The sequence below is a fragment of the Xiphophorus couchianus genome, chromosome 16 (assembly GCF_001444195.1).
Source record: "Xiphophorus couchianus chromosome 16, X_couchianus-1.0, whole genome shotgun sequence".
Classification (NCBI taxonomy): Eukaryota; Metazoa; Chordata; class Actinopteri; order Cyprinodontiformes; family Poeciliidae; genus Xiphophorus; species Xiphophorus couchianus.
The window spans coordinates 3,136,118-3,261,654 of NC_040243.1; the positions used below are offsets into that span (position 1 = coordinate 3,136,118).

General features: G+C 40.3%; 6 protein-coding genes, 1 long non-coding RNA gene and 2 other non-coding genes across 10 annotated transcripts in view; 3 read left to right on the forward strand and 6 right to left on the reverse strand.

Annotated features, from left to right (window-relative positions):
• Positions 1-10, forward strand: part of LOC114159605 (apolipoprotein L2-like) — a 4,336-nt gene extending 4,326 nt beyond the window's left edge. Inside the window, exon 5 of the mRNA XM_028041600.1 lies at positions 1-10. This exon is cut by the window's left edge and continues 523 nt beyond it. The gene's annotated coding sequence lies outside the window, so the exon portion shown is untranslated.
• A 1,765-nt stretch (positions 11-1,775) lies between these two features.
• LOC114159518 (uncharacterized) lies at positions 1,776-5,865 on the forward strand. The gene is made up of 4 exons (XM_028041482.1): positions 1,776-2,385; positions 3,177-3,758; positions 3,846-3,962; positions 4,322-5,865. Exons 1-4 carry the CDS (start codon positions 2,372-2,374, stop codon positions 5,268-5,270), a joined length of 1,662 nt encoding a protein of 553 aa, XP_027897283.1. The 5' UTR covers positions 1,776-2,371; the 3' UTR covers positions 5,271-5,865.
• A 3,178-nt stretch (positions 5,866-9,043) lies between these two features.
• On the reverse strand, positions 9,044-14,987 carry apol (apolipoprotein L). Its single transcript, XM_028043001.1, has 4 exons — positions 14,720-14,987; positions 12,605-13,198; positions 11,773-11,892; positions 9,044-11,171 (listed from the first exon to the last, which is right to left on the reverse strand). Exons 1-4 carry the CDS (start codon positions 14,731-14,733, stop codon positions 10,205-10,207), a joined length of 1,695 nt encoding a protein of 564 aa, XP_027898802.1. The 5' UTR covers positions 14,734-14,987; the 3' UTR covers positions 9,044-10,204.
• A 2,505-nt stretch (positions 14,988-17,492) lies between these two features.
• On the forward strand, positions 17,493-91,928 carry cacng2a (calcium channel, voltage-dependent, gamma subunit 2a). The gene is made up of 4 exons (XM_028043090.1): positions 17,493-19,099; positions 70,475-70,558; positions 90,107-90,247; positions 91,193-91,928. Exons 1-4 carry the CDS (start codon positions 18,874-18,876, stop codon positions 91,726-91,728), a joined length of 987 nt encoding a protein of 328 aa, XP_027898891.1. The 5' UTR covers positions 17,493-18,873; the 3' UTR covers positions 91,729-91,928.
• On the reverse strand, positions 73,730-74,710 carry LOC114160487 (uncharacterized). Its single transcript, XR_003598776.1, has 3 exons — positions 74,583-74,710; positions 74,385-74,452; positions 73,730-73,902 (listed from the first exon to the last, which is right to left on the reverse strand). It is a non-coding gene; the product is annotated as an uncharacterized LOC114160487 (long non-coding RNA).
• An 11,458-nt stretch (positions 91,929-103,386) lies between the features above and the next one.
• On the reverse strand, positions 103,387-107,229 carry rpl3 (ribosomal protein L3). The gene is made up of 7 exons (XM_028042541.1): positions 107,017-107,229; positions 106,260-106,428; positions 105,822-105,957; positions 104,758-105,207; positions 104,586-104,681; positions 103,749-103,868; positions 103,387-103,507 (listed from the first exon to the last, which is right to left on the reverse strand). The coding sequence occupies exons 1-7, from the start codon at positions 107,054-107,056 to the stop codon at positions 103,463-103,465; spliced, it is 1,056 nt and encodes a 351-aa protein (XP_027898342.1). The 5' UTR covers positions 107,057-107,229; the 3' UTR covers positions 103,387-103,462.
• LOC114160568 (small nucleolar RNA SNORA54) lies at positions 103,583-103,715 on the reverse strand. Its single transcript, XR_003598788.1, has one exon. It is a non-coding gene; the product is annotated as a small nucleolar RNA SNORA54 (small nucleolar RNA).
• LOC114160571 (small nucleolar RNA U83B) lies at positions 105,272-105,361 on the reverse strand. The gene has a single exon (XR_003598791.1). It is a non-coding gene; the product is annotated as a small nucleolar RNA U83B (small nucleolar RNA).
• Positions 107,230-113,843: 6,614 nt separating the features above from the next.
• slc25a39 (solute carrier family 25 member 39) lies at positions 113,844-120,762 on the reverse strand. Of its 2 annotated transcripts, XM_028042537.1 has the most exons (12): positions 120,620-120,762; positions 119,346-119,451; positions 119,157-119,216; positions 118,990-119,040; positions 117,821-117,930; positions 117,673-117,740; positions 116,480-116,604; positions 116,229-116,402; positions 115,634-115,743; positions 114,697-114,778; positions 114,535-114,615; positions 113,844-114,456 (listed from the first exon to the last, which is right to left on the reverse strand). In XM_028042537.1, exons 2-12 carry the CDS (start codon positions 119,440-119,442, stop codon positions 114,338-114,340), a joined length of 1,077 nt encoding a protein of 358 aa, XP_027898338.1. In that variant the 5' UTR covers positions 119,443-119,451; positions 120,620-120,762; the 3' UTR covers positions 113,844-114,337. The 2 variants fall into 2 exon arrangements, with proteins under 2 accessions (XP_027898338.1, XP_027898339.1); XM_028042538.1 differs by lacking the exon at positions 118,990-119,040 and having other exon boundaries at positions 119,346-120,762.
• Positions 120,763-125,537: the final 4,775 nt, after the last annotated feature.

A 125,537-nucleotide genomic window follows, 5' to 3' on the forward strand; every position in this document is an offset into this window, starting at 1 on the left:
AAAAGGAATCAGTTTGATGATAATCAAATCAAGAATCAGATTGTTTTCTGTAACATTTAATTTTAAAAATAGTCACTTAAGAATTGGATTTGTTAATTTGTTGTAAAATATCAGATGGGGACGTTGTGGGCCGGTGGGCAGAGTACTTCGAAGACCTCCTCAATCCCACCAACATGCCTTCCACTGAGGAAGCGGAGCCTGGGGACTCTGGGTTGGGCTCTCCAATCTCTGGGGGCGAGGTCGCCGAGGTGGTTAAAAAGCTCCTCGGTGGCAAGGCCCCGGGGGTGGATGAGATCCGCCCGGAGTTCCTTAAGGCTCTGGATGTTGTAGGGTTGTGTTGGTTGACGCGACTCTGCAATATCGCATGGACATCGGGGGCAGTTCCCCTGGATTGGCAGACTGGGGTGGTGGTCCCCCTGTTCAAAAAGGGGGACCGGAGGGTGTGCTCCAATTATAGAGGGGTCACACTCTTAAGCCTCCCTGGCAAGGTCTATTCAGGGGTCCTGGAGAGGAGGGTCCGTCGGATAGTCGAACCTCGGATTCAGGAAGAGCAGTGTGGTTTTCGTCCTGGTCGTGGAACACTGGACCAGCTCTACACCCTCAGCAGGGTCCTGGAGGGTGCATGGGAGTTCGCCCAACCAGTCTACATGTGTTTTGTGGACTTGGAGAAGGCGTTCGACCGTGTCCCTCGGGGAGCCCTGTGGGGGGTTCTCCGGGAGTATGGGGTACCGGGCCCTTTGATACGGGCTGTCAGGTCCCTGTATGACCGGTGTCAGAGTCTGGTCCGCATTGCCGGCAGTAAGTCGGGCTCGTTTCCGGTGAGAGTTGGACTCCGCCAGGGCTGCCCTTTGTCACCGATTCTGTTCATCACTTTCATGGACAGAATTTCTAGGCGCAGCCAAGGTGTTGAGGGGATCCGATTTGGTGGCCTCAGGATCTCATCTCTGCTTTTCGCAGACGATGTGGTCCTTTTGGCTTCATCAGATCGTGATCTGCAGCTCTCGCTGGATCGGTTCGCAGCCGAGTGTGAAGCGGCCGGGATGGGGATCAGTGCCTCCAAATCCGAGGCCATGGTCTTGAGCCGGAAAAGGGTAGAGTGCCTTCTCCGGGTCAGGGGGGGTGTCCTGCCCCAAGTGGAGGAGTTTAAGTATCTCGGGATCTTGTTCACGAATGGGGGAAGAAGGGAGCGGGAGATCGACAGGCGGATTGGCGCAGCGTCTGCTGTCAAGCGGGCGCTGTACCGGTCCGTCGTGGTGAAGAGAGAGCTGAGCCAAAAAGCGAAGCTCTCGATTTACCGGTCGATCTACGTTCCCACCCTCATCTATGGTCATGAGCTTTGGGTCATGACCGAAAGAACGAGATCGCGGATACAAGCGGCCGAAATGGGTTTTCTCCGTAGGGTGGCTGGGCTCTCCCTTAGAGATAGGGTGAGAAGCTCAGTCATCCGGGAGGGACTCAGAGTAGAGCCGCTGCTCCTTCACATCGAGAGGAGCCAGTTGAGGTGGCTTGGGCATCTGGTCAGGATGCCTCCTGGACGCCTCCCTGGTGAGGTGTTCCGGGCACGTCCCACCGGGAGGAGGCCCCGGGGAAGACCCAGGACACGCTGGAGGGACTATGTCTCTCGGCTGGCCTGGGAACGCCTCGGGATTCCCCCGGAGGAGCTAGAAGAAGTGGCCGGGGAGAGGGAAGTCTGGGCCTCCCTTCTGAAGCTGCTACCCCCGCGACCCGACCTCGGATAAGCGGAAGAAGATGGATGGATGGATGGATGGAATATCAGATGACTTAAAATAATCTGAACATTTGTTTCTAGAAAGTCTTTTTTTGTGAGTGTTTCTTTGTATTTGAGTAACATTTTGTGACGATGGGAAACAGAACAAATCTGTAAGAAGGAATAATTTTTCTCAGCAATATGTGTGTATTAAATCCAACTATAACAGACGTTACAGACATGTAGGAATAATAAATGATTAACCTTTTTATCATCTTTTATATTACTCTTACTTGCAGTAGAGCTGCTGGGCGTTTAAACAAATGTCCTCCCTTTGTCAATATTTAATCTTTTACAACCTGCTTCATGACTAGATTTTATGTATTAAAACCATATTTATTACATGCTGATCTATTTTTGACCTGAACTAAGATTATAGAAGAGGAAAAAGCTCCAGCATAGCTTTCTCCTTTCTGAAGGCTGTGCTGCTTTCGTTGGGCGACAAAAACAAAGCAAAAATCAGCTGAGATTGTAAAGAAGGTTTAGGATAAACAGGCAGAAACTGAAAGGAACTACTTTGGTTTAATTATAGGGCGATTCTTAATCAGTAGCTCTGGAGAGCTGAAGACGCAGCAGGAGGGCAGGCTGTGAGAATCCAACAAAATGTTTGGAGGAAGGTAAAGAAAAGAAATAATTTAATTTACACAATTTATTTACATCTGTGATTCATTAATCAACAATCTTCACAGCATAAGAAAGGAAATTTACTTATTTTTGTTCTCTTGAAGTTCTTTAAGTTAAACTTTGTGAACACATATCCATCATTTTTAAAATCTTTTTTAAAATGAGAAGCAGAGAGAAGATGCTTTCTGATCAAATATAGTTCATGTGCTTTTCTCAAGATAAAACAATAACTATATTCTGTTAATAATGATCTGATTAAAAATGATGTGAATATTTCCACTTTTTTTACTGTTGCACAAAAACCTGTAGAATTTATTATTGACAGAAATTTAAACAATCTTTTAGCCAACAATCTGCTGTACAGCATGTCTGCCTTGATATAACCGTCTGTCTGACACAAACATATTAAACTTGATGTAAGCATGTGATGTATTTAAGATCATTCAAGTGGTTAAAATTACATTTAAATAGGAGAATGTGCCATGCTTGGAAAAATCTCAAACTGTTTAAAAGATATAATTTACAGTGAGTGAGTTACTGTACATGTCAAGACAAAGTTTAAATTATACTAACAATAAAACTGTTTTGCACTTTGCTGCATCATATAAGGTCCAACAGAAGCCAGCAAGAAAATAAATAGATTAATTGTTCCTAATAGCAACTATTTACATGTTTTGTTAGACAGACTGTTTATCTCTAATATATCTATTATTAGACATGTGTATCTTAGTTTTGCTTATTTATTTTTGTATTATAAAACAGAGCAACATTTCCTGTCCTGCAGGTGGAGACTAGAGCGCACCTTGTGTCAGTACGTCACTGACACTCTGACTTACATGGCAACAGTGAAAGATTTTTATGAGATATTCTCAGAATGGAAAGATTGCAGGGAAATAGAATATGTGAAAACGATGAGTATCAAAGAAATGGCTGATAAAATTGATCCCACTTTTGCCAAGTCAGAGGGCAAATGGGCGTCTTTTTGTAAATACGTCAAGAGCGTTTTCCAGCGCAAGGCGGAGAGTAAACTTTTAGATCTGGAAAAGACGCTGGCTGAAGTGCTGAATGGCACGCTGGAAGGTCTGGAGAAACTCGACAGTTTCTTGGATGCGTTGGAGAAGCTGGCGGTCACGTCGCTCCAGGTGTTCACTGAGAACCAGATTATTTACCTGCCTGAAAAGATCAGCTTTGATGATGTTCAAGCTGTGATCAGCACTGCACAACAAATCTGTCCTCTCATCCTGGAGTTCAAAAGAGATGCAAAGTCCTTCTTCCTCCCTGACCGTCACAATGTGGAGGTTCTGGCATTCCAGCTGCAGGATTACATAGACACAGCCAACAGGATATGTGTAATTCACGGCCAGAGGTAATCTGTATTATTAAACATAAAGAATGAACTGTGATATTATTTTGAATAAAATAAAAATAAAAATTCAAATTTTATCTTTCACAGCTTTGACTTTGATATTTGCATGGAAATGACTAAAGAAACTGAAGTGAATACTGACAACCTGTGTGAAAACGACGTGCAACAGATGACAGATCAGATTAAGTTACTTGACACAATCAGGTAATTTCTAAATATTTTTCTGTTAAATATTTTCAAGGAAGCTGGAACATTTGTAGATTCTTTTTATATTAAAAAAACTGATAACATCACTTTACAGCAGGGTAGTCAGTTACATCCTGCAATTTTAAAGCTACAGCATCTAATTTTCATTTTTTTAAAATTTCCACACATTTGTTCAAACTGGAGCGTTTTAGAGCCGTCAATCAGGAAACTTACCGTTCCAGGAAAAGTTTTAAATAACCTTCTAACAATACATTTCTTGAATGAATTATAATTATCTTGTATATAATTTTTATTCTGTTTTTTTTCTTTTCCATTTCATGTTAGAATTATATATTGAATTAAAATTTGTCCCACAGGATGGACCAGGACTTTCGGATGGAGTTCCTGTTCCAGAAAGTTTCCTCAGCTGGTTTCATCAGCATCTTTAATGAGCAACAACCCAAACTGCTAACGTTTCTAGATGAGGTGGAGCAGTGTGCCGTTGAGTTAGACAGGATGAACAAAGGAGCAAAGATCTCCAGTGTGGCTGGCAGCTCAGTGGGAGCAGCTGGAGGCGTCCTCTCCATTGTTGGTTTCGCGTTATTCCCAGTTACAGCCGGAGTGTCTATAGGGCTGACCATCGCCGGTGTGTCGATGGGGGTAACAAGTGGAGCCAACAGCTTGGTAACCACCTTAACAGAGGCTGGAGTTAATTCTACTCAACAGAAAAAAGCAAATGAAGTCTTTGAAAATTTCATTGAGTATTTCCAAACAGTCCAGGATTCTCTTGATGAGGTGATGAATCAACGAGGCAATCTGGAGCGAAGTAACATAGACGTGTTGTTCGGAGTGGTCAAGGGTGTTCAGAAAGTCTGTACTATAGGAAAGGGTATTGATTTCATTGTTAATCGTGCTTCTGCTTTGAAGACTTTAAAAACTCAGGATATTGCTGCAGGTGCAGGTAAAGCTGTACTACAGGATACAAAAGCTTTACGTAATGTACCCAGGGTGGCAGCAGACGTTCCTGATATCGGTCAGGCAGCAGTTAAAGGGCCTCTGGCTCTCACCAAGGGAGCCAGAGCAGGCTTCATTGCACTTAATGCCCTCTTCATTGGCATGGATTTATTCTTTATCGCCAAAGACAGCATGACTCTGGCCAAAGGCAGCGAGACTAAAGTCTCAAAGTTCCTCAGAGCCAGAGCTGCATTGTTCCGCTCGCAGATAGAGTCATGGGAGAATCTCTGCAACTCTTTGTGTCGCAGCAAACTGACCAAAGAAGAAAACAAAAATATCCTACAGGCGGCATTTTTTCAAGAGGACAAATAAGAAGTAGATCTGAAGGGTTAAAGAGAATAAAAGTATGTATGACATTAAAAACTGGTACATAGTTATACTGAGACACACCAAATTATAATAATTTCACTTTTTACCAACTGAAATGAACGAGACACATAAAACTAATCGGTTCTGATCAGTTTGTTTTCTGTAACAGGTCATATTAACTTCTGAGTTTTAAATCGACATTTTGAGCTTTACATCATGTTATTAATGTAAATAATGTTATTCCCTCATAAAAAAAACATACCTGGAGTGTCGCTTTGACTCTTTAATGCATGTTTCAGAAATACTTTAATCTCCATGGCAACCAGTCAGCTGTGAAAAACGCCTGTTCTCACAAACCACATCTCCAGTTGAGCTTCCTCCACTCAGCTCCTCCAGACTAGCGGCAGCAACAATTAGCAAACACCTGGAGAAACTGAGATTCTTCTGAGCTAATCATGCGAATGCTCCAAAGAGCGCCGGTAAACGGCATAATGGAGGAGCCATGCTGTGATGCCATGCTGAAGTGTTGGAAAGAGCAGGAGCTTCTTAAAGAAACAGCGACACAATTTCAAGGTGTTAAAATGCAAAGTTAAATTTCTTTTCAGTTATATTTTATATAAACATCATTGTATAACAACTGAAGGTTACAAAGTCTTGATTGTGCTATAAAATGACAACCTGTGCCTGGAAAATACATAATACTGCCCCTTTAAGAATTTGATTAATTCATTTATTCCTCCGTATTTCTGTTCATTGTAAATAAAAATGTCTCTAATTTACAATAAAATATTCGGTAAAATTCTGGCAACCACAGAATTCTACTGTATTTATGTCGATATTTTACTGTAAATTAGAGACTTTTTTGCAGTGTATAACTTGATTTACAGTTTTTGATGGGATTTTATTCATTGCTGTGGTTGGTTCTATACAAAGAATAAAAAATAAATGTTTGCAATGTTATGTATTGCAGGTTAAACTTTGTTTTCTCACTATATATCCCACAATCTTTCATATAAATTTTAATTTTTTATTTTAAGTAGACAAACCTGTTTCACTTCTGCATGTTTATGTCATTAAAAAGACTGAATGGAGAATAATGCAGGTCCAATTTGATTTCTGTTTGTGCGTGGGGGTGTGTGTGTGTGTGTGTGTCGGGGTGTGTGTGTGTGTGTCGGGGTGTGTGTGGGTGTGTGTGTGTCGGGGTGTGTGTGTGTGTGTGTGACGGATGCTGTAAATCTTCAGTATTCATTTAATGAACACATTAAGTAAAACTAGTCAAACTTTCTAAAAGAAGCCAGATGAACAGCAAAGTGCTGCTGTCAATATTTAAGAGAACGTGAAGGAAAACAAGCTCAAAGTTGTTCATCTGGCATCTGTCATAACTTTCTAAAACACTCTTTACCTGCCAAAATAAGAATGAATTTTAAATTGCTTGTGTTTGTCTTCAGATAATTTGCATGGACTTGTTTTAAAATTATGAACTAGATTCAGCCCAGAGTGGCCTAGTTAAAGCATTTTTACACCCAGTCGTAAATGTTTCAAGACTGGAAAAGAAGCACCAAGAAAGTGGAAGGAACTGATTTGATTTTTCAGTTTGACCTCTATGATATATGTGTAAAAGAAGCTGAAAAGTAATAATTTATGAAGTTTTAATTTGAACTTGGACTTTTATGACGCGTTTGTGTTTTGTAAATTCTGTTTCACGTACAGTTTGACTTCACTTTGGAGCATTTTTTACATAATACTACTACGCTTACTATACTTTATACTTCTTTTTCCACTTATACATACTGTTTTCATCTTGATCAAATCTTTGTAGTTTTCTGCTGACTTTGAACAACTTCTCCAGATAGTAAACAGAAAATGCAAAACAGTGGAAAGTGGCTTTCTGACTATTTTATCATTATTATTAAATGTAGAATTTAGCATTCTTTGCTGTGCAGCTGCAATTTTTCATATTAGGAAATTATATAACCTGTAAGTTTTAAAAAGAAAAGTGAGGATTACTTCTTTGTCTTGACACTATTTTGGCGCCCCTGGATGCATGGCACCCTTAGTATAAATCTTTTCCAACTTATGTCATGTTAGCTTTAGCCTGACAGACATCAGTTAGCATTGTCTTCCAACACATCGTGTATGTTTAGAATTTTTTATTGCTTATATAAAAAGATAGAAGTACATGAAAATTTGTGCTTTCTGAAAATATTAGTGTAGGCTTCCTGGTAAATCACGTTATAATGTAAAATATGACTCATTACTGGATTAATGGCTGATATTTGTAGTTGCTAATTTTGTTGTGTTTTGTTTCGGCTTTATGATAACTTTACATTTTCCTCTATCAAACATACTGTGGTGTCTGAGGACATATTTATTCTCTTAAACAGAAAAGATTTTGTCTTTTTTCGTTTCTGTTTCTATTTGACTGTCTGGATTTTTTTCGACCAGGTATTAAGAATAATTTAGAGATTGATGATCAAAAGCCTGTCTTATTGTAAATCATAACTGTGATCCTGTTCAGATCCTGGTTTTATCCTCTGTAATGAGACGAGACTCAACGTTTCCTCTCTGCACACAAACAAAAGAAGATGTGATTAAATTCACAGGAACCTGCAGCGGCTCCTGCTCTGTTGATCCATCAGTGACTGATTCATGTCTTTAATAAATCCGCCTGATGTTTCGTATCTCACCTTCAGTTTAGAGTCAGATAACGAGGCAGTCAGAGCAGGAGGTGTGAGAAGTTTGTAAAAATTTGTGTTTATATATTTTCTCCTTTAAACTGCTTTGCACTGTAAAACATTTGAAAGTAGTTTAACTGGAAAATGAAAGTCCACCTGCTGCCTTGAAAATGCAATTAAAGTCAACAAGAACATTGTTTTGGTTTTACTTATAACTTAAAGTTCATGAAGTTGATTTAACAACAAGAGACAAGTTGTCAAAACAATGTTTTTTAAGTTCCTTAATCTTGAAGTGTGAGTTTTAACTTAATGCTGCAATTTAAATCCAATAATTATTTCACAATATGCCAAAAAAATAAAAAAAATGGCCTCACCTCATAAAAGAGAACACATTTCTCTACTATTCTAGTATTTTGACTTTACTTTTCACCCAACTCAATGGCAACAACCTCTTACAGTCAATGCTTAGAGTGAGATAGTGTCATCAAGTCAAATAAAGTCATTTGAGTTAAACTCCAGTTTTAGTGACAAGTATTTTGTAATTTCATTATTAAATTTGTGACTCAAATCCACCTGGAGTTCAGGTAATATAACTCAGAAATGTTTTAATAAGCTACACAATCTACGTCAATTAAACAAAAAATAATGTTTTTAGACAATAAAGACAATATCTCTCATTTAATTTGGGGAAATCTTAAATATGTATCATTTATTATGCAGTTGTGGTTGTGTAATCAGACTGCTGAGCATCATATTATTCAGACCAAATGATAAATTGTGTGCAGCTTTAACTTTTTGACGCTCACCATAAACAACAGCTGCAAACTGATAAAGTTGAAGAGCAAATATTTCCCACAGCGTGAAGCGAATGTCTGACTTCTTCTGAGACAGGAAGTCTGACGCGTTCACATCCTGTGGTCAGATCGTTATCTACAGGCGTAAGAAAGTTCAACAGTTTATCTTTAATTTTAAACTCAAATCTAACAATATAAACTCAATAAAATAACCATCCAAACTGAATGTTCAAGTTGTTTCATGGTGTGAATGTAATCCAGTGTAACATGGTGGGGGAAGCATCTGAGAAAAATAATGAAACAATGCTGCTGCTGACATTTTATTTAATCATTAATGAGGTTAGTAAGGTATTTTACATATTTTCCACTAAATGATTTCCATATTTATATTCTCTAGATGTCTTTGGCTCCTGAAACCCGTTACTGAACATTCATACGGAGAAACATTACGTATTTTTCTCTGTCCTGCAGGTGTGGAAGCAGACTTTTACAGTGTTTTCTTCACAGACTCTTATTTTCTCCTTTTGTTTTCATTATTCCTCCTTTCTTTTCCATCTCTGTTGCATCTGAAATAAACCCAAAGAAATTTCTAATCATATTTTATACATACAGCTCTGGAAAAAGCCCACTGCACTGAACCCGTTAAAAACCTCCATGTTATTCACCAAATGTTGATTTCTGAACTCTTCCCGAGTTAAACATGAGTATTGTTGTTTCTAAATGAATATGAACTTGTTTTCTTTGCTTTACTGAAATCACTGCATCTTTTTGTTACTTTGAATTTGTTCTTTGAATTTCACAGACATGTCAGTAGTTCATAGAATAAAAGAACAATGTTCATTTTACTCAAACATAAACCTATAAAGATTAAAATCTGAGAAGCTGATCATTTAAGATAATTCTTTCCAGAGCTCTGTAATCAAGTGAAACATTATAGTGAAGCTGTAATGCTCCATTTGTAAATCTGTTAGTTTTCTCCTTAGCATTTAATGAATATCAAACTGCTGGACAGAAAATATTAAATTAATTTTCTTTTTTAAAAGATGTTTTGGATTTCAATGCATTTGCAGAAATTACGCTTTATTAAGGATATATGAAAAAAACTAATTTAAAATAATATAGAAGAATTCAAATCTTTTAATTTCACCATAAATCACAGGATTAACAGCATATTTAGTTTCCCTGCAACGTGTCAGTGATGATGACCAGCAGCAATAAGATACAATCCTGTAAAATAAAGGGTTTTCTATTAGTGCCATTTTGTAAATAATTAAACTTTTAATGGAAAGTTGCATTAAAAGTGCATCAGAAGAATCAACTTTGCATTAATAGTGTCATCATTTACACTTTTAAATGATGACTCCTCACACCAGTCAAACATTCGACTCCTTCATGTTCGTTCAGTTTTATGTTTATGACAGAGTCGTATCAGTTTTATGCACAACCCTTCAGATGAAGCGTCAGCGGTTTATTCCTCGTTTCCCATCCCAGCGTCGGGGTAAAACGGCGTTTCCAGCACGGCCTCCTTCTTCCCGGACGTCGGCACGCCGGCGCTCAGCGATTTGTGGATCTTCCTCCACGACTCCATCTCCGAGCTCCACAGAGCGGACCGGGCTCTGATGAACTTCGACACCTCGGACTCGCTGCCTCTGGCCAGACTGATGCTGTCCTTGCAGATGAAGATGATGTCCATGCCGAGGAAGAGCGCGTTGACGGCGATCAGGCCTGCTCTGGCCGACTTGGAGGCGGCCAGCGATCCTTTAACGGCGGCCTGACCCACATCTGGGATGTCCGACGCCAACCGGGGAAGACTCCGCACAGCGCTCCCCTCCTGAGCCACCACCTTCCCGGCGCTGGCCACAACCTCCTCGGTTTTTAACAGTTTCGCAGCAGAAGCTAAATCAACGATTGAATCAATACTTTTCCCGACTGTTCCCAATTTACAAACAACTTTCCCAGCTCCCACAACCACGTCGATGCCACTGGTTTCCATTTTGGTGATGGTTTGTTGCATCACCTCCTCCAGACATTCCTGCAGCTTCGTCACGTCGTCCATGAAGCTCTGGAAAACCTCGCTGGCTTTCTTCTGGTGTGTGCGGTTGACGCCCACCTCAGTGGCGGTGGTGACGATGCTGTTGACCCCGCTGGTGACGCCCATCCCGATCCCCGTCATGGTCAGGGCGAGAGACACTCCGGCCGTGACCGGGATCAACGCCAAGCCGACGATGGAGAGGACGCCGCCGACGGCGCCCACGGAGCTGCCCACCACGCTGGAGATCTTGGCTCCTTTGTTCATGCTGTCCAGCTGGACGGCGTTCGCCTCCAGCTCGCTCAGGAACGCCGCCATCCGCGGCTCGCGCTTGCTGAACTCCTCCGTGAAGTCGTGATGCGAATCGTCCTGGAACAGGAAGACGGTTCGAAAGTTTGGATCCGTCCTGAGACCAGAAGAGAGAACGGATAATTTAGACATTTCACTCAAAATATTCATTATTTAGAACAGGAAGTGAAATATCCTCCACTGTCCTGTAGGGTTCGGACGCTTTTCCCACAAATTCAAGGACTTTTCAAGAACTTTCAAGCTCAGTTTTCACATTTTTCCAGCCCCACATTTTGGAGATAAAGAAAATAATACAAATGAATTAAAGAAGATATTAGGGTAATAGTAAGAAATTATTTAAAAGAATAAAATTACAGAATAAAGTACTAATTTTATGAGAATAAAACCAAAATAATACAAGAATATTCAAAATATTTTGAGAAGAAAGTCATAATATTACTTTATTCTACAATTTTATGGGTTTTACAATAAATATGTATAAAAACAAACACAGTTAACCCCTTAACTGGCGGCGAAAGAAGGCAGAGTATTCAAATGAACTAGATTTGTCCCATGAAAGGGACACCGCCAGTTAACGGGTTAATAAATACCACAATATAAGAAAATAAAATAATGAGTTGAAATGAAATGTCTAGTTTTTCCTCCAGAAGCTGCTTCAAGTTGATCTTTTGTTGTTATTCAGGGATAAAATCACAAACCTGATTTGATGAAGCTGGTTAATGTGATCCAACATCCTCTGAACATCATTTTCAGGTAAATCCACGCCGAGGTTCACCTGAGCTTCACCCATCAGATTTAAGGAAACGTCACTGAAGCAGCTGTTAAAGACACAGTGACACGTTTTAACAGGAAGTCGAAGTTCAGGACATCAACCACCAAAACGGCAAACTGACAGAGACTCACAGCAGAGACGGGTTAGTGCAGCGGCTGAATCCAAATGCACACATAAGATTTTTTATTTGCTAAATGAAGTATAAAAAATGACCTATTGTGTTTCCTTGAAGCAGTCAGGATCCGTCTGTGGCCTATAAACCGATACGTTCACTACACTGTTTGCACAAACTCATTCTGAAGTAGTGAGAATTTATTCTGCTCAGGTTAGAATGAGCCGTTTTAGGGCGTCAACAGATGCACAATTACACAAATGTGCATCTTTGAAAAGCATTAGTGGAGCCTTCTGCACAACCAACAAGAACGCAGCAAGTGGTTTTTGGATGACAAAACAACAATAAAACACTTTTCGTTATGCACGAAAGAAAGCACAACAAAATTTTTAAAATAGCAACTCTCAAAGTCAGGTCAAAAATTTAATGAAATAATAATAAATAAGTATATCTCAATGAATATAAAATATGGAAGTAAAGAAAAAATAAATGAATAAATAAAATTGTGCAAAATGTGAAGTTTTCATAATAGGTCCCGTTTAAAAGATTTCAAAATAAAATAATGCTTCATAAGTGATGCAGTATTTTGTGTTGAATCCCAATGAAACACGTGGAGGATTCTGGTTCCAGATCTTAACTTTGTTACCTTTTCTCCATCTTGTCACAGATTTTCTTGGCGGTCTTGATGTATCGGTCCAGCTGGTGAGCCATCACATCCACATTCTGGAGTTTAGGCAGGAAGAAGACGCCGGCGTCTCTCTTAAACACCAGGAGCAGCGGGCAGATGAGACGCGCGGCGGTGACGACCGCCCGGACGCCGTCGGCACCGACGTCTCCAGGCAGGTGAAGCGTCTGGTTCTCTGCGAAGACGTGCAGCGAAGTGACCGCCAGCTTCTCCACCGCGTCCAGGAAGCAGGCGAGCTTCTGCAGCCCGTCCAGCGTGTCGCTCAGCACCGCCGCCAGCTCGCCCTGCAGCTCCTCCAGCCGGCTGTCCGCCGTCAGACCGCTCACCTTGTTCTTCATGTACTCCACAAACGCCTTCCCTTTCTGCTCCGACTGAGTGACGTGGCTGATGTTTAGGTTCACCTTGTCCGCTCTGTCCTTGATGTCCAGCATCATGTCTAACTCGGTTTCCCTCCACAGCATCCATTTGGAGAACATGGCACAGAATCCGCTGGCCAGCTGCGTGGAGGCCAGCGTTTCTGAGACGTAGCGGCTCAGAGCCTCCGCTAGCTCCTTCCTGTGGAACGAAACACAAATTATATGTCAAAAATAACAACAGAAGAGAAAAATAACATGTTCAAACGATAAATATTACATTTTTACAACGGCATCTATTGGAGATGAAAAAGAAGCAGTGCATTTTTACCAAAAAATATTTTGAGTTCTCAGAAATTTTCCAGTAAGAAAGAAGGAAGTTTCTGAATTTTTAGAGTTTTTTCAGAAATTTTCAAGTTTTTTCTAGAAAATTTCTGAGATTAATCTCAAAACTGTGGAGATTTTTCTTTAGATCTCAGAAATTTAAAAAAAAAAATCTGAAATTTTGAGATTAATCTCAGAAATCTTCTTAAAGGAAAAAGATTTTTTGATATTTTTGAATTTCAATAGTCAAAAATTTTAACTTTTGACATTTCCAAGATTTTTATAGAAAATAGCTCAGAGATTTCATGTTTTTTGAAGAAAAGTCAGAGTTTGGGAGCAGAAATTTGCTCCTTTTTTCTCTATAATGGCCCAAATATGCAGACAAACATACATAAGTACAAATATTTCTAAATTAGAACCACTGGGAATAAAAATCTACTTTAACAATTCTAGAGGGACTTATTAATGTGAAAATGTGCTCAATATTATTTAGTTTTAAGGACTCATCAAATGAATATTTTTTACAGTTTATTAATGTTTTATCTTTACATTCTGGCTCTTGAAAACATTAATCAGAATTAAAATCAGTTTGACACCCAGACATAAAGTATTGCCACATTATTGTTCATTCCACACATAAATGTGGAAATAAAATAAAGTGTAAACCACAACACTGGTTCTTGTAAAGAGAGAAAATACAAAGACTCAACAGAGACTGAGGCTGAAGCCTCAAACCGCAGTAACTGCAGTAAAGCTGAACTGAATAACCTGCAGAGTAAATTCTCACCACCATCTTTTCACTTCCTTGTCTTATAAAAGCCTTTTTTTACTCCTGACACCGTCTGAAAACTGGTTATGTTCAAAACATGAGTGGCTCTTTAGACATGCGAAGCTTCTAGAGTTTCAACAACAGGATGGTTATCATTTATTCTGTCTTTTATTCCAACTTTTCTTTACCTTCCTTTATAATACCGCTGTCATGTACCTTTTAAATATTTTCAGGATTTAAAGCCCTTTCAATGACGCGTCTTGATAAAATATAAGTAAATAAGTAATTAGTAAATAAAGAAAAATTTACTAAAAAGTTCCAGGAAATGACCACTAGATGTCCCCAAATCTCACTGAACTGAGCTCAGATCAAAGTTTGTCCCAAATTAATCTAAAAATAAAACTTCAGCATTCATACTTTTAATTCGTCACTGTGTTACTACAGACATGTGGCGCTTTCTCTTCTCCATATGAAGAGTTTAAAATGGATTTTAAAGCATTTAAGTTCGCGATAAGAGCTGAGTAAAGGGAAAGTTGCGTAAAAATCAATCGGTTATTGTTTGTTTGTGAAGATACTACATTTTATTCAGTGTCTTTCTCTCAGTTCAGTTTGTCTGTGCGCTTCTCTTACCTTGCTGCAGGCATATTTCCTCCTCTTCCTGTTTTATTCCTGCATGAATAAAACAAAAATCTCCGAGCGGACAGAAGATTTTATGCGGAGTTACGGAGCTGAACCTGCAAACTGAGCCTCAGTGAGAAAGTTTCTGGTTTGACCTGCATATCTGAGCTCGGTTTCGTTTTCCGTTCCTCCACATCAGCAGGTTGAACCGCACCCACCCGCGTTAACCCGTTCAGCCCCGCAGTCAGCGGAGCCGCGTCTGTTTAGCTGCTACAGATGAAAACAAAGCAACTTTTCAATCCCACATAAACCAGCGAAACTCCAACAGCCAATCAGATAAAACCAGCTAACTACATCAACCAATCACAGAAAGGAGTTCCTCCCACTCAATATTTCAATAGATTCTTTGTTCCGTTCAAACAAACCAGTTTATTATTCTTATTATAATTAAACATTTTAAGCTTTTATAACTTTCTGGGTTCGCCCCATTTGTCAGCCGGCTCGCGGAGCGGCGCAAAGCGGAGTCTACAGATTTTATGATGTTTTGTTGAATTACAGTCACGCTGTCATGAAATAAAAACGTTACGTTGCTCTGACAGTTCAAAGTTTGACATGATCAGGAAAACCCCGCCCACATTTTCAGCGCCATTTCTTTGCCAGGTCATCCGCCGGCTGACAGTAAACGGGCATATATCATAATTTTCTCACTTTTTCAGTTGCGGATGCCTAAAGATGGTTCAGAGTTTTTATAATAAACGGGACCGTTTGTAAAGTTACAAAGTAAAAAAAACATAAGAGCAATATTGGAAAATGTGTAATATCTGAAAATAGTCTCCATATGTTTGCTTCAAACTTTTGAAATGATTCAGGAAGTAGCTGTACAAGCCGCCAACGCTAGAGGGCGCCGCAGATTCTGCCAAAGTGAAAGTAATTTCTTGGATGATTACTCAAGTAAAAGTAAAACAGTATTTGGTAAAAGGTAACTGAAGTACTGAGTAACTGATCAAATTATCAATCATTTATTATTTAAAAAATACATCATCAGATGAACCAAAATAAACAATTAAGTGGAAATTTTGGTATTTTAGGACCAAAATGACAATAATTCATATAAGTAACAAAAAATAAAACAAAATCAGGCAAAACAATTTTTGTTTTTCATTCAGTGGGTAGAAAATCCAGAAATTTGACTCAAGTAAGAGTAAAAATACTTCATAATAAAAACACTCAAGTAAAAAGTATAGTGTTGTAAAAATACTCTAGTTACTCAGGTAAATGTAACTAGTTACTCTGCACTGTCAGACACTCTGGGTGGAAACGCTGCTGACTTGGCAACGTTTCCACAAACCAAATGGCTCTGAGGAGACGTAACTTCATACAGGAAGTAAAGCTGTTTAAATAAAAAAAGACCGTGATAATTAAAGTTTTTTTCATCTCATTGGGAGATATGTCCTATAAAAATTAACTTAACAAAACAAAATAGGGAGAAAAAGATTCATATGTACAAAAAAATCTAAATTTTAGTTTAAGTTTAAAATAAAAACAGTAAAATTGAGATTAAAAAGATTTTATGTCTGTTTCTTTGTTGTTAGGAAGGAAGGAAGGAAGGAAGGAAGGAAGGTTTTATGTGAGTTTATCAAAATATTTTCGTCTCTATCTGTATTTTGCTGTTTTTTAAAAATAAATTTGATCACAACCAATCAAAAAAAGTCACTAAGCAAATTAAGATTATTTTTCCCTCAGATTATTATTGGCGGGCTGCACAGTGGCGCAGTTGGTAGCACTGTTGCCTTGCAGCAAGAAGGTCCTGGGTTCGATTCCCGGCCGGGGTCTTTCTGCATGGAGTTTGCATGTTCTCCCTGTGCATGCGTGGGTTCTCTCCGGGTACTCCGGCTTCCTCCCACAGTCCAAAAACATGACTGTCAGGTCAATTGGTTTCTCTAAATTCTCCCTAGGTGTGAGTGTGTGTGTGCATGGTTGTTTGTCCTGTATGTCTCTGTGTTGCCCTGCGACAGACTGGCGACCTGTCCAGGGTGTACCCCGCCTCTCGCCCGGAACGTAGCTGGAGATGGGCACCAGCAACCCTCCCGACCCCATTAGGGACAAGGGTGAACAGAAAATGGATGGATGGATGGATTATTATTGGCTGCAGTTATGAAACAGTTTGTTGTAAAGGAGACAGAACATTCTGTTCCAGCACAGGAGGCCGATTTACTGCTTTCACTGAAATGTTTTAGTTAAAATAGAAATTATATAAAGTATTTTAGTATTAATAGGACTACTTTGATATTTATTTGTTGAGATATTTTGTGTAACTTTAGAGGAAAATATGATTTTTAAGGACAAGAGGGCATTCGCTGTTTTTATCAGTTGTAGTTACAATGTTTGGCCAGCAGAGGGAGACAGAGTCCACAGAGGGGGCGCTGCAGGGAGCTGTCCTTTCAGCACCACTCTGCTTAAAACAGCGACTTAACTGCTTAAATATCCGACATTCAAAGATACAAATGTACATTTTATCATCAGATAAAACATTCAATGCCTGAATAAAGTGAAAATCTTTACATTTTTGTTGATATTTGCGGTTTTATCAGTTATTTGGTAGGAAGTAAGTGAAGTTGGATGTGCTTCAGAGAGCACGCTGCAACAATTGGGTCCAGAAATGCGTAAATCTCACCCACTAATTTTCACTATTTACCAAAAAAACTGAACCAGAAGAAGAGGAGAAGATCCCCCCAGCAGATGTTTTTATTATTTTATTATTTTTTTATGCGTTTCCGGACGAGCTGCAGAGCGGCAGAACTGCTCTCACTGAGCGGAGAGGAACCGAAGTGAGCGTGTGAACGCACACATCGTGACAACACCAGCACAGTCTCCCTCTCCTGATTGTGTAATATAGATTTTTTTTTTCTCTTCCTTCCTCCTCTCTTCCAACAAAAGCGAGCAAACCCGCATCCATCCGTGAGCGCAAAGGAAGAGGAGAGGAAGAAGAGGAGGAGGAACCAGAGGAAGAGGAGGGGGAGCATTGCAACGTTCATCCGAGCTCCTTTTTTCTTTTTTCTTCTTCTTCTTCCCAATACATGGCGCAAGGGCTACTACACAAGCGGGACTGTCCTGGGTGTGATCCCGCCGCGGTGAATTTGGATACCGGAGCAGCGGCGGCTTCATCAGCAGCAGCAGCATCATCTTCCTCCTCCTCCTCCTCCATCGGCGCCCACTCTGACTCCCCGTCCTCCTGGCTCTTCTGTCGGCTTTATGTCGAGTGATGGTCGGCTTGCCTTGCCGGATGCGCCCCGCTCTCTCCGGATCGTCGACGGCCGAGCCTCCTCTGACCGCAGACCCCCATTTTCGGCGGAAACCTGCCCAGAGCTCTAAGGCTCCATATGGAAACTGGAGACCAAAATTTTAGAAAAAAGGAAAATCTGAGCGGTTAATTATTATTTATTTATTTATATTTTGTATTATTTCCCCCCCTTCCCTCCCTCCATTCTTATTATTTCTGATATTTCTGTTTTCCTGGCCTGCCGATGAATTAATTCATCATTGAGTTCCTCATTTCCATCGTGTTGATTTGAGAGATTGTTCCTGGGAAGAGGACTTGAATTGTTTACTCTCTTCTGTTAAAACGAGAGAAATGCCTTCCGTCATTCATTTATGACCCTCAACCGACTAACAAACCCTCTAGAATATAATAATTATTAGTAATATTAGCTAACAGTGCAGTGATACTGAGCTGTAAGCTGATCTCATGTGAATCCCGCTCCAGCCTTTAGGAAGCAGGTTTGTTTTGAGCCTCTTCAGGTTTTAACTCATTTCTGTAACTCCGTGTTTTTATCCACATTTGCAGCGTTTCTCGCTGCATGTGGGGGCTACCTCTGCAGCTACCGGCCGTGACGTTTTCCGCTTCCTGTTAGAGGAAAAAGTGAAACCCGCAGCAGAGGGAGAGACATTCCTGCCTCTTCCTCTCCATAAACCCTAAATTTAGTCGTTCATTTTTTCTCTTTTGGAGGTCCTCACCCAACGCAACCATAAGGTTCCTACCGCATCCTCCTCCTCCTTCCTCCCTCTCCTTCCGCTCGAGTCTAGCCCGTTTTTTCGGCTTGGTTTGGTCCCGCAAATTTTCAAATATTTACTTCCTGTACATCAAGAGGAAAGGGGGTCCCCCTTTCATGGAATGCGGAAACATGGGTCTGTTCGACCGCGGAGTCCAGATGCTGCTGACCACGGTGGGCGCCTTCGCGGCCTTCAGCCTCATGACCATCGCGGTCGGCACGGACTACTGGCTGTACTCCCGCGGCGTCTGCAGGACCAAGTCGATGAGCGAGAACGAGACGAGCAAGAAGAACGAGGAGGTGATGACCCACTCGGGCCTGTGGAGGACCTGCTGCCTGGAAGGTAGGAAGTCAGAGGCTCGCAAACTTTTCCGCGTCTGGAGCTTCCGGGATGCTCGCGCAACTGGTAGTTTAACTTCTGCAGCGTTTCAGTCGATGCAGAAACAGCACAGCGGAATGCAAAGTCTGAGCAAGTAGTAGCTTCTACTGCTGATTTGGTTTTCTTGGGATTTCTTTGGATTTCAGATTTAGTTTTTGGGTCATGATGGGTTTTCCGGACACATTCTGGCGATTTATGGCACAATTAAGTAACTACACTGGAAAACTACAATATTTACCAAGTACATTTGAAGTACTTTTGTAGTTTCTATGTTTGAAATAAGACCATAGTAACTTTTCAGCAAGATATAAGAGCCTGTTGTAAAACAATAACTCCTTAATCTTAATTTTAAAAGTACTAGTTCATGGGAGAAATGTCTGATGAGAGAAATAATCTCCCAGTGGAGCTAATATTTGTTTTAATATCAAGATTAAAGAGTTATTGACTTAAAGCAAGTTGCTTTATCTTGTGAAAAGTTAGTTTTGTCTTATTTCAAGTGTAATAGAAACTAGATAAAAGTGCTCACTTCTGTTACCTTATTCTGATTCTGATTTGCTCTGTTTTTTGTTGCTGTGTTGCTTTATTTTGGATTTCAAACTTGCTTTTGTTTCTATTTATGAATGTATGATGTGTTGCTTTTTGGTGCCATTTTATAGTACAATCAAATAACTACACTGCAAAAACACCAAATGTTACCAAGTACTTTTTATCTAGTTTCTGGAGTAAATATCTTAGTTCACTTGAAATGAGACAAAACTAATCTAGAAGTAACATTTCAATAAGATAAGAAGTTTATTTTAACTAAATATTTTATTTGTTCTGGTTCCAGTGGCTGAATTTTTCACTTGTGACAAAACTTTATCTCCATGTTATGAGTGAAAAAATCTGCCATTGAATCAAGAACTTTTTCATTAATATTAAGTAACTATAGACTTAAAACAAACTTGTACTTCTTGTTGAAAAGCTGCTTGTAAGTTAGTTTTGTCTTGTTTCAAGTGAACTAAGATATTTGATGTAGAAACTAGACCAAAACTATTTGGTAATATTTAATCTTTTTGTGGTTAAGATGCATCTGTTGTGAAATGTAAATATTGGTAATAACAAGCAGGCGATTAAAGAAAATGTTACTCTAAATAACTTTACAGTAACGTTCTGTAAAGTTACACAAATCTTGTAACATACCACAAATCTTAGTTTTTTGTCTTTAAATGAAACAATCCAGAAAAGAACAACTTCATTTTGAGGATTCAGAGGATTTTTATCTGTAAGAAGAGAGAAAAACTCAGCCTGGCCGTTGCTTCCTCTGCAGCTCGATTTAAATCTCACTTTCTGCTCAGTCTGGGATTTCTCCCATTCACTGGGATTCCCTCCGGTAGATTTTCTATAATCAGGGAACGGAAGACGTTTGCTGATCAAATAACGTTAATTTTTCTGCGCTGTTTTTATTTGCAGTTTTAGAAACAAACGAATCCGTTCAGTCCGAGTCGGAAATAAAATAATATTTAAGCTCTGTGCTTAAATATTATTCTATCAGTCAAATCAAATCAGGTTTTATCTGCCAAATTACATCAATATGAAATGATGTCATATTTTACCATTATGTAGTTTAAATCCTGCGACAACCGGCCCTTTAAGGATTTGACCCCAAATGAAAATGAGTTTAAAGTTTTCAATCCAAAGAGTCAATTTTCCCCTCAGTTCAGTGAAATGAAAATATTCTGATCTTTTGTGAATAAAAGAAAACTATATTTTAAACGTTAGTTGGTTTTATATCGTAATTATTGCAGACAAATTAAGAGCTGATTGAAAGAGATATAAATATAACAATTATGTTATTAAATATTATTTTAGCAATCAAATCAAAGCCGTTTTTATCTGCATTAAATCAGTGATACTTAATTTTAAGTGTTTCATCAAATGCAGAAACACTTATAAAATATTTATTTATATTTATTGGTTTGTTAATGGATAATTTTATCACTAGATTCTGCTAAAACCGACTCTTTAAGGACCTTCATGATCCTGATTTGGTTCGAAGTGAAACTAAGTTTCTGATTTAAACATTTATTGATGTTTCCAAAGTTCATCTAAGAGGAAAAATAACTCAGACTCAGGAAAACATGAAGTGATGAAAACTTTCTTAACTGAGCATTTAACAACCAAATCTGACAAAGAAAAGTTATTTAATTTATTTATTAGTGTGAAACTAAACACAAATATTTCTGGATCAATGAAGCAAAACTTTGCATTTAGGAAGTTAAATCTCTGTGACTAAATATGTACGTTTAAAATCTTCTGTAGGTTGTTGAAAGAAATAATATTGTTTAAATGCATTTTTTATTTAAAAAACTGTAAGTAGAAATCTTGATTTGTAGATTAATTTCTGATTCTTTATCTCAGCTGTGAAACAATTCAGGGTTGGATTATTAAAGCAATCTGAAACCGTGAATTTATCCAGATTAAATAGGAAAATATAGATTAATTTCATAATGATTTATTGTGTAATATTCCCTATATTTTTACTCTAATGAAGGAAAGCTGCAGGTGAAGCTGCTGTGACTCAGGATTAGCAAATTTATTCCAGAAACATTAAATATTACCAAGTATTTCTGGTTTCTGGAGCAAATTTCTTACTGCACTTTAAATAAGACAAAACAAACTCATAAATAACTTTTAAAAAAGATTCAGGAGTCAATAATTCCTTAATATTAATGAAAACGTATAAGTTCAACATTTTTCTGACATTATAAATGAAATAATCTACCAGTGGAATTAGAACCTTTTCATCAATATTAAGGATTTATTTAGTCAAAACAAACTCCTGTATCTTGATGAAAAGTTACTTGTAAGTTTGTTTTGTTTTATTTTTAAGAAATTAGCTGCAGAAACCAGACAGAAATATTTGGTACGATTTTGTGTTTCTGTGTCTGGAGCTAAACGTCGTGTTACTGTAGAGGTGCAGCGATGCTCTGCTGGTCGTTTGGAGCTGACCTGCCTGACAGCCATGATGGCAGCAGCAGTAGCTGTCATGTGACCTCTGACCTGTCTCCAGCCTCGCCTCCTGAGCTCAGGTTTGCAGACGACCTCTAGGGTCGCCCTGTCAGACGGAGGAGACGTGTTTCCTGTCATGACTCTGGAGGGAGGAGACAAACTTAGCCTTGTGAGGCTGCAGAGTTTCAGGTCTGCAGGAAAATGTTGTTTTTTTTAGTTTGTGCTAAAACGATTCATCGATAACTGAAATAATCATCGACTAATTTAGTTTTTGATTAATTGTTAACTGGATTATACAAATCCAAAAAAGGCTGTTTGCTGAAAGAACAACAGAAGCTGTGTTCGATTTCACCATAAAGTTACGCAAATTGGAATTATGAAAATAAATTTGCACTCAAATCTTTCGATAAAATGTTTTTGCAGGTTGTTTTTCAGCCGCATCATAATTGGTGTATTTCACAAAACTGCAATAGAAACACTTTTTTTTCCGCATCACAGGAGTCACATGATAAAGAAGAGGATGTTACTACTGGCAGAAACGTCAAAGAAGACGTAGACAGGAAGCAGTAGCAGGATTATGACATTGCGTGAACAAACTTATTTACGTGTGATTTTAATTGCATTTCTTATTCAATGGAAATTGTGAAATTGTATATTTTCAACCGTAGCAGAATATCAACAATGTCTTTAATGGAAACTCATCTAATGTCACATTTTGCATTTAAGGCCAACAAAAACTTTGTTTACCCAAAACATAGTTTTAGTTTCACCTGGTTCAAATTCTTTAAATAAAACTATTTTCTATTAAGCACCTTTTATTAATCAGTTAATCCAAAATATAATCAAGAAATTAGTCCTGCGCTTTATTAAATCAAGCAGAAACAGCTGAGCTTAGTGTTCTTAGAAGTATTTTTTAAGCTCCAGATTCTTTTCTACAAATGATAATGTTTTCACTAAAGGATTGTTTATTTCCTTATGTACACATATTTTAACATATTTCTAAAATGTCTTAAATGGAAACTTGAGATATGCTAATTTTAAATCCGATTAATTGATTAATTGTGAATCTTTAGTTGCAGTCCTACTATTGTTTTTGTTTAAATTAATTTATCCTCGACCACAAGCTGCTGTGATGATGCACCATTATGTTTTTTTTCTGGAGAGGATTAAACATCGTGGAGTTTAATTTGTCAGCTGACGCTTTGCAAACCTGGGTTATAAGTTCCAATCGATCGCGTCGCCTTGGGCTGGAGTCCAAATCTGTGTTACAAAAACAAACAAACAGAACTATGCTCTCAATTTACCTAGTGAGGTTCTGTTCTGGTCAGACTGGTACCGGTTAGCTAAAAGAGTCAAAGCTAACGAGACGCACCAATCAGGTTTTCACCAGCTTCTAATTTACTTTGGGGTCTAATTTTATTTCTAAGGATTAGAGCAGGTAAATTTAACAAACAATGATCCTAAAAGTTAGGAAAACATGTTGCAGATAGTTTGATTAACGTTGTAGTTTTGAACCCAACATGAAGAGATTATAGCGTTATGGCTGACTTTCATCACTTTCATCACTTTCATCACTTTCATCATGATCGGAGCAGCAACACGACTCTAAATAGCAACACACCTCAAATTTGGTCTAGTTTATAACACAAATATCTTACTTGAATTAAGACAAAACTAGCTTAGTAGCATCTTTTCAGCAAGATATGGGAGTTTGCTAAAAGTCAATAATTCCTTAATATTGATGAAAAAGTGAGGCAGTAAGTGAAATAATCTGCCAATGCAACTAAATATTCTGTTACGTTTACATGTCAAAACAGAACCGGATGAAACGTGTTTTACATTCTGCTCCGGACTCTGTTGGGACCATTTCTCTTTTCGGTCCGTTTCTGTTTCACTGGTTTTTGCTAAATGGTGACCAGTGGCGCCCTCTGCTGGACGGCGGCTAAACTGCAACACTGAACAGAAGATCTGGTGGATTTTATTAGTTAATTCATTGGAACCATTTTAATATAATCAGAGTTGTGTAGTTACTAGTTCCATTTACTTGAGTAACTTTTGGAAAAAAAATACTTTTGAGTATTTTTTCTACTCTTATTTGAGTAAATTTCTGGATTTTCTACCCACTGAATGAAAATCAAACATGTTTTAAACAAAAATTCACCAGACACAGACACACATCTGCAGTTTTTAAGGTTTTATACGTTTTTTATTGAAAGAAACTGATTTGGGAACATTTTATTTTGTCAGATTTTGTTACTTTTTGTTACTTATATAAATTATTGTCATTTTGGTCCTTAAAATATCAAAATTTCCACTTAAATATATATTTTGGTCCATCTTATTATGTAATTTTTAAATAGTAAATTATTGATAATTTGATCAAAATGTGCTACTCTTACTTGAGTAGAGTACAATACAAACCTCTGAATCTCATAAACTGTTAATCGACATTAATTACACCTGATAATCTTCTTTATGTATCAGAAACCAAACTGCTCTTCCACTTTGCTTCAGATGTGAGACAATGCGGTTGTTATTGTGCCGCTCGCAGGATTAATCACAGCTGGTCTGTAATTGCGGCAGCGACCGGCCTTCATCCAGGCCAAGTCGTTATTTAACCAGCAAACAAAACAAGCCAGTCAGGATGACATCAAAACGCTTCGCACTTTCAGCTCGCTGTGTTTCTGTGGCCCTGCTTCTGCATCGGCACAATCGAGCTCTTCCTTCGAACTGAGCGTGCATTTAGGCAGGAAATTAACCCAGATTTGTCATTTGTGATTCACGGATGCTGTTCAGCCCTGAAGGAGGAATGGGAGTGGAAAATCAGGGGCGCTGCGTTCACTTACCGGGGTCAGATTCATTTTAATTCTCATTCAAATGACTTCCTGTGCAGGAAATTGGGTCTTAAAAAGCTAGTAGGTCTGATTGGAGGTAGTTTAAGCTCCTTATATTAAAGAAATGCGTTGAAACAGCTGGAGAAACGCAGGCGACTTGCTGCAAACTCTGCTGTATTTCAGTCAAATCGGGTTGAATATTTCCGATGGTAATTATGTTTCAGTTTGCAGCTGAGTGCCTGGATGGCGAGTTTCCATCAGACATCATGTTTGGAGATTTCTTATTTTAATCGATTGTTTTTATCTTTTTTTTTTCTAATAACGAAATGACAAAAGACAGAAACATTTTCAAAAAGTGGCTTTTATTTAAATCATAGTTTATGAGTTGCATGGCAGAGTTTTGGGGTCAGGCTACGAGAATTTATGTTTATTTCTGAGAACAGAGTCAGACGGGTTGAACAAAGATGCAACTTTACTGGAGGAATGTCTTAAAATGATGAGAAAATAACAAATGTTTGGTTGTTTTCTGTATTAGAGTTTTCATAAAATCACCACTTTATTCTCTAAACATGATTCCTGCTGCTGTTATTATAACTTTATTATTTCCATTTTATTGTTACATGACTTTATGTTGGTATTACTACAACTGAATTATTACAACGTAAAATATGTTGTCGTTTGTTTATTTTAATTCAAAGTCCAAATAAACAAGTATTGTCTCTCTCAGTGTCTGGATATCCTGCCTGCCTCTGGTCGGAGCCGTGTGTGTGTGTGCAGATTCAGCTGGTGAGGCAGTAAACATACATGTGTGTTTCTGGTGAATTGGCCCCTGGGGGCCGTTGCTATGAGACGTCCCGCCTGCTTCCTTCCCCCACCTGCGCCAGGTGTGGCTGCGCTGCTAAGCGAAGGCATTTGTCTTCATTACAGCCTCAGGCTGTGGAGGGAAACGTTGGTCTTCATGATGAAGGAGGGCCACCGCTGACGGCTCACAGTTTTTACATTTTTAATGAGGAAAAGTTTCCACAACAGCGTGTTGCTCTCACCGCGTCCAAAATACAAACAGCTTCCAGCAAACAGAGAGAGAGAGAGAGAGATGGATTGGTGGTAATATTTTCACATTGTTTGACCCGACCACAGCTTGGCTCCCACACATTTTACATCTGAATGAAGGAATGAAGGAAGGAAGGAAGGAAGGAAGGAAAGACCAGATCATTTCTCTCTTCTGAATGAATGAATGTTAACAGTTAATAATTAGAATCGCAGGTTAATCGGTTGCGGATCTTAGAGGTTTGTTGCGTCGCTTTGTGACTCTTTGCGTCGCTTTGTGACTCTTTGCGTCGCTTTGTGACTCTTTGCGTCGCTTTGTGACTCTTTGCGTCGCTTTGTGACTCTTTGCGTCGCTTTGTGACTCTTTGCGTCGCTTTTGACTCTTTGCGTCGCTTTGTGACTCTTTGCGTCGCTTTTGACTCTTTGCGTCGCTTTTGACTCTTTGCGTCGCTTTGTGACTCTTTGCGTCGCTTTTGACTCTTTGCGTCGCTTTGTGACTCTTTGCGTCGCTTTGTGACTCTTTGCGTCGCTTTTGACTCTTTGCGTCGCTTTGTGACTCTTTGCGTCGCTTTTGACTCTTTGCGTCGCTTTTGACTCTTTGCGTCGCTTTGTGACTCTTTGCGTCGCTTTGTGACTCTTTGCGTCGCTTTGTGACTCTTTGCGTCGCTTTGTGACTCTTTGCGTCGCTTTGTGACTCTTTGCGTCGCTTTGTGACTCTTTGCGTCACTTTTGACTCTTTGCGTCGCTTTGTGACTCTTTGCGTCACTTTTGACTCTTTGCGTCACTTTTGACTCTTTGCGTCGCTTTGTGACTCTTTGCGTCGCTTTGTGACTCTTTGCATCACTTTTGACTCTTTGCGTCACTTTTGACTCTTTGCGTCGCTTTTGACTCTTTGTCGCTTTGTGACTCTTTGCGTCGCTTTGTGACTCTTTGCGTCGCTTTGTGACTCTTTGCGTCGCTTTGTGACTCTTTGCGTCGCTTTGTGACTCTTTGCGTCACTTTTGACTCTTTGCGTCACTTTTGACTCTTTGCGTCGCTTTGTGACTCTTTGCGTCGCTTTGTGACTCTTTGCTTACGCGATGCTTTGTGACCCTTGCAGCTCTCTGCAGCGTCCCGCGGCTCCTATCAGTCACTTTGGTCGTCCCGCCTCGTGACGTCATGCATCAGCATGCGGGTGCAACACCGTAATGCTCAGTCACGCATCAGAAAGGCCCAGTGGGAGTGTGTTGTGTGTATGCTTGAACGGCGGGAGCGTCTGGGTGCTATGAAAGCAGATAAGAGCAGGATTAGCCTCCCAGCCCAATCAGATAAGGATTACCCAGCTGGAGCTCGCCATCGCGGTTAATGTCCGTCTCTAGAGTGGCATTACGCCGCATTATGACACCAACTCACCAAACATCCAAATTACAGCAAATAGTTGGGGGCAAAGCCAAGAGGAAACAACCTGAAGCCAGCTGTTGGAGGTGAAAGTGTCTCCTGCCTCTTCGTTGGTGTGATAACAGCCTGAGTGAAGTGACTGAGCTCCGTTACGCCACGCTGTCAGTCCGCCTGCAGCCGGAGATGGATGGCGGTCATTTTGACCTCGCCTCCACCGCAGCGCCGCGCTGAATGCACACGGCCTCTGCAGAACATGACGGCTTATTGCGCTCAGCTCTGCCGCCTCCATCACCCACTAAACCCAAACCACAGATCACCCAGCAGAGAGGCGATAACCCCGAGGATCAGAGAAGGACGTCAGGCTCAGTCTGCTGTACTGGACCTTATCTGAGAGTTTTACAAAAACGCAAAATTTTACCCAGAACTAGTTTATTGTGCAAATATTTTGGTACATCTGATATAAAACAAAAATAACTTATAAGTAACTTTTCAGCAAGATACAGGAGCTTATATTTAAAGGCAATAATCCCTTAATATTGATGAAAAATAATAGTTCAACAACAGATTATTTCACTTACAACATGGAAAAAATGTTTTGCTTTGAGTGAAATAATATGCCAAGGCAACTAGTAATTTTTCATCAATATTAAGGAGTTATTGACTTTAAGTTTTAGGTCTACTGAGATATTTACACTAGAAACTAGAACCAAAACTACTTGGAAATGTTTTTAACCCAAATTCACAGCAAAATTGTTGTAAATTAACTTAATTCGCCCAAATCTAATCAAATAAAGAACTGCAGCTGACTAAAACCAAATTGTAATTCTGGCCACAGTCAGAAAAAATATAAAAAGGAGTTGTTATTAAAACAATAAAAAATCCTGGTAGCCGTCCAGCCTGTGGCTCTGGACAGCTGGCAGCAGGATGTTTCTGCAGCTGCTGTTAAAAACTCAACATGTGGCGAAATCTGACCCAAAAACGATGAAGATCTGCTAATGCAACATTGATATGGTTCATTTCCATCAATTATTCACAGGAAAAACATTTTCTGGAGATCAAACAACCTTTTAAAAACTCTGAAGGTTGACAGGAAAATGTTATTGTTGTAATTGTGTAAACATGATGAAGAGTGACTTATTTCATTTGACAAGTTTTGATTTTGATGCAACAGCTTCATGGAAATATTTCTCCAGATTTACTGGCAAAAAATGAATGGATGGATGGATGGACGGATGGATGGATGGATGGATGGATGGATGGATGGATGGATGGATAAAATCATTTTTATTTTGGATTTCTTCAGGTTTCTGGTTCTAAAGTATCATTTTCCTCATGATCTCATCCATCAAACCTGCAGTAGCAGAGCAGACATCATTATGAGCGCCATCTTGTAAATTAGCATTGGTTGGTAAGTTCAGCCTCTGATTGGCTGTCAGCAGAGCCAATCAGCCCAGTCAGCCTCTGATTGGCTCTGCTGACAGCCAATCAGAGGCTGAACGAGCAGCAGAGGACTGTGATGGCGCTGTAATTGGTTTAGTGTATGATTAATGTCTTTGATCGACGGCAGAGAGGAGGAGGAGGAAAATAAACCCGATTGTAAACACACGACCTACAATATCGGAGATTAAAAACTAAAACCTGATGCTTTGATGACGTCAGTGAACGGATTCAACTTTGATACCGGCGGAGCGGCGTGCGTGTCCTGTTATTTTTTAGCAGCAGCTGGTCCCGTTGGGCGGGGTCTATCTTTATCCTGTGTGACCAGAGAACAAATCGATACGAAACATACCCTGGGCCAATATTTGTGTAAGCATGCAGTGGGGCGCCACAACTCACCAGAGCATGACAGGAAGCTGGGTGTGCTGGAGCCCTGCTGCTCAGAGGCGGCGGCTCCTTCCAGAGCTTCATCGCCCATTCTAGGGAATGTGGAGAAACAAACATTTAAATGGGACCTACTGTGAAAAATTCACAATTTACACATTTTTGTGCTTCTAAAAACATCCCAAGAGGCGTTTTTTGGTAATAAGATACTATTTTTTACATTAAGGTCATGTTTATTGTTAGACTGCAAAAAACATCATTTTACCAAGTATTTTTTCAAGTTTCTAGTGCAATTATTTTTGTTCACTTGAAATAAGAAAACTTTGACGACCTATTACCACCACTGTAGTTAAAAAAAAGAATAAATTTGCAAGATAAAATTCATAAATTTCAAGATTTTGAGGAAAAAAAGTGGGAATTTCTGATTTTCAAACAAATTAGTCCACTTTGGACATTGCTGGGACAAATCTAAGTTTCTGAGTTTTTTCTAGCAAATTTTTCACTTTTGGAGCTCAGAAATGTTCTTGTTTTTTTCTACAACTTTTCAGAAATTAACCCACTTGCTGTTGATGACTAGCAAGCAGGTTTTAGCCTTTAAGTTCTCAGTATAACACACTAAATCTTAAATATACGCCTGATATGTAAGAGAAAAAGACCCTCAGTGCTTTTTTTACTAATTGTCAACAGCTAATAAAGTCAGGAAAAGTTTTAATTTAGAAAAATATAGCAAGGGAAAAGGAAGTAGCCCATTCATGCTAGCTTGACTATGATAACGTAATATGTAGACGTGATGTGGAATTCGATGTTTTTTGGTTTAGTTAATTTTTTTTTAAAGTCGACCTACACACCAAATTTGACAGATCACTAGTAGAGCTGGTGGTTAAATTAGCTAATTAACCACAGCGGTGTTAGCTTAGCTAATAGCAACGATAGCTAATCTACCACAGCCATCACTTATTTAATAAACATCAAGCCTGAAAACTTAAAACTGTAACAGACTAAATGTTATGTTCTCTGTGTGGGAAATGTTTGAGTGTTTTTTGGTGTTGAATCCTGAAACACGAAGTGACGTGGTTGTCAGTTGCTATGGCAACAACTCAGAGTGTAGCGTAGCAGAAAAAAAGTGGTTTTGAGTTGTTCTTTAACGGTTTTTCTACATAAATCTTTCCTTTGCTGAGGCGTATCTCACTGAATTAATAATCCCTACATCTCCAGGATTCATTTTGGTGACGCTGTTGTTCATGTAAAAGAATCGTCTTTCTGCCAACGACCGTACACACAAAAAAATCTGATTTCACAAAAAGATTTGAAATGAACATTAACACTTTCAGTGTGAATGTAGCCTTCATCAACTTGGTCATCATTTCAAGCTTAATTTGAATTCAGATGGAGTGAAATAAACTGGTGAAGATGCTGGGTTTCCATGTTAAAGCGATTTTCAGTAGGTTTGCGCTGAATTGATCCCAGAGAAAGTGTAATTACCAGCAGGCCCATCTCGCAGCTCCGCTCCGCTCCTCCGTATCCTTCCGCCGTGGAAACGTCCCAAAGAGACCCGCTGCTAAATGATAATTAACTGCAGATTCATTTTAAGGAGGTGCAGTTCACTCCTTCTCTTTCTTTCTCCTGCAGTGGCACGGAGCATGCACAGCAATCTGCTTTTTGATTAATCGGTGGTGTCTGCGACACAGTTCATTTGCAATCTATTACGGAGTATTTGCTTTGTGTCACAACGCACCTTGAGCACACTGCATCATATCAGAGCTGGAAGACGGTACAGGGCAGAGTTTGGGTTTATTGGTGGTTTTTCCCCCACAGGAATATCTGCAGATATTAATACGAACCAGGGCCGGCAAAAGCCTTTTTGGGGCCTAAAGAAGATTTTTATTTGTGGGGCCCATACCAGCACCAGATGCTTTATCATCCCTAATCTACTCTGTGTGTAATATACCTACTGTAATAAGTATAATTTATAATTAGCTTACATCATGCCAGTGTTATTATCGCTGGTGATTTTAACCTTACCAGCGATAAGTACAAAAGTACAAAAATATTTGATTTTTGAAATGCAGAGTGGTGTCATATTATTTTAGCTATTTAAACACTAAATTTACAATAAAAACAGTTTGGTATCTTATTTTTCCACAACATCAACAGGAAGAAATCTGCCTGTTATTTATGAAACTGCTATAAAGATAGAAATAGTTTTTTTCCCAATAGCAACATATTTTTACTGAGGTAAAAGTAAAAAGTAGCCAGAAATTACTCAAGAGTAAAAGGTTTACTCAAGAACTGAGTAACTGATCAAATAATCATTAATATTTAAAAATTACATCATCAGACGGACATAAATACAAAATTAAATGGAAAATTTGGTATTTTAAGGACCAAAATGACAATAATTCATAAAAGTAACAAAAATAACAAAATTGGGCAAAATATTGTTTTCTAAATCAGTTTCTTTAAATATAAAACTTATGAAACTTTAACAAAAAACTGCAGGTCTGTGTCTGGTGAATATTTGGTTAGAACTAAAAGTTTTCATTCAGTGGGTAGAAAATCCAGAAATTTTACACAAGTAAGAGCAGAAATACTTCATAATAAAATTATTCAAGTAAAAGTAAAACATAAAGCATAGTAAAATTACTCCTGAAGTTACTGAAGTAAATGTAACTAGTTACTGCTCAGCTGTAGCTGTTAGGCCTCAGGTGAAACTCGGACAGAGACGTTCCCACCTCTGCTAGCCGCTCTTAGCGCTCGGCGGGAGAGCAGCTCTCACTCTGCAGCTTCCTGGAAGATAAATAAAAGCTCCGCGCTGCAAAGTTTCAGCCCGGGCCGAGGCAGGCGGCGGGCCGGAGGCTCCCGGGTCAAACCGGGGCCGGGTGGAGGACAGCTGGAGGCAAAGTCAGCGGGGCGTCGCCGCGGTGACAGATGGGGGAATGAGAGGGCTAAAGCTTAACATGATGTCGCTCTGCTGCGATGTGTGATCAGGATGAAGGTGATCTGATCCAGATGGCCCAGGAACACATCTGCTACTGCGATCTGAAATGCAAATGCGAGTTTGTTATCAGCTTTTGACATTCTGCAGCGCTGATTTGCATTTGAAGGGCGACCTGGCCGAGAAGGTGAACACTTCCTCTCACACGGCGACGGTACCAACAGGAGAATGGAGGAAAAGTTCAGAGAACAGCTTTTCATCTCCAAATCTGTAACCTCCAAACCAGAGTTATAAACATTTTTCTACAGGAATTATGTTAGAAAACTCCATTATGTAGGGATATGGGGTTACATTTAGAAAGTTATTACTAATTTTAGATTTTCTAGCCTCTTATTAGAGAAAAAAAGTTAATTTTTCAAAGTCATATTTTCTCATGTTATTCATTAGTCCATAAATATCACAGCTTCAAACTAAACGTTTAATTAGCAAGCAAAATATTCAGTGTCAAAATAAATACTAAGTGAACAAAACTAAATATTTAGTCTGGAAGTAAGTATTTAGTTTCAACCTTGATATTTAATTAGCAGGGGAGAAATTTAGCTTGCTAATGAAATATTTAGTTTAAAGCTGATATTTATAAACAAATGAATCACATGATGAAAATATGACTTTGAACAATTAACCCCAAATTTTTACTCTTTTTACTGACTAAATAACCTGAATTATTGCTTTTAGCTTTTTAATGTGTAACATTACAAACAGAAACTCGTTAGGCGTTTGTTGATTTGTTTTGGGTTTTTATTCTGCTGATAGAATTATTATTCTGACTATTCTGAGTTTTCCGGTGGTTTTTATTTTTTATTATCATTATTTATGTGGTTGTATTTCAAACAATCCAAGATGCAAGTTTCCCTGAGCTTTCAGGCCCGCAGCATCACAGATCCTCTGCTCTACTTCACAGCCGACATGAGTTGCTTCTCCAGTTTCCATCTAGCAAACATTTCTCATGATGAATCTCAGAAGAACGGCTTTGTCTTGCTGTGTTATTGCTTGGCGGCCATGTTGGGCGGCCATGTTTGGTGGCCTCTGGGTCGCCGGCGCCGCCTCCTGTGACGCTGCTCAGACTGGCTGCGTTTGCGGCGCTGCAGAGCGAGTATTTACTGGGCTGGCAGACCCCACTGTCACAGCAAATGGTGCTGTTGGGAAAACAAACAGTTGCAATGAGACTGGATCTGCCAGAGAGGCTGCTGAACGCCGCGCCGCTCCAAAACACACGAGGCTGGCGACGGAGGAAGAGGCTGAAGGTTCAGTTACACAGGCTGGCTCAGAAACCTTCCGACATCCGGGTTCTTAAGACTCAAAAGTTTCCACCTGTAGAAACTTTATTTTAGGAACTGGATTAAGACTGAAACGATTAATCGGTTATTGAAACAATCATCACATAACTTATCAATTAGTTTAATCGTTAAATGGAGTATACAGACTTTTAAAAAGGAAACACTCAGAGAAGTAATTAAGCCAAAACTGTTAAAATATACACACACTTTGCATTTGAGATAAATACCCAAAACTTCTCAAGTCACAGTTTTAGCTTCACTGGAACAAAGTCTGTAAAAAAGAATAATATATATTTTCAAGCATCTTTCACTATCCAGTTATTAATCTGTTAATACAGAATAATCACCAGATCATCGCTACACTCTGTTGATGTTGAGCAGAAAGGACTGAGCTTTTCACATGTTGACGTTAAAGTTTTCACATGATGTTAAGCAATTTATTTGTTTATTTTTTAAGCAGTTGCATTCTGCTTAAAAAAATCACAATAATTAATATAAGTGACAAAAACAACAAAATCAGGCAGAAAAATGTTTTTTCCAAATCAGTTTCTTTCAATAAAAAACTTATGAAACTTTAACTAAAACTGCAGGTCTGTGTCTGTGTTTGTTTTTCATTCAGTGGGTGGAGAAAACAGAAATGTACTCAAATAAGAGAAGCACTACCTCATAATAAAATTACTCAAGTAAACGTAATCTGAGTAAATGTAACTAGTTACCATCCAGCTCATGCTAAGGTGTTTCTGAGTCCGCCGTGGCCCTGTGACGTCATTTCCTCCGATCCGGTTTGCTCCCCTCAGTCCCTCGCTGCCGTGTCTCTGGGACTGCGCATGCGTGCAGGTGAGCGCTCCTCTTCGCGTCTCCGTCTCTTGGAGAGCAGTAAGGATGCGGATGAATTTTTAATGAAACGCAGCGTGGCTCCTCTCCGCTCCCTCAGATCGCTTTCCAGGACTCTCATGATCACAGCAGCGTGAAACACAGCCGGCGCCGGGTGAGAAGAGTCACACACACACACACACACACACCCCTACACACACACACACACTTTCACCTGGAAATCAACGCTGCGCAGCGCACGCACACACACACACACACACACACACACACACACACACAAACACACCCCTACACACACACACACACTTTCACCTGGAAATCAACGCTGCGCAGCGCACACAAACACACCCCCACCCACACACACACACGCACACACGTCGGAGCAAAGCTGTGCTCTTCCTCACATCGCCGCCGCGGTTCCCTGCCGGTTCTTTGGATGACTGCGTGGACGAGTTGTGAAAATGAATCTTTTATTTGCCCACAGAGATCCTTCCGCCGCTCACTGTTTTCACACCGAAAGTCGCACAACTAAAACCCTGGAAAAAACGTCTCCCCGTTATTTAAAAACTATTTACTTAGCGGTTCTGTGAATAAAAACCCAACAAATGTGAGTTTCAAATTGATTTTAAATGGGAAAACAAACAGAAGCGCGTTTCCTTTTGTGTGTAGAATGACACATATTCTCATCAGTTGCATTTAAAGTTGCTTTACGAGCAAAAAACTGAATTATTGTCAAATTTACTGTCAGTTTTGAAAAATAAACGTCCCTGAATATTATTTTTATTTAGCTCCATAAATGTGGTCATCTTGACCAGAGCTTGGTAGTAACTAGCTACCTGAGTAACTTTTTGAACAAAATTTACTTTTAGGAGTATTTTTACTCTGTACTTTTTACTTTTACTTGAGTAATTTTATTATAAAGTATTTCTTCTCTTACTTGAGTAAAATTTCTGGATTTTCTTCCCACTAAATGAAAAACAAACATGTTTTAAGCAGAAATCCACCAGAAACAGAAACACACCTGCAGTTTCTGTTCAAGTTTAATAAGTTTTTATTGAAAGCAACGGATTTGGAAAAAAAATATTTAGCCTGATTTTGTTGTTTTTTTTATGAATTATTACCAATGTTGTTATTAAAATACCAACATTTCCACTTAACTTTTATGTTTATATTTTTTATATGTAATTGTGTCTTCTGACTTTTATTCAAATAAATAAATCTTCCAAGTTAAATCACCGTCAGATGTTTACAGTGAAGGTCTCATTAAATATTATTGTATTTACCTCAATCCTGGGAACTTTATTTGGATTTCTCAGCTCAGTTTGTCATCATCTATAATTTAATTCATTAAACATTTGTAAACTGGGGAAAAAGCAAATATTTACCGTTTAATGTTTTTTTTCTGTCTCCACTCTTCTTGTAGTGTAATTTCACCAAACTGGACATTTGCTGATTGTTTTTCTAATCGACTCGGTGGAGTCTGGCTTGTGCTCGCCAGGCTGCTGATGTAGGTCACAATCTTTTCCAAACATCCTTCAGAAACGTTCTCGTGGTTCGCAGAGAGACGGGCTCGTCGCTGGCCGCATGCTGGCTTAATTAAAACGATAATCCAGCAGGATTAAGTGGCGATCAGACAGCCTGTCATCTTCCACATCTTCCGCTAACTTTGCTTCTCTGAAGCCGCAGAGGCTGGCAGGCGCGGCACGAGGAACCGAAGAGAAAAGGAAGGGAGGAGTACGGAAGGCAATTAGAGCCACCGGAAAAAAAATCTCAAAATTCTTACTTTTGTCTTAGAATTCATTTTTTTCAGAATTATGACTTTAATCTCAACATTTTGAAGTTTTTCTCGGAATTCTTAAGAACCTGACTTTAATCTCAGAATTGATTTTTTTGTCAGAATTCTAACTTTTGTTTCTCATTTAATCCGATTTTAATCTCAGAATTCTGACATAAATTTCAAATTTCGGACTTTTTTTCTGAGTTCTTATTTTAATCTGAAAATGTTTACGTTTTCTCAGAATTCTGACTTTATCTGAGAATCCTGACTAAAATCTCAGATTTCTGACTCTAATCTCAGAATTGACTTTTTTCTCAAAATTCTGATTTTAAACTCAAATTTAAAAAAAATAATTTCTCAGAATTTTTACTTTTTTCTCATTTAATCTGATTTTAATCTCAGAATTCCTACTGGCCTTAAATTTCTGACATTTTTCTGTTTTCTTACTTAAAATTGTTTTGTTTTCTCGTTATTCTGATTTTCTGTCTTTAATCTCAGAATTGACTTTTTTTGTCAGAATTCAAATTTTTGTTTCTCATTTGATTTAAGTCTCAAAAATTCTGACTTCTTTCTCAGAATTCTGACTTTAAACTCTATTTTTAAAAGTTTTTCTTTGAATTCTTACTTAAAAATCAAAATTCTGCCTTCTTTACTTTCATTAAACTCAGAATTATGAGATTAAAGTCAGATTTTCCGCTCTGTGGCCCTAATCCTCTCGCAGGTCGTCTTCTATCAGACTGTGAGACGAGGAAGGGATGTGAGCACAAACAAGTCAGCAGCGTTTAAATAAACATAATGAAACGGTAAAATGAACAAACGCCTGCCTCCATCCGTCCCCTCTTCCTCCTCCCAGCATGCCTTGCTGCAGCAGGTTAACAGAAGACATGTGGACACTCTGTGAATTCCTAATCGGGAACCGAACAGGAGAGAGACCAAGAGGAGGTGGCCTGACGCATCCATACTGCAACCATCGGCTTTTTTTCTACATTAAAGATTAGAAAGAAGAAAAAAAAAGATCTGCAGAGAGACGCCACGCTGAATACCGAATGCTTCCCCCCAACACACCTCCACCTCTCATCCCGCTCTGAGCTGCTCCACTCCTTCGTGCTTCTCTGACCCTCTCTCACGCTGCCTCGCCCTCTCGATCTCTGTCTCCCACACAGGAGGAGGAATCAATAGCCACAAATTAATCATTCTGCCATGGGCAGAGCATGGGAGGAGGCTGTGGGGTCTGGGGCATTTAACCACTTAAAGAAAGTTTCTAAGAACGTTTATTTCTTAAAGTTTATTCAAAATCTTCTGATTTTTCCCAAAATGAGGGCAAAAATAATGTTTCATTCAACCGTCTGCTCAAGCTGTGCGTAGTTCTGATGTGACGTCGCATTTCCATGAACTTTGTAACTGACAGACGGTTGCTATGGAGTTGCTATGACAACAGTAAGCAAGCCATAAGCTTAAAACTATCTAACTTCTAAACAATATGAATGCTTTACAGCTATTACTGGATCACAATTTTTGAGTACTATCAGTGATATTTACTATAGTACTTACTGCCGAATTAGCAAAATTAGCTCAGCTAATGTAGCTTTTATGCGCTAGCTATGACGAACATGTAGCCTACGTGTTTGTTGCTACATGTACTTACTCTGCCAGTGACTGGACCATTCTCCGTCTCATACAGGTCGATTCCGACAGCAGCCATTTTGTTCATGTATTTTTCTCTCACACGTCAGTCAAGAACGTCCACATATTTTCTTTTTTTATTCTCGAAGCCATCAGTCTGCTATGCATTCACATGCGTTTGCCTACCAAGATGGCGCAGATCACTTGTGGGAACTATGTATGGAGAGACTGGGAAGGGGGAAGGACAAACGGAAGGAAGAAAGAGAATGAAGGAAGGAAGGGAATGAATGAATGAATGAATGAAGGAAGGAAGGAAGGAAGGAAGGAAGGAAGGAAGGAAGGAAGGAAGGAAGGAAGGAAGGAAGGAAGGAAGGAAGGAAGGAAGGAAGGAAGGAAGGAAGGAAGGAAGGAAGGAAGGAAGGAAGGAAGGAAGAAAGGAAGGAAGGAAGGAAGGAAGGAAGGAAGGAAGGAAGGAAGGAAATGAACCCCACTGTGGATTCTCTCTCCTCTTTCTTTATGCAAATCTCTTCAGCTCAGAGTTTGAAACGTTCTGAAATGAAATCTGAAACTAAAGTGACGCAGTCGCCATTTCAGCGCTCAGACTCAGGCCGGTTCAGTTCGTTACGGCGGCAGCGAGTCGCTGAGCTTCGCCGTTGAACGACTTTCACCGTGTGAGGACGAATTTTCTGATTCCTCACTGTTTTCTCAGCTTCACTGGAAAACCTCTGATATGTAGAGTCATCAGAGTCACTGGAGCTGCTCCACTGATGACATCACACCCTGCGGTTCACAGGTATTGATCAGTGTATGGCAAGTCGTTTTAACATACAATCACTTTCATCTCACTGTCCGTAAATACATTCCAGATCAGAGGTGTCCAAACTTTTTGTCATTAGGACCAAAATTGTTAAGTTGGGAGAATTCAAGAGCTACTTTATTAATTAAAAGTTGTTGTTTTTTATACATAAGACATCTTAGACATCTGTTCAATAATATGGTAAATACACAATATTTTAAGAAAGGAAATGAGTCTAATTTTGGTAGGAAAGGAATTGGTAAATTATTGTCAATCCAAAATATAAACCAGGTCTTTCAGCGTTGCTGTAATAAACCTCCCCAAAACATTTCAAATTAATTGTGAATTCTTTCTATTCTTGAATTGTGGACCAAACAAAATCATCCAGAGGCCTGCAAATGGCCCCCACGCCACACTTTGAACATTCCTGTTCTAGACATCTAAAATGAATTTGACTTTCTAACATGGTAATTTAAGCCTGGTATGTATAAATTTTTGTATTTCCATGTCGGTTTCTACTGCTTCTACAAACAGACCAAGAGCTTAAAAAATTCACAGTTGGGTTTGTTTTTGAGAAAAGTTGATAATTTTAGATAATAAAATTATCTAAAATTATCTAGATATTCTAGATAATATTAGAAAATGAGCCATTTTAAAAAACATCCAGAATGTAACATGATAAATCAGCAGTAATTCCCCGTCACACTGCAAAAACACAAAGTATTTTTGGTCTAGTTTCAAGTGCAAATATCTTAGTACACTTGAAAAACTAAGTAACTTTTCATCAAGATATAGGAGCTTTTTTAAGTCAATAATTTCCTAATATTCATGAAAAAGTTCTTGTTCCACTGGCAGATTATTTCACTTATGGGAAAAATGTTCCAAGTATTTTTTTGATGAATATTAAGGACACATTTAGTTAAAACAAGCTCATATTTTTGCTTCAAAGTTAGTTCTAAGTTAGTTTTGTCTTATTTCAAATGTACTAAGATATTTGTTCTAGAAATTAGACCAAAAATACTTGGTAAATTTTTTTGTGCACCTAGCAATCTCATCCAAGTCAGCCCGTTACCTAGCAACCCCAGCAGAGTTCCACCTGTCACTTAGCAACCCAAGTGGAGCTCCAGCATGTTTTTGCGCTGTACAATGGCTGCTGGAAAAGCCAAGCGTTCAGTTGTTGACTTGCTGCATTCTTGTTGGTTGTGCAGTATGCTCCACTTCTGCTTTTCAAAGATGTTCTTTTGTACTTCATGTGTAGTCATAATTTAATTGTTGATAGCTGAAATATATGTTTCAGGTAGTTAGAAATTCATTGTAGACGTCTTGAATTAACACTTCCATGCAACTTAACGGTAAATCGGACGTCATTCATGCCAGTCAGAATGTAGTTAGATATTTTTCAAACAGATACTCTGTCTATTCAAAATATATTTAGAGATATCCTGGTTTAGTTATACATCTAGTTAAAAACAAATGTAATATATGTGGAACGTAAATGTGGTGAAACTGATTTTATGTTAACACGGGTTGCCGTATCAGTCCATTTAAAGACATTTGAATCATGTGATTATGTAACAGAATAACTTCAGCTGGTGTGATGTTCATCCCTGCTGAGCATCACTGCATTTTCCTCCCTCCCTGTAAAGTGTTGCACTGAGTTTGGATTTTTTTGCCACTTTTATCTCCAGAGAGACTTTATCTTTTCTGAAAAACCTAAAAGGTGCTGCTGAGGCGCGCAGTTTCAGGAACAGGAAGACGTGTTTGGCTTCTCACAAACTGTGAAGAATATTGTTGCAACAAATATTTCAGGGTGCTTGAAAACCTTGAAAATGCTTGAATTTTAATTGTTTCCAAGGTTTGTAAAGTGTTTGATATTCAAACTGCACAGTTTTGTCATAAACTGCAATCTCATGTTTAATTAAAAGTTTTGTTATTTACAGATGAAAACTGATATTTTCATGCACATAATAAGACACATTTTTTTTCTCTCTCTCTCTAAAGTTAAACCAGATTAAACTTTTCTTGTTTTAAGGTAGTGAGAATAACCAAAATTATTTCTATTTGCTAAATCCTAGAAAATTTAGCGGAAACGTTTATTTGCAGCTTTTTTTGTATATTGTGTTTAAGCATTTAATTTAAGGTGATTTACTTTAACACGATTAGTTTGTATTGATTCAACGTAATGAATATTTATTATACCTAATTGCTCAGTGACTTATTGATCATCTTATTTTTTATACATTTAATGTTGTCTGGTTGTTTTTTGTTAAATTAGTGTTTTGTTTGCGGACCAGTCAGGTACGTTAGAGACATTTCAAAACATAACACTTTGTTATATTTTAGTTTATCTTGAACAAAGAATACTATCACAAGTTATTATTAATAATAGTAATTAATTATATCATATAATAGTGTCTTTTTCAAGTTAATCTGTGCTGTTTTTCTCTCCAAAGTGTAAAAGCTTGGCAAACTTACCCTGGAAATGCTTTTTTTCCTCCCTATTTGTCAGATTGGTCTGTGGTTAAACTCATTAAGCTGCCAGAGTCACTGTTTGTTTTAATCAGTCAGCGCTCCGTCTTGATCTTTAAAAACGATCGCACACGTCCTCCAGTCACACGGCTGTGATCCATCCATCTCTCCATCCATGTCACAAGCAGTTGGCAGCCAGCGGCCGCGTTTCTGCGAGGACACGGCGTAAGTGTCCCTGCGGCTGCGTCGCCTGTGATCTTAGCTGGAGACGGACGACAGAAACGTCCTGTTTGCGCTGCAGAAACTGACATATGAACATAGCGTGAGTCAGAAACAGCTTAAAGGCAGCCAACTGTAACGAAAAATGCAACAAAAAAAAAAAGAACATTTCTCAGTCGCAGTGAATGTGATTATGACTGATATTCAAACTGGACACCTGCACTGCAAAAACATTAATCTGAGTATTTTTGGTCCAGTTTCTGTTGTAAATCTCTCAGTAAACTATTTTACCAGTAACTTCTTAGCAAGACGCAGGACAGGGGTGTTCAACGTGTGGCTCATGGGCCATTTGTGACCCCAAACTGTAGTTCAAGAATGATACAAATTTGTATATGAAGCAATAATTTTTACAGTGAAAAATATTAATAAATACACAAAATATTTATATTTTTATAACCAAACTTTAATTATAAGTAGAATCAGAACCATCTATATCAGAGATGCACACAAATCACCTTTCAGTTTATTAAATAAATTAATTCATATAACATTTATTTATGTAATTTATTTCTTAATTTGTCCAACTTACCTTAAAATAATTTGTAAATTATATTTGCTGCGTTTTTTTGTGTGCTTTATTTTATCTTTGGTTTCTATTGGTTTGTATTTATTATTCAAATTACTGTTTCATGTCGTTTCCTGAATGGCTATACATGATGTTCATGTTAAAAATCAGGAATAAATCACAATAAAAGAAAGTTACTTGTCAGATTTAGTTGCAAACTAAACTCCATGTTATTTTCTATAAACATTAAATATCCCAGAGTTTTTCCACTTGATCTGCTGGTCGAATCTTAAAGTTTTCAGTAAGGGAACATTTTTAGTTTTGAGATGATTTTCAGCTTTTCTTTTTAAGCAACAACCAGAGGATTAGCATGAACCGAATGTTTCCATCCTAATTAGTGAATTAGTTTGACATTCAGTCCAAGATGAGTCGACGGTTCAGAGTGAGCATCTTAAAATCTGCTCTGAGATTATTTTTCTTAAATTTTTACATTGTTGTTTTCATGCGGATTGGGATGTGAAAACGTCTCCCGTCTGTTAATGAGGGTTTGCTGCAGCTTTCCCAGCATTCTCTGTGTTTATCGGCGTTCCCCCATGCGGAGCTGATTATATGATTGTGATGCACGTCGGTGAAGTGTTGCCGTTATTTGTCACTGCGTGGTTCCAGTCCGGGAAAGCCTGTCCTCCCCCTGGATCCAGTCTAACCAGAAGGACATGATGCACTCTGCTGCAGTGACTCACTGGTGCGTCTGTTCCTGAAACTGGGAAATCTCATCCCACCGTTCCCTGTAAACTCCACCGAGTCGCACAGACGGGTCCAGGCAGGAGGACCCCTCCGTCTCCCTGTGTGACGATGGATCCCCAGCTGGTGGAATGATTTGCTCATAAAGGAAAAGGAACTGTGAGCTACGACAGAGTCATGTTAGTAAATCAAACTTAAATTTATCATAATTAAGTGGAGCAATAAACAGATTTTGTTAAAAAAAACACTATCTGGAAAATGAGCCGTTTCAAAAACCTTCCGGAATGTAACGTCACAAATCAACAGAGTTCTGCCTATTACCTAGCAACCCCCGCAGAATTCCGCCCGTTACTTAGCAACCCCTGCAGAGTTCCGCCTGTTACCTAGCAACCCAAACGGAGCTCCAGCAGGTTTGGTCAGCTGGTTTTACCGCTGTATGCTCTGTACAATGGCTGCTGGAAAAGACAAGTGTTTTGTTGTTGGCTGACCATCCAGCATCCTCTTGCTGCTTTCTTGCTGGTTGTGTAGGAGGCCCCATTTCTGCTTTTCAAAGATCCATTGTTTCATGCAAATGTAAACAATGAGTTGGGATGGGCGGAGGGACTTGCAGCAGCTTATTTGGATTTAAAGTGGCAAGATGCCCTAAAACAGCTCATTCTGAAGTAACCAGTCTCAATATCTAAGAAGGATTTGTTGCAGAAAGTGTGATGAATATGTTTTGTATAGACCATAGATCGATCCTAACTGGAACAAGGAAACATAATAGGTCACATTTAAGAGAGTAGTAAATATGGATGAGCAACTGACTGGATGAGCAATTCCTGCCATAAATATTTGCTCTATGAAATTTTCATTGTTTCAGGTTTATCATTAGAATCTTTTGTTTGTCTTACCAACAGGCTGGAGCAGCATTAGCTTCTGGGCCGGAACCTCCCTATTCAATAATTATTACATTCATACTAGTACCAGTACTAGTTCCATTGGCAGATTATTTCACTTATTACATCAGGAAAATGTCTTGTTGTAAGAGAAATAATCTGCCAATGGAACTAGTTGTTTTTACTAACAAGCTCCTATTGCAGAAAAGTTTATTGTAAATCATTTTTAGACTTATTTCAAGTGTTTTAAGATATTTGCACCAGAAATTTGAAAAAATGTTGTTTTTGCAGTGCAGGAGGTTAAATTTTGCATCTCTGTCCAAAATAATATCAATATAATCGACAAACACAAGCTTTGGATCGAGTGTTTTCTTAAAAACCCTTAGATATTGTTATCTTAAACGTCCTGATTGTTTCACAACCTCCCCACCTTCCCGTGACGGGAAATCTGCCCGTCTTGGTGCCTCATCAGAGGTCAAGCGACTGTCTAACATCTGTCAGTCGTCTTTCAACAAGCCGAAAGCTGACGGCACCTCACCGCCTCCATTAGTCTGAGTCCCTCATCACCTGGCTCACCTACAAACGCCTCTTTCTGATCCTGAACTCGCTTTTCATGGAGCGAGTTCACTCCACTCCATGAAAGTGTTTATCTTTTAAAATACAGACTTTGTCTCTACAGAAATCTAGAAAAAAATTCTGACTTACTTTATTGTTTTGCTTAATTTTTTACACAACATTTTGCTAAGGGCTGACCTGTAGTCAAAAACTGCAGCCCTCCATTGCAAAAACATCTTACCAAGTATTTTGGTCTAGTTTCGAGTGCAAATTTCTTAGCACACTTGAAATAAGACAAAACTAACCTAAAATAAGTTTTTAGCGAGATATAGGAGCTTGTTTTAAGTTAATAAAGGAAAAGTTCTTGTTCCATTGGCAGATTATTTCACTATAATAAGACATTCTCCCATGTTATGAGTGAAATCATCTTCCAGTGGAACTACTGCTTTTTCAAGCTTGTTTTAAGTCAATAATTTCTTATCACTGATGAAAAAGTTGGGAGATTATTTTACTTATTACATGACATTTTCCCCGTGTTTTAAGTTAAATAATCTGCCAATGGAACTAGTACTTTTTCATCAACTTTAAGGAATTATTGACCTAAATCAAGCTCTTATAACTTGCTAAAAAGTTACTTCTGAGTTAGTTTTGTCTTATTTCATGTGTACTAATATATTTTCAATAGAAACTAGGCAAAAATACTTGGTGAGTATTTGTGTTTTTGTGGTATTTGTGCCGTAGCGATAAGGTCTTCCCTGCTCTGCAGGCTCATTACTAAGACAAATATAAAGATTACGAAGATGAATAAGGTGATTAGGAGTTTTGTCTTCCTGCTGGGAGGCAGTTCAGGCGGTTCAGGCGGTTCAGGCGGTTCTGGCGGTTCAGGCGGTTCTGGCGGTTCAGGCGGTTGTGCCAGAGGTTGTCGCCGCGTAACATTCAGTAACACGTTACGTTTTCAACCACAGGGATTCATGTACATGAACACGTATGACTAGTCAGTTTGTTGGATTAGCACATTTCAGCTCTTCAAAGTGCAGAAACCAATCATGAAACAAGCAATTTTATGCAGTTTTCTGGAAGTTTGTTCCAGATTTGTGTTGCGTAGAAGCTGAATGCTGCTTCTCCATGTTCGGTTCTGGTTCGGGGGATGCAGAGCAGAACCAGAACCAGAAGACCTAAGAGGCCTGGAAGGTTGAAACAACAGCAGATCTTTAAGCATTTAGTGAATTATAAACTAACAGCAGTATTTTAAAGTCTATTCTCTCAGTGGAAGGACTTTAATCTATGTGTAGTGCTCTGTCTTCCTGGTTTTAGTCAGAACCGGAGCAGCAGCGTTCTGGATCAGCTAGATAAATGAACGGATGAGTTTCTGTAGGACTTGTTGGAACATTAGTCCTTTAATCCTCAGAATGTTCTTCAGGTGATAGAAGGCCGACTTTGTAACTGTCTTTATGTGTCACTAGCTGCCTTTCCACTAACCACATAATTGACCAAACTGGAATTATTAATATAAATTTCCTTAATGGAAATATGCCGATTTTTAAAAAAAGTCAAATTTTTCGATAAAAAGTTTTTTGCTGGATGAATTGGTTTTTCGGCCGTATCAAAATTAGTGTATTTAAAAAACTGCAATGGAAGCTAATTTTTTCACATCACACGAGTCACATGATCAACAACTGGGTGTTACTACTGGTGGAAACGATGAATCAGACAACAGGATGTGGTTTGATGATAACGCGGCATGTTTTTTAAAGGTTTACAGCGTGAACAAACGTATTCACGTGTGAGCTCAGTCGCTTTTCGGAGTATCAAAAAAGTTTTGCACAAATTAGAAAAGAAAATGCAGGTGTTAAAAACGCATCAGCAGCTCTGTCCGTGTCGGCCTCTGCCTCGTAGAGGCCCAGATTGCCATGGCAACAGCAGGGAAAAGCTCTCTGATGTCCACATGGCAACGGCTGCTGTTGGGACTGAGGACAGAGGTGGGAGGAAGAGGAGGACACGGGGGCAGGGATGAAGGGAGCGGGGCTCTGGATGCTGACGCACTCAGTGGCCAACAGGAAAGTTTTCGAGAATGCCGCCCACTGCCGGATCCAAAGCGAGCTCCAATCTTCTCCGTCTCTAACCGTTTCGAACTCTGTCTGTTTTAAACGGCACCTCCTACTCAGTCAAATCCTTCTGACCCCCTGCAGCCTCCTCGCCGCTTCGCCCTCCCCTTTCCGCCAGGCGCCTCCTACGTGTTTGTGTCTCATCAGAACCTTTGTCTGTGTGGAGCTGTGGCAGCTGTGGATCCATTTGATCGGTGTTGTGAGTGGGCAGTTCTGACCCGGATGTCTCTCTCATATGGCGTCCAGGAAGAAGCTGACAAGTCTCACTTTCCTTCTACCTGCACACAGTGTGACGGCAGTCAGGACCAACACACTGTCAGTGTTACAGAGTCCGTCATGTATTATGGCAACAGAGTCACAATTAGCAGTAAAAACTCCAACAAATCTTTTTCTGTCTCTCTTTTATCAACACCGTTGTTCCAAATCATTACAATCACTCTGGCTCAGTGTAACTGGCAGCAAAGGTGTAAAATTTGTTACATTTTCAGCTTCAGCAGTTCACTTTCACTCTGAACAGTCAATTAGGGGTGCACTGATTTATCAGGATTGGTTTAGTTACATTTGGGAGATTGGTGATTGGCTGATGTTTACACGTAAAGCTGATCTTATCCCCTGATCTTATCTACCTCAAGAAGCGTCTACAAATCAACCACTCAAATATAGCCACTTGCACATTTGCAATTAACTATATTTAACGACATTTCAGAAAAAAATCATTGGTATCGGCCAAAATCTGACTTCTTAAAGATCGACCAGAAAACTGTAATCAGTGCCCCAAAGAATCCAAACTAATTGAAAAACCTGTTCCCCTCCTTGCCTGTGGGGGCGCTGCAACAAGAACTGCTGAAGGAAACCACAAGAAAACCTCTGAAGAAGACACCGAGCGCAACCGTGATTTTATCAGATTTTGTAGTATTTCTGTTCTGTCTTTGTTTCAAAATCACAAACCATTTTTTGCAGTAGCATTTGGTTGTATTTACCCAGAATGCCCGGCGGTATAGTCCACTTCCTGTTTCCGAAACGCTGTGTTAGTTTTAGGCGATCACACACACCTTCCAAAAATAATCCAGTTTTGTTCAGTCAACAGAATATTTTTGAGGTTTTAGTTTTCGTTCTCATAGATTTCATTTTTGCCCAGTTTCTGTTTCCTCTTTTTAAATCTCGCAGAACTTTCTGGGTTTTTCTGGGTTGGTTTATAATTTCCTGCTTGGATCGAAGGGATTTTGATGTAATAATCTCTCTTGCTGAATGTTTTCTCTCTTTGGTCTTAGATGTCAGCCACTTTCTTCTCTGCTGTTTTTTACTTAAAATTATTTCAGGAAAGGATTTGCATCTTTAGAGCTTCCAGCTGTCATTTGTTATTACATCTCCAGGTCAGGTGATAATCTTGCCTGGGAAATTGAGCTCAGCTTTCTAACAACTGTAGTTCAATCAGTTCATTCATGATTTGACAAGAAGGTCAATTACTTTTCCCAGAGGGCCGGGTTGGTTTGGATCGCTTTTTTCTCTTTATGAATTAAATCGTCATTTGAAAACTTCCTTTTTTGGACTTACTCAGGTTATCTTCCTGATGATGTGACGCATTTATGTTGGTTAATGAGAATCTCTTAACTTTCCAATTCCTAATTGTAACTTCAGAGCTGAGTTCAAATGAAATGCTGCATAATTCATTTGAGATTAATTCAGATTTTTTTTTACATTTTTTTAAAGAAAGCACTTTAAGGCAGCGGTGTCAAACTCATTTTCATTTTGGGCAAAATGAAGATCATGAATCTTCTTAAAGAAAGATTCTGAATGTATTGATAAAATCCAATAAAGTGTTGGAATATTAATAAATTACTTGTCTGCATTCAGCAAGTAGTTCTTAAAATTAAATAATGTTTTCATGTCACAAAGCAGGATTTTAGGATTGTTTTTGTGATTTTGTATTAATCAAGATCACAGATTTAGTGGTGATTATTTAGAAATATTTGCGTTTTTGTATGACATTAACTTTTTGCTACCGGTCATGGTTGAAGTTTTCTGCAGAACTGAACCGCCATCTTTGTAGGCAAGCACAACACGAAGCTGATGTTTTTTGTCTGAAATGTCGCTAAATATTGCAAGAAAGTCGGAATAAATAGGGGACAGTGGTTGATTTTCAGACTTTTGTGGCGGAAGAGGAAATCAGTAGATAAGATTTGTTTTACATCTCCCAAAATAAAGAAAATCGGTGCAGCCCTAATATATGTTTCTGCCTTGAAAGTGACAGAAACTTAAGAACAACATTCCAGACAATCCTTCCTTTCCCCAGTAGGACTGCAGGAGAGGCATTGATGGTCTTGTTTAATAACTGGAAGCCAGGATCCGCGTCTGCAGTTTCAGTCGTGTTCATCTGAGCTGGAGCTGGACCAGAACTCTGCACCTCCATGTGAACGCAGCCTGGGGAACGCTTCCTTTTCCTCAGCAGCATGAATAAAGAGCATCACTGCTACGTCACGGCGCCATGGTTTGTGTTTGCCTGTAAGCGAGCTGACCGGATAAACCCCGGTCCCTCAGAACTCGGTCCAGAACCTTGCTGTGTTGTACAACTATAAATCTTCAACACACACTTTTCTCTCTTTCTCCTTGCCACAACAAGCCTCCTCTCTCTTTGCTGCACTCCACTCTTGAGTGGCCCTCAGTCTCTGCAGGTCGGTGGTAGTGAAGTGCTTTATGGCTGCGGAGGACAGGAGGGGAAGCAGGAGGCTAGCATGTAGCTCCTTATAGCTACACGGAGGCTCATCGGTCTGTGGGAGCAGCACCAAGAAGATCCGCCTGCAAAGTCATTTAAAATCACCTGCTTGGGGAAAAAAAAGGTTGTGGAGACAAACATTCACAGGCCTCGTGATTTAAGCTCAGTACAGAAAGCCATTTGTAGCACAAATCACTCATCTGGTTAAAAAGTCATATAAGAAAACGTTGGTTTCTGACTTATGAGTACAACAGAAATAAGACAAAACAAACTTACAAGTAACTTTTTATCAAGATATAGGAGCTTATTTTATGTCAGCAATTCCTTAGTATTGATTAGCAGATTATTTCATTCACAGCAAGACATTTTTCCCATGTTATAAGTGAGATTATCTGCCAGTGGGACTAGTACTTTTTCATCAATATTAAGGAATTATTGACTTAAAACAATCTGTAACACTTTATTTGACTTTATAAGACTGTCATAAACACAACACCTGTTATGAACATGAAGGAGTCTTCTAGGAAGGTTTATGACTATCATGAAGTGTAATGCGGTAAATAATGACACTTTTAATGAGACTTTGCATTAAAAGTCTCATTATTTACTGAATTACACTTCATGGCAACACTCACAAAGACTCCTTCATGCTTATAACAGGTGTTATGTTTATGACAGATCAGTCTTATGCAAACCCCGTCACACGAAATGTTACCAAATAATCTCCTATATCTTGATGAAAAGTTACTTGTAAGTTAGCGTCTTCCCGTCTTCTTGGATTGGCTCTACTGAAACAACATTTTGTTGTGCTTCTGTACAATAACAATAAAAGTATTCTGATTCTGATTCTGATTTCAAGCGTACTAAGATATTTACACTAGAAACTATTCAAAAATACCTAGTAAGATTGTTGCATCTCTGCGTCGACATTCCTGATGTTGGCTGGAAATGCCTTCATGTTAGCAGCCTGCTGTGTTGACACGTATTACAACATTTACAGCGGTACCTGTCATATAAATCTTTTCAACACGTTAATTAAAGTCCTTCCCCTCCCACCAGCTGCTGACGGGTCGGTCAGCTGCAAACCAAACCCTGCACCCACTTCATAACGGTATTAGGACACACATGGTGCCTCTGCTGCTGCTGGTTAGCCCAGACAGTTCCACTGGGACGGAGTAATGCAGCCGTATGTAAACACAAGACATCTTCCTGAAATACGCTCAGAGAGGAACTAGAAATGTGCACTTTTCTTCTTTCAGTGTTGCTGTTTTTAAACACATGAGGTTGGAAAAAACAAGTTGTTTAAATTTGGGCTGCTGTTTACTACATTTGACAAGCGTTTAGAAAGAGTTCAGAGGAAAATTCTTTGGAAATAGTTGTCATTAAGTGGCAGATAGTGTGTTATCTTATTCATAGTTGTCATAAGTTTGAACCTTGATCCACGCCACTGAACCGCCATCTTGGTAGGCAAGCACAGCACAAAGAAACCAACAAAAAGAAAGTAAGATTACTCAAAAATTATAATCGAGTTGTAATGTTCTGATATGGTTTATAAATTAGATGAGAATGAGGCGAGAGCTATAGTTCTAAACTTGTGACTTGTTTATTGTTGTCATAGCAACTGTCATGGACAGTATGTTTCGGATACCTACCAAGATGGCTGTCAGCTACAAAATTCCCGGAGGAGTTTCATCAGAGGCTGAGATTTGGGTTGATTTTTTTGGGAGTTGGTGGGTTTTTTTTGTTTTTTTTTTATGTTTGGGTTGGAAGCACTCAGATCTGGCAACCCCGCTTCAGATGAACGTATTGTTATTTCAGGTAGGCAGCAGGTTGACACCTTCAGCGGTGTGTGAACAAAGCTTTAGTGGATTATGTGCCTTTTATTTTCAGTAAGATTCAGCGCTCACCTTCCAGCTGATTACGGAGAACCCGACTCTAATCTCCAGTCTGAAGGAACTTTGATCGGAGCATCGAGTACAAAAAGTGTGCAGCTCTGTTAAACTCTGGAGGGCTTTTTCACGGCTCAGCAGTTACTGTACCACTTAAAACTGATGTATTCCACCTCCTCCCCGTCTTTCTGCTCGCTGTCCTTCAAAGCCTTTCTGTTACCTGCTCTTCCTGCTATTATCTCTCCGTACCATACTCCGTGAAATTCTCCTCTTTTTTAACCCACATGCTTGTTCTAATTGCTACAAAACCTGTTGAAGAAAATCTATGTTTTTTTGATTATGTGCCAACGCTGAGTCAGCAGGGAAAAAATAAGTGTTACAGAACGATGGATTGGGACTGAGTGGGATTAGTGGGAATATTAGTACAGAGGTTCCCACGCTAGTTTGAAAGTTGAAGAAAAACAAAGTTGCATAATTTATTGGTAGCCAGTCAGTCACAAATCTGGTGATAATTTGTGAGGTAGTTTTAAGACTGGACAATAAATCAATAACAATATTGTGGTAGATATGTGATCAATATCAATAGATAAATGATAGGATATTCAATATTATGTAGGCAGAGGAAAAACTTGAGCTGTTCAATCTCTCACTGCTAGCTGAAAAAAGCTGGTGGAATCAACTCACCTGCTCACTCTTTGGTTACCTAGCAACTCACTCACTCTTTGGTTACCTAGCAACAACATGTTAGCTTGCAGCAGAAGTTTCAAGTTTCATAACGGTGTGTAGTGAAAACTGTAGATAAAATAGAAAAGTCATGTCACTAGGATGGCAGAATTTCAGATATTTAAAACAAACAAAAACAAAATTATCGATAGACGATTATTGATATAAATTGATATTAAATGCTAATATTTGTTATTTCCTGTAGTTATTGTGCTTCCTTAAATTTAATTTGTTATTGTGAGATCTATGATATTATGCAACAAATCGGAAGCCCAGGTATTGTTTTTATATTCAAAATAAATGTAAAAACATTCAGATGTTGTGAGACGTTTTTCAGCCATGTTTAGCTTTAGCATAAGAACCAGAACAACATCAGAAAAGTTTTCATGAGGAAAGATGCTAACAAAACGTTAGCTATCGTAGCACAGTTATAGGAGGAGAAAAATGTCAAAAATGTCCTGATAAAACCAAATCTTGTTCTGTTGATTCTGTTGACAGTAATGTTTAAATATTAATGATTGATGTATTAATCAGTTCTTCAGTAGTTGAGTTAAAAATATATTGAAGTAGTTCAACTTTTAGCGACTCTACCCACCTCTTGATCATTCACAAAGTAAAAAGCTCACCCCGCTGTGTCCATCACACCCCGCTGCCAAAACCTGCCCTGCAACACCTGGCGCCATGGCAACCAACACCTGCTCCCCTAATAAACGGGACACCAGTGGGAGAGGAGATGAAAACGTTAATGAAACACTAATCTGGTCCAATCAAATGCCCCGGTATCGGCCTGCTGCTCGCCGCCATTGAAGAACCAGGTCGCCGTAATGGCCGCCTTATGGAGGCCTCCCCCTGCCAGCGCCACCTGGAGTGACCTCATCAGGGTCAAACCCCCTCATGTCGGGGAGCGGGCGAGGACACACCGGGGTGGGCGGTTCTGGACAGAAAGTTGCCGCTGCGCAGCAGCTGGAGCGGCTCCAGGTCGCAGCAGCTGCTCCGCTCCTGTTTACAAGCCGCCAACTGCATGTCTTCAAACGGAGCCTCTAATATTCGCTGCTTTGACGCGATCCGGGCTGGCCGCTACTGGATATTATCGAAATGATCAGATTAAATCCACCTGTAAACCAGAAGGGAAGCAGCCAGAACCATCGGTAATCTGTTTAACGGAAACAAACATGGAGGCAAACAGCAAATTAAATCCAAATTAATTCCTCCTTCGGATGTTTTTCTGCTGAATATTAGGGCTGGGATGTTTGGTGTCCGTTATCCTGCAATAGCTAGCCCCGCCCACTTCATCATAACCCTCCGGGACTGACTACTGACCAGTTCTCTGTCTAACAGGTCCGGAAAATCTCTAAGACCTGGGTATTACCCTAAAAGAGATCTATAAGAGATAATCTATTTAAACTGGTGTCGAAAGCGATTCGTCTAGCTCTAACTACCTCCAATCCAGAAGTTACGACCCTTTTCAGTTAAGAAACAGTCAGCTGAGTAGCCCTCACAGCTGCGTAATTCCAATAACCACTCCTGTTAACGGTAGCTCGCTTTCTAAAATATAACTTGCTCTTGGAACCGGCTAGATTAAATTTAGTGACTTGGATGTAAGTCCCTGGGTCATTATTTTACTCTCGCCAAAGGAAATTATGAAGCCTCCTTATCACTAGAACCATGTACCTTAGTTTTACCTTTATTAAAAGAACTGAAAAATGATTAAATGACTCAATTAATTCCAATGTCCACCAACCTCATTAGAATTTTAGAGTAAGAATTTATTAAGCAAGCTTAAGCAGGGATATGTGACATACAAATCAATAATCAATTGTATAAAAGTCAAGAGCAGTGTAGTAAGATCAACATGTACAATCATACCCTCCTGTCTCTTTCCCTAACCTATGTCGCAGATTCTGAGATAGCTTTTTAGGAAGCGAGTTCAACTCATACCCAGTTGGTGGTGGATCTTTGGCAACAGGAACGTCCGAAAACCTTGGTCTGAGTCTTTATCCTTTGTGTGAAAAAATCCTCTTTAGAATGGAAGCAAAGTAGAGAGGGTTCAATTGCTTTTGAAAACCCAACTCTTTTATCCCTCCGGGACCTTTGTCCTTTCTCCAAGTCTGTTGCAATGTTTGGGTTGAGGTAAGACCGACGATCGAATCAGAAACCCGGGTTGGACGATTGGAACTTGTCTCCCTTTGGCGGCACGAAGCTTCAGCTTTTCCCGTGGCTTCAGGGTGTGGTCTGCTGTTGTTTCCTTGATCTGCTTCTTCGTGTTAGCTCTACTTCGGTGCCGCAGACAAAGAACAAGAACTTCTCCTTTTCCGTCTGCTTATATACAGTTCTCTGCCATATATGTGTATGGGGAGTGTTAGTTTACGTGGTTTCGGCCCCTCCTGTCTGCTGGCTGGGATGGAAAGTACCGTCCTTTCCTCAGCGTTGTTCTTAGCCAACCATACCGCCCCACCCATCCTGTGCATCTGGCCATCTGTTCAGAACTGCTTGCGACAGCAGGAACTCACAAGTTCCCCTTCTGCTTTTTCCCTTTTTCTTTTTAACATTAAAACCTATGTGCTTTCCTCTGATTAACTTTTAAACACAGTCAAATATTAAAAACTATGTGCTGATTTCCATTAAGCATTAATCATAAGCATTAATCACCTCTTTCACTTATTATAAATCATCAAACCTTAATCATTTCATTGTTGTCATGTTATTACAGATCATGATTCGTACACTTCAGAATCATTCAGTGAATCATTCAGTGATTACTTACATACAGTCATTTTACCTATTGTATTCATCCATGTTCAACTTAATCATTATCAAAACACTCAATCATTATAAATCAAAACACAAGATTGCTTTATTTCCTTCAGGCTTTCATGCACCTTTTTCTGTGTGTACCTGGATAGATCTCAAACCTCATACCAGTTTTCTTGACACCCCCTCCTTGAGATCGGACGGTGCATCGCAGAAAACACAAAGTCCGAGGTCAAAAGAGGTCAAGTCCATCACCGCAATCAGCAGTCAAGATGTCCTGTTCGTAGCAGGCAACCGGAGATGATGATGGTGTCCAGGTATCCACAACCTCATACTCCGTCAGATTGGACGGCGGAGAAATCCAGCACTCGGCGTCCAACTGTGGAGGAAGTGGAGATCCTGCTGATCCGGGAGGGCTAATGTCCTCCAGGGAAGACTGCAGAAGCGAAGACAGATCCATCTCAGAGTCTGGCAGTGTCGGTGGGTTGTCACAGAATCCCTCCAACTCAGTCAGCAGATCCTGAAAATCCATATCGGTTGAAGGCGGATCCGGTGAAGGAGATGACACGAAGAGGGTGTCTTCTGTCTGGCACGCTTGGTGAGATGAACTGAGAATCTCAGTTTGGGTACCTTTTCTGTTAGTCGCACTGCTGGTTTGGCATTCGACATCGATAAACATATCCGGCGACATGGGACACGCTGGTGGAAGGTACTCGCCTACTGCCACAACTCGTCCATTGAGAAGGTGTAGAGTTGGCAGGCATTGTCGAGTAAGCTGGTGTTCCCATAACTTCTGAATCACGGGCAGCAGAAGTCCCGTGTGCATTGGAGATGTTGTAAGGTCGTCGTCTTCTTGGCCAAAGGCAGAGGTCCACACAATTTTGTGCACCCGTTCCAGGGATCGAGATGTGGAGGCCGCTATGTAAGGCAAATCTCCTTGCCCTGTGGCGCAGAGAATTGCCGTTACATCGGTGATACGGCTGCTCACGCAACGGTGACACCAGCGGGAGGACGATGCAACCCATATGAATCCATAGGACTCTGCGGCGATCCCACATCCCACACAGCAGGTTGGTGCCTGAGAAGAAACAGCAACCTAGGTAACTTCACGATTAGGGGTGTCGGATTAACAATAACACAACAAATATGCAAAAGCGAAAGCGGAGAGTGTAGCTGGTTTAAGCTCGTGTGCCTGCTTGGGCTGCCAGCCAGGGAGAATTAATCACAGGAACCGGAATGTCGTGATCTGGAGCCGGTTCGCCCCAATCATAGACATGAGCGGAATCATGGAATATTGCAGCATAGGTCATCATCCACACAACGATGGCTAGGTCTGAGGTTTCCTGAAGCCAGTAGAGGACCACCAAGATCCCCCAAACCGTTGCCCAAAGAGCCAGAACCATCCACTTTTGAAGCCATATGCGCCTGCCCCGACCTTTGATGGACAAGGCTTGGCGCGCTAAGTAGACGAGGATAGATACTGCGAAGAGCCCTTCTAGAATAGCTGTGAGGATCTTAAGTGGGGCGGTTCGAGTGGCTTGACGACCCCCAAGGACCAACTCCAGTATGAGTGCTGTGGTATCGGTGACGAGCCATAGGCAGACCACAACGCCCCTGCGCCAGTTGATGCGGGTACGGCCCATCAGGTAACAAGCGAAGAGGGATGAAGCTAACCCCCATTTCTGGAGGATGATGGGTCGTAGGATAAGCTTGACATATCCTTGTAGCGCAACGAAGATCCTCATAGGATGTCCCCTGGGCCAGGAACCAGTGTGGCAGTAGAGTACCCAGGCCAGGGTAACCCCTAAGTGCTCAAGGGTACTCACTTGAATTGGAGCAAAAAGTGAGTTGGGGTTCGATGTGTTGGTCGAAGAATTAGATTCCATGATGTCCGATGGTGGTTCTTTTGGTTCCGGTGCTGTCGGCAGCTGCAGCGAGGATTGAATGGCTCGCAGGCACACGGCAGCTCTCTTTTATGCAGAAGCAGGCTCCTCCTTCGGGGGGAGGGGCTGGTACTCCCTCTTTTTGCAACGACAAAGTGCTTTCAGCCACACCTCCAGGACAATTTTGCCAATGATTATAGCCACGGCCACGCCCAGCAGGCCCAAGATGTATGGCCACAGCAGGCTCAGAGCATCTAGCAGCCACTGTCCGACGATGTGGAGGCCTCCTTCTACAATGTTAGCAGCGCCTTCCACGACGTCGGTGAGGGTGGTCACGATAGCTGATCCCAAAGTCTCGAACCAGTAACATTCATGTTGATCAGATCCTTTTCCACATTTTTCCCAAATTTCCTTAGAGATTGAGCAGGTGAGATTGGAATACAAAAGGTTAGGTCCGACCCAAGCAAACCCTGGGTCTGTGTGCCCATCACACAGATTCTTGCGGAAAGCATGTCCTTCGGCGATGGCCACTAGGGGATTTGGGATGAACGGAACTGGGAGACCCAGAATGCTCTTGCGCTTCTGGAGATGGTATCCCAGAATTGCGTCGGTGCAGGTCTGTCCGCTCACTATAGCCCTTCGCCAAGTACCATTGATTTTGCGCCAAGTAACTTCAGAAGAGTGAGTGTCATACTCATCGGCATAATGTTGTTCGCAGTAGCTTTCCCAACCTCGGACCTCGTGGCAGGGTCTTCTGGCCAAACTGATGACACATTCAAGGACTTGTCGTGTGTTGTTTTTACAAGTCATGCGCCAGGGTCTCGGGTTGACGTAGTTTTCAGGTCTCCAAAAAATTCCAGGCCAAATCGCGCGGTCCTTAGAATAAACTGTAGCGAGGTACTGGTACTTGATCCAATAATTGGTGGATTCACTGAGACATGGTATAACCCAGGCTTGAAGTTCTTCCTGTTGGAGTCCCCACCATTCCCAATCGCAATCTCGATAATAATCCTCATAGCAGGCTTGTAGAGCCCATTTAGCGGTAGGAAAGGTGTCGGGATCGGGGCAGTGATACTTCCATACGGAAAATAAAGTATGGCTTTCTTGTAAGAGGTCACATCGCGGTGAAGATAGGGTTTTCCTCCAATAAGTATCGTTGAGGCTGTTAAAGATCCTCTTGGCGACACACTTATCAATCTTTGCAAAATCATCCTTAGGAGCGTTCAGAAGATCTTCAGGAGTTGGAAGGCGTTGGGTACGCAAGTTGGCAATGTGTAGCTCCTGTAACCCAGCAGGAGAGCGAACCGCTCCCTCTGGGAAGTCTCCCACAAAGAACGTTTGGTCCTTTGCTATATGTGTCCATGGGAATGTGTTATTCAGCCAAACTTCAATTTCTGTACGTACGGAGCGTACAGAGTGCCATAAATCCGTCCAGTATTCTTCTACGGCTGTCACAATGTAATTTTGGCCCCTGCATTTGACGAACTTATTCCAGAGGCAGGCATTCAACCACCTAAAGTGGTGCGTATAACAATGTTGTTGGTCAGCTTGGTACATAAACCGTGTCGGACCTTGTCGAATCAGGAAAGCCGTAATATTAGCCAAACTATTGTTGGGGGGCGGCCTCGTGACCCAGTCACGAAAGTCGTTTCGGGAGGTTGTGTTGATCCGCGCTCGCTCTGTGATGTTGGCATCTTCTCTGCAATTTAGGTGATAGTCTCCCCAAAACTCCCCTCGTGGGAGCCAGGTTCGACAGCCTGAGGACCTGTGCGGGGCCGGGTATATAACTTCGGTATCCCAGTATCCCTGTTCCGGTAAAAGTAGTAGCGACCGACAGGCCATATTGCAATGCCATTGTGGAAAGCCTCGATCCGGATGAATCCAGTTGCATCTCACGGTCCGTCGCTCTTGGCGCAGTAGAACCCGTATCCAGCAGAGCGCTCCGGTGTCGAGGAAGTCATAGGCGTAGATCTCCCAGGTCCGATTCAAGAGGTCGTCTAGGGAGGAGTCGTTCAATTTGTAGGCTCGGCGTTCCACATACTTTTTGCCGTTGTCTTTGGCGAATAATCCGGTTCGATTCTGGGCAGAAGTGTCGTTGTCCCATGGCACAAAAATAGCCGTGGTGCTTGTATTCCAGCAGTTGAAGGTGGCATACTTGGAATGTCCATAAGTGACCTTTGTATGCGTAAGGTACCACGGTCCAACTCCGATGAAGTAGAAGATCGTAGCGAGAACAGCAGCAGCAAATAGCAAAGCAAGAAGCGTCAGCAGCCCTTTCAGGCAAAGGGATTTTCCTGTTATCGTAGTCGTTTTCCGCAGCAAAGGTTCGTTAGAGGTGTCCGAGTCGTCGTCAGCGTCGGTAGAGCTGTCCGAATCCGATGTTGAGTCCAGCCAACCCTGGTCTGTAGGCTTGCGCCTCATGCCGATAGCATCCATTCTGGCCAGATTAGTGATTCTCTGGGATCCGGTGCATCAGGCTTTGTGCAAATTTTTCTTAAAGCCTTGATACGGCCTTGGTTAGCAGGGTCCTTCGCAACGCGTCTGGTGGCTCTTCTGTGTTGCAAGGCTGTAAATATAGGAGAGGGGTAGGGTAAGTCGGGCTCCAACCCCCTCCACACCCACTTCCAGTGGAACACCCTCCAATAGTGCGGCCGAGGAAACGGGCCTTGGGCGGTGCCGTTTTTCAACGCCTGGTCATACCAAGATTCGTGATTGTACCCTATTGGGGCGGGTACTGAGATGTAGGTGTACAAAGGTTGCCCATGTAAAGTTAGTCTGGTGCGGTACCCCCAGGTTGACGGGGTAGAAATCCTCTGGTGTGGCGGATTGGGGTAGACCCTGTCTATTTCCAATTTCAATGGAAGCCTGGTGTTATTAAATATATAACATTCTGGATTCATTTCCCTCTTTACTATGGTTTTTGCCATACTTGGTGATGTGGTCCAAATAATCATGTCATTAAGTGAAATCTCACAATACAGTCCTTGCAGTGGTTCAAGGTAATGGGGACCCCACCGTATCCGTAGTTCGATCCCCTGTACCCTGAGATACACCGTATTAAAGGTCCATGGCAGAGATCTCGGGCACATAGGTGAAATTGATGCATAATGGACCGTGTTACTGGACCCTCGTCCTTGCCAAGCAGGCGGTGCGGTAGGGATGAATAAATGTGGCTTCGTTGGAGGGGGTGACGTGTACTCTTCACTTTCCCCCACCTGTTTCGTACACTGGAAATTAGTGGGTCGAATATATATGAGATACTTGAGAAAATATGCTTCGGTGAGCGGATTGGAAGGAGTGAAATCTTCTCTCGGCATATCAAGTAGTATAGAGGTAGTAGGGAGTCTTAGAAACGGACCTTTATCTGATAGTCCCGACGAGACTCCAACTCCTACTTTGAACATTTTGGTTACAAAAACCCTTGTACCTTTCCGTCTTGTGAGTTTCGACTGACGTTGGGACTTGGCGACTCGTTTTCCCCCTTCCGGTTTATCCGTTAGTCTTGGTTCTTCTTCCTCCATGGAAATGCTGAAGCAAGCTTCTGCCAGGCGTGGGTCTTGGGTTTCTTCTGAGGAGGCTCCGGTTCGGTGTAGGACACGGTGGCGTAATTCTGCTCGTCTGGCACCACTTTGATGGCTGCTCCGACGGAGTAGATTCCTTTAAAGGGGACGGTGATCATGCGCACTGACAGCTGAATCTGGCAGGAGGTGCTAGGATCGGAGGGCGTACCCGCTCTGTGAGCCACGCCTCCCGGGTGTTGCAATACTCCATCCCGAAACTGGGACTCCGCTGTTATCCAGTACAGGCAAGACTTTTCCTTAGGTCTTACCGCATTGCTGCCCCACCCGTCCACCTCAGTGGTGTAGTAATACATATCTGAGCAGCGTACCCCATCTTCCCTTGGCACGTCCGGTAGATCCACCACAGGAATTGTGCAGTCATTGATGACTTCCAAAATCAAATGTGCCCATGTGGTCAGCTCCCAGGGGCCTGTCCAACCTCCATTAACAGCTTGGTCCCTGGTGTCATCTGGGAGTGCACTTAGCCCCTCAGCTGATGGTTGGTACGCGTGAGGACGATGTACCCGGAAGATCACAGGGGAGTGGCTGGTGTTCAATGGTGGAAATGACAGGGATGTTCCGGCAGCTTCATACGGCCAGGCAGCATGAACAGAATCCCACAGGACATCATGGGGCCCTTCTTCCCTCCTCCACACCCATGGATCCGCTTCTTCTGGGGTGTTTGGGGGAGCTGAAGGTCCTGGTAATATTATTGGTATGGGGCTCCCGTGATTTGGTTGTACTTGTCCATATGTTCTGTAATATCGCAGCGAGCTGTAAAACCTCGTCACCTGCCATCCCTCAGCCTGACCTGTCAAAGTCAGTTCTCCTCTCCCCAGCTGGTCTTCGCAAGTAGAACAGTGGTGGAGATCGTCCCCATCCCAGACGCAATAACAGCTTTTTGGTTCTTCATTCTGCCAGCTCCATTGGGTCTCCAACTGAAGTCGGGGCAGGTAACCTACCCGGCAGTTCCCACAGATGGTGTTGTTCAAAACCGTAACCGGAGAGACGCGGAGATGTTGTAGTATCTCTGCGGTGGCTCCTTGTTGCCTGGGTTTCTCACGGCCCGGTCCCTCCCAGGTGATGGGGAGTGGGTTGTTTACTAAACAAACCGGACAGCGACTTTTAGCTCTTGCCCATATCAGCATCTCTCGCTCCTCCGACAGGACTCCCTTTTTAGCCCAATCCAATTTCTTCAGGGCTCGTCCTGCCCAAATCCCTGAAGGTGTTCTTCTAATTATAACCACCCCTTTCACGGTGGCCAGTCCGATATAGGGTGGAATGGTACATGATTCACTGGCCATTTCACCGGCTTCTGTTTCACTTTAGTCAGGAACTGGCTTGAGCTGCTCAACTCCTTGAATCCCTTTTCTTTTCAGCAATACTGTGTTCCTATCCAGTACTTGCTTGACGATGTCAGTGGTCTCAAACTTGGGTTTTACTGCTGCATTTACAGGTTGCTCTCTTGCTTTGACCCACACGCGCTGTCCCTCTCGGAATGGCACTCTGGGCGTCGGCTTCTCCTTTTTGTCGCTGGAGCTCCGCCCCACTTCCTTCGTGGTGAACGGCCGTTGGTTGAGCTCCATTGCAGGGGCGGGCCTCTCGGCTCTGCTTCTGTCGTTCAGGGCCTGCCCTATTTTCACCGCCTGTGTGCTCCAACTGTTGGTGTTAGCATTTTTAGCTATCCAGCTTTTCACTAACCCTATGGCTCGTTCTACCACTCCGTTAGCTTGTGGGGTATAGGGTGGAGAGTAAACTCGCATTACTCCAAACTTTTGGCACCATTGGTCAACCTGTGAATTACGGAAATGAGTCCCATTATCCGTGCGCAGCTCTTTCGGGATTCCCAGGGCACTGCATACTTGTTCCAGCATGCCGACAACACTGTTGCCGTTTGCTTTCCTGGCTGCTTTTGTAGTTACAAACCCCGACATAGAATCCACCAGCACTAAGAGGTACTTCTCACCTCTTCTTCCTGTTATCCCCATGGGGCCTGCAACATCCATGCAGACTGAACCCCAGGGGACCGTGCTTTTGATGGATAACCCCTCCATCCGCTGCCCTCGGCGACCTGCGTTGTATTGTCCACATACTTCACAGTCCCTTAGCACGCGTTGGACTTGTTTCACTGGGATCCAAAGATCCTGCTCCTCCAGCTCCTTACGGGTAGGTCGTACGCCTGCATGTCCAAGGGCCTCATGCACGCTCCGCACGACCTCAACCACGTACTCTTCTGGGACCTCCCGTCCTCTGGGAGTGCTGTCCCACTTCTCGGTACCGACAAAGACGATCTTTCTTTGCTGGACATAACAGTCCACTTCATCATTCCCACGCCAATGAGCTCCCTCATGCGTGTGTGCTTTTTGATGCTCAACATCTATTTCCAGTTGTAGTTTTAGCTCAGCAATCTTTTTCCACAAGTCTCTGTGTGCCACTGGCTTGCCCTTCGCTGTCTCGAAACCATTTTCTTCCCAAATGGCCAAGTCTTCTCTAAGGGCTTGAGCGCAGTAGTAACTGTCGGTTACTAACCTGGCATTCTTGATTTTCCTTTTCACCAGCTCCAGCAATCCTTCCAGTACGGCCGTTACTTCTCCGGCTTGAGCACTACCGGGAGCTTTTCCTTTCTGACGGCATTTTTCCTTGCCGTCTTGCTTCAGAATAAATCCCCAGTATGCCGACTGGTCGGACCCCTTTCTGGATCCATCGGTGTAGATTGTCCATTCCGGTTGTTTTGGCTTCTCAGATGTCTCTGGCGGTTTCTTCTTACTGGTGGGTTGTGCTGGCCCAATCTCAAGCTCCGGGTCCAGCAGGATGTCTTCCCATCTTCCCCACCGTGTGTTAGTTGCTTTAGTACTTTCCACGGTACCTTTTCTTAGATACTTATGAACTTGGCTCTGTGTGATGACTTTAACTGGTTGTCCTTGTGCTAGATCCTTCAGCACACCCCAGTAACGAGCTAACACCGCTAGCTCTTTCTCCTCCTGCGGATATTTCCTCTCAACAGAAGTCAGGGTGTAACTCCACAGGGTAACCAAGCCTCCATTTTCATTACTCACTTTGATCATGGCATCGTCATTCTCACAGCTGATTTCTGCCACCAGTCTTTCTGACAAACTTCTTGGCTCCAGTCTCACAGCTGCTTGAATGGCTTTTCTCAAGTCTTCCAGGTTCTGTTGATTCGCTGCTGTCCAAACCCAGGGTTTTTTTCCGTCCTTTTCGTCCTCCTCACTCTTTCTCAGGCATTTGTACAAAGGCTTGGCATACTTCTGATAATTGGGTACGTGGTCCCGGACGTAGTTGCATAGTCCTAATATTTTCTGTAAGTCATTCTCTGACTGAGGTGGTTGAATGTTCGTCAGCTTTTCTCTGTACCCGTCTGAGAGTCCCAAGTCCGACGTGACTTGGAAACCCAGATAATTCACTTGGAACTGTCCAAATTGACATTTCTTGAGGTTTAGCTTCAAGCCTGCCTTGGTGAGGTTTTCTACCACTTTTTGTAGTCTTTGTAGGTGTTCTTCTTCTGTGTCATCAGCAATAAAGACATCATCAATGTACACAGTTGCACCTACGTCCCCCAGTACTTCCATCACTGCTGACTGGAACACGTTTGGGGAGTTCTTGTATCCCTGGGGTAACCTTTGCCACACATAGCTCTTGCCTTTGTGGGTGAACGCAGTTTTACCTTGCGATTGTCTGGCGAGGCGTAGAGAGAAAAATCCATTTGCTAGGTCGATGCATGACTTGAACTTCTTGACTCGAAGAGTTTTCAGCGCTCCTTGGGGATTGATTAGACTGGCTCGGTTTGCTATTGTTCTCCGATTCAGGGCCTTGAAGTTGATAACTGGTCTCCAACCCCCTCCAGCCGATTCAGGTTTCTTCACCGCCTGGATGGGGCTGTTGGTGATCGGGTTGAGCTCCTCTCTGATGATTTCCAGGGCGCTCAGCTCCTTCACTATCTTGTCCATCTCCTCGACTGCTCCCGGATTCAGCGGGTACTGCCGAACAGGTGGATGAACCCCACCTTCGATGTGATGAACAAACTTGGGACCCAAATCCCCACAATCGTTCTTGAACCGTGCCACTTGCGCTGTAACGATGATCTCACGCAGCTTCTCTTTCCCAGCCGGGGAGAAGTCACTCTCTGCGATCTTCTGTTCTGTCACCGTCGGTATGTCAATCGGTTTGTACCAGTCCTGCTGCCCGGATCCGGTTTGGGTCGGGCCGACTTTCACCAACCTTGCTTTCAAGCTCGTCAGCCTTCGCTCTAGTCGGCGATGTGTGCCTTTCTTTTTACTGAGTTCATCTAAGTCTTTTACTGTGAGTAGATTGTAAGGACCTTTCACCCACACTACTCCTTTCCATGTCCCGTATGGCATTTCTTCTATTTTTCCATTAGCAAACTGAACCTTCAGGTGTCCTGCTGTTTCTAGGTCTTTGCGGGTCATAGACACCTCCGCTCCGGTGTCCACCAGGTAGGGTACTCCCTCCACTTTGGCGTAGATTTCGTCCCCTTCCCAGTAGGCATTTTCTAAAATGACCCGCGACCTGGACGCCATTACTTTGGTGACCCTCCGGCCCCGGCTTTACGGGACTCACGGAGGGCCGTCCTTTGTTCTGGGCTCAATTTCCTATATTCCTCATCCGTCAGGAACTGACCTTTCCCTGGCTGATTTTGTGAAGCCGGCGGGTTGGTCGGTCTTCCTTTTGGTCCTGGTGGTTTCTGCTGGAACGGCCGGTTTTGGAAATTGGATGGTGGTGCTCCTTGTTGAAACGGCCGGCCCTGGAAGTTGGATGGCTGTGTGCCCTGCGGGAACGGCCTGTTCTGGAAGTTGGATGGCTGTCTGATGTTGACCCTTCCAGGTGGCTTGGCTGGTTGGCTAGCCTCCTTCTTCCTTTTGTCCTCGTAGTACTGCTGCTCCAGGTCGAATCCCTGCACTGCCACATCCATCTGGGCCACGGTTGTGCTTCTCACTGGTAGTTTCACAAACACAATCTCTCCTCTTCGTCCCTTTGTCACCTCACGCAGTACCTTCACATACCTCGCGGGAGAAACGGTTTGCTTTAGTGTGTGCCAAAGCGGTTCCAACCGGCTTCCTTTGTCCAGCCGTCCTCTAGCCCTCTTCACCTGGGACTCTTCGTCGTCCATGTCCTCCAACACTAATCTCTCATAGTTACTCTGTGCTGACTCTGTTCCAACCATCGGGTCCGCAGTCACGCTGGTCAGCCACAACTTTTTGGCCCCTTCGTGGTTGGTGGTAGATAGCACAGTTGGCCAGACATCTTTCAAATACTCCTCATTATTTTCGTCTGGGTTTTTACTCCGAATCACCAGCCTTAGATTCTTTAGTTCTGCGTATGCATCTTGTCCGGTAGTAGTGGCCGGTGGCTGGGCTGACACTCCTTGTGGTCCCCGCGGGATCTGTGGTCCTGGCTCTGAAGACGTCGCCTGCGGCTCCTCTTCATCAGCCGACACCTCGTCCAGCTTCTGTCGAGTCTCCCTGGAGTACTTGTAGGCCGCTTTCTTCAGTCGTCGCAGCATCACATCATACATAATTCCCATGTATGCATTCCTGAAGTTGGTGGTCAGGGAATAGTGTGCTGTCAGGGTAGAGCAGGATGGTGTCATCAGGATGTTAGCCCACTCCCCGACTGTCGCTTCTACCTCGAGTAGCATCCTGTCTCCCAGCCTGCTGGCCCATCCTGCTGGAATCTGGTACTCTGTCTGACCGACCTCTGGTACATACGTACGCCGTCCGTCTTTAGCCTGTACGGGGCCCCAGGCCACGTCTCTCGCCAGTCTCTCAGAAGAACCCTCGATGTCAAAGGTTTCTATTTCTTTCTTCTTTCCTCGGCGCTGTCCCGTTCAGAGTGTCTTATGCCCTGTCGGTGGTTGCTTTGGGTCGGAGAAGATGCTGCCGTGATCACTCTCTTCTTCCTCTTCTTCAGAATGTTCGATCTCCTGTTGCTCTTCTCCTTCCTCCGAGTCGCTGATGTCCTCATACTGTTGTTGTCGAAGAGGTTCCCTCCTGGGGGAGTTTAGCGGTTGAATCTTGGCTGGTTTCATCGGTCCTACTTCTCTCTGGACCGTCAGCTGCTCATCCTTGACTCTGTCCGCGTTGGGTTGCCTCAGTTCACTGCTGCTTCCTTCGAATGAGAATTCTTTGACATATCTTGCGGCTTGGGACTCTGGCCCGACTGGTGCTTCCCTTAACTTTATCCTGATTGGCTCCATAACCTTGGCCTTGCCGGTCTGGGTGGTGTTTGAAACTCCACTCTGGGGTATTTTTAAGGGATATTTCTTAATCTCCTTTGCTGGGTGGCTGATGCGGCATTGTTCCTCCATTTCAGTTGCCATTCGCACACCTTGCTCCGTACGGAGTCGATGCATACGGGGGTCTACCACCACCACCACCTCTTTGAACACAAAGAAATGACTGTTGGTCTTGGCTATGTTCACCACTCCGTTCTCTGTGACCGCCCTGGCGGTGTCCCCTGGCAAATCTGCCGATCTTAGTCCCTGCACGCTCACCATCACCCTTCTCATGCTTTCGTTGCTGGCGGTCACCAGGCCCCTTTCGAGTCCATGCCACATCTTCTTCCGATACTCCTCCAGACTCTCTCCTTTCTTGTAAACATCAATTGGGACCAGAATTACGGCACCATAAGGAAGACTGTAGCCCTTCATCATCACTACGTCTCCTCTAGTTTTTTCACTACAGGAAGCCTCCAACACCTTTGAATCTTTTTGGTAATATTTCCCAGCTTGGTTTTTAAGGCTGCGTCGAAACTTTCGATTGTGGATCTGGTATCTATCATTGGTGAACACAATCAGCCCGTCACCTTCAAGTTCCCATATTCCTCCAATAAACTGGTAAATCATGAGTCCGGATTCCAGCCTTAAGCTGATGGTCTCTGATGGTATTTTGGCCAACTCTCGGGTGCTCCTCCAAACATCCGACTTCTGGGTCTTCTTTTTAGGGCGGCCGGGGTCCCATAGCTCCTCATCCGATTCCTCCCCGTCCTCGTCGGAGCTGCTGCCCGCTGGAGTCTTCGTAGGTGGCCGTAGCTGCCTCCTTTCCGTGCTGTGGACTCGGGGATGAAACCCGAACTCCCGACCCTGTCGAGGGGACCAATCCCTGGCCGCTTGCTCCAACTGTTCCTCAGCGAAACCTTCGATGAGCGATCCCTCGTGATTTTCCTCTTCTGACTGCTCAGAGGGGATCTCGTCGTTCCGCGATGCTCCCGGTCGAGCTGGGATATCGTCATCGCCTTCCGTCAGGTCTATCAGGTCCTGCTGATCTTGCTTCGGCTGGTTAGTTGGTGTTGTGGCTCTGCTGGGCAGTCGAGAGGGGGCCTCAGCCACCTCCGATTCCGCTTTGTCTGGGGCTTGCTCTTTTCCTCGGGTCTCTTTGAAGGCCGAAAGTCTCTGCAGAACCTCGGTATATTCTTTGTATTTGCGCACCCCACTGGCGAGAGGGTTCACCAGGATCCCTTCGATGCCCGCTGCCAATGTGGCTGTCTTCACTAGGCTGTCATATTTCTCGGAGGGGCTGTAGACCATCCGCAGCTCACCAATCGTCCATCCTTCAAGGAGTTCAGCAAACCATTCCAGCCATTCTCTGATCTCCGATTTCTTGGTTATCTTTACCGGGCATTTAACGACTCCCAGTCGGTGACCATGTTTAAGCTGTGTGCAAAAGTATATCCGAGTCTGCACCAGGTACTTCATTAAGTTCCGTGCCATGTCCTCTTTGATGGTGTAGTGAGATTCAAAGAAAACCCTCCTAATTACCTCAATCCAGGAATCCAATCCATCACCGAGTAATATCAACGATATAGGCAATTGTGATAATGTGGATTGGGAAAGATGGGATTGATGACTCTCTCCATCCCGGCTGATGTTGCTTGCCTCTTGTCCCATCGTTGGCTTTGGCAGGGGATCCAGTTCCCCTCTTTCTTCTTCATTCATAGTTGTCTTTGTCTTCGAGTTGCCTATCCCCCAAAGCCTCTCTTTGCGCTCTTGAGTAGGGATGGGTCCAGGCTGTGTTGGCTACTGGCTTCACTGTCTGGATACTATCACTTATCCTCAGTAGAAGCTTTCCCTCACCTGCATGCTATACAGTTACTGCAAGGGTTGTGACTGACGGCCTTATCAGTCACCGTTAACTCTATTCCCTCAGAGTTAACCATCCAAGTGAGCTATTCAGAATCACACTTCTGTCTTTACTGACTTGGTTTATTAGGGCCCGCCTACTTGGCTCCGCCCCACGTTGGGCGCCATGTCCGTTATCCTGCAATAGCTAGCCCCGCCCACTTCATCATAACCCTCCGGGACTGACTACTGACCAGTTCTCTGTCTAACAGGTCCGGAAAATCTCTAAGACCTGGGTATTACCCTAAAAGAGATCTATAAGAGATAATTTATTTAAACTGGTGTCGAAAGCGATTCGTCTAGCTCTAACTACCTCCAATCCAGAAGTTACGACCCTTTTCAGTTAAGAAACAGTCAGCTGAGTAGCCCTCACAGCTGCGTAATTCCAATAACCACTCCTGTTAACGGTAGCTCGCTTTCTAAAATATAACTTGCTCTTGGAACCGGCTAGATTAAATTTAGTGACTTGGATGTAAGTCCCTGGGTCATTATTTTACTCTCGCCAAAGGAAATTATGAAGCCTCCTTATCACTAGAACCATGTACCTTAGTTTTACCTTTATTAAAAGAACTGAAAAATGATTAAATGACTCAATTAATTCCAATGTCCACCAACCTCATTAGAATTTTAGAGTAAGAATTTATTAAGCAAGCTTAAGCAGGGATATGTGACATACAAATCAATAATCAATTGTATATAAGTCAAGAGCAGTGTAGTAAGATCAACATGTACAATCATACCCTCCTGTCTCTTTCCCTAACCTATGTCGCAGATTCTGAGATAGCTTTTTAGGAAGCGAGTTCAACTCATACCCAGTTGGTGGTGGATCTTTGGCAACAGGAACGTCCGAAAACCTTGGTCTGAGTCTTTATCCTTTGTGTGAAAAAATCCTCTTTAGAATGGAAGCAAAGTAGAGAGGGTTCAATTGCTTTTGAAAACCCAACTCTTTTATCCCTCCGGGACCTTTGTCCTTTCTCCAAGTCTGTTGCAATGTTTGGGTTGAGGTAAGACCGACGATCGAATCAGAAACCCGGGTTGGACGATTGGAACTTGTCTCCCTTTGGCGGCACGAAGCTTCAGCTTTTCCCGTGGCTTCAGGGTGTGGTCTGCTGTTGTTTCCTTGATCTGCTTCTTCGTGTTAGCTCTACTTCGGTGCCGCAGACAAAGAACAAGAACTTCTCCTTTTCCGTCTGCTTATATACAGTTCTCTGCCATATATGTGTATGGGGAGTGTTAGTTTACGTGGTTTCGGCCCCTCCTGTCTGCTGGCTGGGATGGAAAGTACCGTCCTTTCCTCAGCGTTGTTCTTAGCCAACCATACCGCCCCACCCATCCTGTGCATCTGGCCATCTGTTCAGAACTGCTTGCGACAGCAGGAACTCACAAGTTCCCCTTCTGCTTTTTCCCTTTTTCTTTTTAACATTAAAACCTATGTGCTTTCCTCTGATTAACTTTTAAACACAGTCAAATATTAAAAACTATGTGCTGATTTCCATTAAGCATTAATCATAAGCATTAATCACCTCTTTCACTTATTATAAATCATCAAACCTTAATCATTTCATTGTTGTCATGTTATTACAGATCATGATTCGTACACTTCAGAATCATTCAGTGAATCATTCAGTGATTACTTACATACAGTCATTTTACCTATTGTATTCATCCATGTTCAACTTAATCATTATCAAAACACTCAATCATTATAAATCAAAACACAAGATTGCTTTATTTCCTTCAGGCTTTCATGCACCTTTTTCTGTGTGTACCTGGATAGATCTCAAACCTCATACCAGTTTTCTTGACATTGGCTTTAAAAAAAACTTCAACGGAATAAGATTAGGGCCAACAAAAAATAAACAAACAAAAAACTTTATTAAATTCTAATCTCAGAATTTTGACTTTTTCTTATAATTCTGACTTTAATGTCAGAATTCTGGGTTTTTTTCTCAAATTTCTGTTTTCTCAGAATTTTTATTTTAATCTCAGAATTCAGATTTTTCTCAGAATTCTGGCTTTAAATTGTAATTCTGTGTCAGTCTAAAATCTAAATGAATAACTAAATATTCTTTGGCATATGTCATTTATGTTGTTAGTACATAAAAATAATCACATAACTTTATCTTCCTTGAGAATTTTTGTTTAATTACGAGAACATATTAGCAGAAAAGAAATATCTTGAAAAAGTTGTTTTATTGAGGAAAAGAGGTTAGATGCAGGATTTCATCAGGACCAAACAGACTCGGTTGTTTGCATGATAGTTTAAAAATCCTGGTATTGATAACAATTTGATTCAGATGTGTTAAAAGGTATTTAGTATTCCTATAAAGTATTTAGCATTATCTGTAAAACTCACACCAAAGTATAGCTTCACAAGATGCTCAACGATCCTCGTGTAAGTTTTTATTTTTCGTGTTGGAGTTCTCATAAAATTATGACTTTATTCTTGTAATTAAACTATAAAATATCCCGACCCTTGTATTTTGTCATATAGTTGATCTGAATTCAGAGTCCAAATAAACAAGATGGCCGCCCTGGGAGCGATGACATCACTCTGAACTATGGAAACCCAAGGAGTGTGTTGATAAAAAACATCAATATATTCCCCAAAATAAAATATTCTCAAAACAAAAAATGTAATCAATCAATCAAATGAATTTATCCCCCTAATGAAATTTTTTTTTTAATTTACAATCAGCCTTCCTCTGCCCGTAAAGAGACTGTGGGTTAACTCTCTCCAACTTTCTGTGTTTTTTCCCTGCAGGAAACTTCAAAGGAATGTGTAAACAGATAGACCACTTTCCCGAGGAAACGGATTACGAAGCGGATCCATCAGAGTACTTCTTACGTGAGTATCAGTCAATCCTCCGCCTGCGTCCCGCTCCATGTTGGTCCTCTGCTCAGATGGCGCCTGATGCTAGCGGTGCCGGCCGGGCCGGGCCGAGCCAAAAGCAGCTCGTCTGTCTTTGCTGCTCGGCTGTGTGTAACATAACGTGCAGAGTTACAGTCAGCTGTGTACCCTGTAAACACGGCACATCGATTTCTGCTCCCGTCCCCTTTGTGCAAGCAAGACAGAGATGCTTGTCGGAGTCGTTTGATTACAAATCCTAAACATCACAGCAGCTCAGGAAGAGCTGCACACCGAAAAAACACAACGTCTTACCAAGTGTTTTTGTATAGTTTCTACTGAAGATATCTGACTTCATTTGAAATAAGATAAAACTCACTTTCAGTAAGTTATCAAAGCTTTTTTCAGTCAATAATTATTTAATATTGATGGAAAAGTTCTAGTTTCATTAGCAGATTATTTTACTCATAACAAGACATTTCTCTCATGTTAAAAGTGAAGTAATCTATCAATATTATATCAATCAATATTCAGGAATTATTCTGGTAGTATTACAGCTTTTTTACTATTAAAACTTTATTCTTGTAATTTAAAGGTTTTAATTTTCCTAGTGTGGCCCTAATACAACAGAGTATTTATTATAAGAATAAAGTCATAATCAGAGGAGGGCAAAGTAACCAAAGACTGTAAGAGTAAAAAGTAACCGTCTAATAAATTACTGAAGTAAGAGTAAAAGAGTAAAACGTCTATTCAAGTACAGAGTAAGTGATCAAATTATCAATCATTTAATATTCAAAAATGACATCATCAGATGGGCCAAAATATAAAGTTAGGTTCAAATGTTGGAATTTTAAGAACCAAAATCACAATAATTCATATAAGTAGCATAAAATAATAAAATCAGGCAAAGTAAAATGTTTCCAAATCAGTTTCTTTCAATAAAAAACTTATGAAACTTTAACAGAAACTGCAGGTGAATTTTTGGTTAAAACATGTTTGTTTGAGAAAATCCAGAAATGTTACTGAAATAAGAGTAAAAATACTTCATAATAAAATTACTCTAGTACAAGTAAAAAGTAATGAGTAGTAAAATACTAAAAAATAAAGTATTTCAAAAAAGTTACTGAAGTATGTGTAAATAGTTAGTGCCCAACTCTTGTCTTCATATTGAACAGACTTTATTCTCGTCATTTCATGTTTTATTTTGTAGTAGCTCGCCCTCAGCCTCCCTCTTCAGACATGGGGACGTTTGGAGTCCCTCCAGGTCTTTCTCTCAGTGATCAGAAAGCGTCGCTCTGATCATCTCCCACTGCGGGCGACAGCCATGGCGGCCTCTCGCAGCGCCGAGCCGTGGAGATAAACCCGGCCAATTAGGCTGCGCTTGACTCAGCGCTCTGAGCGCTTGTTCCAGTCCGTCTGCGCGATGGAGAGGGGTTATTACAACGGTTCTGGTAATGGCTCTAACTGAGCCGGAGCCGCGACGGCGGGAGGTGGGAGTCGTAATGAGGCGTCCATCAGGGCAGGGATGATTCTTTGAGTGTACGTTAACCTCTCTGCCGCGCTCCTCCCAGTGGCTTGCCAATTAGGACATTTATATCCATAAATATTTCAGCCTCGTTCTTATATAGGTCAGGCCTCTCTTGATCGCCGTCTTTCTCTGCATCTCTTCACCCTCACACTCCTGCTATTGCATCGCACTTACAGTCATGGTGATTCATAACGTTACACTTCTGAAGACCTCGATTTTTTTTTTCTTTCTTTGCTTGGAGCACGATGGGGTCACAGGAGGTGGATGCAAATTTGTTGCTGTTGTTTATGAATTTCAAAAGGGACGATGCATATAATATGCCAGAGTTAGCCATCTGTAGTCAATATAAATATAAATACAGGCAAATTAACAAGCTTCTTTCAAAAAAAAGAGAATAATGATAAAGATTTTGTATTTTTTTTATCTAAAAATATATTGAGTCGCAAATTTAAAGACTAAGAAGCCATAAAGCACAAAAGTTCAGCTCAATAAACAAAGAATAAAAATAAGAATAACATTTTCTAGGAGCCATAATTTAATTTAATTTAATTTAATTTTAGGGGAGTTTTAACACCTGATAGTCTGAGTTCAGTTTGGGATCAAAATTACAACATTTGTAACATTTTCAGCTGCTGTGCTTCTCTTCCTCACTGCTCTGAGTCAAACGTTGGTCGTTGGTAAACTTGACGTTCACATATGCATTTGAACGGCACCAGAATTCATTTCATCTGAACCGAGACAGAAGTTTGTTGGTGGGCCAGAGTTTGCTTTTTTTAAAATTTGATTTTGCACACACGGCTTCACAAAGGAACTTTCTGATGAACTAGAGTTGGGTTAAAGCGAACTAAACGCGGCTGCACCTTAAGTTAGCAGAAAATGATTTAAAAGATTCATCCGTTCTTACGCTGTCTGGTATTTTATAGTTGTGAGAAATTTTGACTGAAAATGAAATCTGGTGGTCCTTAAAGACAATGATGGCAAATAATTTCACATTGTAACATGGAGAAAATGTGTTTTCATTAGTGAAATAATCTGCTGGAGGAACTGGAACTTTTACTTCAATATTAAGGAATTATTTACTTAAATCAAGCTATTTTGCAGAAAAATTACTTAAATGTTAGTTTTGTCTCATTTCAAGTGAACTAAGATATTTGCACTTGAAACTAGAGTGAAAATATTTATTTTAATACTTATAAAATACTATTTTATGTTTTATGTGAGACAAAATCATAACGTTCATCAATATTTTTACAGCCAAGTTAAACAAACAGCATCTTCCAAGATTAAACTTAAGAGGTTTTTATTTTCTTAATAGGAAATTTGAATATTAAATTAGCATCAAAGACAGACCCGTGATATTTAAATTGTTTGGTGTTTCCATAATGAGAAAAAAAAGAGACTGGTTGAAAGATTGGTTGAGTTACGCAACAACAAAAAAAGTCACTTCGGGTGAAGACCGGCCGGAAATGACATCACAGAGGAACTCGCTGGCCCAAAAATTGTGCTGATGTCATCACAAAGCGTGGCGAGGAGGAGAGAGAGGTTTCTGATGATGCGGTTGCCAAGCAGACAAAAAAAACACACACACACAAATCCTGACTTTATTCTGCTAAACACTCAAACGTTGATGAGCCGCCTGTGTGTGTGTGTGTGTGTGTGTGGTGTGTGTGCGCTCCGCTCCCCCCGGCAGCCAGGCAGTTTGCATATCCACGCTGGGTTATATAAGCCAGCTGAGGCACGCTGAAGCGCCAGTGGGTTTTTAGATCATGCCGTGTTGGAGCTCCCATCATCCGCTGCTCTACTGGGCGCTAAGCAGCTGAGAGGAGATGAAAGAGGGAAGAAAACGCCCAGTTATGCAACACGCTAATACTACAATCGCAAAACATGACTTCAACGAAACACAGAGGCCAGGTGAGGCCAAGTAGGACTGATTAGCTTAAATCTGAAATTTAATTGGATTTAATTATTCCGTCATCAGGATTTGAAAAAAGAAACTGCTTGATGAAATCCAGAAGAGTCAAAAATCATATAAATACAATAATTTGTTCCATTAATTCATGGAAATCCTCCAGAAAAGAAATGTTGACATGGTTAAAACATGGAAACAAATGAGTCTTTAAAATTGACAGTGAACCTGATACTGATAAATTACTAACAAAGTGGTTTCAGGGTGTTTTCACACCTGATAGTTTGGTAGATTTGGTTACATTTGGGAGGAAAATTGCAACATTTGTTCTATTTTCAGCTTGCAGTGTGAAAGTAAACCAAACCAATTGACAAACCTGTTCCCCTCCTTACCTACGGTGGCGCTCCACCAAGACCCACCGAAGGAAATGACACGAATACGACATGATCGCAACTTCGTTCTTCATGAAAAGTAAACAAAAGTGGAGCGGCGTCAATTTTAGCGATTGTAGAATTTATCTTGTTGGTGGTAAAAGACAAAGCTATTTCTCACGCTAGCGTTAAATTTGCATGTGTTTTGTTTGTATTTACCCAGAATCCCCTGCGCTATAGTCTGCTTCCTGGTTTTGGAGCGCTCTCCGCTCCGCTTGATGTTCACATATGCATTCAAACCATATGCATTTTTTCAAATTATTTTTAAAAAGCCTTTCTTGTGTGAAGTTTTTCTCTGTCTTATGTTTAGCTTAGCTTATTGTACACAATTAAAATACAGGTGAAACATATCAAAGGTATTACGTAATATTCACATTCTGCATGTTTTTGTGCTTCTATTTGGATTTTTACTGGTCCTAAAACAACCCAGACATTTTTTATCAATAGTTTAATGATTTCTGGTGTCTGGAATATGAGCCGTTTCAAAAACCTTCAGAAAGTAATGTCACAAATCAGAAGATACTGCCCGTTGCCTAGCAACCTCAACTGAATTCTGCCCGTCACCTAGTAACACAAGGGTGGGGGCGTTGATTTAAAGGTACAGAATCCCTAAAACAGCTAATTCTGAACTGAGCAGGCTAAAATGTCATTATCTAAGAATGATTTTTTGCAACAAATGTAATGAGCATGTTCACAGACCACAGACCTATCCTAACCTGTTCAATGAAGCATAAGAGGTCACCTTTAAGAAAAAAATAATCATAACAGTACAGGAAGAGGCAAAAGCCCAATGGGCTTATATAAACAAAATCCTATAATCCAACAATCACGCAGAAAAAATAAAATCACATCTACACAGTATTAATGGGAATTCAAATAAAATATGTAACAATGAAAAAATCACAATCACAGCTCTTTAACTAATAGTATATTATGGTTTTATGTTATTATGGTTTCCTTCTAATACTCAAAAACTGTTGTATGTTGTCCTAACTGGAGATTTGTAATTACCCTTAGGTGTGGTTGTGTGCCTGTATGTCACCTTTAGCCTGTTTTCAGTGGGTGGATGTCTAAACAGTATTGAATTATGGCAAAGCAACGAGTCCCACTGCTGCCTGCAGCCGTCTATCCTACAACATCAACTCCATTTTTAGAATATTTGATCCAAATATTTCAATCCGCTTGGCAAACGTTTCCGTCTCTTTCTTCTCTGTTTCACGCCGTTATGAGCTCATCCGGGAGTGTTTTCTGACATTGACGAGGCCTTGTCGCCCTCGGGGCGTCGCGGGGTGCTGGACACTGGCCTGAGCTGGCTTTGGTGTCGCCCGATAAAATCAATGGGTCTGGGGCGAGGGTGTGTAGGCCAGAGGCAGGGGGTGATATCAGCTTCCACAGCAGCCCTGCCTGGATGTGTTCGTTTTCAGCAGAACAGTTTACTATCTGTTCGGCTCCTCAGGCATCCCGTACACTGCAAAAACACAAAATACTACCAAGTAATTTTGGTCTAGTTTCTGGCGCAGAGATAAGATCTGCACCCCATATTGAAACAATTCGTGTGCCTAATCCATAAGGGCAGATCTATTCACTCTAACTCTATGCTTTATTATTACATATTTTACATTACATAAAGATTTCCTAACTTCACTTTCTGGACCATTTCAAATGTTTGTTGCAGTTTATTTTTACATTGTTTTGTCAGTTTCAGTTTATTTATTTTAAATCAGCCGTTATACTCCTAATTTCACTGACTGAACAAATTAAAGTTGTTTTTTCCATGGGCCACGTTTGGGAAGCTATTGGTGAATTTAAGTGTGCTGCACTGGTGCAGAGTTATGAAATACATTTTTAATTCAGTACATTTATGTCAGGGTTTATAAAAAAAAGTGTTTTAAGTTAAGTCAGGGCTGATTTTCTGTGTTTGATCGATATCGGCCGATACTAGATCTCAGACATCTTTATCAGTATCGGAAGTGAAAAAGTGGATCAGTGCATACCTCGCAAATATTTTAGTGCACCTAAAAATAGACAAAACTAACTTACAAGTAACTGGGAGCTTGTTTTGGGTAAATAATTATTTAATACAGATTTTAAATTCCATTTTTATTCTTTAGCATTTGATTCAAACTGTTTCTTTTGGAGTATATTTGTACTTTGTCTTAACCCTATAAAAGCACTTTAGTCAACGTGTTGCTTTTATTTGCTACCTAAATAAATTTATTGACATTTGCACTAGAAACCAGAGCAGAAACACCTGGGAGGTTTTTGTGTTTTTTCCAGTTCACTGTGTCACGGTGCGTTCTTGTATTTTCAGCGAATAACAAACTCGTTGACCAACACATAAAACACACCGCATAGAAAGGATGGACCAGTAAATTGATGGCCAATCATTTTTGTCCTGATTAAATGAGTGAACACCATAAGGTCCTCAAACTTTATGTTATTATAGGGGAATAAATAGGTTGTAAAACAGAGGTAAGGGAGTTCATCCTCCTGATAAGCAGAGATCAGAACAAATTGAATTTTACTAACTTATAATCTTCATTCGGTTCATCTACGTAACTTTACAGGTGAACATTTATGTAGCGGCCATGCCTCCAAGCAAGATTCAGGTCTGACTCTTTTTGCAAAAACATTTGCAGCCAAAAGCAAAGTTGAAGAAAAAATATCCAGTCTACACATTGCACAGCTCAAAGAATAAATCCTGTATAAATTAAGTAACTGAAATGTGCTTTCAGGGTTACAGACGGGCGTATTATCTTTTCATTTACTCCAGCTTGGATGCATCATAGAAAAGATAATTACTGAGCTTTCACTCAGCTTTCTTTGAACCCCCAGCGCTTTCTCATGGTATTTTATTTAGAGCTTTGAAGCAGAAATGTATGCTTTTGTTCTAAAGTAGCCAAACAGATCTCTACCTGCAACTTTAAAGTCTAGCCTTTAACTTTTTTCTGATTTGCGGGTGCAAATTGTTTGAATGCAAAAAGTTTATGAGTCCATTATTTTTAAGGTGTTTTCACACCTGGTAGTCCAGTTGATTCGGTTCAATTTGGGACCCGAAGTTGCAATATTTGTTACATTTTCAGCTGCTGTGGTTCACTTCCACACTGCATTGTGTCAAATGAACTGAACATTTAAAAAACTTGTTCCCCTCCTTGCCTATGGGGGCGCTGCACCAGGAACCACTGGAGGAAACGACAAAAACCCACTGAGCTCAACTTCCTTCATCACTAAATGTAAACAAAAATGGAGTGGAGGATTTCTCTTTTCAAAGCCATGGAGCCAGGAGCACTAGACTTGTGCATTTGTTTTGGTTGTATTTACCCAGAATTCCCTGCGCTGTAGTCCACTTCCTGCTTTTGGAACGGTCTCGTTCACATATGCATTCAAATCACGCCAATGGTCACTTCAACCGAATTAGAGTTTGATTAAAGCAGACGAACCAAAGCTCTCTGGTCCTTCAACTCTCAAATACGTATGTGAACATCAAGCAGCCTGGAGACCGCTCCAAAAGCAGGAAGTGGACTACAGCGCAGGGAATTCTGGGTAAATACAACCAAAAGAAACGTGACAATCAAGAAAAATCCTACAACTACTAAAATCTGACCCCAGTTCATTTTTGTTTACAGTTTGTAAAGAAGAAAGTGTCTTCTTCAGTGGTTTTCATGTCATTTCCTTCTGTGGTTCTTGGTGCAGCGCCACCCCAGGCGAGGAGGGAAACTGGTTTTTCAACTAGTTTGGATTGTTTGACACAGATCAGTGTGAAAGAGAACCAGTGCAGCTGGAAATGTAACAAATGTTGCAACTTTGGTCCCCGATTGAACCGAGTCTACTGACCTGTCAGGTGTGAAAACAGCCTCAGGCTCCAGGAGCTTTCTAGGTTTGCAGCAGGTAGACGGACTCTGCAGAAACTCTGCCGTCCCTTCGCCTCAGGAAAGTTGTTAATAAAGAGACATTTGTTTCTGATGCAGCCACCAGTCTACTACCACAACCCACACAATCCCTTCAGCTCAGTGATGTGTGGGTACCAGCAGCGGAAACAGGTGTAAGGATACATTATCTGCCGTTCTGCTTTTCTTTTCTTTTTTATTTCACCAAACATTATCACCCCTAAATGCTGCAAATGTGTTAGGAAGATTTAGGGTTGTATTTTATTTGAAGAAATATCACCAAGTCTAATGGGACTCTAAGAAATTTAACCCAAAGCCGACTTCTGATCTGCTCATCTGTATATAAATAGAGAACATTGCTGTAGTGTAAAAGTGTTTTGAGTTGTTGTCATGTCAAGAGAAGTGATATATAAAGTTTAGCCCATTTCTATTAATTTCCCCCTCAGGTTAGAATGTGCAAAACTCTTGCAAACTGCAAAAAATGAGAAAAAAGGAGTGAATTCTTGTTGCCTTTGCAGATCCCTGGTTTCTGCTTTTTCTGCTCCTCTTTAAATCTAATCTGGTTGCATATTTAGAAAAACACAATGCACTGCAAAAACACAAAATCTTATCAAGTACTTTTGGTTTAGTTTCAGGGTTTCCAACAGAAAACTCACTGAGCCTGATGGTTAAGGCAGTCATCCAGCATGTTTTTTAGTTAAAAATGTTCACCGTTGACAGGAAATTTGAAAATATCAGTAGGTAATTATGTGCTATTGGGAGATATTATTAACAATGCCTAAACACGAAGTCTTAAAAATGGTAAACAATAAAAAATCTAAAATAAATAAATGAAGTTTAGTCTGGCGGGGCATAAATAAAGCCTGGTGGCCCGCCAGGTTTATAAAACATGGAAAACCCTGAGTTTCTAGTGCAAATATCTTCACATACTTGAAATGGGACAAAACTAACTGACAAGTATCTTTTCAGCAAGATATAAGAGCTTGTTTTAAGTAAATAATTCCTTAATATTGATTTTTTAAAAGTACTAGTTCCATCGGCAGATTATTTCAGTTAACACCTGGGAAAATGTCATTATAAGTGAAATAATCTGCCAGCGGAATTAGTCATTTTTAAAAATAAATATTAACGAATTATTGACTAAAAACCAGATCCTATATCTTGCTGAAAAGACACTTGTCAGTTAGTTTAGTCTTATTTCAAGTGGACTGAGATATCTGCACTAGAAACTAGACAAAAATGTTTGGTAAGATTTTGTGTTATTGCAATAAGAGTGAGTCGCTCCTGAATGGCTGCCAGAGGAGATTCGAAGATTTCTCAAACAATCATAAAATAATCAATGAACGTTTTTCAGGAAGGAATAACATTACATCAAATAAGCCAATTTTACACAATATTACTCCTTTAAATGTTTCAGATTATCGAGCAATTGATAAAACTATCTTCTCTAACTCTAAGGTGATATCATCTGATGAGTAATAGACTGAAAAATGAATAAAGAGATTATTACACTTTCAGGAAAACGCAGCACAGGAAGAGAAAACGACTGGAGGTGTCCTCAGTGTCCCGTTGGAACATCTGTGCTGCTACTTCACAAATATCCCCACCGACATTTCCATCCATTATTTTCTGATCAGCTCCAGTCAAAATCTACTTCTGCTTTGAGGTGTGTAGTTAGAACACAGTAAGCTAAATTTAGTCTGAAATCTGTCAAAACATTTCTACTAAAGCTACAAAAAAAATTGTTAGCGAACGTTATTATTTCACAGTGTGTGTTTGACACTTCCAACGTGTTTTATTCAACGTCGGGTTGATGGGAAGCGTTGGGGGGGAGGAAGAGGACGGTGCAAGGGCTGAGGAAGAGGAGGAGGCGTGGAGGGGATTAATAAGCGCTTGTTGTATTAAATCAATGCGCCTGCAAGCTCAGGCACCTGATTAGCATGACCCTGTCCTGCACATCAGCACATTCAGGGCTGGGGGAGGCTGATTAGGAGTCAATGCTAATTTCCTCTCGACCCTGTCAGGAACAGTGGGGGGGGGGCAGCAGGTAGAGAGAGGTGGCGCTTTCTGCCAGCTTCACACCAGCAGATTTCACTGAGTTTCAATGATTCAGGACGTCAGAACCCAGGAATTCATGAAGGTCAGGAAAATATAAAACAAGTGATGATTTTTATGAGGCAGACATTCCAGAAGATATTTAGTAAAATTATAAAGCAACATAATAGACAAGATAACGTTTCCAAGAAGAGTTAAAAATGATCTATTATGCTTTATTTAACAGGCTAGGATAGATCTATAGATCTAAAATAATTCATTACATGTTTTTTGCACAGCTTAGATAATGATGTTTGACATTAATCACATTTTTTTTTCTCTGCAAATATTTTACTTTTGAAATTCAGAAACATCTGAGATTTTTCTAGAAAATTTTAATTTTAATCTGAATTCTTTTTTCTTGCAGATATTTTTGTAACTCAGAAATATCCAATTTTGTTTTGTTTTTTTGTAAAAATCAGTGTCAAAACTTCTGAGTTTTTTTGTGCAATTTTTTGACTTTTGTAACTCAGAAACATCCATTTCTTTTTCTAGAAAATTTCTAAGAATAGTGTCAGAATTTCAGAGTTATTTTCTTGCCCATTTTTGACTTTTTGAGGTCAGAGATTTTCTTGACTTTTTTCAACAAAAAAAAATGTCTGAGAGTTATTTATTTCTGTTAATTTTACACCAGCAGAGTTTTACTGATTCAGGTCGTCAGAACGCAGGAATTCATATGAATCTTTCTAATGAAGATCAAGAAAATGCAAAACAAGTTACAAGATTTTTATGAGGTAAACATTTCAAAAGACATTTATAAACTTATAAACATAATAAACGAGATAATCCTTCAAAGAAGAGTTAAAGATGCTATGCTGAAGGTAGAACTAAGGTCTATACAAAAAAAGTGAATCATTTTTTTTGTATAAAATCATTCACTTCTAGAAAATTTCTGAGATAAATCTAAACATTTCTTAGCAGAAATGAACTCTGTTTTTAAAAGATTCCTTATTTTTAATGCCAATTTGCCTCAATAGTCATTATTTTTGCATCCAATCTCAGAGAAAACCCTCTGAGAAACTCTGCCTCCACTCGGTTGCAGTCTGATGCGCGCAGGAGCCCACTGTTGCTCCGAAACCGAGCTGCGGCGCTGCATGGGTGCTGAGTCTCATTAAGCCGTTTGTCAGCCAGCAGCAGAACACTGGTGGCGTTCAGACAGCAGCCTGAGTCGGTGCCGTGCCAATCAATACAGAGCACACAGTGTCCACTCCTGCACCCTGTGACTGCGAGCGTGTTGGCACGCGTGCCGGCAGGAACAGCCTCCACTGTACCGCTCCAAACGACAGCGCGCTGTTACTCAATATGACTCAGAACTGTACTGTAACGCTTGTGCTCCACCACGGACGCCCATGTTGGGATTTAGCATTAGACGAGTCGAAAAGGGAATCAGAAATCTATATTCAGTTGGAGTAAAATGTGATACATCTGAAAAGGTTACGATCATAGTTCAGACTGGGATAAATTAATACAGGAATCTGTTTCTAAATGGTGATTTCATTTATTGAGGGGAAAAATGGATCCAAACCAGTCAGATAAAGCACCTGATTCTTCCAGTCTTGATTAAAATAATTGGCATCAAGTGTTGCTGGTAGTTGGCAAAGCATGTTTTACATCACTGTGGATGACTTTTGATTTGCTCTTTTTTGTAGAATTGTTACCCCAGTAACTGTAATTAGGTTTAAAGGGGACTTATTAACCAAAATTCACATTTTGCACGTTTTCACACTTCCGTTTGGGTTTCAACTTTTCTATATACTGTCTAGAAAATGAGCTTTTCAAAATCCTCCAGATTGTTGTTACCTAGCAACTCCGGCAGAGTTCCGCTCGTTACCTAGCAACCCAAGCTAAGCTCCAACATGTTTGGCCAGCTTGTTTTACCTCTGTGTGTGCTGTACAGAGTGTTTTGTTGTCGACTTACCATCCAGAAACCACTTGCTACATTCTTGTTGGTTATACAGGAGGCTCTACTTCTGCTTTTCAAAGATGTGCAGTTATATAATTGCACATCTGTTTGCGGCCATTTTCAGATGAGAGTGTAAACGTTGAGTTGGGAGGTGTTGCCAGCAGCAGATTATTTGGATTAAAATGACAATAGGCCCTAATATTAGCTAAGAATTACCGAAGAATGATTTTATTCAGAAAATGCAATTGTCAAGTTTTGTATAGACCATCGGCCCATCATACCCTGTTATGGAAGTACAATCAATACTTTAAGGCCAAATCTTCACTCTGGTTCGTTAGCACATCCTGGAGCTCCATAACCCAGGTATGCCTGTCCTTAAAGGGACAGTATTGTGTCTTTTCCAGAGACATGTTGCCATTTTATAGCACAATTAAGTAGCTATGTGAACTTGAGTTGTTATAAAAATGCATCAAACATAACTTAAAGGAAATCTGACGCCTTACATTTGGGATTCTGTCTCTTTAATACTGTGGAACGATGTGAGATACAACCGTGTCTAATTTGCGTTGCTGTTAGTAAAGTGTTTTAAATGACACTTATTTATATATTTTTGAGTATTTTTTTCTTCCTGTATTCTTTACGCCATTTTTAACCATAATGATTTGCTTTTTGACCTCTGAGATCCAATCTGATAAGGAGGATTTTAACGGTGCAGCTCACTCCTCCCTCCGGTTTCCCTTTAACCTGTCTCTCTCTGTCGACTTCACACAGCAAGCGTCCCTCAAACTGCCTCTTTTCACCCCAATCTCTTATGTAATTTGCACTCAATCAGGACGGGACAGTTTAAAAGATAAAATTTCATCTCAGCCTGCCGCTCTTCTTGCCTCCTCGCTCGTTTAGAGTTACCTGTGAGGGCGGCTTGATTAAATATTAATTTGTCTTAAGAGTTTGACCCCCGGTTCTGCGTCCCGCCCTTTTAAATCTCCAAACATCTCTGCTGCCTCCATTCCTGGAAGTATCGACGGGTCGTTCACAGCACATTACGTGGGAGAGGGCAAGGGGCCTCGCTTTCATCCATCAGCTTCATTTGCCAAGACAAAAGAGGAGAAGAGGCCCAGCCAGATTTATTGATTGTTGACAGTGGGATGCTTAATGATGCAAGATCTCAAGGTGACACAAAAGTGGAAGAAAAAAAAAACTAATTTGAAGATAAATTGAGAAAAAAAAGAGAGTTGGTCTTTAGGGTGTTTTCACACCTGGTGGACCAAAAATGCAACATTTGTTACATTTTTACACTACATTGAGTCACACGAACCAAATTGAAAAAGCTGTTCCCTTCCTCGCTGCACCAAGAACTACTGAAGGAAGCGACACAAAAACATCTGACAAAGACACTGAGTGCAACTTTCTTCTTCACAAAACGTAAACAAACATGGAGCTGGTTTTCACCAGCAGTAACATCCAGTTGTTGATCATGTGACTAATGTGATACAAAAAGAGTCTCCATTGCAGTTTTGCTTAATGAACAAATTTCAACATAGTTGAAAAACCTCCTCACACTAGCACAAAAACTTAAGTGAAAAACCAATTTTTTAAATTGCCTTGTTTCCATTAAAGCTGCCATATTTGACTTTTATTAAAAAATAAATTTTTCACACATTTGTTAAAACCGTCACCATAACAAATAATATAAAAAGACTGATCTCCTACACCTTCTCCTTGAGCGACTATTGCTGTCTGAAGTAATGCACAGCTCAGAATCAGGAGGAGGGTCTTAGCGCTGTCAATCAACCTCATGTACTCACTGTTAAATGTTCTAGTGGCGGAAAAACAACTTATCATTACAGGAAAACCGATTATTCGGTGTCATTGCTGGCCATGCTAACTAGCCTTAGCATTTACAACAGGTTCTGCTATTAGGAAGAAGCTGCAGCATGGACCCACCTCCTGGCTCTGATTGGTTGTTTCTAGTTAAGAAAAGCCAGAGGATATCAATATTGTCTGTCTCATACCAATTCCAACAAATATGTAAAAATATATGTATATTTTTTATGAAAGTTACATTCACTTTAAGCTAATTCATTTTCGTAATTCCAACTTATGCAATTTTATGGTGAACAGTCACATATTCTTAAAAATATATTTTTTTAAACTACTAAATCTCTCTCATTAACTCCAGCTGCTTCACTAAACAGCAAAGTGGAGCTTTAACCTTCCAAGAAGAAATTTTAAAAAAGGCTCCAGTGCATCTGCATGGCTTTCAGCTTCTCCAATCCACATGATCCCCTGCTTGAACATCCAGATCTCTACGAAGTGCAGTGACCTTCGGGGCGACCGGCCGGCCTGCAGCAGGCCTCCGCTGGGACGGCGCTGCAGTTCGCTGCAGCAACATGGCCCTGGGTTTGGCTGACCGCGCTCCACCTCTGAAGGAAACGTTCAAGTCCCTGCAGATTTTTATGAACCCAGTTCTTGTGCACAAACTCTCGCTTGCCATTCGACGCGGCCGGAGCCAGTTCCCTGAGGCGGCGCAGCGAACTGCTTTATTTACAATCGCTCTTTTCTCGTCGTGTTCTCCGGGTTACACATTTTCACGCTTTATTTTTTAAGGATTGGCTCCATCAGGATGCTGTATTCTGCCTGGAGGGATGCTTAAACATGGCAGCATCCCTGCGGGGAAGCAGGTAGAAAGACTGACAAGCTGACAGGAAATCAGATACACTCTGCACACTTAGCCTTTATTAAATATTACATCATGCTGGCACATTCAGTACCAAACGAGCCTTTTTTACTTGAACATTACTGTTTTATCTGAGATGTTTTTGGTTTTTGGGCACAAATTTTAGGTGTATTTTCTCTTTATTGGAAATTTAATCAAAAATAGGGATTTCACTGCAAAAACAAAAAATCTATGTAATTTTGGTCTAAATTCCAGTGCAAATATCTCAGTACAATCACAAAAAAAAGACAAAACTAACTTTATAGCAAGATATAGAAACTTGTTTTAAAATAATAATTTCTTAATATTACTGACAAGACATATTTCCATGTTAAAAGTGAAAAAATCTGCAGTGGAAGTAAAATTTATTATCAATATTCAAACAAGCTCTTTCTGATAAATTACTTATTATTAAGTTATGTTTGTCTTATTTCAAGCTTATTAAGATATTTGCACTAGAACCTATACATACTTTGTAACATTTTGTGTTTTGAGACAGTTTATTAGATTTATCTCTGCACAGTTCTGCATTATGCCAGATTATTTTCTTCTTTCCGGCATCCCGCTTGTGGGTTTGAAGCTGTGTTTAGGTCCGTTGCCGTGGTGATAACCCAGTTTAGGTGAAGCTTCAGCTGCCAATCTCAAAATGAATCAATGATTTCAAAGCTCATTCCCTGAGGCTACAGAATAAGCCCAGATCACCTCCCCTCCACCGCCGTGCTGTACAGGTTTCATAAGAGCTGGATTTTATGTTTGTTGTCACCAGTTTCTGCTTTGCTCAAATTTTTCTCATTGGACATTTTCCCATAATTATTGTAGTTTATTCAAATGCAACTATGCAAACCTACATTATAATTTTATGTTCTGTTAAAAATAACCTGTAAAACTTTCTGAACACAACCCTCAGGCTTTATCTAATTGTCTGGTGACGAATCTTGACGGGACCTTTAAAGTTTTTGTTCTTCGATTTGGGTTTTAACAGCTTCTAAAAACAGACCACCAAAAAAAAAACTCACCCAGCTGGTTTTTGGTAATAAGTTAATGTCTTTAGGTGTCTGGAAAATGAGCCATTTCAAAAACCTCCTGATTGTTAACTCACATTTCACAGGCGCTGCTCCGTTACCTAGCAACCAAAGCGGAGCTCCAGCATGTTTGGTCAACTGGTTTTACCACAGTGTGTTCAAATCTGCTGGAAAAGACTACTGACTACTGACTTATTACTCAAACCACTTGCTGCTTTCTTGTTGGCTGTGCAGGAGGCCCCATTTCTGCTTTTCGAAGATCTGTTTCTCACTTGAGTTTTATATCTCACCAAAACGAGGAATGTTCTCGTTGAGTTTTCAAATTCAAAAGTATTTTATTGATCCCAAAGGGAAAATAAATGTTATTGTGACTCATTAATTCAAAATCTTCAAAGAGTTATTGTAGCTAGTAATGGCTATCTTTGCATCTCATTAAAATGATGAAAACTTTTAGCGTTTTAACAAGTACTGTTCTCCTTAGAACAATATACTGCTTCCGAATTTATTTCCAAGCTCTGGTGATTACACCCTTCTAATCTGTACTTATTCTTGTTTTGAAGTTTTCATTTTATTTTTATTTTTTTTACATTTGTGTGAATATATGTGCTTCCATTTTCCTGGCCACACTTAAATCTAATGGAAGCAGCTGGGTGTACTTAGTTATTCCCTAAAATATCTGTGTTTGATCACATTTACATTTAGAGTAGGGCTGAATCGCCATAAAAACCTCGTCACCGTTTCCTCTGAGTGACTGCGACGCTCATTAGTCGTACCTCGGTTCCAGCTTCGCGGCGCGCAGCAGAGTCCTGCTGGACGGCGATTATCTCTGCCAGGGTGACATTACTGAGGCAGAGGGTGGCTCGGATCGCTGCAGTCCTGGGACTCGGCCGTAAACGCCGTGTAAAAATCCTGTCATTTTCTTTCCAAATGAAAGCTGTGACCTCTGTTCTAGCAGCTAACGATGGAGACGACTTTCACAGCGTTTTGTGTTTCTGAAGCCATGAAAGGGAGGCTCTCCAGAGTGCTGTGATTAGCAGAGAGGTGACTGCTGAGCTGAGGACATTTAACAACAAACTACACTGCAAAAACACAAAACCTTACAGTGTTTTAGGTCTAGTTTCTAGTGCAAATATCTTAGTGCACATGAAATAAGACAAAACTAACTATTAGCAAGAAATGGGAGCTTGTTTTGAATCAATAAAACTCTAATATTGATGAAAAGTACTAGTTCCATTGGTAGATTATTTCACTTTTAACATGGAAATTGATGGAAGTTGATCAAGCATGCTGGGACTCAGCTTGAGTTGCTAGGTAACGGGTGGAATTCCACTGTGGTTGCTAGGTAACGGGCAGTGCCTGCTGATCACATTCAGGAGGTTTTTGAAATGGCTCATTTTCCAGCCACCAAAAAAATATGAACTTATTGTCAAAACAGCTGGGTGGTGTTTCTAAAGTGCTTTGGCTGTTTTTAGAAGCCAAATGGAAGTATAAAAACTTAAACATGTCTCCTTTTAAGCACCGCTTCTTAAGTTTTCTGTGTGTTGAAGTTGGGAGCCCAGCAGTTCCCGAGTCCAGCCAGCTGTTAACCGCATCCTGTCAGCTCACCTGTGAGCTCAGGGTGACTTTCCCTCCGCCCCTCGCAGCCGCCATGATGCCTTCAGGTTCTGGGGATAAACGAACGCGGGGTAAAGAGCAAAGCGAGGAAGGCAGTGATGAATGTCAGCAGGTACCGGCAGGCAGATGGGCCCTGGGGACCCCCGGCTGGTCCCTGTGGAGCTGCAGGCAGCCAAGTTCAGCATGAGCTGCCCGGCCCGGCGTCAGCACTTTGGGGGAGAAACTGGGAAAAGTGCTGAGGCAGGCAACTGCATGGGGAGATGAGATGAAGTGGTGAAAATTTAACCACCCTGATGAAAGTTTAAGTGCACATGTTAAACAGGAGGTGACTGCATGGGACACTTTCACACAGTTTCTTCTGAATGGCTCCAGACTGCGCCGCAGACCCTGATTTTACCTGACACTGCACTAACCCTGGCTTCACCTCAAAAGTATCATTCTACCAGACTCCTAGTTTCTGCTTCTTCATAATTGGCGGTGAGGACGCCGTTTGGTTTCAAGGACATCGGCAGCGTTTCTCTGCACTGCAGTCGGGCCGATAAATATGCCAGAGCCTCACATGAAGGAACCGAAAACCAGGAAAAGACCGACACGATGTCAGCAAAATGTCTGCAGAATTTGGTTGTAACTAGTTACATTTATGTTTTGGAAAAATGGTTCTGTTGGTAGTATTTTTACCAAGCTGTTCTTTGTTATGAAGCATCATAACACTTAAAATATGAATTGATTGATGTTTTGTTCAACGATGGTGTATTAGAGCCATTGTAAATAGAAAAAAAAATAAGTAAATTTTCCCTAGAAATTATCTGAAATTTTCCAGAAAAAAACAAAGAAATTACTGAGTTTGAAAAGTTTAAAATTTGCGAGAAAAAAAAATCTGAAAATATCGGATTAATCTCAGAAATAAATAAAATAATAATAAAATTGCAAATATCTGAGTTTTACTGAAAATCAGAAAATTCCCTGTTTTTTTTCACAAAAAGAATTTGGAAACTTGAAAACAGACTCATTTCTTTTGCCTCATTATGTTATTTTGTAGCTGTTATTTATATTAATTATTTTCACTTTGATCTTTAAAATACCAAAATCTCTATGTAACTTTATGTTTTAAAACAGAATTTTAGGGCACTGCTAAGATAAAATGAAAAAATAAAATTACGAGAATAAAATTATTACCATAATAAAGTGATAATATTTTGCAGATTAAATCGTGGCATTATGACTTTATTCTCTGTATTAGAAAAGTATCTCTACTTCCCACAACCTCTCAAATTGTAAAGACAAATAAATATTGTTCTTCGTATAAGAAATACCCAAGAAATGTTTTCCACTGAAAACACTTTCCAATTAGTTGCAATAAGTGCAACTGCAAAAATTAGTACAAATATTCAGATGCAGGTTCTTGAACTCAAACTCAGTTTTTGCTAAAGTGGTTCTGGTCCTGGAAACGACCGGCTGTCTGCATCTCCTGCAGAACTGTTCAGAACCACAGAGACGTGAGAGCGGTGGTTACATAAGGCTTGCTGTGGGGAAACACACTGACTCCACAGTGTTGATGGAGTCTTTCACAGACCTGATGGGGTGTTGATTAGGATGTACTTTCCCATAAAGATCCAGCGTTAAAGTAGATCCTAACGAGCTTTTCTGACTCCGATTATTCCTCCTTTCTTTGACCGTTCCTTCTGACTGAGCTCTGAATCAACTGTCAACAATTTTTTTATTTTTTTTTTATCACTAGCTGTGTTTCTATTGGCCATATTATCGCACAATTTAACTTTTCAACAATAAATTGTGATGGTGTGATGCAAAAAAGTGTTTAAATTGCAGTTTTGTGAAATAAACCAATTTTGAAATGGCCAGAAAAAACACCTCATCCTGGCGCTAGAGCGTTTTATCAAAAAAATATGAGTTTTTTCGGAACTGGCTTGTTTCCATTGAGCAAATTTATTTTAGAAATTTCAACTTGTACAACTATATGGTAAATGGAAACGCAGCTGGTTTTCTGCTAATGCCAATAAAACACAGTTTTGCAATTTCTGTGTTTCCATCAAATAAGAAAAACAATTAAAATCATACAGAAATATATTTGTTCACGGAATAAATCAATAAAAAATTGGTTGCACCATCATCCTCCAACTGATTCCTGTTGTCGTTTACCACTTTGTTTGTACCAGTGGCAACATCTGGTTGTTAATGTGATATGAAAAAAACTTTTTCCATTACAGTTTTGCAAAATAAACCAATTTTGATACAGCCAAAAATCCACCTCATCCTGGCTCCAAACTTTTTATCAAAAAACAAGTTTTTTTGAAATTGAAATTGTTTATATTAAGCAAATTTGTTTTCAAAATGTCAAATTAGGAGATTATGTGTCAATGGAAACACAGCTGTTGACGTTTTGTGAACATTTGTGATGGCAGCTGCTCGTGTCCTCCTGTTTCCTCCAGGTGCGGTGCGAGCCTCTAGCATCTTCCCCATCCTCAGCGTTATCCTACTCTTCATGGGAGGCCTGTGCATAGCTGCCAGTGAGTTCTACAAGTCACGCCACAACATCATCCTCAGTGCAGGGATCTTCTTTGTGTCTGCAGGTGAGTCAGGCAGAAGCAAAGTGAGGCAGGGTGGATGAGAGACTCTGATTTCTGGTTGTCTGTTGTACTGGAGCTTTAAACCATTTCATCTTTTGTATTCTGTTTTTTTATCTTGTTGCTAGGCTAAACGTCACCCTTTGGGAGTCATCTCTAAAAATATGGTGTCCCTGACACACTTTCCTTTTTATCCATCAACATTTGCCATGTCAAAATATTCTCTATGACTAAACCTAACAAACTGAAGAATACATTCTGGTCTTGGCATGACATTGAACATTTGATTAGAAAATAACTCTGTAAAAACACAACATTTTACGATGTGCCAAGGTATAGTTTCTAGTGCAAATATGTTAGTACATTTGAAATAAGACAAAACAAACGTACAAGTAACTATTCAGAAAGACATGAGATTTATGTTAGAGTTATAAAAAGTATTAGTTTCACTGGCAGATTATTTCACTTATTCCACAAGACATTTTGCCACATTATAAGTGTCAGTGGATCTAGTATTTTTCATTAATATTAAAAAATTATGGACTTTAAACAAGCTCATATATTTTGGTTAGTTGGTTGTGTGTTTGGTTGGTTGGTAGGTTGGTTGGTTGGTAGGTTGGTTAGTTGGCTGGTGGGTAAATTGGTTGGTAGGTTGTGTGTTTGGTTGGTAGGTTGGTTAGTTGGTTGGTCAGTTGGTGGGTAAATTGGTTGGTTGGTTGGTTAGTTGGTTGGTTGATAGGTAGGTACTCTGTTGCTGTTGTTTCAAGTGTACTAAGATATTTGCACTAGAAACTAGACCAAAAATACTTGGTAACATTTGTTTATTTTTCATACAAAGTCTTAAATCTAATCACTTGCCACTTGTTTTCAGCTGATGCTTTCTCTTTTCTTTCTTTCCCTGTTTTTTCTAATCTACTCATGATTGACGATGATCCCTCAACGTCCTGCCAGGTCTGAGCAACATTATCGGGATCATCGTGTACATATCAGCCAATGCGGGGGACCCTTCAAAAAGCGACTCAAAGAAGAACAGCTATTCATATGGCTGGTCCTTCTACTTTAGTGCCCTTTCATTTATAATAGCTGAGATGGTTGGCGTCTTGGCCGTGCACATGTTCATCGACCGCCATCGACAGCTGCGAATAGGGGCGCGCGCCGCCGACTACCTCCAAGGCTCGGCCATAACACGGATCCCCAGCTACCGCTACCGCTACCGGCGCCGCTCGCGCTCCTCTTCCCGCTCCACAGATCCGTCGCATTCCCGCGACACCTCGCCCGTGGGCCTCAAGGGCTTCAGCGCGCTGCCGTCCACGGAGATCTCCATGTACACGCTCCCCCGGGACACCCTCAAGTCGTCTGGCACGCCCACGGCCACCTACAACTCCGAGAGGGACCACAACTTCCTCCAAGTCCACAACTGCATCCAGAAGGACCTGAAAGACTCGAGCCACACCAACACAGCGAACCGCCGCACCACGCCGGTATGAGAGTCCGAACAGGTCCGGCGACCCTGGAGACACGGGAACGCCCTGTGGGCGCGGTACGCCCCCCCGGAGAAGTTGGATTTCCATGTTTATAGACATTTTGTTTTGTTTTTGTTTATTTTTGTTGAAATGCATGACTTCCATAGCCATTGTTGAGAGAGTTTCAACTGGACTGGTCCCGAGTAAGTGAAGATCTGTCATACTTTTGGACAAGTTTGTTTTATTTTTGTTTGACGATTCGGGGAACCAAAAATCGGGTGGGAAGGGCGGGGCATTACGAGATAATCAGTTCCATGATTTCATTGCCCTTGAGTTGGTTTGGAGCAAAAGGTCGAGCTCCCCCTCAGTCAGCGTACTGCTAAGCTACATCCGCCCTTTTTTATTATTTATTGACTCATCTGTTCATTTTTTTGCATTAAAACTGTGAATTGTTACAGCTTGGGATTCAGTAAGAAGTACCCCAATCTGTAATCTCTAACAAAGGTACTATATATATATATATATAAATATATGTATTACTTTTATAAATAAATTATTACGTTAATAATCAAGAGATAACAGACTTTACCGAAGCAAAAAACGAAAAAAAAAAGTGAAAAAATTCAACCAAATGCTGTTGATAATACGAGAAAAGACTTTTCTATCTCTTCATTCGAAGGTCAAGAACAAGCGAAGGTCCTTTAGGAGCCAGCAGCAGACGCAGGCATTCAACAGTAGAGTATTATATATTCTTTTAATAGAACCTTCTCGTCTTTTTCTCCGTCTCTGCTCTCTTTCTTTCTCGGGGGGTGTTGGTGTTGAACCTCCAACCCCTATTAGAAAGAGCCAAGAAAATGAGTCAATAGCTGCGTTTCCATTGACCATACAATAGCACAATTTGACATTTTAGAAATAAATATGCAATTTTGAAAAAACACATTAAAAACAGTTTTTGCACTAGGATGTTTTTTTTTCAGCCATATAAAATTGTTTTATTTCGCAAAACTGCAATAGGAACATATTTTTGCATCACACAAGTCACGTGATCAACAACCGGATGTTACTACTGGCAAAAACCACAAAGACAGGAAGTAGATGGAGGATGATGAGGCGGCATATTTTTTAATGACTTATTGTGTGAATAAACTTATTTACATGTGATTTTAATTGCATTTCTTAGTTAATGGAAACAGCACATTTGCAAAATTGTGTTTTTTTTACATCAGTGGGATACTGAAGGTTTTGTGCACAGTAGTAATAGAAATTGATATAAAACTGAACAAACTGGAATTACGAAAATAAATTTGCTTAATGAAAACAAGGTAACTTCAAAAAAACTTTTTATGAACTGCAATGGAAACAATTTTTCCACATCACACGAGTCACATGATAAACAATCAGATGTTACTACTGGCAGAAACCCCAAAAAAGAAGATGACAGGAAGTAGTTGAAGGATGATGGCGTGGCATGTTTTTAATTAATTTATTGCGCAAAACTTCTTCACATGTGACTTTAATTGTATTTATTACTTATTAGAAACACCAAATTTGAGAAATGTGTATTTTGTCAACATGAGCAGACAAAGCAGGTGTGATTTTAATTGTGTTTTGTAGAAACACAGCAGTTTTTTTGACATTTGCAAAATATCGACACAGATATTCCATTTGTAATGGAAACGCAGCCACTGACTCCAAACCGCGATTTCTGCAAAACGAAAAGGAAGGAGCAGAGGGGAAGAAAAAGAAGAGGACGCCAGACATAAAAACAAAAACAAGTTTAATATGAAATAGAACAAGAAAAGCTAAGAGACTCACAATTTCAGAAATTAATTGCATGCTATAAAATTACAGCAAATTTGCTCTTGAGAAACTTAAGTTTTAAAGGTTAATCATTATAAGGGGAAAAAAGCAAAGACGCTAGAGTTTAAAGTATTAATCTTTTCATGTGTGGTTTTATTATAATAAATTTTTTATTACTATTATTTAGCATATTTTATCTCATTACATTTGTCAGACAAGCCAAACAATTTACATTGAACAAAACGGCTTTTTTAAAACTGTTTGGTTGGTTTCTTTATAAATATATAAATAAACGTATGTATGTATTTTTGTTTTATTTTTAAAACTCACACAGCCTTAGTCATTTCTTTGTTTCTGTTCATTTTTAATGTGCTGTTCAAATTGAAAATGAAATCTTTAAAAGGTGCCAAAAACCGAATGATCCTATACTTGGATGCATCAAGTCCTGATGAATAAAAAACGAACCCCAGGGGGAACAAATCATCACGTTTCTCTGCGTGTCTCTTACACACTTCACCAAACAACACCTCCGTTTCCCTCAGCTTTAACTGCTAACTGTCTGTTGATTCTTCAAATCTGCAAACATGCTCCTGCATTAATATTTTTGGAAATCAGACATAAAACCATTTCTGCTCCTTTTTATTTTTTGGCCACTGACCTCTGATGGAGGCCTTGAATGTTTGGTGTGAGACAAACATCTAAACGTGTTTTTTCACATTTAATGCATGAAATTTGGGATTCAGCAAGAGCAAAACTACAAATTAAAAATATATAATACATAAAATATTCTTTTTAAAAGGGACAGATTATGTTAAATTTACATTTTATACATTTTTGTGCTTCCATTTGCATCTCCACTGCTTCTAAAAAAAAATCCAAACTGATTAAAAATACACCCAACCGTTTTTTGGCAATAAGTTTATGTTTTCTGATGTATGAAAATTGAGTCGTTTCAAAAACCTCTTCCGTTACCTGGCAACCCCATCAGAGTTCCGTCCCCTTACCTAGCAACACAAGTGGAGCTCCAGCACATTTAGTCAGCTGGTTTTACTGCTGTATGGGCTGGAAAAGTCAAGAGTTTTGTTGTTGACTTACCATCCAGAAACCACTTTCTGTATTCTTGTTGGGTGTGCAGAAGGCCCCACTTCTGCTTTTCAAAGAGGTAAGGTTGTATAATTGCACATCTGTTTGCAGCCATTTTCTTGTGCGAATGTAAACTTTGAGTTGGGGGGGCATGGCCAGGAGCAGCTTATTTGGATTTAAAGTGACAGAAGGCCCTAAACAGCTCAACATAGACAGAACTGAGGAGATTAAAATCTCAGTTTTTAAGAATGATTTTGTGCAAAACCATGTTTAGTATCACCCATGGATCAATCTTAACCTATTCAAGGAAGCATTTTAGGTCACCTATGCTAAATGAGGCCTGCAGAATCTGATTTGGACATCTGAGGATTAAACAGCCTGACCTTGGGGAAAATCTGCTGCGATGTTCACTCCAGGCAACTGTCTTCTTTTTTTTTTTTTGACAGTCTTCTCGCAGTACAGTGAAAAACTTTAAATAATTTGCTTCTCTCAGGTCATTTCTAATCTTTTTCCACCTTGACAGTGTAGTAAGAGTCAGACTGCCCAACCTTCTGCTTTTACAGAGCTGTTCGCACTGATACTCATCAGTTAATAAACTGTATTTAATCTACTTCCTGTCTTAAATCCTGTGGCAGCAGTAAGGGTGTGCTTAGTTTAATAAAATATAACATTGTGGAATCTGCTGTGTGTTTTTATACAGTTAGGGATAAAATTAAACAATTTTAGAACCTGGTAAAAACAAAATCAATTTTATTATGTCCACTCTGATAATCCCAGAGTGTAAAAAGGGTTTACTTCTTTTTTTTAACATGATTGTAATTTAACGAGTAGAATCCGTAGAATCAGTGTTTACAAAACAAATCCGACATTTAATCACTTTATGAGGAATAAATTAAATATTTTTAGACACAGGAATAAGTTCTGTGTATTTAGTCATATGAAATTTGTATAACAAGTGTCCTATTTTATTCTTTTAGCTATATGACAGTCATTCATTAATGGTAAAAATGACTAATAGCGTTTTGTGAAGCTAAAATACAAAGAAGTAATGCAACCTGACACGCTATTGGCTGGCGTTTCCAAAGCAGCCAATCCAGGAACGCCATTGTGTCCTTGGCAGTGATTGGCTGAAACCCCCAAAGGCGAAAATAAGGACAATTAAGCTAACAGGGATATTAGCTTAGCTTCTGCGGTAACACTAACAGTTTCCATTATCCATATCAATTTATATTACAGTGTATTCTGTGTTTGAACTATTAAAATAGGTAATTATAAATGTTTCAGATTGTTTTAGCTGTTCGCAGGCGGTGGACACTAAAACCTGTAAATACCGGGGGCCTAATGTAGATATAATTCGTTTCATGTGTAAAAACATTGAAGTGGAATAAAAAAATAAGCTAAAATCCTAAGGAGGAGAAGTACTTTCTCACTGCACTGTAGTTACTGTACTATGTCATAAAAATGACTCATTTATTAGTACATTTTCAAGTACACAGTTCACCAGAATAATTAGAAAGCACTGGTACTGAAATAATAAGTAGCTGCGAACCACGTGGAAACACCTGACCTTATTTTACTACTTTTTGGTCATTATTTAGTAGTTTACATTGCTTTTGGTTGTTTCCAATGTACTTTTATTGATTTGCAAATATTTTTGTTGTTTTTATTTAACTAAATTGATTGTTTTTAGCATTTGATTGTTTTTTTTTATTATTTATTTTGGTTCTACATCATGACAGAAACAGTAAAGCATCTTAAAAGAAATGATCTGATTTGACAATAATGTGGTGCACATGCAGAGAAGAATAAAAACCTGACTTATAATTTAAAGACTTACAACCATATAACCTTTTTGTTTACCGATGCAGCATATAGCCTATTGTCAAAGTTAGTGTACTCGGATAGAAAACCACGATTTTAATCCCGTAGTAGGACACAGAGTGAATGAATTTAGACAGAAATTATAAAAAAGCAAGTTAGCTCTAAAGAATATTGGCATCAGCGCTCCCATAAAAATAAAAGCTGACTTGACAGATGTAAAGCCTTGTGTGCTCTGCAGAAATCATGGCCTCAGCCTGCTGTTGTAAAATGGTGATAACACATTGTAAACGACCACTGGGAGCTGTAATCCAAAAATATCAGAGCTAGCCATCAAATATCTGAGTTTACTGCATGTGGACAGTGAGAATGTTTGTTTTATGCTGCAGAGAAGCTTCAGAAAAGGCCGTTTTCGAGTCCTACTGCCATAACTTTGGAAAAGAAACACTGGATTGTGGGGGGATTTTGTTGCTACAGGAGGTTTTTCTGCAACATTTTTCTGCTCCACTGAAACGACAGCTTTCCCTTCCTAACGTCCGGCTCTAAGTTCTCACATACCGTATGATACTGAACCTGATACACACAGTCAGACTAAAATAATTTTGTCACGTCAGTTTGTGGATCAGGTTTAAGTGTTTGGAGTCAGGAGAGTTGGTACCTGAGAAATATAGAGAAGCTTTTATCCACTCATCATTAGCATGAAGGGCTCACAAGGTTTGGTGTTTGGATTATCTGTCTAAACAGTTTATTTTTATGTATTTAGCAGTGCTGTCAATAAGGGGGGGAAAGCGGGGAGACTTGAAAAATGTTTTCCACCACCAATTTTTTTTATATATATATATTTTTTTTAGCTAAGTATATACATATATTCTGTTTTCTATAATATAATTTTTTCTATATATTATATATATATGTAAATATGTACATATATTTTTCATTTCATTGGCTGTGGCCTTCCCTGCTCCCACTCTGGGGTTGCCCCTGCAAAACAGGGATGTTTAGATATTAAGTTAGCAAAAAATGGTGTATCTGACATTGTTTTAAGTCTGAAACGTGTAATTTTATCTTAAATATTTAGAAATAAAGAACCAGAATTTGTGAAAAGGTTCTAAAATTTGGCAATCTGAGCTTTAGTTACCTTGAATAACCATCTTTTTTTCTGCCCCTCCTTTTTTCTCCTCCTCTTCCTCCCTTTCCATTCCTGCTGCTGTGGCGATCAAAGCGTGCAGTGCTGTGTGATCAGAGCCACGCAGGAAGAGATACTGCTGAGGACATTCAACGCGAACACGGTGGCGTTCTCTCACTGTCCGGCTTTTCTGTCGCCTGCAGCGCTGCGGCGTTGCATAACCTCACATCAAACCTAACGTTGCCCTTACTGTGACCTCACTGGACTAAACGCTCAGACAGAAATGCAGGCGCAAATTAGCTACAAAACAAACATTTTATACACGGCAAGAAGAAAACTATAAATCATGAAGAGACACAGAAAATAAATGGAAGAAAGTGCAAGAGTGCCATAACGGTTGTGACACATGGTGTTGGCAGCATTATGCTGTGGGGAGAGTAAACGGGAGGGTGGACGGAGTGAAAAAAGAAAGAGGGCAATCCAGGAAGAAAATCTTTTAGAGAGTGAAAAAGACAAGGGTGAAGTTTCTCCTTCCACTAAACTTACAGTCAGCGATAAAACAGAATAGAAGGCTTTGCATGAATTATATGTTTTTCTCAGATTACATATAAGTATGTTTTAAATTATTTTATTTTATTTCTTCAGTTGGTTTGGTTCTCTTTCACACTGCCCTGAGTCAACTGAACCAAACCTATTGAAAAAACTGTTCCCCTCCTCGCCTGTGGGGGCGCTGCACCAAGAACCAATGAAGGGAATGACTGAAAAACCTCTGAAGAAAACATTGAGCGCAACTTCCTTCTTCATAAAATGTTAACAAAAACAGAGTGACGTCAGATTTGTTGTTGGCAACAGATTACAAGTCATTTTTCCCGCTAGCGCTAGGCTAATGTATTTGTTTTGGTTGTATTTACCCAGAATGCCCTGTGCTGTAGTCCACTTCCTGCTTTTGGAGCGGTCTCCAATCTGCTCTGCGTTCAGATATGCATTCGAACCGTACCACAGTTCTCTTCAACCGAACCAAACTCAGGTTTGTAGGCGGACCAGAGTTTGATTGCACATTCACACCTCCCCAAAAGAACTGAACTTTCTAGAAAAAAACAAACAAACTGTCGTTTATTTAAAGCAAACTAAACGTGACTGGTGTGAATGCACCCAACACAGGAGTCAAGCTTCAGGTTTCTGTTTCTCATGGTGTAACGTTTATATTTAGAAAAAACCAAAGTCACTACAGAGCCTGCTGGACTGGTCTGGAAATAAAATTCAACTCAAAATATCTCAATTTATGTGCAAATGAACCCAATATCTGTTCCCTGTCCTTCCAGTGAGTTTACATGAGCATGAAAAGTCGAGTCAAGATAATTTGAAGCCTTTAAATCCAGCTTTGAAAAGAGGACAGCTATTTAAAAAGAGAGAGAGATAAAGAGGAGGAATTAAAATAGTCTAGAGCTCCAACACACACAGCTCTGCTGGATGTGTGAAGGAGAAAGAGCGAAGCACTCTGCCCCCTGGTGGTGCGGTCGGAGCAGCGCAGGGATGCTGCTGCTGCCTCCATCAGCTCAGGGAACGCTGTGTCCATGAACGGGGCTGGAATACTGATGCAGGGCTGCAGGAGCTGCAGTGGGGGGAAAGAAGAGCCTGGACTCACTGATGTCTGCAGCAGAGAACATCTGGTTCACCTGGGAGACGTTTGTGAAGTAAAACGGTAAAAAACTTTTAAAAAACAGCAATATTCTGGTTTATTTAGCTTGAGAGGGGGGAATGGATGTTCAAGTAGAGAACCCAACAATTGTACCCAATAGTAGAACTACTTCAACATATTTTTACTCAAGTAAGGAATCCCTTGAGGAAGACTAAAAAGGTATTTGGTAGAAAGTCTGCTCAAATACTGAGTAACTAATCAAATTATCATCATCTAATATTTAAAATTTACATAATCAGACAGACCAAAATATAAAGCTAAGTGGAAATTTTGGTATTTTGAGGACCAAAATGACAATAATTCATATTAGTAAAAAAAAATAAATTAATCAGGCAAAAGAAATGTTTCCAAATCAGTTTCTTTCAATAAAAAACTGGTTAAACTTTAACAAAAACTGCAGGTGTGTGTCTGTGTCTGGTGAATCGTTGGTTAAAACATGTTTGTTTTTCATTCAGTGGGTAGAAAATACAGAAATTCAGAAATTCAAAATAAAATTACTCAAGTAAAAGTAAAAAGTAGAGCGTAGTAAAAATCCTCCTAAAAGTAAAGTTTTTCCAAAACGTTGCTCTAGTAAATGTAACTAGTTACTGCCCAACTCTGCATTTATAAATGTTATAGTTAGAAACTAAATATTTAAATTACTAACAAACTAACATAGCTTCCAGTTCATATTTCAGCTAAATGCTCATTTCATTTCTGATCTGTCTCCAGTAGCAGCCTATGAGCTCATTTATGTCTCAGTTTTTCAGATTGTGGTCAAAAGGTTTCGTCTCGTTGTTCCTGGTTTTCCGTTTGTGCTGCAGTCAGCTGCGATGAAAGCAGCCGGCTTTGCAGAACTGATGGACAGCAGCTTCCGCAACCGTCGCATGTTTCCCGTGTCCTTGGGCTGTGACGCTTTCATTCAGCTGACGGCGGCGGGCGGTAATTAAGCCAGAACTCCAACCCTCCACTTCAGCAGGTAATGAGGAGGCCCCTGAGGGCCACTTAGGTGTCCGGCTGAAAAGCCTCTCTGGAACTTTGCTGCATAATATTCAGCGCTCTTTGCAGAAATCTGGATTTACTGGGAGGATTTTCAAGGTCCCACTCACCTCACATAAAGCCTTCAGCAGAGGCAGCTGAAGGACGACGTCTCGTTAAAGGATTAAAGGCGACCTACTGAGCAAAGGTCACATTTTGTACATTTTTATGTTTTCATTTGGGTTTCAGCTGCTTCTAAAAACAGACCAAGTGCTTAAAAAACACCCAGCCATTTTCTGGTAGCAAGCTAAATGGAAAATAAGCTGTATGTAACGTCCCAAATACATACAGAGTATGGTCGTTACCTAGCAACCCCAGCAGAGTTCTGCCAGTTACCTAGCAATCCAAGCTGAGTCAGCTGGTTTTACTGCTCTATGCATTGGCTTCTGGAAAAGAGACATGTTTTGGTTTTGACTTTTGGAAGTCAGAAGTTTCCTTGTTTTATTTTTCTAGAAAATTTCTGAAATTAATCTCTAAATTTTCTGTCGTTTTTGGGGGGGAAATTCAACACTTTTTGGGTAACGTTTATGTTTAGATTAAGTCTAAATCTGGTTTTAGAAAACGGAACAGAAGTCAGAAATTGTTCTAACCCTAATACAGAAACACAAACCTTTGCGTGTGTGTGTGTGTGTGTGTGTGTGTGTGTGTGTGCGTGGCCCTGCAGAGGGACCTCCAATCCAGAGCCGTGGTAGCAGCTGTTGTTAGTGGGACGGCAGCCAGGTAACGAGGGGACACGCTGGGCCAGCAGAGCGGAGAGCCAGGACTCTGATTCGTGTGGATGAGGGTGAGAGTGAGCGCTCTGCATGCACACACGCATGTCAGCGTGCTTCCTGGCACCGCGGACGTCCGGCTGGCACGATGGCAGCGGCCGGGGAAGTGGCTGTGCGTCTGACAGGAAGGGACGACTTCAGACTCAGGACCGTTATCACACATGATCCGGCTCCTGCTCCAGAGGGGCAGGAAGAGGCCGTGTTGTGTTTTCCAGCCACATATTGCCATTTTATAGCGCAATCAAGTAACTATATTGCTTTAAGTTGTAATAAAACAAAAAAACTTTCTGATTTAACACTTTGAAATTGGGCTTCTGTTTCTTTAAGAAGCTCCTCCTTCACAGTCATCAAAACATGGCTTCTCTGTTAACCCTTTAATGATTTTACCAGCGTTGCTCTGAGAAGTAGCTCCTATAATGATCTCAGCTGATGTTCAGCTAATTGCTGCTGGCTAGTCTGAAGGAGCTGTCCACTAAGTCCACCCAGGGTTATAGCTGAATGGTTGCCATGGAGATTAAAGGATTTCTCAAACAAGCATTGAAAGATTCAAGACAACACTCCAGGTGCGTTTTTGATGAGGGAATAACATAACATGATGGAAAGATGAAAAAAGTGAATTTTACCTAACAGTGTCCCTTTAAAGTATGTAAAGAATAAATTAAATATTTGTTCATTTATTCTTTAAATGAACAAATAGTTTGAAACTTGTACCTTTTGAAATGTTTGGAACTCTAATGATGAGAAACGGTCCAGTAAGAATCTCCTTAAAGCATTTATCTTTTTTTTTTTCTTCCTGCCAGACAATAATTCACCATTACAGCCATCTAAACGTGTCACACACAGCAGGAAGCATTTCGCTCCACAGGTCAATCAGACGTCCTGCAGATGAAACTGGACGTGACGTGAGTCTCCCTCTCTGCAGCGCTGCATTAGTATTCCAGCTCCGTTCATGAACACAGCGTTCCTGCAGCAGCAGCGCTGCAGTTCCCTCATCGCGCCACCAGAGGGCGGTGTTTCACACGATATCAAGGAGCTGGAATCACTTTACTAATTCTGACACAAAACACGAAAAGTTTAGTTTGATTTAACTGGAGCGAAGGGGAAAAGGTGCATGTTGTATTTAGAGGTGAGTAAAGTACAAAAAATTGTAGTTAAATAAGAATAACGCTACTTCAACATATTTATAAAAGTAGCCACTAAAGAAATTACTCCAGTACGACTAAATAAGTATTTGGTAAAAAGTGCTGAGTAACTGATCAAACGATCACCCATTTAATATTTAAAAATTCAGAGAAACCAACTTATAAAAGTCTAAATTTTGGTATTTTAAGAACAATTACAATTCATATAACAAAAAAAAAAAACATCAAGCAAAAAAAAAGTTAAATCAATTCTGAGTTTCTTTCAATAAAAAAAAACTTATGAAACTAAAAAAAAAACTGCAGGTGTGTCTGTGTTTGGTGAATTTTTGGCTAAAACATGTTTATCATTCAGTGTGTATAAAATCCAAAAGATACTTCATAAGAGAATTACCTCAAAGTAAAAAGCAAAGCATGGTAAAAATACTTCTGAAAGTACAATATTTCAAAAAGTTTCTCAAATGTAATTGAGCAAATTAAACTACTCTGGTCGTCTCATTAAATGTATGAAAATATCTGGTTTCAACTATATATTTTCAATTTTAAGCTTTTAATCAAACGTTGGATGAAGCAGTTTGAATATGAAACGTTTTCCAAACCAAACAGAAATTCGTGCACCCGGACAAATCCTCGTTTTGCTTCTTCCCACCTCAAACCGGTTCATTTAGGTTCCTGATGTAGCTTAAAGCTGGAGTATTATCTAAAATGTTTTACATTCAGATACGTTATGTAAATCATGCGTAAATACATATATGGTATGATTTTTTTTATATTATGCTCGTCTCTCCAACTGCTCTGAAACTCTGCCATCAGGAAGTCATCACAACATGGCTTCTCTACTAAACCTTTTAACATTTTTGCCAGCATTTCTGAAAAGTTGCTCCTATAATGAGTTCAGATGATGCACAGTCCCACTTAGGTGTTTGCTAATTGCTGGCTAGTTTGAAGGAGCCAAGTGGGGGAGGAGCTACACCTCAAAGGCAGAGCTAAGTCCAACCATTCATTTTGGCAGAAGTAAAACAAAACAAATCATGTTCAAATCTTTAAAGTTTTTTTTTTCCCTTTGATTTTGTTTTCTCAAACAGAATCAAAGCAACTCTCCAGGATTTAATTTTATAACGTAAAGCTAAAAATTGATTTTATACAATGGCCCTTTAAGACGTTTCAGGGCACCTTGGTTTGTGTACGCAGTTAATCTTAAGTTAAAAAAAGAATAAAAAAGAAACCATATCAAGTTGTTTTTCTTTCCAGATCTTTATTAAACTCTGCAGAGCAGCAGTGACATTTCCCGTCGTCACAGCAGACGTTAAACCGTCTCCTCCTTGGCGATGCGGTCCTTCTTCAGCGGCCCCTGTGGAAAACAAAAACACAAATGCCGGTCAGTTTCACGTCCACAAAACAGAACCCGGTCCGGGCTCGGAGCGGGGCGTGTTCCCAGAGAGTGAACAGGGAGCCGGCACGAGCGGAACCGGCTCCCCTGCCTCACTGGAGGTCACTGTGGCACTGGAATGGAACCCAGAGTTCACACTGGAGGCTGAACCAGGTTACGAACAGTGCAGAGCGAAGTTCACCGAGGGCCGAGCGCTTCTCACCATGAAGGTCTTCTTCTCCTCCACCGTCTGGAAGCGGCCGTGGCCGAACTTGGAGGTGGTGTCGATGAACTTGAGGTCGATCTTCTCCAGAGCGCGGCGGCTGGTCTGCACCAGCAGAGACTGAAGAAAAAAAAAAACAACATGTTTTAGTTTCAGGCGTTTCATCAACTCAAAATTTGAGACCTTTTAAATTCCATTATGAATAAAGTTTTACACTTATTGCATAAAAAAAACAAGCAATCGCTTTTCTTTTGCAGTTTCTAGTTATTTTAAAACATTCAGGTAAAACTGCATCTTTATTCTGCTTATGACTTATTTTGTCATCAAAAATGATCACAGCCTGAGCCCAATACTGTCGCATTACTCAGAAAAGATGACTGAAATAATAGCCACTTTCAAAGATATTTTCTGCAATTTATATTTTCTTTATAGAAAAACAACATCTGATTTAGTATGGGGGCAGAGGTTTTATTTTGAAGCCACATCGCCCAGCTAGCTAGTTAGGTTAAGTTAGCAGCAGTTAGCGATAGCCTCAATATTCCCCATTTAAATTTTATTTTTACATCTGCATCATTCTGATAATGACAATATTCTTGTATGAAATGTAAAACAAAATAAGACTTTGTTATAAAGTTGGCCTGAAATCAAAGTCCAAATTAATAAAAGCTAGAAAACAAAATGGCCGCCCAGGAATCAACTCTGAACTATGGAAAAGTTTGATGAAAATGTTCCCAAAAATTACATCTTCAAAATCCAAAACATTTGGTCAAACCTAGTTTACCACCAAGTCCAGTTTTTATAACTTCTTAAAAGAAAAATAAAGCATTTCCTCCTTACCTTGCGCAGAGTCAGCACCCTCTTCTTGGTTCCTACGACGCAGCCCTTCACCATGACGAAGTCGTTGGTCACCTCTCCGTAGTGAACAAACCCGCCCTGAAACCAGAAAATGAGCCGACTGAGAGACTTAAGTTTCAGACGGTCTGATCAGAGGAAAGCGAGCGTCTCTTACCAGGGGATTGATGCTCTTGTTGGTCAGATCGTACTCTGTGGAGGCGTTGTTCTTCATCAGCTTCCCGTCCTTGGTGTGGTAGCCCTGGCCCATCTTGTAGATCTTCTTGTTGATCTCTGTTCGGTGGTGGTAGCCCTTCTGACCGGCGCGGGCGACAGAGAACGCCACACGGGCCGGATGCCAGGCGCCGATGCAGGCCACCTTACGCAGGCCACGATGCGTCTTGCGGGGGAGCTTCTTGGTGTGCCAGCGGCTGGTGACGCCCTTGTAGCCGTGACCTTTGGTGACGCCGATGACGTCGATCATCTCGTCCTGGGTGAAGACGGTACTGACCGCCACCGCCTGCTCCAGCTTCTCGCGAGCCCAGTCCACCTTGTCGGAGATGGTGCCGCCGTTCAGCTGCACCTCCATCAGGTGGGACTTCTTCTGCCTCAGAGGCAGCAGGCGCATCTGCACAGAAACGTAGATTGTTAGCATGAACTTCCTGTAGCGCAGACAACGCGGTTTAACGCCGCGTCGTCTCAGAAGGAAGGCAGCATGGAAGATCTCCTCATAAGAATCGGGCGCCATGCCTGACGCGGTTTCCGTGGTCTCATCACCGACAGGAAAGGGATTTTCTTTCAGAGTATTTAAGTATATATTACTGGGTTGGACGTCATGTAAATGTGCGCCATTGCTAAGCATCAAGTCGTAAAAATTACACAATTACCCCAAGAATGTGAAAAAAATGGACATATGAACAAATCATTAAAACCTACTACTTCCTGTTGTCATCTTTGTCGTTTCTGCCAGTAGTAATATCTGGCTGTTGATCATGTGACCAATGTAAAGAAAACAAATGTTTCCATTTTAGTTTCACAAAATAAGTTTATTTCTATCTGGCTGAAAAATCCCCTCACCTCACCGTGGAAACGTCCTAGCTAAAAAAAATAAAATTTTTTTTAAAAACTGATCGTTTAAAGTTGCGCAACTTTATCATTAATAGAACTTGTGCACTAGCTGCAGTGGCTAACCGGCGCTGTCCAACCCAGTAATATACAGAACCAGGTTTCCTGGAGACCAACCTGTGTGTGGGCGATGACTCTGATGACCTGGCAGTACTTCTTCATGGCAGCAAAGTCTTTCTCCAGCTGCTTCTTGCCCTCGTCGTCCTGCCATTTCTTGCAGTACTTGGTGAAGGCCTTCTTCTTGGATTTATACCTGAGAGCACAGCAGAGGTTGGCGCCGGCCCCTCATGACCCCTGCAGGGGTCAGCGGAGGAGCACGGTGCACAGCTCCCAAGCCCGATCAGACCAGGCTGGACCAACGTTTCGGCTCATGGCTCGGTTTCTAAGCAGCACTTTCCACCGGCCAGCGGAGCCCGGCGCTCATCGGGGCGCGCTGCACCCGAGCGGAGCTACCGTAGGATCGCCGCCAACGTTAGACTCACTCAGCTTTGTCCCCACTGGCGACCAACATCTGCTTCAAACAAACAAAGATGGCCGACTACAGACGCCGCTCACCAGTTCTTGTAGAAGCGGCGCTTGCATTCGTCGCTCATGTGTTCGGCAAAGATGGTCTTGAAGGAGCGCAGGCCGCGGGGCGTGTTGACGTAGCCGATGACCCCGACTACGATCATGGGCGGAGTCTCCACGATGGTCACGGCCTCCACCACTTCCTTCTTGTTGACCTCTGCGTTGAAATAAAAACATATTATGCTTATCTCTTAACGCCGATTTCCATATTTAATCGCGCTGACGGGATCGGCTGCGCTCAGGACTCGACATTCAGCAAGGGGGATAAACCCGTTCTGTCCGCCCGTCGAGAGTCTCATCACTGGCAGAACTCTGGCGCTTTTAAACGCAATGAGAAATATTTCATCAAAAGCAAAAGAAATTAACGTTTCTGCAACAAATGCTTCCAGAAAAAAATCATTTCACTATTCAAACATAACAGAACTGCTGGGTGAAAAAATGTCAAAAGAATTATTGTAATATTAAGATAAATTCTCTCCATTTTTAAATTTAGTAAAGTATTCATCCAACAAACCTCATTTGTAAAACTAGAAAAGAAAACCTCTGGTCATCAGGTCATAATTTAACCTTTCATTAAACACAAACATTTTAACTATAACTGATCAGAAGTGCAATTAAAAATAATTGAATATAAAAGTAGTGAAATGGTCGTTTTACTGTAGCATTCAGCTGGAAACCACTACCAGTTTTTAAGCGTAATTTATACCTTTCATGATTTAGTGCCATTAGCAATAACAATGCTTACTTGAACCGGGTCTGTCCACCTCCCGGACAATGTGCGTCATCCCGGCCTTGTAGCCCAGGAAGGCCGTCAGGTGGACCGGCTTGCTGGGGTCATCCTTCGGGAAGCTCTTGGCCTTACCGCGATGACGGCGACTCCTTTTGCGGGGCAGGAAGCCCAGGGATCCGTGTCGCGGAGCCGAAAACTTACGGTGGGACTGTTGAGTAAAGGATAATTAGCTTTCGAAATTGTTAACATTATAAACCTACATTTCTTGAAGTGGTGCGGGAAACCGGCTTTAGCATGCTATTAGCCATTAGCCTACATGCAACTAGTTAAAATTAACATCACAGCTTTCAATTCTTGACACAAAAATGTTATTTTCATTTCTAAAATGAATCAAGCTAAATGCTTAGGGGTATTATTTGTTATAAACGAAACCTTTCGGCCTGGTTTACGAGGCCATGTTGGATCCAGAGCCTGCGGACTGTCTACACATGCGCTACAAAAAGTTGAACATTTCTACTAAAACCATAAGAAATTTATACAAAAATATGATCAAACGCCAACACAAAGGCGCTCTAGGTGTTCTTATGTATGGAACTATGAGCGATGGATAAGATTAGCAATGGATTTATTAATGAGCAACAATCAAAGGAACCATCTCACCATTTCGTTTCCCGTCCGATTGAAAGAGGCCTGAAACGAGGCAAACTACCAATATATAGTTCAGGAACTATCGCGAGAATCTGCGTGACTATTTTCTAAAAATGTTATGCCTCTTCAAAACACTTTCTACGTGTAGCCACTTGGTGTCGCTGTTGTATTAGACAGCAGCAAAAATATCAGTCGTTCATTTTGTCATAGATAGAAACTTTAATTCAGACTCAAGGTCCAAAGAAAGCAAAAAGAACAAAATAAGAAACAACCAAACAGACACACATATCCACAACCCTCCGAAAAAAAATGTAATTAAACATTTACATATTTTTTTTAAAGCATTCAAGTTGCACCTTTATTTGCTGTTGCTTATCCTCCGTAAACAACAAGCATTTTTCTGGACTTGGTTTAATCCAAAATCACACTTTCCAACATTTAAACTATGTTTGGGGGTAAATTGCACTCCAGTATTATTCAAATTGAACTTTTCTACATTTTGTCACTTACAACCAAATTTAATATGTTGCCACGAGTGAGGATAATAATTTTATCCAAATATAAATTCATGGATACTTGTCAAAACAAAGAAATCTTGACCTGAATTCAGTCTTTTTAATCTGATACCCCAATATAAAATTTACTGCAATCTCAGAGATCACTTTGTGTAGAACAATCTGTTTGTAAAAGAATCTCACTATGCCTGACATTTCAGTTTAAAATATCTTTTTTCTGTTTATCTCATATCATATTTGAATCTTCTGAGATATTGAACATTGGATGTTCATTACAATCCAGAATCACCAAAGTTAACCAGTTAAAATAAATAACTTTGGTTATTTATTGCTTCTGAACCAAACTATATGTATCTAATCTTAATAAGAGTTTGACTCAGTTACTAAAATAAATTAACTTCTCGATAATATTTTCATTTAGAAGTAATGACTAGCAGTTCGGGAGTCATGGAGGTATGTCTGAGTGGCTCATAACTCAGTAACTTTTAAAATAAACTTATGCAACTGCAGGTCTTTAAGTGATATCAGAGACTGAAATGTTTTAATTTAGAATCAGAGTCACAACTTTAAACTTTAAAAACTTTATTTCTCCGGTCAAATTGACACAGTAAAACATGATTTTCTTCATCCAAACATACAACATTTAAAACAAGTGATGAGTGATTCATCAGTGCTGTCCGAGTCGGACTAGCCTGGGAATATCATGGGTTTAATTAAGTAAAGGAACTTGATTCGAGTAGGATCCCAGACGCAGTCCTCCTCCAGGCCGCTCTTCGTCATCCCACAGTTGGGCGGCACCCAGGCGGTGTCATACCCACAGTAAGGCCAGGTCTTCTGCAGAGGGTGGTTCTGGTAATTAATTGCTGTCACTCTCCCCACATTGACCTGAACCACGATGACCACCTTATCCCATACAGGATGATCAATAGGATAGCGACTTGCTTTTTGCAGGTCTCTGCTGAGGTAGACCCCACGGCCAAGCATCCCATCTTCAGACTGACGGAAACCGTTCATATAGATTTCCTGAGCATTCCTGGTGGTGGTGCCATGATACATGATGTAGGTTTGGCCGTCCACCGGCTGTGGAGTAATCAATCGAGATACTCCAAAAGGAAGGGCAAAGTCATCTTCAACCCACTGTACCCTGCTCATGTTAGCGTCAGAATCCCTGCAGAAAAGGATGTGAAACATTTAAATCTATGAATCTGTTTTATCAAATCAAATTGTGAAGTCATACCAGGAGAGTTTTCTACTCTCTAGTTTTCTCAAACTCCATGACTGTTTTAGTTACTGCCCTGTTTTATAATAATATTGTTCTTAATGGTTTTTTAAGTTTCATTTAAAGAGGCAATATTATGTGTTTTCCAGTCACATGGTGCCATTTATTATCTTGAAATTGGGCCTCTGTCACTTTAAAATTTCTGCTCTTTCTGAAATTACACCTTCAGAAAGTCATCACAACATTATGACTCTGTTAACCCTTTGATAAAATTTTTAACTGCGTTGCACTGAGAAGGAGCTCCTGCAATGATCTCAGATGATGACCAGGTGTTTTCTAATTGTTGGTGGCTAGTCTGAAGGAGCAGAGTGGGAGAGTGCTGCTCCGTGAGACAGAAGCGCTGAAGCTTGGAAACTGCAGCGCTGAGGAGGAGCTGCACTGAGGAGGCGGGGCTAGGACCAAGCAGGCGATTTAGCTGAATGGTTGCCATGGAGATTAAAGGATTTCTCAAACATGCATGAAAGAATAAAAGCAATGCTCTGAATATGTTTATGACGAGGGAATAACATTGTAACATCATGTAAAGTTCAAAATGGTCAATTTTACATGACAGTGCCCCTTAAAAAACACAGAACAGTGCAACTCTGCCCCCTGTCATAGTTTTATATAACTCAGAGTCTGTAGAGAAAAACCGCTTCACTTTATAAAAAGCATTTCATCTTTGAGTTTAATGAAATTGTGTTTAAAGTTGAACAAAATCACAGATTCAGTTGATTTTTGCTTCTCTTTAACCCAGTGAAAAAGTTTCATCGATTCATCAGTACATTAAAGATCTGCTGCTGTTGTATCAACCTTCCAGACCTCTCAGGTCTTCCGGTTCTGGTTCTGCTCTGCATCCCCAGAACCAGAACCAAATGAGGAGAAGCAGCTTTCAGCATCTATGTACCACAAATTTGGAACAAACTTCCAGAAAACTGTAAAACAGCTGAAACACTGACTTCATTTAAATCTCAACTAAAAACCCACCTGTTTGTATTTGAAACGTAATCAATTACAAATTTAATGATGGAACTTGACTTAGTGTTGTGTTCTGATTGTTGATTCTATGTTGAAATTGGACAAAAATCCGTGAGGGACGACAGAGTCTCAGAGCAAAACTCAGTGAAAGACGTGTAGGGAGCCTTGTGCCAGAAGTCCATTAAAATGCTGTTTACATCGTTTTAAACTGTGTGATTGTGAGCGGGAATGAAAATAGCAACAGGTATGTTGTTCCATATAACACAGTAGGAGTGTAACAGGTAAACCTTTATGGATGCAAACTCAACTAAAAACCCACCTGTTTAGGATTGTATTTGAAACTTAATCAATTACAAATTTATTGATGGAACCTGACTTAAAATCATGTTTTGATTATTGATTCTATCTTGCATTGTGTTTCTGTGTTTGATATGATGTAAAGCACTTTGAAATGCCTTGCTGCTGAAATGTGCTATACAAATAAAATTTGATTGATTGATTGATCGATAGATCTTTTAAGCACAATATCAAACTCAATTTTATATTTCTTATCAGTTGAAGATATTTCCTGTTTAAAATCAACCTTTTTAGAGAAATATTAAAGTTTGTATCCTGACTTACCTCTGTCCGTGTCCGTCTCAGAGTGCAGCCTGAATCTCACCTTCCCTCTTATAAAAACCTCCAGGAAGTCCAAACATGGACTTGGCTCATTTTACTTTCGTTTCTCCTCTACTGTATTTTCTAGGTGTGGTCAACCTAAGTGTAGCTTTTACTTCTACCAACGGATGAGTGGGTGAATTTGGATGCATCTGGTGTACAGCAGTAAAGAAGTTTATCTGCAGTAAATCCCTAAAATGTCTTTAATTTTTTGTGAATAACACCAATATGACTGTTAGGATTATGAGACTGGAGCCCCTGAGACAAAAAGGGCCCTCCTGTAAAAACCTGGGAAAAATTTTTTTTACGTTTGTGAAAAAAATCTATATTTTTGTCACTCATTTCAGAACATAAAACCCATTCATCATACATAGAGGGATATATTTCAAATTCTTGTTTATTGTTTATTCCAGTTTCTCAGAAAATTAGAATAGTGGGAAAATTTGTAATTTGTGGAAACACAAAACACCTGCAAAGGTTTTCCAGGACTTTAAATGGTCTCTCACTCTGCATCATTCAGCTATATGACTGTCATAAACGCCCTTCACAAGATGGGGAAGACACTAAAGGTGTCACAGTGAGAGGTTACCAGGACTAGAAAGGAAAGCAACAACTACAGACACCAAACGCAGCAGGAGACTCCAGGGTGGACAGGCAGCAGCTGGCTGGTGTTTGTGGAGGTATCCAGAGGCAAGGCCTGGCGGAGCAGCAAGGATCAGGTAATTCAGGTAATTCCTGAGCACCAGGAAGTGATCAGAGCTGGTTTTATGAGGAAGGAATAGATGGGAGAGGAATCAGAAACAAGTTAAACGCTGTAAATGCAGCACTGAGAGCTAACGTGTACCACTGTTGAAGCGAAACCATCTGGCATCTGCCTCAGGGAAGCCGCTCCTATTTAAGGCCCTTGCTGATTGGTGATGATGAGCACCAGCTGGATCCCGTCAGCCTGCCACCCTGTAAATGTAGAGAAACCACTCCCCTGCAGAACACAACAAAAGATTATTTCAGAACAAGCTGTTCACAGAGTTGTGTGTCCGAGCATATTAAAGCGGCAGTATAATGTGTTTTCCAGGTAAATAGTGCAGTTTTATAGCACAAACGGCTATAAAATGTTCTTGTGTCATTGCAACACGGCTCCTCTGTTGACCATTTGTCAACATTTTTACCAGCATTTCTCTGAGAAGTATAATGAGCTCAGCAGATGTGCAGTTCCAGTAGGTGTTTGCTAATTGTTGCTGGCTAGTCTGAAGGAGTTGAGTGAGGGAGTAACGGGGGAGGAAAGGTTGGAAACTGCAGCTCCAAGGAGGAGCTGCACCTTGAAGGCAGGGCTGCTCCAACCATTCAGGCATTTTAGCTGAATGGTTGCCATGGAGATTAAAGGATTTCTCAAATCTTCATGAAATAAAATCAACACCCCAGGAATGTTTTTGATGAGGGAATTACATTATAACATGATGTAAAGCTAAAGAAAAGTAGATTTTACAGAACAGTGCCCCTTTAACAGAAAATAAGATGAGAGTCCAATTTAGACATTTAATTATTTATGGTGCAGTGGATGAGTTTGTTTGATATGGTTCACAAACAAAAAAAGAGGATGCTTCACAAAATAATACAAAATGTTCTGAAATGAAATAATAAAAATAATCTATGCCACTCCAATAGTGTTTTTGAGGCTAAAATTATATACAAAATTGTATTTTGTTCAGCAGTGAGCTTCCAAAATGTCTGATTTTTACAGTAAATAATTTTTCATTGCTTGCTGTAAATTAATGGCGCCCTCCTGTTTAACATAAAACAGCTGCTTAATTGTTAGCAGTTTCTTACTGTTTATAGTTTTGATCATATATATTGCTATATGAAGTACGTTTGACACAAAAACAAGACTTGGATCACCGAAAGTACATTCTACCCACAGTGAAGCACGGTAGTGGTAGAACAATGCTGAGCAACCAATCAAAATACAAGATCAAAGTAAACTTCAGTCCGCTTTACTGCTCATGTTTATCAAAATCCCAGCAGAAAAGTAGGTAAAAAAAATGTAAAGCTAAAATGCATTCATGTATTTTCTATTCAAATTGCCATGTAATTTAGCAGTTTTATAAAATTTATCCTTTTGTTATTGCAATATTTTATAATATTGTTGCTCCTGTAGAAAATACTTAAGTTTTATTTAAAAATCACGAAATGGTACAAGGCTGCCACCTGCTGGCGGTTTGCATCTCTTTGAAAAGAGAAAAGTTTTGGAACATTTAATGAATATCATGTTAAATTAGACCAGCGTTTCTCAATTCCGGTCCTCAGGCCCCCCTGCCCTGCATGTTTTAGATGTTTCCGTTCTGCTACACACCTGGATTGAATCTATGGGTGATCAACAGGTTTCTGCAGCACTTGATGGCCATGCAATCATTTGAATCAGCTGTTCTGGAATAGAGGCACATCTAAAACATGCAGAGCAGGGGGGCCTGAGGACCGGAATTGGGAAGCACTGGATTAGACCAACAAACAAAAAAAACGTGCAAACCATCCACACATTAAAACATGGTGGTGGCAACATCATGATTAATGGACAATTATCCTCAGAAAGGTCAGGGAAGCTGGTCGGTATGAATGAGTCGCCATTAAATCCACATTTCCTCACTTCTTTATTTCCCCATGACTTACTTTTTAATAGTTATATTTACCAGACTGATATCAAGATGATGCATTTCGCAATATATTGTTTAGCCCTAATTAGATTTCTCTCATAATTAAATAAAACTGGATAGAAGTCACTCATTGAACAATAACCAGGTTGTAACATTTTAATACAATTTCTTATAAAACAGAAAACATTTACATCCTTCAACATTTTCTCATTTTCTGGTCCAGTGTCTAAAGTATTCACTCACTAAGTTCTGAGAATCTCCTGAAAGTTCTCAACGAGTTTCAATTTCTACCCACATGTCTCTTGTTGCATATGAACAATAACTCAATCCACATTCAAACATTTTTTTTAAAGTTATCTACACAGCAGATAGTTGCTAAAATTGTCGTGTTTTACCGCAACAGGACAACAGAAAACGTGGTAAAGCATTTTATCTGGGCCTCATGCTACAATACGGATCTTTGAGTTTGCGCCACTGCCATGCACAGCGGGGTCAGATTCACAGATGAGTCCAAATGTCTAAATGTGAGAACCCAAACTTCTCCTTAACCCTGTAGCAAGTGTTATCAGGCATGCAGGAAGGTTGGAGGTGCATCTTTTATTTCCAGGCCAACCAGCGCCCCCTGCTGGCGGCGTTCATGGCGCCAGGCGCTGTCGGTCCAGGTTCACCTTTTGGAAGAAAGCCTTCCCGAACTCATAGCTGCTGATCATGACAGCGCAGGCTGGCGCCACTTTGATCACTCTGGGCAGAAAACCTAAACAAAAAATAGATTTTTTAACTTCCTGGCAAAGAAAACAAGAGATTTCTATTTAAAATATGGCTGTGTGTGTACCTGCAAAGAGGCCTCTGTAGCCCAGAGCAGACCAGATGTCCTTCATGATGTGCCAAGTGGAACTGGTTCCCTTTCTGGAAACTGGAAACAAACAGCAGCAGGTTCATTTTAACTCTTTTTAAAACTTTAAATCTTTTTAAATACAGGCGAAGAAGAGCCAACCTCCCAGAGAATCCATCTCTCCCAGTTGGATCTGCCGCCGAGTCTTGACCACGTCGAACGGGAGCGTCAGGACAGCAGCAACCTGGACACACACACACACACACACACACACGCTGTAAAATTCTAACATTTTTTTAAAATGTGATGTTTTGAAAAGTCTCTCTCACACACCTGAGAATAAAAAACAAATTTAAAAAAAAATATTTCAATCATGTTAGTTTAATGTACAAAATATAAGTCAACCTTTATTTTAATTACACAGACCAATAAGTTATTGGGCCATAAGAAATAATAAATAATTATTACATTCATACAATCCAAACTAATCATGTTAAGAACTTTCAACTCAAATTAAATGCTTAAAAGCATTATATATAAAAAAAGTCACTTAAAAAATTATTCTCGCAAAATTTTCTAGCATTTAGCAAATAGAAATAATTTTGGTAATTTTGACAAACCAAAAATAAGTTAAGTTTAGTCAGATTTAACTTTAGACAGTGAGAAAAAAAACCTGTCTGTGTATCTTTTTATTAGGTGTATGAAAATATCTGGTTTCAACTGTAAATAATGTTTTTAATCAAACATCAGATTACACTTTATTACAAAACGATCCAGTTTAAATATCAAACACTTTCCAGGACTTGATACAGAAATCAAGAACTTTCTAAATCTTGAAAACACCTGATACAATTCAAGCACTTTCAAGGTTTTCAAGCACCCTTACAAACACTGCATGCACATGGAGAACGATATGAAGATAAGATGGACAGATGCAGCGTGAAAATAAAGATATTTTGTTCAAACTCAAGCTTCTTTTTCCCAAAAGTCAAAATAAATTCCATTCTTTTCCAACACTGTTAGCGTTTATTAGACGTTGATGCCAATATCTGCTGTACATTCTGTCATTGAAAGTGGGACAACATTGTTAAAGACTCACGGCTCCAGAAACGGCTCCTGCAGTGAAGCTGATGGAGAAGTCGGCCTTCGGCATTGCGTACTGCTCACACAGCTGGGCCTTCACCAGTTCGTAGTTAAACCAATACAAAGCTGCAACAACAACAACACAAACAGCGCTAAGACAAAGACTCAATCATTTCCATGATTTACTGTTTATTTCTTTTCTCTCTTTTTCTACCAAAAACTGGATGATAAAAGTCTTCAGTCTGGTGTTTTGGTCTCAACAAGCCCTTTTTTTAAGTACATGTCATAATTAATTTTATTTGTGGTTTTGTGTATTATTTTGGATATTAAAAATATCTTCCAGTTCCTGTATTAAATTTTCATTAGATTTTACATTTTTTGATCTTTGAGAATGTGTTCTTGCATTATTATATAATTTTTACCATTATATTAGTAGAAAACCATCTCAAAACAATATAATCGTTTTTCGTAATAAACTCTGGGACCATTTATCGTCCAGTAAACGATAAGTTGTTATTGTGACAGACTGATCTACAATCACAAATTAGTTTCAAATAGTTAGAAAAGGAAAGGAAATGTAACTCTTTAAGTAGGATGTGAATGAATCTCACCAGAAAAAGGCACGTCTCTGAGAACGGTGGGCCCCCACCCCCTCCACAGCGACAGCATGCCGCTCTGGGCCACCGCCGAGCGGATGCACACGCACAGCTCGCTGTAGCTCAGCTTCCTGGATTGCATTTTGGTCCTGACCAGCTCCAGAGGGCTGATGACCGTCACGGCGCCCACTGCCATCAGAACAACATGTTACAGGTAAACAACAATAGAAAAACAACAACAGGAGTTTTTTTTTTCTTCCTCTTACATCTGGCAAGCCCTCCGGCCAGAAGAGGAACGTGGCAGCCCTGGAGCCCCAAACCGAACCACAGGAAGTCCCTCAGCTGGTCGTAGCAGGTGAAGTAGATCACGGTGGCTGGGACGGCCATCACCCTTCACACACATTAAAAACATACAAAGAAACACCGTTTTTATTTAGAAACAAATAAATTGCTCAATAGAGTTAAACACACAGAACCATGGGGAGAAAATTGATCGTTTCTCCCAGTCAGAGAGCCGCTCTGATTATTACATTTTCTAACTTAGCCTAGCCCTGATACTCCATCATAGGAAATAACAGAACATGCAGATGACCCAGTTTTCCAACAGCATTTAAACACACCATGCTGCATTTGTATCTGTGGGTAAATATAGTTTTTGACCAGGAACATGTATTTATCCATTTTTATGCAAAGAAACCTTTATGAGGTTAAACATAAAAACAATCTGGGAGCCAAACTGTAATGTTTGTGTAACTTCTGAAAACAGACGTTTATTTTGTATTCATAATTTCTTTATATTTGTGTGCATTTGAATACATCTTTGCAAGAACAAATCAAGTTTTAAATATGCAGAGATCTGCGAGGCCAAGCAAGGTTACAATGTTAGAGAGAAAAACACTGTCTGATTTGTAAAACTAGAGGGATTTCAGAAACAGAAATCTTTATGGAAAATTGATTTTTATTCGTTTTTAACTTTGAATGAATACCCAAATTGTAATTTACCTCCAGGTAAAACAAGTTTAAGATAATCTGCTCTGAAACTTTATTCACTTTGACTCAAGTTCCTTTTATTTGGAAAATAAAATCTTAAAATTTATTCAGGAGCAGACCATGATGCTCATGTTTACTTGAAAACAAAAATAGATTCAGGTTTGCCGACTTGAAGCCATTCAGATAATGTGTGAAAACTCTTTGACCATGCCGCATCTCTGCAGTCATAAGCAGTTTTCTGTCTGCTGTAGTCAAACTGTCTGAGAATGTTAGCTCTGAGCAGAAATCTGCTGACTGGACAAACATGTCCGCCCCCCTTCCTGCCCTCCGGCTTGTTTTCTTTTCAATTCATGGAACGTTTCCTCAAGTTCAGGGAAAACCGAATCTGCAAAACGAGCCAGACTGCATTTAAATAAAACAAAAACGCCTCAAAAATAGGCAGAAATCAAAGCGCCGCCCTGAAACTCACAGCGTCGGTGGCAGCCCACTCCACAGAGAGCGGAGTCCCTCATGGCGGGTGATTTTCACAAAAGCATCCTGCGTCCAAAAGAAACATCTCAGTGAATTACGCAGACATTAAAAAATCATCTAAAACCTGCAGCTGTGATGCAGCTCACCAGAGTGCCACTGAAATGCGTCGGTGTTCGGTACCAGCTGGAGCAGCTGGTTCCGTTCTGGCAGACGTAGATGTGATCCATCAGGCCGTTGCAGTACAGGAAACATTTCCCTGCAGAGAAAACACACAGAAAAAGCTTCAGAAGCTGCATGCTAATCAATAACGTACATGTTTACTTTTTCCCCTCAAACTTTGCTTCTGAAAATATCAACGTGAAACAACAAAACGGGGCAGCGACACTGCAGATAAGACCAGGGCCGACCTTGCTACAGTTTATTTTGGGTTGATTAGTGACCGAATAAATAGGTTATTCTAGCTTCACAAGCAGAACGAGTTCATCAAGGCTGAACAGAAATATATTTATAGGGCTGCAGCTAACGATGATTTTAGTTATCAATTATTGAGATGGAAAAAAAAGTGGCACATATTTCTGTGTTTTTTACAATATTAGAAAATCATAAAAAGATGTAAATAAAAAATTCAATTCATCTTTAAATAAGAAAATAAACGTTTTATTACGTAAAATGCAATAATGACATTCCTTTAGTGATATGTTGATTATTTTTCAAATAACTGATAATTAGGTATCAAAAGGTGTTTAAAGTTGAGATTTTTTTAAACAGAATTTGAACCATTTGAATCTAAGACTGGTACTGGTTCTGGTTAGAAAATAATCACAGACAAGATATTTTTCTGGATCTTAAATGCGAAATGTATACATATATTGTACATTTTTGGATTAATTAAAGCTCAGAGTCTGTTGTTCTATCAGAAAATGGCCTTTGTCAGTCTGTATGCTCCAGTTAATGATTGAATGGTAAAAGGTGCTTAATAGGAAATTGTTTTATTTACAGAATTTGAACCGAGTGAAGTTAAACTGCCACTTGAGGAGTTTTACAGAATAATTTATTTACAGAAAAATTTGGGGGTTTTTTTATTTTTTTTATCTAAATTGCAAAATCTGTATATATCATTTTACACCTTGGCTTAATTACAGCTCTGTGTTGTTCTTTCTAAAAATTGCATATTTTTGAGTCTGTATACAGCAGTTAATGATTAATCAATTACTAAATTAGTTGACAATTATTTCAATAATCACTATTAATCGTTTCAGCCCTATATATTTTCCGATCAGACCGGAGAGCGCTGCTGCAGCAGGTCAATACTCACATTTGGACGAGCGGCCGACTCCACCCCATGGAGCGGATTCACGGCCCAAAGCTAGAAAACGAAGCCAAGGTGGAGCAGAAAGAAAGCCGTTTGAGGGGTTAGTTTCAAACGCAGAAGCAGTTAGAGACCAGCCATCGTAACGCGACATGAGGAAACAGTTTTCCTACCCTGGTGGAAGGGAGTCTGCTGAGCCTGCAGCCTTATCTTCACAACGTCCAGCGGAGTGACTGCAAACATATCCACACAGCCAATCACAACAGGGGCAGCAAAACGGGTGCAAATAGAATCAAAAAGGAAGAAAACATGGGAGTAAAAACTCTATGGCTCTTGCTCTCGTTGCTTCTATATAAGCTAACCAAATAGAGATGTGAGGAGGGCTCCAGTGCCAGAGGCCAGCATCTGCTGCACTGGAGAGATCGCAGCCACTGGGCCGCCAACGGTCCGCTCCCCCATCTTGCCCACCTGTCAGACCAAACATAAACAAAAACATACAAAATAGCAGGTCGAAAACATCATGCACTGGTCCAACAAGCCACAGTCCAGCAGGAGGAGTGAAGAAAGCTGCGATTTGTTGCAGATTTAGTAAAAAAAAAAAAAAAAAAAGAGAAACCGACTCCTAAGTGGAAAAATTACCGTGCATTGAAGCCCGCGGTGCCTTTTTTTTTTTTTAACTAAACAGGGTATGTCTAGGTGGAGTTGTTAAAACAAGGTCCTTGAAACATTTTGATAGCTTATCTTCCACATGCATGCTGCCTCCAAAGCCTCGCCTCCTGATCTATAAGTGACAGCCGTCTCAAACCGGTTTCCCTACAGGAGGAGGTGCTTCCGCTGGCCTGTCCACTTCCTGGGGGCTCACTAATAACGAAACGTGGTCATTACAGCCGTATCGGACATGGGGTTGGACCAAATTCGTCAGATTCTTTAATGGTCACAGGAATAAGCTTGAAAGCTATAATCTTAACGGAAATCTCTCACGTTACACGACAAAAACACCAAAACAGCAGCCTTATGTTGACAGGATGCACGTTTGTTGTATGTAAAATACTAGATTCATAATCTGGCTTCCTAATAGAGTGGATTAAAGCTTCATTTTGTTTGTTTTTTAGCATGCATTTCAGCAGTTGTACGCCATGTTCTTTTTCCGCAACGCTGAAGTTCGCTTCCGATTGGTCGCTTGAGAAAACGTGTTTCAACAGCTTTTGAGGAATTTGGTTTTCCTTATATACAGGAGAAATGTTAAAATATATAAGCAGATTGAAAAAAACAGTCTACAATTAACAAGTCATTATTTTTATTTCTTGAACTAAAGTGGACTAAACGTATTTAGTCCTTAAAAATAGCGGAATAATCTTTTTTAGGGGGCACTCAATGTGAGACTAACTTCAGTGTATTTGTCTTTCTCGAAAAAATAAACTAAGAATAATTTTTTTTCTTGGTGAAATATCAATATGTACTAAAACTATGCGTTCAACAAAGATGAGCAGGAACTCTTAGTTTCAGACAAGATTGTCTAATGTAGTCTTCAAATGTGGGTGTTTTGCTAACCGCAAAACGTTGATTAGCTCGGTAGCCATCTTGCTGTTTACAAGCTGCAAAGCTTTGCCATAAATTATGAGTTGACGTTACCCACCTCTCACTTCAGCTGCCAGCCTTTTCCTGAAACATAGGTGCCTTCACCCATGTCAGTTACTCAATCTGCGGCAATTCGTTTTACTCAGGAGCTCCATTGCAGAGCATCCCGAGTACAAAATGTTACCAACGTCTGGACTCGCCGCTGTTATGCCCAGAAATGCATGCCTGCCGAGAATTGCATCCCCTGTCGCGGGAGCGCGCATCGCTCTAAACTCTCGTATATTGATGAGAAAACGGACTGAAATATGACCGAAGAGGACATTTTTGAAGATATTCGTAACATTATCACGTTTCTTAATCATGTAAGACATAAAACGGTGGGTTTTATTTCGCAGATTAATTGAAATAAATACGGTTTTTATAGCTTTATTGAAACATCTGAGTCGAACGTTTTTCAGTCAGCGTCTGATGAAAATGGTCTCCGCAGATGGCTTGAAATTCCCCGATTTTTCTTTTGACACAATGGCTTAAAGCATTACAAAACAGAAGCCCGTTGTGTAGAATATTTTATATCACCCTTTACTGTCTAGTCTATTAATGTAGGGGGGATGATTTTAATTTCTGAGCCTGCCAATATTTGTATCCCCTGTCTATTGTCCTGTTGATATGAAACTTTACAGAAGTAGCTCAGAGAACAAGTGTCATTACGTAGAAAAGGTAAAATCCCTCTTAACTCTGTATTTCTGCATTTTAGCAGGGGATGCATTTTACGGCAAAGCCTATTATTAGCCTGCCAAAATATGCATGCCCCCTCTATTTTCCTCAAACATTATAATATTGATATGAAACTTATACCAGCAGTTCATAGAACAAGTGTGATTATGTAGAAAAAGTTATTCCACTCATAACTCTGTATTTCTCCATTTTAGCAGGGGATGCATTTTTTGGCAGAGCCTATTATTAGCCTGCCACAATATGCATGCCCCCTCTATTTTCCTCAAATATTATCCTATTGATATGAAACTTATACCAGCAGTTCATAGAACAAGTGTGATTATGTAGAAAAGTTATTCCACTCTTAACTCTTTATTTCTCCATTTAACCAGGGGATGCATTTTACGGCAAGGCCTATCATTAGCCTGCCAAAATATGCATGCCCCCTCTATTTTCCTCAAATATTATCCTATTGCTATGAAATTCATACCAGCAGTTCATACAACTACTCTGATTATGTAGAAAAAGTTATTTCACTCTAAACTCTTTATTTATCCAAGTTAGCAGGGGATGCATTTTTTGGCAATATGGATGTCGAGCCTGCCAAAAATATGCATGCCCTACCTATTTTCCTCAAATTTTATCCTATTGCTATGAAATTCATACCAGAAGTTCATACAACTACTCTGATTATGTAGAAAAAGTTATTTCACTCTAAACTCTTTATTTATCCAAGTTAGCAGGGGATGCATTTTTTGGCAATATGGATGTCGAGCCTGCCAAAATATGCATGCCCTACCTATTTTCCTCAAATTTTATCCTATTGCTATGAAATTCATACCAGTAGTTCATACAACTACTCTGATTATGTAGAAAAAGTTATTTCACTCTAAACTCTTTATTTATCCAAGTTAGCAGGGGATGCATTTTTTGGCAAAGCCTATTATTAGCCTGCCAAAATATGCATGCCCCCTCTATTTTTCTCAAATATTGTCCTACTGATATGAAACTTATACAAGCAGTTCATAGAACAAGTGTGATTATGTAGAAAAAGTTATTCCACTCATAACTCTGTATTTCTCCATTTTAGCAGGGGATGCATTTTTTGGCAATATGGATGTCGAGCCTGCCAAAATATGCATGCCCCCTCTATTTTCCTCAAATTTTATCCTATTGCTATGAAATTCATACCAAAAGTTCATACAACTACTCTATTTATGTAGAAAAAGCTATTTCACTCTAAACTCTTTATTTATCCAAGTTAGCAGGGGATGCATTTTTTGGCAATATGGATGTCGAGCCTGCCAAAATATGCATGCCCTACCTATTTTCCTCAAATTTTATCTTATTGATTTAAAACTTATATCAGCAGTTCATAGAACAAGTGTGATTTTGTAGAAAAAGTTATTTCACTCTAAACTCTTTATTTATCCAAGTTAGCAGGGGATGCATTTTTTGGCAATATGGATGTCGAGCCTGCCAAAATATGCATGCCCTATCTATTTTCCTCAAATTTTATCCTATTGATATAAAACTTATATCAGCAGTTCATAGAACAAGTGTGATTTTGTAGAAAAAGTTATTCCACTCATAACTCTGTATTTCTCCATTTTAGCAGGTGTTGTTGCGCAACACCCCCCCCCCCCTCCTTTCTGTCTCTACTCTCTCACTCTCGTACTTCCTCTTCTGAGAGGGGAGATGTGCTACCAGCTCTCCGTCTAACGGGTCCGTTGAGTTTCCTAAATCTGCTGGGATTTACCCTGTCCAGAACTGAAGTAAACTCTGTTTAAGCTGGTTTCGAGAAACGATTCGCCTGGTTATCTGACGGCCTACATCCAGGTGTCCCACCCTTCTTCCCCCTGTGAATTAGCCAGACTGAGCAGCCTACAGCCAACTAGTTTCACAGAGCACACCTGTTAACGGTCGCTCGTTCTCTATTTTGCAACTTGCATTTGTTATTGAACCAGGTAGGTTTTAGTGACTCGGTCGAGTCCCAAGGATGAGGTTTTAAATATGGGCTACCAGCAACCTAAAAACATTTTCCACCTCTTCCTCTCCAGAATCAAACATCACAGCTATTTTACAACCATCAAAGAACTTTAAGGTGACTCATTAACTGAATGTCCACAACATCTTTTAGATTTTCTTTATGCTAAATATTTTATTAGTAAGGCATTTTTGCAAGGGTCAGTACAGCTTAATTCAGTAGCAGAAATAATCAAATAAGTAAAATCAATCATCTAGTCTATCTTTCCCTACTGCTGACACTGAGAACTAAAAAAGGGAACCTTTGAGAGAGACGGACGGAGCCTGGCGTTTCGAACCCCAGACCTGGCTTGATGATGAAGAAGGTGTGGCAGCAGGAGGAAGATGTTGATCGGCGAAGGCCAGGATCTCCGCAGGTCTGATGAGCCTCCTCTCCGCATGGATGCTGAGGTCACACAGGACTTGGTGCTGGCAGGAAAAAAGGCACCAGTTCTTCTTCCTTGTCTTTGTCTTCATCTTTGTCTTTGGGGTCAGAACCCAGCCGATGAGAGAAGTGCGATTCGAAGCCACAGATTGTGGGCCAGACGGGTTGGTCTCCATGTGCAGGACAGTCTCCGGCTCCGTGGCCCCGGCTCTTCTTCAGCTGCAGAGTTCTTTGTCCATCTCGATCTTGGCTCGAAGCTGCCCGGAGGATCCAACGAACGGTTCCTCTTTTGCACCCACCTTATATAGGGTTTATCCACCCCCCTGGTGCGCCTGCTGTCTGCTTAGACAGATGATCTCATATCCATCACTGTCTTACAGACATTTCCTGATGTCTGTGCCAATGTCTCAGGGTTGCTCAACCTCCTGTGTCCCTTGCCTGCACAACCTTTCACCTACTCTCTACCTCCAACATATCAGTGATGTTTAATTGCAGTTACACCTTTTTACACCATTTCAAGTTTAATGTCAAAATCACATCCATCCATCCATCCATTTTCCGTGCACCCTTGTCCCTAATGGGGTCGGGAGGGTTGCTGGTGCCCATCTCCAGCTACGTTCCAGGCGGGAGGCGGGGTACACCCTGGACAGGTCGCCAGTCTGTCGCAGGGCTCAAAATCACATTTATATCACATTTATTTTCTTTAGCTTCATTTATGATTTTATAACCATAACTTATTAATTATTCTTATTATAATCTTAATGTGAGTTATTACAGATGTTTTTCTGAAAAGAAACCAAGAATAATACATGATTCTAATTATTTACTACTAAAGTTACAGTTACTTGTTTTTCTTGTAGTTCCCACAAATATAAGTGTATTATTACAAGTAAACCAATATTCATATAAGTATTTTACTTTGAATCTTATCCAATGTCAAGAGAAGTGGAGTTTTGATGACTACACTGAGCCCTCTGTGAAAACTGAGGATGAAGAATCTGCATCTTCACATCCCAGACGAACCTCTTCTCTTTCTAGTGGATGAGGACGGCGAACTGCAGGAGGGTGATGGACTCCCAGCATGTGAAAGGTCTGACCTCGTGGAGGGGGTGTCAAGAAAATCCGAGCTCATCCCACTTCCCCATGCTAGAGATTTTAGTTTAACAGTAATAATAAAGTTATCTTTAAAATGAATCACTCAAGTGATATCAAGGCCCAACAGTAGACTTAAGTGTCAATAAAATAAATCTGGTTGTGTGTGTTGTTTTTGTCTCATGCAAACTTTGCTTTAATTCTACTTTTTTCTATCTAATCATAAGAAATCATAGTCAGTCAGAGAGAGTCATTAAACAGGAAAAGCAGGTTTCCTGGAAAAAGAGGAAGTTTCCAGCCTGCAGATTTATAAAAATAGCTGAGACTATTTTAAAGCATGAAAGTTTTAAAAAATTAAATCTAAACATTATTAGTAATTGGATAAGATTCAAAGTAAAATACTTATATGAATATTGGTTTACTTGTAATAATACACTTATATTTGTGGGAACTACAAGAAAAACAAGTAACTGTAACTTTAGTAGTAAATAATTAGAATCATGTATTATTCTTGGTTTCTTTTCAGAAAAACATCTGTAATAACTCACATTAAGATTATAATAAGAATAATTAATAAGTTATGGTTATAAAATCATAAATGAATGATAGATCAGAGAAGCTGAAGAAAATAAATGTGATATAAGTTATGGTTATAAAATTATAAATGAATGCTAAATCAGAGAAGCTAAAGAAAATAAATGTGATATAAATGTGATTTTGACATTAAACTTGAAATGGTGTAAAAAGGTGTAACTGCAAT

What these genes read in the sequence shown, in the direction of transcription:
- rpl3 (XM_028042541.1), bottom strand. Translation starts at nt 107,056, where the DNA reads ATGACGCACATTGTCCGGGAGGTGGACAGACCCGGTTCAA. An exon ending in GGTGGACAGACCCGGTTCAA is followed by an intron (nt 106,429 to 107,016) that starts GTAAGCATTGTT and finishes ATTTCAACGCAG; the next exon opens with AGGTCAACAAGAAGGAAGTG. An exon ending in GGGTGCTGACTCTGCGCAAG is followed by an intron (nt 103,869 to 104,585) that starts GTAAGGAGGAAA and finishes TTTTTTCTTCAG; the next exon opens with TCTCTGCTGGTGCAGACCAG.
- apol (XM_028043001.1), bottom strand. An exon ending in TGTGACAAGATGGAGAAAAG is followed by an intron (nt 11,893 to 12,604) that starts GTAACAAAGTTA and finishes TGTCTTTAACAG; the next exon opens with CTGCTTCAGTGACGTTTCCT. An exon ending in AACCAGCTTCATCAAATCAG is followed by an intron (nt 11,172 to 11,772) that starts GTTTGTGATTTT and finishes TTCTGGTCTCAG; the next exon opens with GACGGATCCAAACTTTCGAA.
- cacng2a (XM_028043090.1), top strand. Translation starts at nt 18,874, where the DNA reads ATGGAATGCGGAAACATGGGTCTGTTCGACCGCGGAGTCCAGATGCTG. An exon ending in GAGGACCTGCTGCCTGGAAG is followed by an intron (nt 19,100 to 70,474) that starts GTAGGAAGTCAG and finishes TTTTCCCTGCAG; the next exon opens with GAAACTTCAAAGGAATGTGT. An exon ending in GATCTTCTTTGTGTCTGCAG is followed by an intron (nt 90,248 to 91,192) that starts GTGAGTCAGGCA and finishes ACGTCCTGCCAG; the next exon opens with GTCTGAGCAACATTATCGGG.
- slc25a39 (XM_028042537.1), bottom strand. Translation starts at nt 119,442, where the DNA reads ATGGGGGAGCGGACCGTTGGCGGCCCAGTGGCTGCGATCTCTCCAGTG. An exon ending in CCTCCTCACATCTCTATTTG is followed by an intron (nt 119,217 to 119,345) that starts GTTAGCTTATAT and finishes ATATGTTTGCAG; the next exon opens with TCACTCCGCTGGACGTTGTG. An exon ending in CTACAGAGGCCTCTTTGCAG is followed by an intron (nt 114,457 to 114,534) that starts GTACACACACAG and finishes TTTTTTGTTTAG; the next exon opens with GTTTTCTGCCCAGAGTGATC.
- LOC114159518 (XM_028041482.1), top strand. An exon ending in TGTGTAATTCACGGCCAGAG is followed by an intron (nt 3,759 to 3,845) that starts GTAATCTGTATT and finishes TATCTTTCACAG; the next exon opens with CTTTGACTTTGATATTTGCA. An exon ending in AAGTTACTTGACACAATCAG is followed by an intron (nt 3,963 to 4,321) that starts GTAATTTCTAAA and finishes TTTGTCCCACAG; the next exon opens with GATGGACCAGGACTTTCGGA.